Source organism: Loxodonta africana, chromosome 13 (genome assembly GCF_030014295.1).
Source record: "Loxodonta africana isolate mLoxAfr1 chromosome 13, mLoxAfr1.hap2, whole genome shotgun sequence".
Classification (NCBI taxonomy): Eukaryota; Metazoa; Chordata; class Mammalia; order Proboscidea; family Elephantidae; genus Loxodonta; species Loxodonta africana.
In genome coordinates, this window is record NC_087354.1 from 58,356,441 (window position 1) to 58,500,619 (window position 144,179).

At 44.5% G+C, this 144,179-nt stretch overlaps 1 protein-coding gene across 1 annotated transcript; it reads right to left on the minus strand.

Moving 5' to 3' along the window:
- Nucleotides 1-1,602: 1,602 nt before the first annotated feature.
- Nucleotides 1,603-120,491, minus strand: CGNL1 (cingulin like 1). Its single transcript, XM_064267493.1, has 18 exons — nt 118,874-120,491; nt 117,802-117,896; nt 115,924-116,029; nt 109,498-109,599; nt 108,832-108,980; nt 107,242-107,377; nt 94,532-94,744; nt 36,035-36,241; nt 35,041-35,145; nt 28,714-28,866; nt 27,539-27,709; nt 24,333-24,494; nt 20,715-20,804; nt 6,411-6,494; nt 5,578-5,702; nt 4,150-4,258; nt 3,640-3,803; nt 1,603-2,611 (listed from the first exon to the last, which is right to left on the minus strand). The coding sequence occupies exons 1-18, from the start codon at nt 120,479-120,481 to the stop codon at nt 2,476-2,478; spliced, it is 3,915 nt and encodes a 1,304-aa protein (XP_064123563.1). The 5' UTR covers nt 120,482-120,491; the 3' UTR covers nt 1,603-2,475.
- Between the last annotated feature and the right edge of the window lie 23,688 nt (nt 120,492-144,179).

Here is a 144,179-nt window from a genome sequence, read left to right on the forward strand (position 1 = left end):
CTGCCAGAAGGACCTGGCCAGGATCAGGGGCAGCTATGTTTTCACAAACAAAACAGACACTCACTCATTCCCAAAGTTCTTGGGCCTGCTGGCCTTTCTGGTCTCAGCTCTCTAGTTACAAGTGGGCTGAAGCATTTGTAGGCAGGCGTATCTGCAAATACCTAACGATGTCAGAAACACAGGGAAGTCAAGAACATGTAAGGAGCGGAAGAACCCCTGTGAGTCCCAGCGAGCCAGTCCACCAACCACAGGCTTTTCATGTCCCCAGGAGGACAGAGGGGCTCCAGGGCCGCGTACAAGGATGTGTCAACCGGTTTGATTGGTATCTATCACCCCCCTTGCCCTGGCCAAGCTCCGGGGCGGGAGGAATTGTTGTGTGTCTTATACACTGCTGTGTTCTCAGTGCAAAGGACTGTGCCTGACACACAGTAGGTGCTCAGTAAACCTCTGCTAAGTGAGTGAACAGAAGATGTGGCAGTCTGCTCCCGTAAAGATCACAGCCTTGGAAACCCTACGGGGCAGTTCTACTCTGTCCTATAGGGTCACTATGAGTTGGAACCAACTCAACAGCAATGGATTTGGGTTTTAAGTAAATGAATGGCTAAAGGGGGAAATCTCTCCACATCCCAAGTAAGTGAAGAGAGGCAAAAACCACCCCCCAGCTGTGATAGGGGTGACAGAGACCCCAGCAGAGGTGAAGGAAGGCTTGGCTGTCCCACTCCAGGGGCTTCATCTGTGGGGGGCAGTGATACCTGCCTTCATGCCGGGCTGATCACTCGGTCCTGTTGGGTGGGATCTGTGCTCTGAGGCAGGTAAGGACTGAGATCTCTGTTCCCTGTGGTGACTGTCAACGAGCTCTCTGGCTCACAGGCCTCCATCATCAGGATGCTTGGGGACACTGTTGAAGCAGCTGAATGCTGTCACCTCTGCCCAGACAGATGCATACAATACACAGGGTTCTTCCTTGGCCACGGCCCCTGCTGAGCTGCCTGCCACATGCCCTGCCCTGGGAAGCCCAGCTGTGACTGGACTGCTCAGTAGGGGTACCTAGGGACTATCAAGGTTCAAGGTGAGACCAGAAAGGCCATGAGGAGGTTCTGCAGGACCTAGCACCCTCCAATGCCATGTGTTCCCTATAGTTCTGCCCTAGGCTTGCAGCTTTGCCCTCAGGCTCCAGCCACTCCCAGTCACCTGTACCTGGTGCTGGCCAATGTCCCTCTGTCCTAGGAAGCTGGAAGGCGCCTTTTGGTTCGCAATCACTCCTCTACCTGACCTGTTTCTTTCCTCCCTCCCCTGATACAAACCTGAGATCCTGCTCAGTCCACCTCTTGTCCAGGCATCTCCCCAGCTTTCCCAACCTTCTCTTTCTTCCTTCTCATACCCAGGGCCACGTTCCTACACACCTGCTCGCCTCCTTGTGCCTCTCTTTCTTCCCAGGACCTTACTAGACACTCCCGCCTCTTCCTCACCCATAAGCCTGTGAGCCATGCCTCCCACACTATCCACCCACACCCTCACCCAGGGCCAAGACGACAGAGTTAGAGGCCTTCTGTGGGAGGAGGGAGGAAAGGACCAATAAGAAATGACAATAGGGCTCCATCCTTCCAGAAACCACATAATTCATTTAAAACCTTACTCAAAGTCCCCTCACCCTGCCTGCATAAAATAAATTGCAATTAGTGATTAGCATACTCATCTTAGCCTGGTTTAGAAATTATAACAAAGTTCTAGAGAACATGAGCAACCGAGGCCACGACACAGCCTGCAGATAAAGTGGCCTCTCACTTGCTCTCCTGTCAGACCACTTGTGTTTCTATTCTCAGCATTAACTGTCCCTTATCGCAGACGATTTGTTTTTTTCCAACTCTGAGTTCCAGAGTGGGCTTTATTCTACCTTCTCTCTCTCTCGCCTCTGCTCCTTAACACTTAAAATCTAGTAGCTTCATATTTTAAAAAATAATACTCAAAGTAGATGTGTGAACTTTACAACAAGCCACCCTACAAAGCCTCAGCAGCATTCCAAAACGGAAGAGCAGCAGTGCATGAAAAGGTCTGGTTCCATATATTTACAACCTACATCACTCCCCCTGCATGGTGGCTGGTAAATAACTAGCACTTTGGAAACTTTTTCGTGGCAGGGGGTGGGAAAATGGGGCCAGAGCAGGTGATGGCAGATGGCTGTACAGAACAGAGGCATCACCCTACCCAATTACAATTTCCAAACACCCCAGTGGGTAGTGGCTCCCATTTCTCAGACTTGTCATCATCCTAGAATGCACTAACCACCCGCCTAAGACACGGCAGCGCTCCAATGCTCAGCGCTCCAAGGGAGGAAGGTACATCAAGGAATGGCACGTTATGTGAAGAGAAGGTGATGGGTCAGGTCTCCTCCAGATGGACACTCCGCTCCTGCCTCCTGCAGCTGCAGAGTTCCTGTTGGAATGGCCGGCCACCGAGAAAGCCCTGTAAGTGGACTCAGATCTGGCTGATGGCAACGCTGTCCTTGGGGAAGGTGTAGCTCAGTGGTGCCTCAAAGAGGCTCCCCCCGTCGGTGCTGAGGTCATCGTCATCATCCATGTCATCCAGCACTTTGCTTGGGAACTTCTTTAGTCTGCTGAAACAAGAGGGGACATGGTTCCTGGCCCTGGGCTGGCTACTCACTGCTGATGTGGAGACGGAGGATGGGCTCGCCCCATTGTGTACATCAGGCACATGGACCTAACTGCTCTGCCGCTGACTTAGCAACAGGGAGCAAACTTCCCACCCTTCAGCGCAGGAGGCTCGTGTTTGTAAAGTGGGCCAGGCAGCACTGGAACAGGGCCAGTACTGCCCATTTGTCTCGGGCTCCAATATGGCCGTTACTGATCCTGCCTGTATTTAAAAGGTTGATATTTCATTCATCATGGGCTGTTGGCAATCATTTTAATTTTTTAAACATTGCATTAGGATATTACCTATCTTGATGACTGAGGCTTTGGCATCCCATTCTATTCTGCACCCAAGGCTGAGAGCTTGCTTATCTTACCCTACAGCCATCCCTGGGGCAGGTTTCCCGCAGACCTCTCAATCGGCCGAAGCCTTCCGTTACTTTGTAAGAAAACTACCTGTACAGCCAGCTGAAGGCAGGAAGGTCAGCGCAGCACCCCAGATCACTGCCAGCCTATACTGGGAGCCTCACCCTTTCACCCCAACACTCAGGCAGTGACCCAAGGGCAGAGAAAGCAACCTACCCAACCCGTACTTACCCCACTTGGCCTCACCTGGTCCTCATGAGGAGATAACCCAACACTTCACCTTATTCCTACCTACATCAGGTAAGAGCAGGTGATAAAGTGCTGGTCCCGGAGGTGCCCCTCTGGGATGCTGTGAGCAGTCTGACCTGCTCTGAGCCTCAAGTTCCCCTTACGTACAACAGGGGTGACACCTGCTCTGCTGACATGCGGCATTGGCATGGGGATGGAACGTGTGAGACCCTGAACACATGGGGCCATAGCCACCCCCATCTCTAGAATGGAATGACTTCAAAATGCAATAAGGAGGGATCGGCTCGAGACAACAGAGGTGAGGGTGCCTGAGAGGCACCCATCTCCTCGGATGTCGGGGGGACCGTCAGCCCTGAGGGCCACTGCACTCACCCACCTCAAGTCCTTCTTCATGGAATTCAGCTGCCCCTGCAGCTGCTCGTTCACATCCAACTGCTCCTCCAGCTCCCGCTGCAGCTTCTTTTTAGAACTTTCCAATCTGTCAATTTCCTCCTCAGCCTCCTCCACCTGTCGCTTCATTGCCTTCAAGCGCAAGCTCAGCTGCGGCGGGAGAGAGGGCGGCTGGGTGATGGGCCAGCCCGGTGGAGAAGGAAAACTGTCCCAGCGGTCCAGCCACCCTCTCTCCAGGCAACCAGTGTCATGGGAGAAGCAGAGACAGGGCTCAAAGACAGACAAGTCTACTGTTTACCAGCCAAGTTCAGGGTTTGAAGTTTACTGAAGTAGGCTAGAAAGCCTCCCCCCATTCCATGATGGAACTGGGTGGAGTAGAAAGAGAAGCATCGCTCTCCGTAGCTCCAGCACCTGCCGGACAAGGCCTTTCCCTGCTCTCACGCCCCCAGCCTGAGACAACATCTCAGCTGGGAATGAAACTGCAGGGGCCCCTCACCTGGTCCTTCTGGTCCGTCAGTGACAGGTGCTCATCATCCACCTGCATCACCAGCTCCTTTACTTTCCGCTCCAGCCTTCGGTTGCTGAGCTGGAGGCTGGCCCGGTCCCTGGAAGGGTAGAGGAAGCAGAAGCAAGGACCGTCTCATTCCCAGCCCACGGGAGGACTAGGCCCAGGCTGGGGAGAGGCTACGTTCACCCAGGGTGCCCGGCAGACTCAGGCTTAGGGTCAGGGCAACACGAAACTGCAAGAGGAAAGGTCTGCTCGTTAGACATAGGAGGAAGTAGGCTCCAAGAAGGGGAGTGACCTGCCAGGTCACTGAGCTGGTACTGGAGCTGCCCTGACTTCTTCCAGCCCTGAGCTGGGCTTTGTAAGGAGAGGGCCTGAGTCTGCCAGACTGTGAATGTTTTGGGTCAACTCCAGGCTGCTCCAGCGCAGCCCCCTGAAGTTCTACTGAAAACAAACAATGTAAAATGTTACAGGCACGCGCACACACATGTACACACTCATACGCCTTCTAGGTAAGGGCCCATTAGTAAGAACGAGGCTGGTCAAGTTCCACCTAGTGCTGGCCCTCAGGCTGTGAGAGCTAACTGCAGAGACTCAAAGGAGCCCTAATGGTGCAGCAGTTAAAGCACTCGGCTGCTAACCAAAAGGTCAGCAGTTTGAACCCACCGGCTGCTCCAGGAGAAAGGTGTGGCAGTCTGCTTCTATAAAAATTAACCCGCCATCGAGTCAATTCTGACTCACAGTGGCCCCATAGGGTTTCCAAGGCTGTAAATCTTCGCAGAAGCAGACAGCCACATCTTTTCCCCATGGAGCTGCTGGTGGTTTTGAACTTCCAACCTTTCAGTTAGCAGTCAATCCATAAAGATTACAGCCTTGGATACCCTATGGAGCAGTTCAGTTCTACCCTGTCCTGTAGGATCACCATGAGTTGGAATCCACTCGACAGCAACAGGGTTGGTGTTGTTTTGCTTTTGTTTTGTCTAACAGCCAGCCACTTGGCCTCTGTCTGAATACACATGGCCACCAGGGCAGAGTCAGCCCCCTCCCCTCTAAAGCAAGATGGAACCAGAGGGCAGTCGGTGCAAATTCAGTAGCCTGAGGCAGCCTGTGCTACTTAGGGGAGCAGCGAGTACCGTCGAAAAGCTGTGGACATAGAAGTGGGGGGTCCAGTTACACCAGTGGTCAGCCAGGCTACCTTGCTCAAATCACTCACTTGGATGGCCCTCAGTTTTCTCAACTGTAAAATGGAAACAGTAACAGCAAGGTTGTGCTTGCTCTTCCTTCCTCACAGGCTTATGAGGGTTGGAAGAGACACTAAATTGAAAACACTCTGTGATGTGAAATGATTCTGTCCCTGGGTGGTGCCAACTGTTACCCCTGGCTGCCAGGGCCTCGGCATCACAGGTGGGCTGGGCTCACCTCTCCTCGTTCTCCAGACGGTCCTCCAGCTCGGCGATCCTGGCCTCCATCTGCACCACCAGCCCCTCTTTGCTGGACCTGTAGGAACCTTCCAGGTGGATAATCCGACTCTTCAAGTCCTTGTTCTGGAATCAGACAGGGAGACTGTGAGGGGCTATGTCTCCACCTCGCTCTCAGGGCTGAACTCAGGTGCAGCCAGGTGTTTGGGCGGTGCCTTGAGAGGCTGCTGTCCACACCTGGATGCATGGCCCACGGACCCCGGGGCATCCAGGGATGTTTCCAGGGAAAGACCCTGAGCTCTGGTCCTAGCGCTGAAGACATTATTAGATTACATTCCCCTATAAGGCTGAATGAAATCTTTGGCATGTCCCCAAACTCCAAATACACCCACTGGATGTCAGACAAAGGACTTGGGGTTGTTGTCCTTTTATGAACCTCCTGGAGGTGATGGGGAGGAGAAATAGGCTCCCTCACCAATTGTATTCAGTGGAGAAGTTCCATGAATAATGTGAAAAAGAAATGGTTCAATTCAGCTTTTTAGCAACTCACGTGTTTGTTGTCACATCACTGGTTTATTTTTCATTCCTTTACATTAGAACTTATCCCAGTTCAGGAGCTAGAAAACATCACAATTCTTCCACTCCTCAGATGCCAAGCTCCTAAGCAGATTTAATAACATTGGGAAAAGCCTGTCTAGAAAGGCCTTAGCCACACCTTTACCTCTCCGGCAAGTTATTCCCAGAGCTTTTGGGGGCTAAGTAAAGGTGGGACCACCTGAGGGTCCCAGTCCAAAGCCACAGGAGCGGCAGGAGCTCAGGGCCAGCTGCCCTCACCTGTCTCTCCAGGGAAATCTTGTCGCATTCCAAGTCTTGCCTCACGGCTCTCTCCTGAAGCAGCTCGTTCCTCATCTGCTCGATCTACAACACAAGCAGCAAAGAGCTCAGGGTCACCTGTCCTGTGAGCTGAGCTGCATCGGTTGACTCCTACAGGGCCTCTCACACCAGCTCCTCCTGGGTAATGAACTGCTTCTTAGAGTTTCTTGGCTTCTTGATGATTGCAAAGATCACGATACAAATAACAATGACAGTCAGATCTAACCCTGCTTAGCACGCACACAAGCTACCCCATTACATCCCCAGAATAACCCTATGAAGTAGATAATGTTATTTTTGCTGAGGACACTGAGGCTTGGAGAAGTTAACCACCTGTAGGGTGACCACCATCCGAGTTTGACCAGGGCTGAGAATGTTCTCAGGACATGGGATTTTCAATGCCCAAACTGAGAAGGTTTCAGGAGAACCAGGATAAGTTACTCAGCTTGCCCATGATCTATACAACCAGTAATAGAGGGAACTAGTATTCGCTAAAGCTTCTAACTGCTACATTATAAACGTAAACTTCACAAAGGACCTCCAAAGTCTGCATATCTCAGATGCTGCTAGATTTCTCCCCTCTTAAGCTAGAAACTGAAGTCAGTAACATAACCAGGAAGCTCCAGAAAACCTACACATTATTGAGGGTTAGGGGTCCCTAGGTAGTGCAAATGGCTAATGAACTCAGCTGCTATCTGAAAGGTTGGAGGTTCAAGTCCACCCCCAAGACAGGCTTTGGAAGAAAGGCCTGGCAATCTGCTTCTGAAAAAATTGGCCATTGAAAACCCTATGGAGTACTGTTCTACTTTAACACACACAAGGTTGCTATAAGTCGGAATCAACTCGATGGCAACTGGATTGGACCAGTCTATGTTAATAGAAAATGAGCCTAGCTGAGTTGCATCAGGAAAGAAATGCCACCACCTGTCTGTCAGCATCTCCCTTCCCAACACCCTGTATGAGTATCAGAAGCTGTCTTAGTCATCCAGTGCTGCTATAACAGAAATACTACGAGTGGGTGGCTTTAACAAATTCATTTTTTCAGTTTAGTAGACTAGAAGTCCACATACAGGGTGCCGGGCCAGAGCAAGGCTTTCTCTTTCTGTGGGCTCTGAAAGATCCTTGTCTCTTCTGAGCTTCTGCTACTGGGAGATCTTTATGTGGCTTGGCATCCTTCTTCCCCCATATCTGCTCTGCTTGCTTGTTTAATCTCTGTTATATCTCAAGAGAGATTGACTCGAGACACAGCCCATACTAACCTGTCTCATGAACACAACAAAGACAACCCATTCCCAAATGGGATGATAATGACAGGCACAGAGGTTAGGAATTACAACACATTTTTGGAGGATGTAATCCAATGCATAACAGAAGCAGAGGCCCAGTCCTGTCCCCAGAGCTGACTTCTGCTGCTGCCCAGCAGAGGGCAGCCTGAAGAAGCCAAGAGAATTAAGCCTGTGAGCTGTTAAAGAAATTCACTCTTTCCTCCCTGGTGGCGCAGTGGTTAAAGTGCTTGGCTGCTAACCAAACGATCGGCAGTTCGAGTCTACTAGCCACTCCTTGGGAACTCTATAGGGCAATTCTACTCTGTCCTGTAGGGTCACTATGAGTCTGAATCAACTCAACGGCAATAGGTTTCAGTTGGTTTTTTTTTTTTTTTTTTCCTTTTTAAGGATGAGATAGATACAAACTCTGGGGTCTCACATGATAAGAAGTTCAACACAAAGTCCCTGGAAACCAGGGTGTTATGCATCAAATTGTGCCCCACAAAAGATATGCCAAAGTCCTAACCCCCGTACCTACGAATGTGAACTTGTTTGGAAATGGGGCCTTTGAAGATGTCATCAGTTAACATGAGGTCACACTGGAGCAGGGCGGTCCCTAATCCAATATGGCTGGTGTCCTTATAGAAAGAGAAGAGACCCAGAGACACAGCACTCAGGAAGACGGCCATGTGAAGACGGAGGCAGAGATTGGGGTGATGGTGCCACAAGCCAGGGAATACCTAGGGCCGTCAGAAGTTGGGAGAGGCCAGGAAGGATCTTCCCCTAGAGACTTTGGATATAGCATGGCCTCCTAACACCCTGAATACAGACTTCTGGCCTCTGGAACTGTGAGAGAATAAATTTCTGTTGTTTTAAGCCACATAAGAAACCAAAAAAACCAAACCCGTTGCCATCGAGTCGATTCCAACTCACAGCAGCCCTACAGGACAGAGTAGAACTGCCCTATAGGGCTTCTAAGGAGCGGCTGGTGGATTCAAACTGCTGACCTTTTGGTTAACAGATGAGCTCTTAACTACTGCACCACCAGGGCTCCAATGTGTTACAGCCTAGAGAACATTTGCAAGCCTCAACCCTCACCTTGCATTTTTCCCACCTGTACAAGCACCGTATTTATTAAAAGATAAGCCCCCCCCCAAGAGCATGAACAGGGGTCTCAGGAATAAGAACACCACCACACTGTATGGGCTTATATTTGCTCCCTGTCTCCCCTTGTCCCAGTTACCTGACCACGGTATGTCCTGGAATGAACAGTATGGCGTGGCTGGCAGGGAGTGGTAAAGAAGCAGCTGGAGGGATGGGAAGGGCCAGGACACCACAGGAGGAAGCTGGGACTCTGTCCATCGGTGCAGGGATGCCTGTCTGGTAAAAGAAAATGCTCCTGCCCTTGCTTTTCTGACTGGCTGGTGTCTAAATTATGTAGGTTCAGAATTTTACAGCAGAGGAAACTGAGACCCCGAGCAGTTATAATGAGTAAGCGGTGGGACCCAGGCTAAGCCCATTTCACTGCCCACTACTCCACCTGCCCCTGTCTCTCCAGGCCAGCTAAATGAAAAGGCTCCCAACAGACGTAGGGTTCAAATACAGCTGCAAGGTCAAAGCCAAGACCCGGGCACCCGTCTCCTTAGGCTATCCTTGTGTTTGCAGGAAAAAATGCCAGCAATGTGCAGGATCAGCAGGCAGAGCACATAAAACGCCGCCCACGGCCACGGCTCCCATCACTTGGCTTGGCCCCAAAGCCCTCGTTAATCACATGTTGCAAAGAGGGCCCCGGAATAATTCCTGTAACTCATTATGAACATGGAGTCCACAGGTAATGAATGCGGGCTCATGGCCCCACTCCATTCGTGGTTTCCCAGCTCACAGAGGACATCCCACGTGCACGGAGGTCACCAGCATGCCGCCCACGAGACCAGTGGACGTGCCTCCTGCGGGAAATGGTTCTGTTCACACCCCAAAGACAGAGGTCGGGACTAAACGTGGGATGTGGTTAAACATTTACTGAGATGGGAAGCAATTAATCGGACAAGAGCAGTGGTCTGCATTCTTTTCCTGGCTCTGCTATGAACTCGCTCGTGACCATGGCCATCTCATTTTTGGGGTGCTATCTCCGCATCTCTAAAGTAAGGAATGAAAATGAGACAGCCTCTAAGGGCCCTTGGAGCTAGCCCGTGAAACAATGAAAGCATACTTTGGTGCCTCTTCTACCTTTTGGGGTGCCGTGTGGGGCTCCTTCTGAGGATGCCAGAGGCCCTTACCCTATCTCTCCAGACTTGTAGGACTGTCCCCCCAAAATGACCCACTTTACCAAGGTGAGAGTGAGTACGTGTTTGTGCTGGAGGATGAGTGGTCTTGGCAGGACGGGGCGGGTTCACTCATCCACACTGTATTATCAGCTCTTTGCCAGGCACCGTGACAGAAAGACTGACACAGACCCTGCCCTCACTGCAGCCCAGTGCGGGCAAGAGAGCCAGCATTGCACACATGTGGTCAGTGTCACCATGGTGAGGAAGGACAGTGTGCTGGGGCAGGACCCACGTGCATGGTTATAGCCCAGAGACAGGGAACACCCAACTGAGACCTAAGGAGAACAGGCAGGGTGGGAAACGCACCATCAAATGGAGAGACCACCAATAAGAAAGATGGGGGCCATCCTCTAAGGGCTGGAGAGGTCACAGAAGGGGTCTGCAAGACAAAGGCCCTGTACCTACCAACAGCCCAAGGCTAAGAAGCCAACAGAGGAGGGAAGAGTTAGAGATGACGGGCAGGAAGAAGGAAGCGGGCAGGAAGAAGGAAGCGACAGGAGACTGGCCCCTAGGCAGGAAGAAAGGAGCGACAGGAGACTGGCCCCTCAGCAGGCGGGGTGGGACCCAGGCCACGCTGGGCTCAGCAGGAACTTGGGAGCTTGGGAGGCAGACTCCCATAGCTCAGAGGGAGAAAGAGAGAGGAGGACAGGGAGAGGGAGAGAGAAAAGAAAGGTAATTTTCCCAAAAGTGAGGGGATGAGGAAGAACTGGAAGCTCCAAGAGAAAGAAATTTAGAAATTTAGTTGCTGTAAGGTGTGAGGCTGAAAGACACAAAATACAAACAAAAGGCCAGCCGAGCATCTATCTGCCTTTAATGGGTCAGGTGGTAGCTTGTGCAGCTGTGCTCCAGGCCCGAGGAAGGAGAAGGGAATACTGAGAAACAAAAGCCCCCGTACGCCAGGCACCGAGCAACTGCCAACGTCAATGTCTGAGCCTACTAGCCCTCTGAGGCAGACGTTATCACCCTGATTCTTCCAGGTGAGAAGAAATGTGCCTCAAGTCAGAGTTGGAAGCAGCTTTGGGATTTCTGACTAAAAATCATACTCTCCTTTCCCCCTCCCTACTGCCTCTCCGGCCAAACCTGGAGGACCCAACTCTCTCAATGAAGGAAAAGTCCTACCAGGAGGGAGATATTCTGGCAGGGACATAGGAGCTCAAAAGAAAGACGTGTCTACATGAGGTGAGGCACTGCAAGCACCATGGATGGATCCAAGGATTGCCAAATGGTTGCATGGCGCTGAGCCCAAATCCTGCAACTTAAAGCAGCAGCCACTGGCCAAGCTCTGCTCCCTTGGTGCCATTGGCTGCAAAGTCTGGACCCCACCAGGGACTCTCCCCAATGTGCAGATGGGCACTCGGGAAGGCCACATCCCTGAGAGTCTCCACTGTTTCCAGAGCTCCTGGAGAGCCCCAGGCAAATGCTGACTCTCAAAAGAAAAACAGTGATTATTTGTACCACACTAATCCTCTCAAAAAAATGGCTATTAAAATAGAAATGCAAAATAAATCAGAGAGACAAACAGGAAGGAGTAGCTATATAATCATAAAGCTTAACTGTCCCTGTGACCAGGCTGCAAGCTTTCCTCAAGCCTTTTAGAAACCAAGGCAAGAGGCAAACAAGATGGACTTCCTGCTTCTCATCATATGATAAAAGCTAAAAGTCTTAGTTCTTTAAAAAAAAAAAAAAAAGACAATCTTTGTCTAACACTAAGCTCTAAAATAAATTTACCAAGTAGCTTCTAAAATAAATCCACCAAGTAGCTTAGACAGGGAACACTATGTGGCCCATGGACACACTTCCAAGAAGGATGGCTAACAGGAACCCTAACCCATTGCTGGTGGGGATGTAAAATGGTACAGCCACGGTGGAAAAGTTTGGTGGTTCCTCAAAAAGCTGAGCATAGAACCTCTGCATGACTCAGCAGTTCCAATCCTAGGTATACACCCAGAAGAAGTGAAGGCAGGAATGCAGACAAAAACCTGTACAATGCTCACTGCAGCACTTTCACAACAGCCAAAAGGTAGAAACAACTGAAATGTCCATCAACAGATAAAATGTGGTACACATATACAATAGAACACTACTCAGCCACAAAGAGAAATGAAGTCCTGATGCACGCTGCAACGTGGACAAACCCTGAAAACCTCATGCTGAGTTAAAGAAGTCAGTTGCAAAAGGATAAATACTGTATGATCTCACATATATAAAATAGGCAAATATACTGTTGTTGCCGTTAGGTGCCACCGAGCCCGTCCCAACTCATAGCGACCCCATATACAACAGAACAAAACACTGCCTGGCCTGCACCATCCTCACAATTGTTGCTATGTTCGAGCCCATTGTTGTAGCCACTGTGTCAGTCCATCCACTTGAGGGCCTTCTGTTTTTGCTGACCCTCTGCTTTTCCAAGCATGATGTCCTTCTCCTGATAACATGTCCAAAGTCTCAACAACCTTGCTTCCAAGGAGCATTCTGGCTGTACTTCTTTGAAGACAGATTTGTTTGTTCTTCTGGCAGTCCATGGTATACTCACTATTCTTTGCCAACACCATAATCCAATGCATCACATGTACGGAAACCAAAAATTAATAGGTGGTTACCAGAGCAGAAGGGGCGAGGGGGAGTTTCTGCTTGGGGGGCAGTGAGTTTACATTAATGGTGGTGCAATGATTTGGACAAGGATAGCGGGAATGGTTACCCAACTTGAAGAAAGCCATCAACATCACTGAACTGTACATGCAGAATTGGTGTATGTTTTCCTGTGTTTATTTTCACTACAATAAAATTAAAAATACTGATTAAAAAAAAGAAGGATGGCTTCACTGTAAACCCAGGAACGTTTTCTGTGTACTTGTTTTCACCTGTGCTCCTCAGTACATGGGTCCCCAGGACTGGGCTCAACGACTTGAGAATATTCCTACTCAGATTCTTCTTACACGGAGTCTACAGTAGCAAAAAGGGGGAAAAAAAAAAACTCCTCTGGCATGACTTGGCCAGCCTTCTTCATTAGACTAGGGAAGTAAACCATAGGCTAGGAAAATATTTCTTCACATAAGCTTCTGCTTTACATGCTGTTTACCCTCCAACTCTAGTCAATAAATAAAAAAAAAATTTTTTTTAGGCTGCACAAAAACTTTCCAGCCAAACTGAAAACAGAACAGGAGCTGAAGGCAACAGTTTATCACAGCTGGATTTAAAGAATGCTAAACCCTGAGCATTTTGATCAGAAATAACTGTATTGGATTCCAGTGGGTTTTATGTCAGAGGCTCCTGTGGCCCCGGGGCCAGCACTCAAGACCAGCAGCTGCCTTTGTCTTAATAAAAAGGCAGAGATATTTATGATTGCTAGCAACAATATTCAACGCCATCACCTGTGTTTACCACTGGTTTGTAAAGGGGTTGGTGAGCTTACACTGCTGGCTGGTACTAAAAATGATTCCCAGTTACAAGAAGGGAAAATTATTCCTCACCAACTGTACACACGAGTTTTTCTGAGCAGCTGATGAAATAAGAGGCAGTTTTGAAACTAGGATCATTTTAATTAAAAAAATAAAAGAGGAAAGCTCACTTGATCTTCCCTCCCTGACTGCAAAGGAGACGCATTTCTAGGCTCACTGATGGGCTGCACCCCTAGTGCTGATTGAGCAATACGAGTGAGCCAGCCACTGGGGAGAAGTTCCTAGACAAGGCTGTAGGAACTGGCAACTTTATGCACTGGGATTTATCCTGTAGTTGCCAAGGCAACAAGGCAGCCTTGTTCAGCCCCTGAAAAGACCATGAAGCCACCCAAAGCTCTCAAGTCGGTATTTTCCCTCCTGCCTTCCAGCTGCCTGGGCTTAATGAATCATCTTTCCACTGGGCTCTGCCATCTTGACCTCCATGGCCAAGAGAACACCTCTCCTCTTAAGCCCAGCTCTACTGTTAACTGTTCGCACTCAGCCACCAGCAACAGGGCAATGCCCAATGAGCCCGAATACCAGCCTGCCGGACACATTCACATCTCATCAAGCTGGCCCTTCTTTCACTGTTAAGACTCCTGTGTTCAGGAAGAGAGTCAACTGGTCTTGAATCCTCACACATATTAACAGTCACTGTGACATTTTCAACTCGGGGATTAGAGGTCCAAATGCATCTTGGGGGTCTTTAAGGCCCTTCCATGGTCTAATGCAGGGATGATAGGGATGGGTAGGAGACAGCTTTGGAGTCAAATCAGGTTCCACCTCTCACGAGCTGTGTTACCCTGACAGTCGCCTGACCAGCGACTGTCCCTGTAAAAGGAGGATCCACATCAGAGGTTTGAGGTGAAAACAACGAAAGATACAATCTAGCTTGTGGCACAGCGCCCGGCACTCAGAGTCCCCAGTAAGGATGATAACTGTTGTAATAGAAACATGACTTATGGAGGAAGGGGTGAAAAAAGGACTTCTCTGGATTTAAACAGACCAAAAGGGAGTCAAATATCCACAATATTTAATGGACTTTTCCTTCAATTTGTAAGTCAAACCTTTCTGTATAAGGTAAAATCATAATTGGGTGAGAGAGAGAAAAAAAAAAAAAAAAACACTTCTCAACTCTGGTTTATTTAAAAAGACACCATTTTATCAAGTCCAGATCCATCCCTTCTCCTTTGTATTAGCCACATCTAAAGACAAAATCCAAGCATTCAAAAGGTTTGCAAAAGTTTTCTCTTAATTAGGATCCCTGTATCCATAGACCTGAATAATGATATCCTGAGCACATATGAAAAGGGAAGGCCAGATAGACTAAAAGCTTACAAATAATATGACTGGCATTTATTGGGTGTCAAATGTAAGCACAAGAAAGAGAAAGAAAAACCTGGGGCATGGCAAGGATGGACTGCTTGATCTCAGCAGCTGCTTTTCCTGTCCTCCAGTCCTTATACCCTTCTAGTCCTCACTACACCTCCTGCCACTTTAATCTGTCATCGTGCAAAATCCACTGTTCAGCTCAACAGCCTTCCACAGCTCCCCACTGCCTTCAGAATAACATCCATTCAAAGCCCTGACCCCTCTCTCTACACTCATCTCCCATATTCCCTTATGGGAACCATAAACCTGAAGGAGACACACTAGTCCTTCACGGCTTCTCAAAATGCTTCATACATTCCAAGCCTTGCTCACAGCACGTGTTCTATTTCAGATTCCATTCCCGCTCCTCTTAGTCCATCTAACTTGCGTTCTTTCTTCAAAGGTGGCTCCAGTCCACCCTTCTCTAAGAGTTCTTCCACAGTTACCCTTGTTGTGACAGTCCTTCCCTCACTTGCTGCCTGAATCTTTGCTTTTCACTGTTAGTTATCCATCCATTTTTAGGCATGACTCATCTCTAACATTTTGCTGTGCACATGGCAGTCACTCATCACGTTTTACAAGCATTCACCCGTGAAACCCTGTGCTGGGTGTCAGGAGACCTAAGGCCAGGTCTCCGACTATCTGGACTCTGGCCAAATCACCACGTGGCTCTGGGTCTCCAATCTCTTTGTTATAGAAAAAGTCTGGTGAGATGAACTCTGAGTCTGCCAGAAGGATTTGCTACACCCTAGTATTGCTGGAAAACCTTTTTTTGTTTGGTTTGTTCTCCTCACTTTTTCAGTCAAGCCCTATCACTAAGGCTAGAAGAAAGAATGGAAGATGTTTCGGGGAAGCAGAGGTTCAGAAGAGGAACTGTGAGAATTCAGAGTTTAGGCAGAGAGCTGTAAATTTGTCTTTTTTTTTATTTAAAAAGAGCAAAATCTAAAAAATGCCATTTCCCTACCCCTTCTCTTTCTAGTGCCTAGCAACAGCTGGCCACAGGTATCCGTCATAAAGGTAACAGACGGGCCCTACTTCCTGTTCTTGCGGAGAAGTCCCTTCCTAAGCAGGTGTCACAATGTTAACATCTGATGGAGAAGCTTGGAAGTTTCACATTTCCTGCTCTGATTCTGGCAGGAAAGCAGCAAGCACATGACCCTGGAGCTTAGCCCAGCTGGACTGAAGCAGCTTCAGAAGCAGGCCCATCTGCCTACACCTAGGGACCTCCCCCTGGAGCAGAGGGCTGCCTTCACTTCAAAAGGCAGGAAATACACCTCATATTAATGTCAACTGTGAATGAGAATCAAATGCCTTCCTGAGAGGCAGGTATCTGGTCAACCCATTTTTCTACCCTCTCTCACAAATCAGGAGGCAGTGTCATGGATTGGATTGTGTCCTCCAAAAACGTGTCAACTTGGCCAGGCCATGATTCCCAGTATTGTGTGGCTGTCCACCATCTTGTCATCTGAAATGATTTTCCTATGTGTTGTTAATCCTACCTCTATGATGTTAATGAGGCATGATTAGAGGCAGTTATGTTAACAAGGCAGGACTCAATTTTTTTTTTATGTTAACAAGGCAGGACTCAATCTATAGGGTTAGGTTGTACCTTAAGTCAATTTCTTTTGAGATATAAAAGAGAGAAGTGAGCAGAGAGATGGAGAACCTCATGCCATCAAGAAAGCAGAGCCAGGAGCAGAGAGTGTCCTTTGGACACGGGGTCCCTGAGCTGAGAAGATCCTAGACCAGGGGAAGATTGATGACAAAGACCTTCCCCCAGAGATGGTGCCCTGAATTCAGACTTCTAGCCTCCTAGACTGTGAGAGAATAAACTTCTCCTTGTTAAAACCACCCTCTTGCGGCACTTCTGTTATAGAGGCCCTAGACGACTAAGGCAGGCAGCAAATGCTAGAAGACAGATCCTGGAGACTCAATCTGGAGACATCATTTAATCTCAGGGTTTTTTGGTTTTGTTTTGTTTTTTTGCTGCTGTTTTAACCAGTTCCCCTGTCAATTTGAACATGATGCTCAATTTTTCCACTTATAACAAACATCAGGCTCTACACTCCAACCTCAGAAAATACAATGAGAAAGTAGAAGAGGGAAACAGAGCTAATAGGTGGAACGAGGCCACTGACATTAGTGGAGCTCATCCTTTTAGGCATGTAACTCAGACACAGGGAGAGGATAAGGAAAATGAAGGCATGAATCAGATGCTTCTGGTTTTATAAAAACTTCTCACAGCATTTCAGTGTTAGAATGTAGAAACCTCCTGGGCCAATACTGCCAGGCTGATAGATTTTAAAGACTGGACTCAGGAGAGGCTATGACTTTCCTGGAGGTACATGGAGTTGGTGTGGGAGCCAGGACCAGGACTGGCTGTCCACAGCATTCTTTCCAGGAGAACAAGTTGGTTCCCTTAATTTCCCCCCTAGGCTTACTTCAAGTGCTTAGCTCAGTGGAAATATTTTCAACCATGACCACATCATGGAGAGCAATTCTATGCCTCATGATCAAAGTGCTCAGTCAAGAGGAAAGAGAAGGGGCCCGGAGCAATTCTGGGACCAGCTATTTAAGTGATCAATTCTCTTAGTGTTGGGCCACAAGCTGAGCCAGGGAGGCAACCACCTTCTCCTATGTTTTGTTTTTGGTTGAAAACATGGGGCTATAAGTCTGTTTTTACTACCTCGTTATTGACAGGATGACATACTTTCCTGCCATTCCTCCTTGTGTCATTCACAGGAAGCGTCACCACAACTAAGTCATGATCGCCTCTTTCTGTCATCACGAATGATTAGCAGATCCTAAACTGTCCTTTGGTGATCTGGCTACTTGGCGAAACTGGAAGGAACTCCTAACAAAATAGGCTTTATACCCATGAGTGAAGTTAGAAAAGTCAGACCTCAATTAGAACCTATTAGGACCCAAATGTAAAGGTCAGGATCTCTATCTGGGCTTTTGGCTTTAAAGAAGGTCCTTCTCTAAACTTCTGCAGCTCAGGATGGACAGGCTGTAGCCTCTCCAGAGGAAAGCGATCAGCACAGCCCTGGAACAGAAAAGCGGTGAAGAAGAGCGGAGGTGAGGGTTGAGTTTCTTCCATGCTCAGGAGCAAAGCAGCATGATTATCTTACTTTTCTGAAAAGAGCCTGTCCACAGGGAAATAATGGCAGATGGAAAAGAAGGTCAGTGATTCATCTTCAGCATTCACCAGGGGCTACCAGTGTGCAACAGTGTTAACTCTAAGAACTGGAACCTCCAGGTCCTAGTCTCCCTGAGGTAGGGGAAAGGTGGGTGTGTATAAGCAGAAAAGAGACCAGAGTAAGGTGTCCCTTTGGACTGGGAAGATTCTGCCCCAATTACTTACATTTCAGGTCTTTATTCTAATCCTTGATACAGATATTTCCTAAACTACACTCAGCATCATCCCAGTAGATTTTTTTAATATAATTTTTATTGTGCTTTAAGTGTAAGTTTACAAATCAAGTCAGTCTCTCACATAAAAACTTATATACACCTTGCTACATACTCCCAGTTACTCTCCCCCTAATGAGACAGCCTGCTCTCTCCCTCCACTCTCTCTTTTCATGTCCATTTCACCAGCTTCTAACCCCCTTCACCCTCTCATCTCCCCTCCAGGCAGGAGATGCCAACATAGTCTCAAGTATCCACCTGATCCAAGAAGCTCACTCCTCACCAGCATCCCTCTCCAACCCATTGTCCAGTCCAATCCATGTCTGAAGAGTTGGCTTTGCGAACGGTTCCTGTCCTGGGGCAACAGAAGGTCTGGGGGCCATGACCACCAGGGTCCTTCCAGTCTCAGTCAGACCATTAAGTCTGGTCTTTTTATGAGAATTTGGGGTCTGCATCCCACAGCTCTCCTGCTCCCTCGGGGGTTTTCTGTTGTGTTACCTGTCAGGGCAGTCATCAATTGTAGCCAGGCACCATCTAGTTCTTCTGGTCTCAGGATGATGTAGTTACTGGTTCATGTGGCCCTTTCTGTCTCTTGGGCTCATAATTACCTTGTGTCCTTGGTGTTCTTCATTCTCCTTTGATCCAGGTGCATTGAGACCAACTGATGCATCTTAGATGGCTGCTTGCTAGCGTTTAAGACCCCAGACACCACTCTTCAAAGTGGGATGCAGAATGTTTTCTTAATAGATTTTATTATGCCAATTGACTTAGATGTCCCCTGAAATCTTGGTCCCCAAGCCCCTGCCCCTGCTACACTGACCTTCGAAGCATTCAGTTTATTCAGGAAACTTCTTTGCTTTTGGTTTAGTCCAACTGTGCTGACCTCCCCTGTATTGTGAGTTGTCTTTCCCTTCACCTAAAGTAGTTCTTATCTACCAACTAATTAGTGAATACCCCTCTCCCACCTCCCTCCTCTCATAACCATGAAACAATGTTTTCTTCTCAGTTTAAACTATTTCTCAAGTTCTTATAATAGTGGTCTTATATAATATTTGTCCTTTTGCATCTGACTAAGTTCACTCAGCATAATGCCTTCCAGGTTCCTCCACGTTATGAAATGTTTCACAGATTCCTCACTGTTCTTTATCGATGCATAGTATTCCACTGTGTGAATATACCATAATTTATTTATCCATTCATCCGTTGATGGGCACCTTGGTTGCTTCCATCTTTTTGCTACTATAAACAGTGCTGTAACAAACATGGATGTACGTGTATCTGTTCGTGTAAAGGCTCTTATTTCTCTAGGATATATTCCGAGGAGTGGGATTGCTGGATCGTATGGTAGTTCTATTCCTAGCTTTTTAAGAAAGCGCCAAATCGATTTCCAAAGTGGTTGTACCATTTGACATTCCCACCAGCAGTGTAGAAGTGTTCCCATCTCGCATCATCCCAAGGTTTTTAAGTTTTGTTTCCATTTTTTAAATTAGAAATGCCCAACGGCAGTCATGCTTCAACCATTTAAGGTCCACTTGATCACCATCAAGACAATTGGTCCAGGCCTAGGGATGAGTGATCACTACAGAAAAGGAGTGAAGGGCTTTCTCGATATCTGTGTAGACATTTCTTCCAGTGCCTTCTGCAGATACTACACATACAACCGAGGATGCTGCATTGCAAGTGCGTTCTATCAGAAGCTTCTAGATGGCCCACAGGTGCCACATCAATAAAGGGCTGAGATCAGTGAATACAAGTCCATTCTCTTCAAGACTGCCCTTAGTGCTCTGAATCCTTGTCTCAGAACGCACCCATAGATTATCTGTCAAGCGTTTTGGGCAGGACCTTTAACCTCTTCTAAGTAAAAAATGGAAACAAAATCTAAAAACCTTGGGATGACACTGAGTGGAGCGGAGAAAATTAGTTTCATCGTCTGCAGTGTGAGAACAAAGTCCCTGACTACCATACAGTGTTGTCGTCAGGATCAAATGTAAATGAACTCGCTTCAAACCCACAAAAAGCATTTGCTGGGAAGGTACCGTTACTGTAGTGTGAATCTTCACAGGCGGATGTACGGCTAACCAGCTCACAAAGTTCTTAATGGAAAAGATGGCATCATTTGATTTTCTTCTGCTGCATCTAACGTAGTGCTAGCTATCAAAATTCACATAATGGCTGGTTGAACCAATGACCCTTAAAGCCTTGGCCCTAAAAGCATTTTGCTTATCATGGTTAATAGTTTGTTATCCATGACTGCTCTGGAAACTTCTGCTTTATGCTTCATGCTATTTATTCCATCTCCCTCCCAGTGGCTTGTTAAGGTGAAGACTACTCAATCGTCCAACATATTCCATATTGCATGAACTGTCTCCCTCCTCTGGCTGAATCCTCAGGCTTAACCTCCCACACTTCCTCTTTCATTCAGGACAATCCATTCATCATTCAACTATAGTACAATACCTGTTCCCGGCTCCGAGTGATCCTCTCAGAGAGCAAATCCGAGTTGTTTCTTTCTTCTTCCAATTCCATTTCCAGTTGAGACACCTTCTCCTAAGAAAGAAGTCACGAACACAACCCATGTAACTTGCACAGACCCAGATTAAGAGAAAGGACTGACCTGTGCAAAGAGAACTCGAGAGCAAAAGGGAGCTTCATATTATTAGGGCCTGGGAAGGGGATGTGTCTTTCTTATACTGCCCAAAACAGATATTTTAAAAACTATATTTTATCACTTTTAGATACTGTAAAGTATAATAGTACATATTACAGAAAATTTAGAAAATACATAAAAGAAAAAAATATTACTCCAAACACTAACATAAACACTAAAGACATTTTCAAATGTTTCCCTCAAGTCTTTTTTCCCCCCTAAGAATCTATAACTGTAAACAGGTCTACTTAAGCCAGGTACCTGTTAAAAGACAACATGGACACATTTCCCTAAATGCTTCATGCTCAGGAAAATGTCTCACCTCCCTACTGCTCAGGGTTTCCAAAAATCTTGCGGCAGTGAGGTCTGTAACAGTCTTTTGCACCTGCCTCTTTCTTCTAGGGAACCCCGTACACCCCACACTGCACAACCTCGAACCTGCACTGATTAATATAGCAATGTTGTTATATGCTGTAAGTCAATTCTGACTCATTGTGACCCCATAGGACAGAGTGGAACTGCCCCAAAGGGCTTCCTAGGCTGTAATCTTTACAGAAGCAGTTCGCTAGGTCTTTTCTGCCATGGAGTGGCTGATGGGTTCAAACCACCAACCTTTCGTTAGCAGCAGAGAGCTTAACCATTGCGCCACCAGGGCCCTTTAACGTAGCTAAAACAATCACCATGGGAGAATTATAATTTGCATCTTCCTTGCTGGCTCCTAACTTAGCATCATTGAGTGTTACAGAGTAAGCATTTCAAAGCAGCTTTGTACATGAAGAAAGAGGCTTCTAACACAAACTACCCCACTCAGACCTGCTAGGCTGTGGGGTCTATGCGTGCGTTACTCCTCTGTAGTCACCAGCCCATATGTCCTGAGTCTGGGTTAACTCAGAGCCACAAGCTCTAGAAAGTAACCGGCATTATGTGTTTTTAAACATGGTCTGCAGCATTTATATAAATATTGTCCCTGCAATGGCAAAGGTGACTGGCAAGCTATGGGTGTTTTTGCAAGCACCAAAAACAAAACTCACAGAGCTCATTCCCCACCAGAGCTAGAAAACTACTGGGAAGCTGGAAAGCTCTCTCCAGCAGCATCCCAAAGACGAAGTGAGCACGGGGCTGGGTGCTGCACAGATGACTGTCTGTTCAATGGTCCTGATTCCTCCAAGGCTGGCTTCACCGCCGTCAAACGTCACCAAGGCTCCGCAAATGTTGCATTTACATACAACACCCACCCGAGTTCTGGAGTTTACAGAAAGTGTCCACCCAAAATTAATTTGTTACGTGCTAATAAAGGGGCCCTGGTGGCACAGTGGTTACGAGCTCAGGCTGCTAACCAAAAGGTTAGCAGTTCGAATTCACCAGGCGTTCCTTGGAAACCCTATGGGGCAGTTCTACTCTGTGCTATAGGGCCACTATGAGTCAGAATCGACTTGGTGGCAACGGGTTTGTTTTGTTTAAATGAAGAAACAGGCAAGACATAGTTGCAGCACCGCGGCCCTGCCAGCTGCTCTCTTAGGGGAGGAAACACCCCCTCAAGTGTGCTTCACAGAGGCAGGGCCTTGAGAGCTACTCATTTTAGTAATTAACGGAGAAATACCTAAAATATTCTACAGGGCAAAGGAAGCTTAGCCACGCCATTGGCTAAGTGAGCAAAAGGACATGCTGTTTTTATTCAGAGTGTACTAGAAGGTGATGGCCTCGCAACCCAATCTCGAGCTAGCAATGCCTCCTCACAGAGCCGGTTCCATACCACAGAAGCCAGCAGGAGCATTCAGACATGTCCAGGACCAGTTTACACCAGGGGTTCTAACTCCATGCCCCAAGAGGCTTCACCTGATTTTAAGCAGGTTGTCTGGGCCCTAGAGTAATCAGCTTCTCCTTAACTGGGGTTGACCTTGGTGTGCCAAAAAATTACCTCCCCTAAAGAGATCAGACGAGATTGCAAAATGTGTAGCAATCCTACGAAAGAATAAGAAAACTGTAACCAGGTTATTCTGGCCTCTAAAAAGGGTCCATCTGATAAAATCTTTAATGGTTGAAACATCACTCCCTAGATAATAAACTGCAACTAAGTTCCCTAGAGGTTTAAAAAAGTTATTGCTATTTATTTGCAAAGCTAAATCTGGAATTCTGTTGACTTTACATTCAAGCCATCTTCCTTGGCCTTGAGCACTGTCCTTTACCAAAACCTTGACAATTTTCACTTCTCCAGTAGGTACAAGATTTATTTTTCAGGTCTCTCTCTCTTTCTCAAAAGCCTGTGTGTGTGCATATGTGAGTGGTATGTGTATGTAGGTGTGTGCATATGTGAGTGTGTGTGTGTGTGTATGTCTGTACGTGGTGTGAGTGTGTGTGTGTCTGTAGGTGTTTCTGGTGTTTAGATGGTTTATTTCCTGAGGATTCTTCTTTTTCAGAAGCTCAGGTTCTCCCTGCCAGATCAGTGGCCTGTTCATATCTAGATTCATTACTTCGTTAATGTTTTTTCTAACATGCTGTGTTTCCATCCCTGTCAATAGATCACCCCCACCCAGTGACTCCACTGAGACTGTACTATGCACACAAAAATAAACTGAGCCATAATTTGCCACTAGCTTTGGCAAAGTGAGATAATCTCTGAGGAAAAATGGGCCAGAAACAGGAAGAAAGAATGGCATGCGCGCTGGGGCAGGTGAGCACTGTCTTCAGGCGTCAGGCGGTCTGGCCCAGGCGCGTCCTCCCCACCCCTGGCTACGCAGCGGAGCAGTGGTGGTTCAGCAGGAGAGTTCCCTCCTTCCGTGCAGACACCCAGGTTTCACTCCCAGTCAGTGCACCTCACTCACAGCCACCCCACCTGTCAGCGGGGCTTGTGTGTTGCTGTGATGCTCAACAGGTTTCAGAGGAGCTTCCAGACTAAGACAGCCTAGGCAGAAAGGGCCAGCAATCTACTTCCAAAAATCGGCCAGTGAAAACCCTAGGGATCACAACAGTCCAATGCACAATCAGTGATGAGGATGGTGCAGGACCAGGCAGTGTTTCATTCCACTGAGTGTGGGTCACCATGAGAAAGGGGCGACTCAACGGCAGTCAACAACCACAACAAGAGATACATAGCAGTTCTGTCCCCTTTGTGGTTGGACAAACTATCTACATGCCCTTATATAAAGTCACCTAACCTCTCTGGGACTCAATTCTGCTTCCTCTTCAAGCAGATAAAGACACTGGACCACGTTATTTCCACCACTCCTTCTGGCTCTGAGGTCCAACAAGACTATGATCTACTAGTTTCTTTCCCAAGTCAAGAAATGATATTACTAACATCTGGTTGTTCAAGAGAATAAAAACTGAAGATTTCCCAAACTCAGAGGTACGAGTGGAGAGGCTGCCCACTAATGTCCCAGACTCAGTCTCTAAAGACCCCCCAGCTCTGGCTTATTGGGCCCACAAACCTCCATCTGCTTGACGAGTCTGCTGCGGTCATCTTTGAGCTGACTCTTGGCCTCCAGCTCATACTCCAGGTCCTTCAGTGTCTGCTCCAGAAGCTGCCTTCTCGTGAGAGCTTCATCCTGAGATCTCTGGTAGTCCCGTAACTCTTCCTCCACCAGGCGCATCTGGAATGAGGAGGTGGAGTGGTTTTCTGAGGTGATATCCCAACAGACAGGACATAGGCTGACCCCGAAGAAAAGAAGATGAAGGGGAATGCCCCTCCCCATACTGGAGATCAGAGGACCTTGAGCAAGTTCCACCTCCCTCTGGGCCTCAGTTTCCTCTTCTGTAAGAAGGGGTTAGACAAGGTCAGCATGTTCCAACTGCAAGTAGTAACCCATTGGTTTATAAACTGTATTTAATAGCTGTTGACCACAATTTTTTTTAATTAAATATAAGAGCAAAAAAAAAAGAATATAAGCAAATATTGCTTTGTGAAACTTTTGTATATATTTGCAGGATTTACATATTACTGAGTCACAATGCAGTATGTATTTCTTACAATGGTTAATGGTTAAAACATTCTTGAAAGCCAATGAACTAGGTAAGGTTTTCCCAGAGTGTAATTTACTGCCCACCCTTGTCAGCATCACCTAAAGAGAAGTTTAAAATTCAGGGAAAATAAAAACTAAATTAATGACTCCAAAGCAACCTGGAGGCACAAAAACAAATAACACAAAAGTGTACCTTAGGTGAAAACCACTGCTGGGTAACTGCTGGGTACCCAGAATAAAATGTCACTGCCGTCGTAACTGACAGCGTTGTTTTCATCCACAAGGTGGCACTGCACTAACAGCTTTGAAGAAAGTGCCTCCTGCCAAGGAGCCCAGCCACCTCAGGCACAGGGTGGGTATTCCCTAAACATCTGTGAGAACTGAAACAGTGACGTGTCTGTTTTGTTCCACCTTTCTACCCTCCTGGAGATGGTCAAAACTAAGGGATGAAAGCATGGTTTTAGGAATACCAGGGATTATTCCCTTCAGGGAGTATATGTAAGAATAAGTGGCAAAATCCATTTAGATATCACTCTTTTGGGGTGGTTTTCACAGAAAAGTTGAGGACGCCTCAGAGGTGGTCTTTCTTTGGAGACCCAATAGGTTAGGCCAATTTAGGAAGACCAGTGGGAAAACTTTAAAATGTCTATTTCTTTCAAATCAAAATACTATCACAGGGTTTAGGATAGGCCTTTATAACTTTTTTTTTTTAATTGAGATCTTTAACTCAGTTCAACCAAAACACGGGGTGGTAAACAGGGTTGAGTTTTTCAAGGATCCAGAGTGATCTCAGCTTGTTAATTCACTGCTGTTGTAGACAACCCCATGACCTCAGCAGCTTGATGGAGGATGGTATCTGACTAGCTTCCCTTCCACGATGAGGTGTCCATTTCTGCCGTTCAAAGGGGAAAAGTCTCTCACAGGCTATGCCACCCAGAAAAATGAGGAACAGCCATCTTTGCTTCCATTGTAAAGGGTCATTTTCTGAATTACCACTCTTTTACAAGCAACAGTGGCTCCTTCAGGCCTTAACTAATCTCTCTGGGCCTCAGTTTACTTATCTAACTAGACGGTCTCTTAGTCTCCTTCCAACCTGGAGATTCTAGGGTAACAGCATTATACGAAAAGCAACAGGAAGCACTTTGCAGGGATCACTGTGACATTGTGACTTTTCAAAACCAAAACAGAAGACCAAGTGCTTACTGGTGTTCTGGCAAATATCTGAATTCCTCCATGCCTTTGCTAGAGAAATAAAAATGATTTTTTTTTTTTAATGCCGAGGAGAACTGTGACGTAAGTGTGCTAATTCCAACTCCTGATTTGAGTGCTGTTCCCTGTGACCCCCGTCAGCTGTACCTGTGACCCCCCAGTCAGCTGTACCCTGTGACCCCTGTCAGCTGTACCCTGTGACCTCAGTCAGCAGGGATCCTCTATCAGGGTCCTTTCAGAAGTGTTCCAGAAGTCTGCGATAAATATCCATTGTTCTTTTAGATATTTTAGCACTGACTCATGGGTGACTTTTCTTTGATCATAAAAAGTGTGTTTTGTAAAGAAAAAGTTGTTTTCCTCTGGAATCTTAGTGGTCTTGGCACTGTTTATATGAAGGAAAAAACACACACGTACATATAAACCTCAGAACTGAAGAAGGGAAGCTAACATTAATTTAGTGTCCGAGATGTCAGACACTGCTAAAGAGTCTCATGTGTTATCTCATCTAATTATTAAATCATCCACAATCTGTACATTTTTGAAGAAGTAGAAACGGATTAACGTGGTCAAGGTCACCCAGCTAGTAAGAGGCACAGCTGGAATTCAACACACACTGTGCCTACATTCTAGAGCCCTGAGCTTTCCATTAAAATCATCAAAAAGTTCCCTTTATTTTTCTTAGTTCCTTAGGGGTTCACGATTTAAGTGTCCCAACATTTGGGTTGTCCCTGGGTGGGGCAAACAGTTAATAAGCTCGGATACTAACCAAAAGCTTGGAGGTTCGAGTCCACCCATCTTGGAAGAAAGGCGTGGCGATCTACTTCCCAAAAATCAGCCATTGAAAACCCTATGGAGCACAGTTCTACTCAGATACACGTGGGGTGGCCACGAGTTGGTGCTGACTCAATGGCAAGTGGGTTTTTTTTTTTTTAATTTGGGTTACTTTGCTCTGTTATTCTTAAATATAAAACCAAGAATATGCTTAAATAATTTCAGTACTCATAAATTCTTGAGGATTTCCTTTTGTCCCCATGATTGTCGTTATGAAATTCTTGACCACCACTCCCCATGCCAATAAAAGTCTTTCTTATCAAAAATGAATGGCAAAAAACCATTGGTTACTACAGTCCCTGTTCTAAAATTAAAGTATTAACGCCTATAAATCTTTTGGACACAGCTGGGCACACAACTGGTGCTCTATAAGTGGTAGCTAAGCATTTTAAGCAGGAAATTTTGGACTAATCAAGAAAACAGTCAGTTTAAAGTTATGTCAATTTCACCTCCGCATTCACAGGTCCTCTGGGGCTTAGAAGGCCATCTTCCCCACGGAACCATCCTCAGTGTGAAGAGTGAAAAATTAAACATGAAAGCTATGTTGGAATCTACCCCGAAGTTTCTCACAGAAGAGTTTCAAAGTAATTGCAAAGGGCACTTTGAATAAGCGGCACCTATCGGCCAGGCGTTACCTCCTCCTGAATTTTCATGGCTGTCAGATGGGCCTTCTCTGCCTCCAGGGTTTTCTCCTTCAAATGCCTTTGCATCTCTGCAAGCTCCCTGCGATTCTTCTCCTTGTACTCATCCAGCTGGTTCTGCAGCTGCAGCGTTGACGTGCGGGATGCCTCAACAATGTCAGCCATCTGGAAGAGGTGGTACAGACATGAGCCCACCCTAACATGCTCCACCAGGGGTAGGGAGCTAGGTTTGGGGTCCATTTAAACACAGAAGGCATCTCCTCCTCTCCCTGCCTTCTACAGCCTTTCCAACAGCTCTGCAAAGCAGCTGGTCATGGGCCCCCCATGTGTGGTCACCTCTGGTTTGGGAGCAGCTTGGAGGAGTGAACGAGCACATCCTTGGAGCTAGATACACAGTCCTGGGTTTATATCCTTGCCTTTCTACTTACCAGCTATGTGACTGGGGCATGTACTTAATCTCTCTGGGCCTCAGTGACCCCTCACTGGAAAGACCAAAATCAGCTGTACCCTGTGACCCCCCCATCAGCTGTACCCTGAGACCCCTGTCAGCTGTACCCTGTGACCCCTGTCAGCTGTACCCTGTGACCCCCTTGTCAGACTGTTGTCAGAATTAAAACAATCCAGAGATATAGACAGAATTCTACTTAGATGCAAAACAGCTAGTCAAGTGACTGGCACATAACACAGGTGTCTAAAAATGGCAGCCACCATTGTCTGCTTCTAGGATGCAGGAAGCCCATCGGCCTCGTGCCTGTCCCCTCCTGGGTATCTGGGGGAGACACAAGCAGAGGAGCTACTGTCCTTTACATTCCTGGACAAGGAAGATAGGTGCTGAGTCCTAAACAAGCCACAAACACTTAGATTCTGGTTGGAGAAACACGTGGTAACTCTGCATTTACATGCCAGATGGCTTCACGTAATTTTTTAAAGGAGCTGGGCCCAGAATCCAGAGAGCGTTAGCATTTACTTCTTCTGGCCAAGCTCTCTGTACCTGGGATTCTCAAGTCCAAAGAGCTGTTTCGGGTAATCTGCAAATCCCTGACACACGTACCTAGTATCACACTGACGTTAACTGCACACTTCCTAAGCTTTCATCAGATCCCCAAAGAGGACTGGGTCCCAACAAAAGGCTTATGCCCTGCACCCTCCCCCTCATTCACTTCCCTTACCTCCTTCTGAAGTTTCTCGATGGTCTTGTCCAGGTGCCATCGCTCGTTCTCCATTTCATTCTTCAGCCTCCTTAATTGCTCTTTCTGCTCAGTCTCATCTTTTAGCTTCTCAGACAACTGCTTCTGCTCCTGGGTGGCCCGACTCAGATTTCTCTGCAGGTGGCAGGAAGAGGACAGTGCTGTCACCTACCTACGAGGTCGGCCATGGCAACAGGTGGCAGAGGGAATTTCACACCACGCCACAAAGCAGCCTGACCTGTTACATCAGTGACAGGGGAAAAGATCAAAATAAAGCCATCGCAGAGACACAAGGACATTGTTAGTTCTGAAATTCAAGGACTGGAAAGGAAAGCTGACTTAACCAAAAACATCCACAGGAATGAAGAGGAAGACAAAGGATGTATTGTAGAAATACAGACAATGCCAAGGCTGTCAGGGGTGGCAATCCAGGAGCGTGGCTGCAAATCTGAATGTCTGTGCTCAAAAACTGAGGTTAGGGGCCCCAGGTAGTGTAAATGGTTAATGTGCTTGGCTGCTAACCAAAAGGCTGAAGGTTCAAGTCCACCCATAGGTGCCTTGGAAAAAGACCTGGCGACCTCCTTCCAAAACATCAGCCACTGTGGAGTACAGTTCTACTCTGACACACGTGGGGTCGCCAAAAATCGGAGTTGACTCCACAGCAACCAGTTTAGACCTACCTGGCAATCCACACCCTGTGGTATGCAGTATTGCACCTGTATTCTTAGAATTTTATCTGCTGTGCAAATGGTTCTTAAAATAGCTACAAATGAATCTATAAGGGAAGAGAATAATGCCCCACAGGCCAAGAGTCCATCTGGGGGCAGGGAGCTGCAATCAACAGAACTCAGTGGGCTGGACTCAGATACAGAAAAAAAGGAACTCGGGAAGCTCCAGACGTTGATGAGCTCGATAAACAGAATACAGTATTAAACGGAAGAAACACTAGTCAGAAAAAGTGTACATGGATGGTTATTTGGTGAATCAGCACCAAACGCTAATACTTACGGTACAGCATAACCATCTCGGGCCAGATATCTTCCCTGGTCTCCCTTCAATAGCTCATCTCCCAAAGCTACACCGACAGGCGTCCTTCATGTAAACAATACGCAATTCCAAAACAAAATCCTAAGATAGGTTAGGAAAGTGGCTTCTTAGAACAACTAAGCATGAGGGCCATTGGTGTGAGGATATCAAAAGGGGACGCAGCGCAGAGCAGGGGGCGCATGACCCACAGACTGGACCGTCTAGAAGACGTTATTGGGTGCTGAGGGCTGAATGTGGGTTAGTACAATTACTGCGTAGAGTCTACCAGATTCTGCCTCCCTGTAGAACCTGCATAAAAACAACAATTTATACTTTTACAGTGCTTAACTGTTTACAAACTGCTGCCACCTGTGCTAACTCGGGCATCTTGAAAACATTCCCCAGTGACCTGAGGCACTCCTGGTTTGCACAGAAACAGCGCTGCTCTGCCAACCATGTGACCTTCCACGGAGGTCTCCCAGCCTCTGGCTGAGGGGCTGGCTGTGCTTTGAGAACCAGCCAGCATAGCCAGGCTGCTGAAGTTAGTTACTGCAGGGAACCAACGCCCACAAAAGCAGTTGGGGAAAAGAAGGGGCAAGAGGAAGGAAATCAGAGGCTCAGTTAACAGGAGGGTGTCCTACCACAACCACAGCTGGGCACACACCACAGGCGGGTCAACCCCTGGGATTTCTGTTGGTGGTCTATTTAGTGGTGTTGGGGGAAAGAGGAGCCCTGGTGGCACAGTGGTTAAGCACTCGGCTGCTAACTGAAAGGTTGGTAGTTTGAACACACCAGCCACTCTGAGGGAGAAAGATGTGGCAGTGTTGTTTCCATAAAGATTACAGCCTTGGAAACCCTATGGGGCAGTCCTATTCTGGCCTATACGGGCACTATGAGTCAGAACTGACTCAACTGCAATGAGTTTCGGCTTTCTGGTTTTGGGGGAAAGGGGGACATGTGGGGTAAGGAAAAGGGGGACATAGGGGAGAAGGAGAACACATGGGGTAAGGAGAAGTTGTTACCGTGGATCTGCTATATGGGAGAAAAGTCCCAGGAACACATAACTGAAAAATGTAAATTCTTAAACAACAAATATAGAGGACTAGCAATAGCTTACTGTAGAACCTGCAGGATCCAACTCAACCCTGGCCCTATGGATCTACCAGCCTCTCCTATCTCTCCTCTTGGATCCCAATCCCAGGGGCTCCTGGGTCCACAGACAAGCCAATATCAGCACCATTTAACCTCCACATGGTTTGTAATTTATACAGCACACTTTGCCCAGGCAGAGCTTCATCCTAGTTCTTCTGTGCACTGGGGACACCAGAGGCTCACTGCTCTGGGCTTGGTGCCTGGCCAACACCATCATCCCACCGACACACACACACACACAAATATCTGCCTAGAAGAATAGTTCTGCTAAATTAACTTTTTAATATTTCTTGCATGCTTGCTTCTATTTCAAGGTAGTAGGATCTACAAAAGCGAGGGGTAGATTTTCTACGCGGGCATGTTGCAAACCCAGGTTCACTACTGGGCATACGATAAAAAAACTCAGTGGTTAAGAATTAATACCTATCCCCAAAAGTGGTCTGAAAACTTCCTAGGTGGAAACCACCAAGGGGGTGTGGGTGGCCCTTATTTAATCAGCCCTTACTTAAAATGTAAAATGTAGCCCTTTCCTGTGGACTCACAGTTCTTAGAGTGAGGCCCACAAATTAGCATTTAAAAGTTACCCAGGTAATTCTAATGTTTGAGAAACATCATTTTAGAACAATGCTCTGCCTTTTCTAGTGTTCAAGAAATATGTTTCAGTAAGTCACTGCTGAGAAAACAAGCCCCAAATTCTAATGGAAAGAGACGAAGTTGGCAACTTTGTCATTTTTTTTAATCCTTCATGTGGGCAATGTTAGTGTGAGATACTCCATAGCTACAATATATTTCCGAGACCAGTGATACAAGTCCATTGATTGATAACAGGACAAAACCTTTAGGGGAAATGCAGCATCTCAGAGAATTCAAGACACAACGTATGGTGTCCCTGAGCTTGAGGACCATTACCTGTCAATGGATGCAAGTCTTTTACTATGTGACCGAGTAAGGCCCAGATTAAACCATATTAACAATAACCATGTGCAGATGATCCTATGGGCTCAAAGGAACAGGCGGTTTGATCGGGAGGAGGCTGGTCCTCTTGGAGCCCTGGCCAAACGATAACTGGACTACCGATGTGGAAACATTGGGGCTCTTTTCCTCTGTTGTCTCAGTATACAAAAATCCAATGTGATGGGAGGTAATGGGATCCAGAATAGATACCAATATCGATCCCTGAATGGAAAAATGGTGGTTTCTCCAGAAAAGGTTTCTTTACCTTCCCATCTACAGAAGCGACTTGTAAAGGGAATCACAGGCACCATCGCCTTGGATGCATTACAAGTAGTCCTAGGGAGCAGCCCAGTTCTAAACCAAGTGCTAGGGGTCAAGAAAACCAAGGCTGGCTTCTTTATGGACCCTCTACCACTTTTTGACCAAGTCATAATAAATTAGACAGAAATTTGCTATGGTCTGCAGCTACTATGAAGATGCAACAGACTGCTAAATGCACAAGGACTTTGAATTGTAAAACAATTGCTTTAAAAAAAAAAAAAGTTACTCTTTCCTCTTCAACCAAGGCTTAAGCTCCCTTTTAACTGCCAGCTTGGGGAAGAGAGGCATGCGGAGTTATTGAACTAAAGGATCTGATTATCTGGTTCCCGAATTTCAGAGAAAACAATGTGTTCATTTTACAATGACCATGGGCTTTTCATGGCATTAGAAGGGCACAGGACCAGGCAGCGTTCCGTTCCATCACGCATGGGGTCACTGACTCAACAGCCAACTTGACAGCACTAACAACAACAACCACTTTTGAGTCCAGAGAATTCAGATAAAGATGGCGAGACTGTCGGGGCCGTTTCAAATCCTTGCCAGGTCGTACTGGCAGTGGTTAGCATGGCTGCACACAGCTCGAAGCCTTCTCACCATCTCTACACAGCTGGGAAAACAGGCCTCAACAAAAATAACATGTCAGGGATAATTTCCAAGGCAAGGAGAGAAATTCGAGGGGTGGGAATGGATGGGATTACATTAAGATTTTAGGCTTTGAGCCATCATCTCTCTGTTCTGTACTCTGAATTAAATATTAGCTGTAGATTCACAGCTGGTGAACTGCTTCCATATGTGGGAAGATTTGTTTGGCCAAAAAATGATAAAGATGATCTGAGAGACCACTATTGCGGCACCCAGTGCTGCAATCGAACATGACACAAAGGTACAGAACTGTGTCTGTGTTTGCTATAAATGCTCCTCCTTTCTTTCTGCCCCCAAATCGCTCGCAAATTCAAACCATGCACTTTGGCAGATGGATTCGGTACCAGCAGTGATTACAAACCTTAACCCACAGCACAGTAAGCCATCCAGGCAAAATCAACCAATCAGGTGTTTCTAACAAACCGTCCACGCAAAATCAACCAATCAGGAGTTTCTTACAAACCATCCAGGCAAAACCAACCAATCAGGAGTTTCTAACAAACTGTCCAGACAGAATCAACCAATTAGGAGTTTACAACAGAGATCTAGAATTAAAGGAAAAGAAATCCAAAGTTGGGGCAGTAACAACAAACATAGAAGAAAATAGGGCTAAGTGTGTACAAAAACAGGTTCTCAGGGTTATTTGTGGTTACCAGGGTCTAGGGGAGGGAGAAATAGAGACTTATTGCTTAAAGGGTCCTGAGTTTCTGTTTGGGGTGATGGAAAACTGAGAAATGGATAGGGGTAATATGAAAATAATTAATGTCACTGACTTGTACCTTTAAAATGGCTGAAGTGGCAAATACTTTGTTGTGTATACCTCCTCACAACAACATATTTAAAAATGATTAAGATGGCAAAATTTTTGTCCTAAATATTTTTACAACAAAAAAATTTACAAACAAAACAAGTTCTCTATCAGAACCCAGAGAAAAGGAGTGTGGCCAGGAGAAGGATTAGCCCCTGGGTGAGGCTGACCTGTGTGAATCCTGGAACACACCCTGAGGAGATGAATCTGCTTACTGAAACAAGAGCTGCAATTAGGCCTTTAAGAATCTGAACTCTGACTCTTCCCAGCTCTTAAACATCTTTAATGTGCCTTAAACTCTCTCTCCACCCCCCACCCCCCACCCACAAGGGTCTCTAATAGAAAGCTTTAACAACCTTCCCCTTAGTCTGCCCTCAAAACCACCGGCTTTACCGCCTCAGAAACTCGCCTGAGGGAAGCTAGGCAGGGAGAAGAAGGATAGGCCTGGACCGTGTCCAGGGTACTGTGCAAAGTCAACTTGGAACTTCAATGTGGGTTTTTTGTTTTTTTTTTTAAGAACTCACTTTAACCGATCTTTCTAACCTTCAAATGTGAAAACCTACTTTTCTAAGAACAAGCTGATTTTGAATAGCGATAGCTATCTAGTCTCAAAGAAAGTACTTCCTCCCACACCTTTTAATAGCCAGCTAGAAGAACTTTGTACAATGCCTTTGCCCAGAAGAGAAGGCTTCTGCCGGAAAGCGGACCCCACACTGCCTTGGAGACCCCACGCTGCCTTGGGGACCCCGCACTGCTTTGGGGACCAATTCCACCGGCCTCCTTACATGACTCAGATTCTATCTTGGGAAAGTTGTCTTGCTCTAGACACAGTTCTGTACCTTTGTGTCTAGAGCAAGATTTCTCAACCTTGGCACTACCGACATTTTCGGTTACACAGTTCTTTGTCGGGTGGGCTGTCAAGTGCATTGTAGGCTGTTTAGCAGCACCCCTGGTCTCTCCCCCACTAGATGACATTAGCACCCCCAACCCAGTCGTGATAATAAAAAATGTCTCCAGACATTGTCAAGCGTCGTCTAAACTAGAACCAGTGGCCGTTGAGTTGATTCCAACTCACAACAACCTCGTGTGTGTCAGAGTAAAACTGTGCTCCATGGGGTTTTCGATAGCTGATTTTGAGAAAAGTAGGCCTTTCTTTTGAGGCACCTCTGGAGGACTAAACTTCCAACCTATTGGTTAGCAACCCAGTCTCTCCAAATGCCCCGGGGGTCGGGGGAGGGAGACAAAATCACCCCCAACTGAGACCCACTGGTCTAGATGGTAGTCGCAGGTTACTGTAGGTGAAAAGGAGCTAGCAGAAGCCGGGGACCGTTTCTTTAAAAGTCCTGTGATTTTGTTTCTCTGTGCTTTCTTTAGGAAGAAGTAGGACAGCTGCCTGAGCCATTTACCTGTGCCTCCTCTAGTTCACCCTCCAGGCTCCTCTGAGCTGTCATGGCTTCCTTTTCTTCCTTTCTGGCACGCACGAGGGCCTCCTCTAATTGCCACTTTTCTCCCTACAATGAAACAGTTGGTCAGTGGTGCTTAAATGTGTGCTAAGCCTGTGAGTAAAATGACCACAGGAGACACCCACAGACGCACCAAAGGCTGTGCTCACAACGTTCCACTCACGGGCCCGAGGCGGCATACACCAGCCACGCTCCTGGGTGTTTGTGCCTGTCTGCCACCCAGTTCTTAGCCAGGTGTTAGCATCCACAGCATCTAGACTCTTTCTGAAAATATAAATATCTAGTCTCAACCCTGGAGATTCAAAAATGGCAGGAACTGAATGGGCCCAGGCAGATAAAGTTCTCTAAAAGGCTCCAGGTGATTCTGACAGCTGACCACATTTGGGTCTATTCTGCTGGAATTCATCTCCCTTTTCCTTTCTTTGGTCCCCACTTTCATTGTCAGCTGCCATTTCCCACAGCCATCTGTGCGTGCCTCTCACTTCTAGAGGTCTACCAAATCAGATCATTGGTTTGTCAAAACCTGTGTGGCTTCAAAGACCATTAACTATGTGTTAAAGAACAATGCCTTGGGTGACAATAGGCCTGGTGTTGTGTTGGGTCATCTTTTCAGGTGCTTGGAGCTCTCAGCTAACCATCAGGAGGTTGTGTGTGCCAGAAGTCTTGAGGCCTGGGTGAGTGGGGATTTCTGGGCCTGGTCCCGTGTTTTCCGCCCTGACCTTATCAGGCCTGTTCCCAGGCCTCTCCAGAAGCATCTCTCATTCACACCACTCTTTGACAAATGACAGAAACAGCTTGCCCAGAGGATACATTCACGATTGCACTGATCTTTCTTACTAACTTATGATGATAAATCCCTTCCAACTTCTCCAACCACTCGTACAGGAAAGAAAGATCAGCAGCTGCTAAACCCGGGATGGGGGCCGGCCAGCCTTACCTCATACTTCTTGAGCATTTCCCTCGCTTTGGCTTCCTTGCCTTCTGTGTCATCGATCTGCCTCTGAAGCTGGGTGACGCTCCGCTCCAGGTCTCCAACTCTCCCCCGCAGTCTATCATTCTCCTCCTTCAGGGCCTTCACCTGCACTTCAGCACCTGCCTGGTTTTGTTCTGAGGTGTTGCTCCGACTGGCGAGGACCTCGACATTCTGTTAAAAACATGGATCGGGAAAACATGGGCACCCATGTAGAGAGGCAGTCTCCAAGCACAAGGATAAAAAGCTGACGTTTATTAAAATCCCACTAAATGCCAGGCACTGTGTTAAGCCAGGGGTCTGCAAAATACAACCCATAGGTCAAATGCAACCTGCCACCTATTTTTGAAAATGAAGTGCTCTTGGGACACGCCATGCCCATTTGTTTACACATTGTCTATGCTGCTTTCACGCCACGCCGGCAGAGTCGAGTAGCAGCGACAGAGACCATATGGCCACAAAGCCTAAAATATTTACTATCTGGTCCCTTACAGAAAAAGCTTGCCAACCCTTGTGCTAAGTCCTTCACATGCAATTTCAGCCTTTTAACAACTCTAGGAGGCGAATACTATTCTTATCATCATTTTAAAGATGAGAAAACTGAGGTGAAGATAGATTAAGTAACTTGTCCAAGATGGGTGAGGAGGAAGTGCACTCAGGCCAAGTGGACCCAGAACCCATTCGTTCTCTTAAGCACTGCCTTTAGAAATGTTCGCTTCTCTGCCCTGTCACCACGTTGGCTATTGTTGTTAGGTGCCGTTAAGGCAGGTCTGACTCATAGCGACCCTACAGGACAGAGTAGAGCCCCCCCATAGGGTTTCCAAAGAGCAGTTGATAGATTCCAACTGCTGACATTTTGGTTAGCAGCCGCGTTCTTAACCACTCCGCAGCCAGGGCTCCCCCTCTTATCACAAGCAGCCCACAGCCTTTAACGAACTCTAGATGAGGGGCAGTTTCTGCTTCTAGCTTTTTTTTAATGCCCAAACAAAACAAAGATTTGCTCAAATTATGACAGAGTTCACAGTACAGGTTGTAGGTGCTATCTTCTGACAATGAGCTTGCGCTGCACACAATTCACAAGAGAAAGAAATGGCCGCAAGCACAGGATGGCTATTGTTAATTCCAGATATCACATGGGCTGTCTACCCTTTGCCTCAGCACCCTGCAGTGATAGTAAGTGGCTCTCCAAAGGTTCCAGCTCTCTGGGCGGATATCTTGCCTGTTCTCCATTTCACCACTACTATAAAGATAGCAACTTGAGGCAGCGGTGGTTCAATAGTAGAATTCCAGTCTTCCATACAGGAGACAAGGGTTCAATTCCCAGCCAACACACTTCATGCATAGCCACAACCCATCTGTCAGTGGAGGTTTACTGTTGCTACGATGCTGAACAGTTTCAGCGAAGCTACCAGACTAAGATGGACCAGGAAGAAAGACCTGGCAACCTACTTCCAAAAACCAGCCAGTGAAAACCCTGTGGTTTACAACAGTCTAATCCACAACAGGTCAATTAAGATGGTGCAGGACTGGGTAGCATTTCATTCCATTGTGCACAGGGTTGCCACGAGTTGGGGGTCAACTTGATGGTAGCTAACAACAACAACAAAAATACCAGTATGGGTCACCTACACAGGTAACAGAATTCATGGCAAACCTAATGCTCAAGAAACCATGCTGCAGGTGCCTAGAAGGAAAAGAAGGCCCAGGGACGGCAGGATTTGGCTTTAGCCACTATGTCATGGTCCCCTCGGGTGGACAATCTGATGGAATTGCTTGCATTAGCTTTTTGAAAAGATCTTTAAATCTTCTAACAACAGACTAAGCTGTATTCTTAGCTTGGCAAACAGAGAATTTTAGACATTAGAGCACCTTTCTGAAACCCACATGCTTAGTTCTATATGTCTGAGAGAGCCCATCGGAGCAAAGCAACTGAGTTGGCATGAGGTTAGCTGGCTTGGCTAGGGGAAACTAAGGGGCCAGCATCTGGAATTCCTCAGAACCACTTGGATGTCATCTCCTACTGACACTCATGAGAGGAATGCATCATAAAGATGAACAGAAGAGAAATAAAATGTGGTTGTAAGCTTGAGAATCCAGTAACAAGCCAGACCAGAAAAGAAAGAGAAAAGCCTAGACTGCCCGTCCCTGCCCTAACTTGGGAGACTGATATAATAAACTGATTAAAGGACAAGAGACTATAAACTACAGTTATCAATACTGTGTGGTACTGGCATAAGGACAGACATATAGATCAATGGAATAGTACTGGGAGTCCAAAAATAAATCCTTACATTTATGGTCAATTGATTTGTAACAAGGGTACCAAGACAATTAAATGGGAGAATGAGCAGTCTTCAACAAATGGTACTGGGAAAACTGGATTATCCACATGCAAAAGACTGAAGTTGGACCCCTTACCTCACACCATGTACAAAAATTAACTCAAAATAGACTATAGACCTAAATGTAACACTAAAACACAGGAATATAGAAATAGAAAACATAGGCGTAAATTTTCACTTAACTTTGGGTTAAGCAAAGACTTCTTAGATACAACACTGTTATGGACTGAACTGTGTCCCCCCAAAATATGCGTCAATTTGGCTAGGCCATGATTCCCAGAATTGTGTAACTGTCCACCATTTTGTCATCTGATGTGATTTTCCTATGTGTTGTAAATCCTACCTCTATGATGTTAATGAGGCAGGATTAGAGGCAGTTATATTAATTAGACAAGACTCAATCTACAAGATTAGGTTTTGTCTTAAGTCAAACTCTTTTGAGATATATAAAAAAGAGAAGCAAGCAGAGAGACCACAACTACCACGGCCTGCACCAGGCTGAGTCAAGTACAACTAGATGGTGCCCAGCTACCACCACTGACTGCTCTGATAGAGATCACAAAGAGGGTCCCAGACAGAGCTGGAGAAAAATGTAGAACAAAATTCTAACTCACAAAAAAAGACCAGACTTACTGCCTGACAGAGACTGGAGAAACTCCAAGAGTATGGCCCCTAGACACCCTTTTACCTCAGTAATGAAGTCACTCCTGAGGCTCACCCTTCATCCAAAGATTAGACAGAACCATAAAACAAAATGAGATTAAAGAGGCACACCAACCCAGGGGCAAGAACTAGAAAGGCAGGGGGAGACAGGAAAGCTGGTAATAGGGAACCCAAGGTCAAGAAGGGAGAGTGTTGACATGTCGTGGGGTTGTTAGCCAATGTCATAAAACAGTGTGAGTACTGTTTAATGAGGAGCTATTTGTTCTGTAAACTTTCATCTGAAGTACAATTAAAAAAAAAAAAAAAGCAGTTAGGGAAGCAGCTAAAAACAATAAAGTGAATGAACAACAACAAAAAAAACTTTTGTGTTGTAAATGATACCATCAAGAAAATGAAAAGACAGGCCACAAAATGGGAGAAAATATTTGCAAACCATTTATCTGATAAGCAGCTTATATCCAGAATATGTAAAGGACTCTTACAACTCAGTAATAAAAAGATAAACCAATTAAAAAGTGGGCAAAGGATCTCAACAGACATTTTCTCCAAAGAAGATACACAAATGGCCAAAAAGCATATGAAAAATGTTCAACATCATTAGTAACTGGGGAAATGTAAATTAAAACTACAAGGAGATACACATTTCACACCCACTAATGGCTAAAGTAAAAAAAGACAGATAATGATAAATGTTGACAAGGATGTAGGGAAATTGAAATCACACATTGGAGGTGGAAATGTAAAATGATGGGGGCACTTTGGAAAGCAGTCTGGCAGTTCCCCAAAATGTTAAACACAGAGCTAAAATATTACCCAGCAGTTTCACCTTTAGGTATATAACTAAAGAGAAATGAAAATATGTGCCTACACAAAAACGTACACAGGAATGTTCGTAGCAGCATCATTCACAATAGCTAAAAAGTGGACACAACTCAAATGTCTATCAACTGATGAATGGATAAACAAAATGTGGTATATCCATACGATGAAATATTATTCATCCATAAAAAGGAATGACGTACTGACACATGCTACTACATGGATGAATCTTGAAAACAATATGCTGAGTGAAAGAAGCCAGATGCGAAAGGACAAATATTGTATGACTTCCATTTATACACCATGGTCCAGAACAGGCAAACCCATGGAGACAGAATGTAGATTGGTGGTTTCCTAGGGCTAGTGCGGTAATGGAGAGAAGGGGTAGGAAGTGACTGCTAATAGGTGCGAGGTTTCTTTTTGGGATATTGAAAATGTCCAGCATTGACTGTGGGGAGAGGTGCACACTCTGAATATACTAAAAACCTCTGAATTGTACACTTCAAATGGATGAGTTGTGTATTACCCACATCATACCTCACAAAGCTCGTTTTTTAAAAAACACAAGGTAAACACAGGCAGGAGTAGGGATGGAGGGAGAGACGATGCCTTTACCCAGATGGTCTGGACTTCTACGAGAGGTGGAAGGGAGAGGAAGAGGAGAGTCGAGATACAAGCCTGCATTACCTTACTAACATGGAATTTTTTGCAGCTATCACCACTATTTATTTCTACACGTGTAGAAATAACACTTACACGTGTGGTCAGTGTTTTTTTGTTCGCCCAGAATTCTCAGGAAAAGCATGGAAAGGGATAAAGGGCAGCTGGGGTACAGAACACTAGATCTGGTTTTACTTGGATTTGGGCCTCCGACACACGAGATAAGGGAACCTGGACTGCATTTTGACGTTTAGGACTCAGTATCTTTCCTATTTGAAAGTTGTGGGGGCACATTCTGAGTCCTGAGGATTAGGTGCTGGGAGAACTGACCAGGTAGGCTTATCTCTCGGCTGGTGCCTGTCCAAAACCTGCCCCAATCCTAGCCCAAGAAGGCACTTCCCCTCTGCTGACGCAAATACATTTAGATAAAATTAAGTTTATGAGTTAAACAACAACTAGACTAAAGAGTCATGATTAAAAGCCACTTCACAGGCTGAGTTCACCTCTAGGGAAGCTTGTATGTGCTGTGGTAGTTAGTTAGGTTAGGACTATTTGTAAAGTGATGGGTTTTTTATTCTAACTTTATCACACAATGTTTACAAACAAATCTAACTTACACCTCTGTTGACAAACCTTTCCAGAGCCCCTTCCCTGCCCTTGCCCCCACCCCCACATCCAGTTCATCATTTTATATAGAACCCATAAGTCAAATCTCCATTTCTTGAAAACCAAACCAAACATGTTGCCACTGAGTAGATTCGGACTCATAGGGACCCCGTAGGACAGGATAGAACTGCTCCATAGGGTTTCCAAGGCTATAATCTTTATGGCAGCAGACAGCTACCTATATCTCTCTCCCTCAGAGACACTAGTGGGTTCCAACAGCCGACTTTTGGGTTAGCAGCCAAGCGCTTTAACCACTGCACCACCAGGGTTCCTTCTCTTTCTTGAAACCATACCTAATTCTTCTGCCTCAGTTTGAGATCTAAAAAAATAAAAATCATATACCTTTTATCAAGGCACGTACTTCATGTAAGCTCCCCACTTGACTTTCCAATGAAGGAAAATTGGCCTAGAAGACCATTCAACGTCCTCCTACCCGAAATTCTTTGATCTATGCATCTCTTCTCCAAATGCTTAAGTCTGTGTCTCATGAGCATGACCAAGGCAGTAGAACTGCACCAAGTCCTGGAGAAGATCTCCTCAGACAAGAGATTATGGAGGACAAACACAGCTGACCTCACTGAAGAGGTCAGTAGATACTTTCTGTGATTCTTTGATCTCAAGCCCTATCTGTAACAAGGAGATTATAGAGGATGGGAAGAGAACTGCTACACGACTTGAAGAATGTGATCAATGTCACCTAATTGTTTGTGTAGAAATTGTTGAATTGGTATATATGTTCAGTTGTGCATGCTCTCAACAACAGCAACAAAAAAACTTAAAAAAAAAAAAGATTATACAGGGTGCTCCAGTATAAATAACCAAAGAGCACACCGTTTTTAATGATTCATTTACCTACATCATACCACCTATCTAATGTCTATTTTATAAGGATGATATGGATTTGTTTTTTAATGTTTTTAGTATTACTCACCCATACAGAGTTATAGTAGTTAACAAAACTCCCAACACTCCAATTCCTTCATCACCCCAGAAGACTGGCAACCCCACACTAGGCCATTACCATAAAGACAAAAGCAACAGATGTGCTATTTTTTATTGTCCTTCAAGTTTGCGGCATCCCTTAAAATTGCACTGACGTCTCCTTTTTTAACCTATCAGGCAGCCAGGGTCAAAGGGTTTGATGAAACAGTGTATGACTAGTGCACTCTTACACATGCTGGTAGGGGTATAAGTTAGTATGAGCTTCTGGAGGACAATTTGGTAGCATCTATGAAACCATAAGGAAGCCCTGGTGGCATAATGGTTAAGGTGCTGGCAGCTGAAAGGTCAGCGGTTTGAACCCACCAGAGACTGCATTCCCATAAAGATTACAGCCTAGGAAACCCTATGGGGCAGTTGTACTCTGTCCTACAGAGTCACAATAAGTTGGAATCAACTCCACGGCACAAAACAACAACATGATATCATCACACACACACCCTCTGACAGAGCAACTTCTCTTCTAGCTCTTTATCTGACATATGTACAAGATGGCACCCGGACAAGAGTATTAATTGCAGCACTGTTACAGGAAAAGATCGCAAACAACTAGACGCAGATTGACCGGGCACTGGTAAAATACATAACATCCGCTCGATGGCATCTTGTGCCTCTGGGGGGCAGGGGGCAAGGACGATAAAGTGAGGGAAAACCCAGGTACCAGGTAGGACACACAGCACCAGGGAAGGGCAATAAGTATGTAATTACTTGGATACACGAGAAACTGTAGCACTAGCCAGCCTTGGGGAAGGGAATTGGGGGCTACAAACAGAAAGTGGAGGACAGGAAATTCTCTTATAACTTTCGAATTTTGAACCAGGGGAATTCAACAGATATTAAAATTTTTTAGATAAATAATACATTTTAAAACAAAGATTGAACACATGGGCTTGGAGGACAACCCGTCTCTCAGTCAAGTTCTAACCTTCCTCCACCCTGGAGAAGCCCTTCGCAAGCCCATTCACAGAAACCTCTGGGCCCTGGAAGATAACGGAGCCCAGGAGCAGCTGTACAAACACAGCACTGGCCAGCTCTCCCACGCTGGTTTACAGAGCTAAGCAATTCCTTTTCACCACATATAGCGGGAGAGTGGAAAAGGCCCAGATGGCCCAGGCTTGCACTTACATGAGGGCTTCTCCAACTTTTCTACCCGAGCACCCCTAAGCCAGAGAAGCCCAGTGTGGGGTGATGAGAGCCAACTAAGGGACTGGAAGGGATGGCTTTCGAGGCTTAGGGTTTTCGCTTAAAAACACATGGAAATTTTGCCTTTTACACCCTAACATTTTTCCATTCTACTTCATGTCTCCTTTTATATTAAGATACTGTATTCTTAGTCTTCCAGGAAGATGTGCCACTTTTACCCCACGGCTTTGCCAACCACTCTCCTCCCCACGTACCCGGCCCACGCACACGTACCCTAGCCTTCGTAACAGAGACATAAATCATCTCACCAATGGAATTCTCAGTTTTAATTCTAAAAATACATATCTAACAGTGTAAAGATCAGATTCAAATCCAGTCTGTGCCTCTCTCTAAGGCCTTTCTCTTGGTCTAGCCTCAAGGAGCTTTAGGTTCCTCATTTAAAAAAAAAAGAAAAAACCCATTGCCTTCAAGTCAATTCCAACTCATACTGACCCTATAGAACAGAGTAGAACTGCCCCATAGTATTCCCAAGGCTGAGATCTCTACAGAAGCAGACTGCCACATTGTTCTCCCACAGAGTGGTTGGTGGGTTTGAACTCGCCAACCTTTTGATTAGCAGCTGAATGCTTAACCACTGCACCACTGGGGCTCCTTATTTTAAAAAGAGGGACAGAAATTACCCACCTCATACATCGTTGTCCATGTCTACTAAAGTGACCTTGGCTGTTAAGGAGCCATTGTTAGTATTAGATCAACTTAACTCACATTGTTTTCCCAAAAGGGAAGGATTATTCACAGCTTATCCACTATGATTCTAAATCATCAAACCTAGCTTGGGGCCGCAATCTGCAACTTTTTACCAGTTAAAAATCCAGCCTGTTGTTAGTTGCTAACCAGTAGGCTCTGACTCAGAGTATAACACAATGAAACACTGCTGGCCCTGCGCCATCTTCACGACCATTAGTATGTATGTTTGAGTCCACTTTTGCAGCTAAAAAGAAAACCAAAGTCTTATAATAATCTTTCTGGGTCACTGTGCTGTACAAGTAAGATGACCCCTTTCTTATTTCAAGGGTAAATCAGGTTTCTTGGTTGGCTAATTCATTAAAAATTCAGTCTCATTTCCTAATCAAGGGTGGTCTGGTAAACTGACAGAAACTTAGAAAATTCTTCCAAAACAGGCAAACAGCATGTTTCAATGTGCTGAATTGCTAAATTTCCACTACTTCTAAAATAGTTGACTTTTAACCATATGGTCCAATTACTGATTTAAAGGGGGTGGCGGGGGGGAGACAGAAAGCAAATTCAAGTGTATCAGGAAAAAACGGCAAAACCCTACTTGCTTTCAGGTACCATTATTCATTGTAAATAATGACTTTCTTACTAGCTGGCACATTTTCATGAGCTAAAGCCTCATTTAGAAAAGTTCACACTGTCCCCTGGAGCCAGGGGAAGCTTTTATTCAAGATGAGCACAAACCCTCCACTGCCCCGGTGAGCATTTAGCCTGGTCCAAAGCACGGACACTTTCCTTGCGGAAGCACAGACTTGACACCGAGAGCAATAAGGAACATGTAGGGCTCTGGGCAAGGGTGCCTGGCCTGTCCTAGTGCAGACCCAACACATACACATACCAGGTTTTATTAATTAACAAGGCCTCTGCCACAGCCGGCTTTTGTTTCCTTTCTGTCTCCGCTTTTTGCTGACTGAGTGAAAACAGCGAGGCGTGGAGACCGCGGAGTCCAGGGAATGGAATGTGGGTTTGTCAGTTCCATCTCACTGGCCGCCTCCATGGCCCAGAGTGGATCTAGGCTGATAGGTGTCCAAAGTGTCCCTAGGTCAGGTCATCCTTCTCACCATCACCCCTAAGGACTTTCATTTCCACAAGGTGGATGAAAACTCACTGCCAGCGAATGGGTTTCAACTCATAGCAACACTATACAACAGAGTAGAACTGCCCCAAAAGGTTTCCAAGGAGTGGCTGGTGGACTCAAAGTGCCAACCTTTTGGTCAGCAGCCAAGCCGTTAACCACTGCACCACTAGGGCTTCCCACAATAAGGACCTGGTCACAAATAATGAGTCCCTCCCTTGCTCTGAATGTGGCAGAAAACCAAACCCCTGTATTGTGTCTTCCCCTTAACCTCACCAGAGCAAGAGTAAACTATTTGGGTACAGGGACATCATAGATTTTGGTCATAAATGGTTCACTTTATCACTTTCCCTAGCTATCTGCGAATTTCACTGGCACAGACCCTCTAGGCCAGGGCTTCTCAAATTGTAACGAGCATATGAAGCACCTGAGGATCTTGTTAAATGCTCAGCAGTTCTGGAGTGGGGCCTGGGACTCTGCATTTCTACCAAGCTCCCAGTGATGCCAATGATGCTGGCCCCCAGCTCTCACTTTGAGCAGAGAGGCTCCAGGCTGATGAGAAGCAGCTCACGACTTCAGGGCCTTTCTGCAGAGGCTCGCAGCTCAGTCAAAAGCACAGTTCTGTCCAAGTCCTTTATGCTTCTCGGTACAACTTTAAGAGCCTAGGATTCGGTGTCTGGTGGCTGGGATGCCGCAGCAGGTTGTGCAAACAGCTCACAAGATAACTTACACAAGTCTTTGACCCCTCTGAGCCTCAATTCACATCCTTAGAGCAAATGTATGAGGCAATCCTAGTCCTAAATGGGTCAGAGAATCAAAAAAAGAGAGAGAGAAGTTTTCAAATGTTGAAATCCCTACACAAATGTAAGGTGGTGGGTTCCTTCCTTCCTCCTTTTTGACTCTGCCTACTTTTGGGTTAAGATGGGGTGGAATCACGTAAAAAATCACCATTTTATTTCCCATACCAAGAGCTCCACTAGAGTTTCCAAAGATGTCTTTGCTGTGTTTCTCAACTACCAACACTATTCCTTCCCAACATATTGGCAGTTCAGAACTCAACTGGTTCCAAAATTACAAAACCCAAAAAAAACAAACCCACTGCCATCAAGTCGATTCCAACTCATAGCGACCATACAGGACAAAGTAGAACTGCCCCATGGAGTTCCCAAGGAGCGCCTGGTGGATTTGAACTGCCTACCTTTGGGTTAGCAGCTGCAGCACTTAACCACTACACCACTAGGGTTCCCACAAAGTTACAAGTGCATATTATTTGTTTGTTTGTGGCAAGTGGAGCAGTATATGAGAGAGATGGGAATAAATATGACAGACCAAATGGCAAAGAAGTAGACAGTGCTCAGTACCAAAACCTCAAATATTTTCAAGGAAAAGTTGATTCCATAGCCATGAATACTGAAGGTCAATATTCAATTTCCTTTTGTTAGAAGAACTGGATTCTAGACCAGACTGCTAATAATTTACTGTATGATGACTTCAGGCAAGTCATTTAACTTCTATCTGCCTTCAGTTAGCTTCTCCGTAACATGAATTGGTCAGTCTGGCTAGTTCCAGTGTCGCTTCCAGTTCTAACAATCTGGGATTCTAGAATGAACTTAAAGAAATTGGGCAATATTAAGAAATCATGAATATTGAATATAAAATACCAACTGCCAAAAATACAAACAGAATGTTTTTTTAGAAGTGAGAATGGCAAGACTGTGACTGGCTTACTTTGGACATGTCATTAGGAGGGGCCCATCACTGGAGGAGGACATCATGTTTGCTGAAGTAGAGGGCCAGTGACAACGAAGGAAACCCTCAGTGACTCAATAGCTGCAACAATGGACACAAACATAGCGATGATCATGAAGACGGTGCAGGATCAAGCGAGTGTTCATTCTTTTACAGATAAGATGGCCATGAGCTGGGGCCGACTCGCTGACAGCTTACAGCAATAACAAAGAATCCCAGAGGTTTTATTCCTACCGTACTGTGCTTAAATTTCATGCCCAAATGCTGTCAGCTGAGCCCAAATAGCTTCTAATCAATATCCGTGCCACACCAGCTATAGGTGAGGACCACTTCTAAAGACAGGCAACTTGCTGCCACTGAGGCAGGACTTGGTGTTACTAGCTCCTTCCCTCCCCACCATCAGTACGTAACTTGTCGTAATTCACCTACTTTAAATGTACCGTGTGCTTAATGAAGACTTTATTTGTATCCTGTGTTTTTATTGCCCTGGTAGGAATTGTCCTGCTTACCAAACCTAAAAACCAAACCCATTTGCTGTCGAGTTGATTCCAACCGATAGCGACCCTACAGAACCATCTAAAAGATGCACCTTTTAAACATATCCAATTACCTAGTTGTTCCTATAGTAACTTAGTGACTACCTAGGTTAAAGGTGTCATTGGTTTTCTTCACAATGTCCTTCTGAAATAAGTCAATATGCTTCCCTTTAAATAGTTAAGAAGCCAGATTCACTCTCAGGGTGGCCTGTAATTCAGACACAGGTCCAAGACAAAAGTTATGAAAATAAAATGCCTCACACTTGCTCACAGAACGCTTTCAACATATGGTCTTATTTAGGCCACACAACAAACCTATAGAGATACCGAAGATGGGGATAAAAATGCCTTTGAGAAAATAGAGGTCAAACAATTTTCCCCAGAGGCAATAGCTCAATAGTTAAGAGTTCAGGCCTTGACCTACCGTATGATTCATTTATATGAAATGTCCAGAATAGGCATGTCCATAGAGACAGGAAGTAGACTAGTGGTTGCCAGGGAGTTGGAAGAGGGTATTAGGAGGTCCAAGGCTTCTTTTTGGGATGATACAAATGTTCTGAAATTATGTAGATAGTTGTGAATGTTGTCCAACATTGTGAATATATAAACATCCCTGAACTGTAGACTTTAAAATGGCAAGTTTTATGTTATATGGATTTTACCTCAATTAAAAAAAAAAAATTCAGGCCTTGGAGTTCAGACAGACCTGAACTAGCCCCACTGTTCCTCTCTAAGCCTCTATTTTCCTGTTGTTCTAAAAATGAAATGAGATCTTATGCAAAGCATTTTGCAATATCTTAGACACACAGTAGGAGCTCAATCAATAACAGTTACACATACACAAAGGTCAGGCAGCCAAAAGTCGCACAACCAGAACTGGAACCCAGCTCTTCTGACTTCTCGTCTGTGACTGTGGTAGTGCTGACTGGGTCAGTGGCTGCTGGGAAAATTCCTCGAGTTAAACAGGTAGGGAAAAGGGGGACCCAACCCTGCAGACTGGGGCTTTAGCTACATCCATGCACTCACCAGACTGCATTTTACAGGCTTCTCTGAAACAGAGCTACAGACTGCCAGTTACTGGCTTTTGCCTTAAACACCACACTTTAAAAAGTCTTATAAAACTTTCCTATTCTCCCCAGGTTCTCTCAGCTTCCAGGAGATGAAGGAGCATCACATCACATTTGTAAGACACCATTTACGTCCCCCTGAGGACTACGATCTAAGCTAACCTTGTGCCTGCACATACGAGCCCTGTTTATAGAACCTAACATCCCCCACTGGGCTGTTAGCCCTCCAAGGAGCTGCTGTCTGGCGGAAGGGACTCCACCCAGACAATGCAGTGTTTCCAGAACTCTGTGTCACCAGAAAAATATTGGGCGGTGGGGGTAGAAAAAAGCAGAGGTTGGACTCCCAGCTAGATCCACCTTGCCACTGCAAGACCAGATGGCTCTACAAATAGTTTAAAAATCAGCTAGCTATCAGCACACATGTACCCAACAGGCTGAACAAGATTTCTGAAAACAGAAGACAAACAGTTTCTCCACAGCATTGCTTACTGGGGAGTTGTGGGGACCTCTCTAAGATAAACCAAAGGTTGAGTCCGGAAGCTAACAGGTCTTAACCGAGTCCATAGTTCTACACTGGCTTCCCAGGTGTCTTGTTATTTGCGAAAGCTGATCCTTCAACCTTCTCATTGTTTTGTAGCCACGTTTCCATAAGTGCTAAAAGAAAGCGTCAATTCTCAGTTGTAGAAATCACGCCATTTAAAGTGTTAAATAAAAATGCTTAGACCAGCCAACTCTTCAGACAGGGATTGGACTGGACTATGGGATAGAAAATGATACTGGTAAGGAGTGAGCTTCTTGGCTCATGTAGACACATGAAACTATGTGGGCAGCTCCCGTCTAGAGGGGAGACGAGAAGGCAGAAGGGGACAGAAGCTGGCTGAATGGACACGGGGAATACAGGGTGGAGAGGGGGAGTGTGCTGTCTCATTAGGGGGAGAGCAACTAGGATTACATAGCAAGGTGTACATAAATTTTTGTATGAGAGACTCACTTGATTTGTAAACTTTCACTTAAAGCACAATCAAAAAAATAAATAAATAAACCAAAAAAATAAATAAAATGCTTAGACCAAACTCTTAACCTGATGACCATTCTCATCAGTACCCCTTTGCATCCCTGTACTATACCAAATTTCCATGCAGAAAATTGTCAACGTTTCCTTTTGTCTCCCTAGGTCCATGGCTGCAGAACAATGCTAACAGGGGCTGGAGAGGGTCAATTAAGACTCACATCGCAGTCAGAAGGCAAGGGGCTGGGCCGATACTCTCTCAGAGCTTTGGGGCTGATCCCCCCAAACCCCAGAATTAAGACACACAACTAAAACCAAACCCATTGCCATGGAGTCAATGCTGACTCACAGTAATGCCATGTTACAGAGTAGAACTGCCCCCAAAGGGATTTCTTGGCTGTACTCTTTACGGAAGCAGTTTACCAGGCCTTTCTTCTGTGCTGCCACTGGGTGGATTAGAACTGACAATCGTTAGAAGTCAAACGCAAAGGGGAAGCTTTATTTCCTCCTTCAAAGATGTTGGCTGTTCTCTGGGGCAGAGTTGAGCAGACCTGGCGAGTGGTACTGCAGCTGCATGGAGTTCCTGATGGGGGACCCCGTCCTCTGGCCCCTTCCTTGAGGGGAGCCTGTGGGGTCAGGATGTGCCAAGACAGGCAACTCTGAAAGGCAAAGAGAGCAGCAGGACATCCTAATCCAGGCGTGGTCACCTGCACCCTCCGAGGTTTCATTCAAGTGACCATTTCTCTGAATTACAGCTGGGTTTTCTTAGAAACAGTAGTGGCGTTATGGGTGCATTCACCGCACGGATCAAGACAAAAGAGACAAGTGCCAAGCGTCAAAGCACTAGTCACTACGCAGAGAGCAAGCAGTGTCCAGGAAGGAATGGGCATGTACCACCCAGAAGCTACAGAGCATAAAGCACACATTTCTTCCCAGGCAGAGGTGTGGTGACTTTTTGGCCTCCATCCCCTGGACCAGTTGTCATCCAACCACAGCTACTGGCACAACTCTCACTCAGTCCCTCCTCTTCTGAATGAAGGGAAAGCAAATGTCATCCTCCCCCGGGAAGAGCTGGGAGGGACAGAGGGGGAGGGATGGAGTAACCAAGACTAATCAAAGCCTCCTCAGGATGGTTCTAGGGCCAGCTCCCAGAGAGGCACGTTGGTTTTAAAAGGGAGCCCAATTGTCTAGGGTCTTAAATGCTAACAAGCAGCCATCTAAGTTGCATCAATTGGTCTCAGCCCACCTGGATCAAAGGAGAATGAAGAACACCAAGGTCACACAATAACTATGAGCCCAAGAGACAGAAAGGGCCACAGGAACCAGAGACTTACATCATCCTGAGACCAGAAGAACTAGATGGTGCCCGGCCACAACTGATGACTGCCCTGACAGGGAGCACAATGGAGAACCCCTGAGGGAGCAGGAGATTAGTGGGATGCAGACCCCAAATTCTCATAAAAAGACCAGACTTAATGGTCTGACTGAGACTGGAGGAATCCTGGCGGTCATGGTCCCCAAACCTTCTGTTGGCCCAGCACAGGAGCCATTCCCGAAGACAACTCATCAGACATGGAAGGGACTGGACAATGGGTAGGAGAGAGATGCTGATGAAGAGTGAGCTACCTGTATCAGGTGGACACTTGAGACTGTGTTGGCATCTCCTGTCTGGAAGGGAGATGGGAGGGTAGAGAGGGTTAGAAACTGGCAAAATTGTCACGAAAGGAGAGACTGGAAGGGCTGACTCATTAGGGGGAGAGTAAGTGGGAGTATGGAGTAAGGTGTATATAAGCTTATATGTGACAGACTGACTTGATTTGTAAACGTTCACTTAAAGCTCAATAAAAATTATTTAAAAAAAAAAAGGGAGCCCATCTTGGGCGCCAACCATGGACACCCATCTGAGTCACAATGGGATCATTAGGGCTGTTCACCAACACTCCTGGTTCTCTCCTTCAGGTGCATGTAAGACCATGCTTCTTCCCTGCCTCCTTGAAGCCAGTGTGACCATGTGTTATGGACTGAATTGTGTCCCTCAAAAATATGTGTTGTAAATCTTAACCCCTATTTTTTTATACCTGTAGATGTAGCCCTGCTGGCACAGTGGTTAAGAGCTCAGCTATTACTAAAGGTCTGCAGTTCAAATCTACCAGCTGCTCCTTGGAAACCCTATGGGGCAGTTCTACTCTGTCCTATAGAGTCGCTATGAGTCGCAATAGACTTGACAGAAACGGGTTTTGGTTATACCTATGAATGTAATCCCACTGGGGAATAGGGCTCTATTTTTGTGTTAATGAGGACATGGTAGTGTAGAATGTGTCTTAAATCAATCACTTCTGAGATATGAAAGAGCACTTAGACACAGAAGAAAGCAGACACAGAAGGAAGACTGACACTATCTGAAGAGGCAAACCAGTCTACCAGCCCGGGAACTCCGAGGATGGCCAGCTTGAGAAGCTGAGACAAGGATTTTCCTTCAGAGCAGACAGACAGAGCCTTCCCCTAGAGCCAGTGCACTGAATTCCAACTTCTAGCTTCCTAAACTTTGAGAAAATAAATTTCTGTTCATTAAAGCCACCCACTTGTGTGTGGTACTTCTGTTATAGCAGCAGTTAAGAAACTAATACACTGCCTGACTAGCTTGGCCAATGAAATATGAGCAGAAGTAGTATGTGTCACATCCAGGTGGGTTCACACCACCCACCTTTCAGTTAGCAGCCAAGCACTCAATCATTTTGCACCACCTCGGCTGCTTCAAAGTGGCCCAAGGGGAAGGAATATTGGCGGCAGAGTCCAGAGCTGGTGGTCTAGTCCCACTGCAGCCCCTTATTAGCTGCTTGACCTAGGTAAGCCACTTCTCTGAGCCTCATTTGCACAATCATAAAACATCACAAGAGAACGGAATTCAACTCGGCATTTAAGTAGCTACCACAGATCATCTATGCTCAAGAAATATACAAGTTGAACAAGACACCACGCCATCCTTAAAGAGTTTAAAATCACACAGAGAGTTAACATGCTTATGTTTGAAATTTAAGTAATCACTGCTAAGGGGAGGACCATGCACACAATGGCCTGATGGGCTCTAAATTCATATCCATCTCCGCGTCTGGGAATACACATCTCCATGGAAGATTGAGTTTATTTCCTCTCCCTGACCTACCAATGTTTTTCCTTTCTCCAAAAAAAAAAAACAAACTCACTGCTGCTGAGTCAATTCTGATGCATAGCAACCCTACAGGACAGAGTAGAAGTGCCCCATAGGGTTTCCAAGGAGCGCCTGGTGGATTTGAAGTGTGGGTCTTTTGTCATAGCTCTTAACCACTATGCCTTCCTTTCTCCAGGTAAGTTTAAAGCAGACCTGGTGTTATGGACTGAATTGTGTCCCTCCAAAATAGGTGTTGTAAATCCTAACCTCCACACCTGTGGATGTAATCCCATTTGGGAATAGGGTTTTCTTTGTTAAGTTAATGAGGATGCAGCAGTGTATGGTGTGTCTTAGGCCAATCACTTTTGAGATATAAAAACAGCAGATTAGGCACAGAGACAGGAAGCACAGATGGGGGAAAACAGGTGCCACACCACATGAGTCACAAGAAGATCACCAAGGAACCAAGGAACAGATGCTGAAAAGAGACAAGGACCTTCCCCCAAAAGTGAGAGACAGAGAGAGAAAGGCTTCCCCTCCAGTGCCAGTGCCCTGAATTTGGCCTTCTAGACTTGTAAACTGTGAGAAAATAAATTTCTGTTCCTTAAAACCACTCACTTGAGGTATTTCTGTTAGAGCTGTGCTAAGAAACTAAGACACCTGGATATTCATTCATTCACTCACTCATTTATTCATTCATACACCGACTCACTCGTATAGTCATAGAATGTCTGGGTCATTTAGGATACTAAATTCCTCTGGCTCAAACCCCAAATTGAATTTCCAGTATGCTTTCCAGCACCCCGCCCCCACCCCCCAATACCTCTGACAGATAAGCAGCCACCCAGCCTCTCTGCTTCCAAGAGCTCCTTCTACCTCCCAAGGAGCAGGTTCTTCCACTTCAACAGCTCTTCACCACGGGAACTTCCCCTTCCTGCTGAGCTGACATCCGCACTCATACGATGTCACTGGGGCCATGCAAGGACAGTATAATCCTTCTTCCAAATGCCAGCCTTCCAAACATTTGAAGCCCACCTTCTTATTTCTTCTACTTTCCCATCCTGACCTGTCTTTTATTCTTTAGGCTAAACATTCCAAGGTCCTTCCTCACTCACCAGAACACCATATCAAGTACTCAGGCCCCAAACCAAAGCAATACTCTCTGGAATAGTCTGGGCTGACATCATCCTGACTACCAATCATCCCAGCCTTGCAAGACAAAGTCTCCCAGGAAATACAGTAGATCCCTCACAGACACATGTCTGTATGAAGCCCAAAGATGAAACCTGGGGCTTGAATTAAAGTCCACCAACCAAAGACAGTTGCAGTCACCTCTAAACCAACAGGGTCCATTAGACTCTTTCCCGCCACCCTCTCTCTGTGAGCAATACTGCAGGAGCCTACAGTGACAGCCAGGGGATGGGGTCCTATACCTGTTCCTATCCCTTCTTCAGTTGCCAGTCCCTTCCACTCCCGTCCCCCAGGGACCTCCAGCTCCCCTGCACTCCTCAGACAGTTCCTGGAGTTCACCCTCTTGCCCCAATTCCACCCGCTCTGCTAATAAGCTGCACCTTGACTGTTCTGGGGAAAATAAAAAGACAATGTCCTTTTCTCTTAGCCTCCTTTCATCTCCCAGACCACTTCTTTATGGCCAGCACCTCCACCCCATTCCAGGCTATGCCTGGGGAGTGGACAAGGAACTTAATTAATTCCCTTTATGACCCCAGGTGAGCTGAAGGTTGTGTGCCCCAAGGACAAGGTTCTGGGCCAGGCAGGCAGGACAACATCTACTGAGTGCTCATCTGTGCCTGGCACTGTGCTAGGCTCTATCCAAGGTTCAAGCTGTTTAAGTCTCACAACCATCCCAAGGGAGGTACCATTATTATTCTTTGCTTGTAAGTGAGGAAATGGAGGCACTGAGAGTTGGAGTATCTTCATAGCTAGTACCAGTAATGCTGGGCTGCAACTGCAGGCGGTGTTACTTTGAGCTTGCAGGCTAAAACTGGACAGTGAGCGCTTTGCAGGCAGGGCTTGCACCTTACTCTCCCCTTCCCGCCCCCCGGCCTCATCCAGTGTCTGGAGCACAGTGGGTTCCTGTCTTAGCTTCTCAAGGCTGCCACAACAAAACACCACACACTGGGTGGCTTGTAAGAACAGATACTTATTGTCCCACAGTTCTGGAGGCCAATAGTTCAAATTCACTGTGTTGGCAAAGCCACGTTCTCTTCAAAAGCTCTTGGGAGGATCCCTTCCTGTCTCTTCCATCTTCAAAGACCCCATTTCCAAACAAGGTTATGTTCACAGTACAGGACGCCAACATCTCTTTTTGGGGAGACACAGTTCAATCTACAACAGCTCTCAATCTAAGTTTATCAAATTAATCAGCTCTATATGTTTTTTGAAACCCTGGTGGTACAGTGGTTAAGAACTCAATTGCTAACCAAAAGGTCGGCAGTTTGAATCCACCAGGTGCTCCTAGGAAACCCTATGGGGAAGTTCTACTCTGTCCTACAGGTTGCTCTGAGTCAGAATCGACTCAATGGGAACGGGTTTCTTTCTTTCTTTTTTTGCAATGTTTTTAGGTTTGTAGGTATATTTTAAACTATCCAATAATATTCACTAAATATACCACCCCGTCTACACGTTTATTTTTTTATAGTCAACACTATTTCTGCTGTGTGATGGGTGGGCTAAGTCAACTTTTGTTAGCTGGCCTAAGGACCTAGCCCCAATATATAACTTGTCTCTATGAGAAAATTCTTTCAACTTCCAAACACCCTATGTAAAAATAAGTTTTTAGCACCCTCTGTTCCTAAACCAAGCACCCAATTAGCAGATTCCTTCATTACTAAAAAGCTTGTGCTGATTGAAGTTGGCCTCACTTCACTGCATCTTTACCTCAGAGAAGATGCCTGAATTTCTGGGTAATGTGAGAACTGGACACTCTTCACCTCTTCACATTTTTTACAAAGGTCCTATGTTCAATCCAAATTTTTCACAAAATTGATAGTTCTCTGAGAGACAAGGGTCTCACCTAACTTGATAAATGGCTGCCCTAACTAGTGAATTTTCAGTTTCCTGAGACAGCTTTCCAAATGAGGCCTGGAGGCTAAGTGACTTTGTTTAAAGCCAAACCAAAAAACCAAACCCACTGCCATCAAGTTGATTCTGACTCATAGCCACCCTATAGGACAGAGTAGAACTGCCCGATAGTTTCCAAGGAGTGCCTGGCGGATTCGAACTGCCGGCCTCTTGGTTAGCAGCCATAGCACTTAACCACTATGCCACCAGGTTTCCTTGTCTAAAGCCACAGAGTGAAATTCCCATTGTGGGGGATCTTGACGGACTTAACTTGAATTTGACTCCCTCGCTAGACTCTATCTAGTGACCTATGTGACACGTCTTCTCCTCCCTTATGACAACAGCACTGTGTGGTGTCCTGGAACACATGACCTACTAACCTACGTGGCACGTCTTCTCCTCCCTTATGACAGCACTGTGTGGTGTCCCAGAACACACGATCTACTAACCTACGTGACATGTCTTCTCCTGCCTTATGACGACAGTCCTGTGTGGTGTCCCAGAACACATGTGGATGCACAACACCTCCTCTTTCATCATTACATGGGAACCCACGGGCTCCAAGGGAGACCTTACGCTTACCTGGCCTCAGAAGCACACAGAAGAGGCACTCTTTGTGCCTTCTGCTTCTGATAGTGGCCACCCACCTAGGGGAAGGGGTGTGAAGAAAAACATCTTACATTTCCTTCTCAACCCAATAGACGTAGTTCTCCATCCGCACCCCATACCCAAACCCAGGCTCTCATCTACTCAGTTCTAGAAAACAAGGCTACCCAATTCTAATATGTATCTCCGTACCAAACCCATTTATGCTATGTCTTCCAGAATGACCTCGCCAAGAGGATACTTCCATTATGACACATCTCGGCTCAAACTCCAGAATGGCTCTAACACATAAAAAATTAAGTTCACTCCCCTCCTTGCCTGGCCACCAAAACCTTCCTAAATTGACTTCTATCTATCTATTCAATCAGATCTTGTCCAAGACTTCAACTGAAACCCTGCATCAAACAGATCCCTCTCTATACTGTGTGTTGGGTTCATCTGTACTTACAGGCCTTTGTTATGGAGCCTCTGAGGAACAGACCCACGGTGGCATAGTGGTTAAGAGCTATGGTTGCTAACCAAAAGGTCTGCAGTTCAAACTCACCAGCTGCTCCTTGGAAACCCTATGCGGCAGTTCTACTCTGTCTCATATGGTCACTATGAGTGGGAATTGACTCAATGGCAACAGGTTTTTTTCTTTTGTGGAAAGTAACAAAAGAATTATTTAACGCTGCACTTCCTCAGAAATATTCTTTAGAATGTAACCACTGTGGAAGATTCTTTGAGAAAAAGGAGCTTGGTGGTTATGTAATTTTTGAAAAAATCTTATGGCACAGACCTTTCTCAGAGAATCACAACCCATATTTAGTATCTTAAAGGCTCTGAGAAATTCTGTAGTAAGAAAAGGTACTTAACTTGATCCAAGAACTCCCAAATCTATCCTGCTTTCTCCATCTCCACCGCCACACCAGTCCACGCAGCCATTGCTTCCTTCTGGACAACAGCAAGAGCCTCCTAGCTCGTCTACTCTCATTCTTTTTCCTACGCTCGCCAATCCATTCCTCACACACCAGAGCAGCAGAGATCATTCTGAACCACAGTTCAAATCACCTCACCCTTGCTTAAATGCCTCAATGGCTTTCCCGTGCTCTTATAAAGTAAAACAAACAAAAAAGAACCTTAACTTGGCCCACAAGGGTCTCCATGGTCACCTATCTTTCTAGGCACACCTCACATCACACTCCTCCTCACTCACACCCTCCTTCCAGAACAGACATACCAGCCTTTTATTTTTTTAAGTTTCCTCCTGTACCAGCTTCCTCCTACCACAGGGCCTTTGTATTATCTGCCTGGAGGATTCTCCCCCTGCCCTGCCACCTCCTTACTCAGCCCAATCATCACTTCCTCAAGAAAATGGCCCCTGACCTTCCAGACTAGGTCAAATCCTTGCCCTTCTCTTCCATGACTTTTCTCACTGTGGTAATTTTTATTTACTTATGTGATTTTTTTCACTTATATTCTCTCTCACTAAACTAGAAGTTTTCTGAGGATAAGGAACACACATCTACTTTTGCTCTCTGGGCTTAGTATAATGTCTGGCCTGAAGGAGATAACTCAAAAAACATTTTTTTTGTTTTGTTTTGTTTAAAGCATGAGCAGCAACTAATGTGAAAAAATAAGATATAACATCATGGAATATATTCTATAATAGAGATATGAACAAGATGCTGTGGGAAGGGGAGAGAAATGAGCCTTAACTCTACTTGGGTGAGGGGCGTCAAGCTGCAAGGTGCTTGGTGCCAAGCAGAGATGTGAAGGGAAAGTCATTCCAGACAGAAAGGACTGCCTGTGCAAAGGTTCAGATGTTTGCCAGAGGCTGCCTGCTTGCTGGCGGGTTCTGTTTTATATCTCCAGTCCTCAAGGGCAGGGAGCGGGCCTCTCACGCTCTCTTTTCTGGCGTGAAACCGAGTGCACTGAGAACATAGACACGTCTGCTAACGCGAGGAGTAAAAAACCAGGTGCCATCGAAGTGACTCCGACCCACTGCAACCTCACATACATCAAAGAAGAACTGTGCTCCATAGGGTTTCCAAATGGCTGATGCTGGGGGTACAGATTGCCACGCTTTTTATGAGTTACCTCCGGGTGGACTCAAACCTCCAACCTTTCTGTTAGCAGCTGAGCATGTTCACCATTTGCACACTGCTGAGGACTTCAATGTGAGGAGTAAACCCCTCCTGGTGTCTCAGCTGTGCTTGGCTGTGCCTCCTCCCGACAGGGACCCTAACAGCCACCTTCCCCAGGTGTGAGGCCTCCCTGCCACACTGCACCCATGCTCGGCTCGCCCTAGCCTGGGATTACAGCCACTATTTGTAGGTTCTGTGGAGCCTCTCCCCATGCCTACCCCTGCCACACGCCCAGACCCACCATTCCAGGGGCAATGTCCCATTTCTGGAAATTGGGGGCCTCTCTTTAATCCCACTCTGTGGTTAGCAGCTCTCTCCAATAATTTTCCCACTTATTTCAAATAAGAAGCCTGGAGTTAATGGGTCAGATCACTTAAGACCCTTTTCTGTGCCTTTTACTTGACTGGATCCAAGGGTAAACATGTGTCTTTATTCTGTCTCCCCAACTGAAACAGGGAGACACAAGTCAGATGCTTCTCCTAGAGTTTGTTTCTCTGAGAGGAACCCTATCAGGAGCCATAGGTGCTCCTTTCTCCACACCTCCCCCCAACCTAACTATGCATGCCAGGAGCCAGACCTGTCCCCACCTCCCAACCCCCCAAATCTAACCAGGCCCGTTCTTCGCTCCGCAAAACAAACAGCCAGTTCCGCCAGCCGGGGCAGACAAGGTGTGCACACAGAAGGAGACAAAGAGGCCTCTTGCCGAAGGCTTTCTTTCCTGCTGGACTGTCATTGTCACTAGCGTCCTTTGTTTGAAATCACTAGATGTGCCAGGTGCCCACAGGTCCCAGCCAGAAGATCCCTGGGCCTGCAGCAGCTCTGCCAACAGCTAGGAGTATCACCCCTGGTTTTACTGCCACAGCCACCTCCTGCCACCACTCATAGCAGATGTGAGGCGCGTGTCAGACCTTTAGTAAAACCACCTTCACCCCACCACACGGTGATGTGGGGCGCGTGTCAGACCTTTAGTATAGTCACCTTCACCCCACCACACGGTGATGTGGGGCGCGTGTCAGACGTTCAGTATAGTCACCTTCACCCCACCACACAGTGATGTGGGGCGCGTGTCAGACCTTTAGTACAGCCACCTTCACCCCACCACACAGTGATGTGGGGCGCGTGTCAGACCTTTAGTACAGCCACCTTCACCCCACCACACAGTGATGTGGGGCGCGTGTCAGACCTTTAGTACAGCCACCTTCACCCCACCACACAGTTATGTGGGGCGCGTGTCAGACCTTTACTACAGCCACCTTCACCCCACCACACAGTTATGTGGGGCGTGTCAGACCTTTAGTAAAGCCACCTTCACCCCACCACACAGTGATGTAGGGCACGTGTCAGACGTTTAGTACAGCCACCTTCACCCCACCACACAGTGATGTGGGGCGCGTGTCAGACCTTTAGTAAAGCCACCTTCACCCCACCACACAGTGATGTAGGGCACGTGTCAGACGTTTAGTACGGCCACCTTCACCCCACCACACAGTGATGTGGGGCGCGTGTCAGACCTTTAGTATAGTCACCTTCACCCCACCACAAGGTGATGTGGGGCGCGTGTCAGACCTTTAGTACGGCCACCTTCACCCCACCACACAGTTAAGTGGGGCGTGTCAGACCTTTAGTACAGCCACCTTCACCCCACCACACAGTGATGTGGGGCGCGTGTCAGACCTTTAGTACGGCCACCTTCACCCCACCACACAGTGATGTGGGGCGCGTGTCAGACCTTTAGTACGGCCACCTTCACCCCACCACACAGTTATGTGGGGCGTGTCAGACCTTTACTACAGCCACCTTCACCCCACCACACAGTGATGTGGGGCGCGTGTCAGACCTTTAGTACGGCCACCTTCACCCCACCACACAGTTATGTGGGGCGTGTCAGACCTTTAGTACAGCCACCTTCACCCCACCACACAGTGATGTGGGGCGCGTGTCAGACCTTTAGTACGGCCACCTTCACCCCACCACACAGTTATGTGGGGCGTGTCAGACCTTTAGTACAGCCACCTTCACCCCACCACACAGTTATGTGGGGCGTGTCAGACCTTTAGTACGGCCACCTTCACCCCACCACACAGTTATGTGGGGCGTGTCAGACCTTTAGTACGGCCACCTTCACCCCACCACACAGTTATGTGGGGCGCGTGTCAGACCTTTAGTACAGCCACCTTCACCCCACCACACAGTTATGTGGGGCGTGTCAGACCTTTAGTACAGCCACCTTCACCCCACCACACCGTGATGAGGGGCATGTGTCAGACATTTAACACAGCCACCCTCGCCCACCACACAGTGATGTGGGACATGTCTCAGAGGTTTGGGAGCCCCTGTTCTTGGGTCTGTGCTGCGTGCTGGTGCCGATGCGCTGCTTCCACAGAAGATGCCTCCAGCTGCCTCCCCTCCCTGCAGCTGTGGGCATGGAGGCCTCACTCTCCTTCCCCCCGGGGCTGAGATCAGCCATGTGTGGGTAGCTACAATGTGCCACAGCCTGTGCTGCCAACAATGCTGACTATATAGTCGTTTCACTCTCACCTAGCTCTGGGGGGGGCCAGCTTTTTTATGACCCCCATTTTACCAGTGAAGAAATTGGGGGTCGGATGAGTTAAGTGACGTGGCCCAACCCATACAGCCAAGACTTCAGCCAAGTCTTCCTGACTCCAAGGCACTGCTTTTATCCTCTATAACATGGTGCCCAATATGCTATTAGCTAAAATTCAGGAGCCCCTTTCCTTCTTGGGGGCCTTGATAATTCCTACATATAACAGACTTGGCATAGAGGGGAAAGCTGACAGTAGACCCAAGTATCCAGTGAAGCACAACTCCCAGTCTGTTCAGTAGATAATTCTGTTGATAATTTTAAGGGTTTTCTTGGAAATAATCACTTTTGGTTTCAGGACCCTTTGAAGAAGGAAATAAGGCTATTTGGGTTTTGTTTTTATTTTTTAATGTATTTGTTGCCTGAAGTTGGTGGGGTAGGGAATGGGGGAGTTGATCCCACCAGTACCATTTGAATTGGTGAGCACACCCAATTGCACTTGGTCTTTAAGACAACCTTGGGAAGGAATATTTTCCCTGGAAACACACTTCCTTCCTCTTCTCTTTCACTCATTTATCTTATCTCCATTGCTATGGGCTCCGCTTTTACAAACATTTATCTGTCTTGCTAAGACATTCTTGGCCTTCTGAAAATATGCTTTCATTTTTCCTGTCAATTAGTTGTTTTATGTGCTTCCAAAGTCGAGCTTTTATATGAAAATAGATCCCTTCTCAATTCCCTCACCCAGAACTTGGCATTTACTAAGCCACAATAGGGCTGGGAGACACTAGTACTTTATAGAAATCAATCACACCAGGGGAAATAATTCTGGTCATAATCCAAACCATGTTAAACAGCTCCTGTGACAACATGGATTAGTTTAAACTCTTTCTTGATGTTTATAAGCGCCTCCCCAAAATGTTAATCAATGCTTTATACAGAGAATCCCAAAATAGTAGGGTGCATTTTCCTAGACAGACTGAGAGTCCCTAAGGGTGATTTTTACTATCTTCCTTTCTTTGTCTTCTTGGTGGTGTCTGTAGGTCAAAAGGGCAAAGTTAAGGATGTTTTTGAGAGTCATCCCAGGTGTAAAACCAGAAATTCGGGTTTTACAAGAAGTTGGATCTTAAAGAAACAAGCAGGTAATTGTTGTTTTTAGTTGTCTTTGAGTCACCTGGACTCATGGTGACCCCATGTACAACAGAATAAAACACTGTCTGGTCCTGCGCCTTATTCACAACCGTTGGTATACTCGAGTCTATCTTTGCGGCCACTGTGTACTCTGAGTGCCTTTCAACTTATGGGGCTCATTTTCCAGTATTATATCAGCAATGGAGCCCTGATGGCACAGTGGTTAAGAGTGCAGGCTGCTAACCAAAAGGTACCAAAAAAACCAAACCCACTGCCGTTGAGTCATTTACGACTCACAGCAACCCTATAGGACACAGCAGAACTGCCCCATAGAGTTTCCAAGGAGCGCCTGGCGGATCCAAGCTGCCACCCTCTTGGTTAGCAGCTGTAGCACTTAACCACTATGCCACCAGGGTTTTCAACCAAAAGGTAGGCAGTTCAAATCCACCAGCAGCTCCTTAGAAGCCCCATGGGGCAGTTCTACTCTGTCCTATAGGGTCGCTATGAGTCAGAATCGACTTGATGGCAACAGGTATATCAGACAATATTCTGCAGTGATCCATCGGATTTTCATTGGCCGATTTTCAGAAGTAGATCTCCAGTCTGGAAGCTCTGCTAAAACCTGTCCACCATGGGTGACCTGCTGGAATTTGAAACACTGGTGGCATAGCTTCCAGCATCATGGCAACATGCAAACCACCACAGTACCACAAATGGACAGATGGGTGGTGGGAGTGGGTAACAGGCATGAGGAATTGTTGACATGAAAAGGGAGGCTTCTATCAAGACAGGTCAAGGCGTCCTTGAGGTATTAACTGGTAAAGGTTTCAGATGCTTTATCTCATAATTCACAAGGAAGCTAGGTAATGAGACCAACACAAAACTGGAAGACCTGGTTATGAATGAGCTGAACAAGAAACTAAGAAGGATATTAACGATATAATACAAACGAGTTTCTGACAGATAGCTTCTGGGTTATACATCCAAACTCTTTCAGTGACTTCCTAAGAAAAAATTCCTGTAGAAACTACAAGAAACATCAGTGGTTAAAGCAACCAGAGGGTGTAACCAAGTTCCACGAACTGGTCCTATACCCTCCAAAGCCCCCAGAAGGATGCAAAACTAAAGAAGACTCTGAGTTCAAGGAGTTCCTAGCAGATGTGATGATAACCATCTTCACAGATCCTGTGATACAAGGAATGGGTGATAGACCCCTAAGAAGAAACAAGAGAAAGCAATTGCACCCAGAAAAGACGAGGCACTACCTTCTGGCTTTACATTTAGGATTACACAAGAAGCACATGGAGATACTTAGAGAGATGGCAAACGGGCCAGTGTCTGAGCTCATGCCGACGCTCAAGTTTCCAGGGAACACCCTTGGCCAAAATCTGCTGGATGGGACACCAGCTGAACACTGTGCACCAGGACAAGTGGCTGGGCTTCAGGAATGAACAGAAAGACAGAATCCAGTTGTTCTGGGGTGGAAAATGTAATGCACGCCAGTTCGCCATTAGTCTAAAACTAAGACTCAGGATCATTTAGTCCAAAACAGAAAGAACAGAAAGTTCACGAGATTGGGTCCTTTCCCAAAATAAAATCCACTCCTCTTAAGGCTTTTTAATTTTCTATTTGTACTATTAATGGCCTAACTGCACACGAGCAGCTCCTTATTAGTCTCTCACAGGTGAAGGGCGTTAAATGCCGAGGGAAAAAAGAACAAAGGGAAAGGGTGAGGGCAGAGCGACTCTTTTCACACCCTGGATTCTAAAAGACCCACAGAAGAGAACTAGAGATGAGTGGAGAAGAAAGAGAATTCTGCCTTCCACAAAAAAATAAAGCTTTTGGGTGCCAATTCAGAACACAGATCCTTCTGAACCCCTCCTTCCTCACACACTATCCAGGTACAAATACTCATTTGATGGCTATGTCTTTAAACAATAAAGTCACTGGACGAGCCTATAAACGTAAAATTTGCAACTGGCAAAAGCACAGGCTCATAAAAATGATGGTCTTTGGAGTCTACATTTCCTTGCTTTGGGGATTTTTGGAAGATTTATTTGTAAGTAGATTTTCAGTCTTATACCCCAATCAGTGTTGTCTCGTATCCTCCTGAGTGACTAGTGAGCACCTCATTCTGTTGAGCACTGCGGGGTACAATGGCGGCAAGACTTCATCCCACAAATGGACAGATGGGTGGTGGGAGTGGGTAATAGGCATGAGGAATTGTTGACATGAAAAGGGGGCCTTCTATCAAGACAGGTCAAAGCGTCCTTGAGGTATTAACTGGTAAAGGTTTCAGATGCTTTATCTTACAATCCACAAGTTTAGGAGGGAGGCCTGCATCTCTCAGGCATACAGCCCTTATCTCATGTATCTTCTGAGCTGTAGGGCCATGTACAACCAGAGTTCAACAAACATTTGCTATCTCACGTCCTATTGTACCCACAATAGATGGAAAGAATAATTTATAATTCAAGGCATTTACAACCTCTCTGAATCTAAAACAATACTTCAAATGTTTCTAAAATTTAATAGCACATTTACTTATGCACATAAATATTTCTGAAATACTTTAATGACGCTTTGTTCATGAGCTTTTCGTTTACTCAACCATCTCCTTATTCAGCCAGAGGATCCACTTGCCTAGGGGAAGATTAGGAACAGTGCCCCAAAGACGCAAAGAGAAAAAGTAATCAACGTTCAGCTTCAGACATACAAAATAGGATTTTAGAGTCTCAGGAAGACGTTAATCTTAAAAGCCACACTTGTGAAGAAAAAAGTTCCTCAAGTTCCATTTAACATAGGAAGAACTTAGCCAATTCCCCCATTAACCAGGGCAGAAAGAGAACACAGGATATAGTGTAAGAAAAGTCCCTGCCAAAAGAGAAGGGAGGCTGACATCCACCCCGGAAACTACTGGAAGTAAGAGGATGAGATAGAGCTGAGGTGGGCTGACAAGGTCACTTCCTAAGGTTCAATGTGCAACTAAGGGACTAAGGGCACGTTTGGGGTGGGGATGGGGTAATTTTCAAATAAGTGTGGGGAAAAGGAAAACAGACCGAGGGCGGGCTACTGGCTCACGTCTTCCCAGGAGTGGCCTGGGTAGGCTACAAGTCCAATGGGACGTGAAGGATGCCCGCAGCAGAGTGGGGAGGAGACTGGACAAAACAGACCAGGAGAAGTACATTAGAGAAAAACTAAGAAAATCTGAATAAAGCATAGACTTTAGCTAAGAATAATGTATCAATATTAACTGTAACAAACTTACCATACATATGTTATTGTATGCTGTCAAGTTGATTGTAACTCATAGTGACCCTCTAGGACAGAGTAGAACTGCCCCATAGGGTTTCCAAGGTGCACCTGGTGGATTCAAACTATCAACCTTTTGGTTAGCAGGTGGAGACTTAACCACTGCACCACCAGGGCTCCCATACTAATAGAGGAAGTTAATGATAGAGGAAACTGGGCGTTTGGTATACGGGGACTCTCTGTACTACCCTGTAATTTTTCTGTAAATCTAAAACTGTTCTAAAAAAAAATAGTTAATTTTTTTGGTAAAAACCCTGCCTAATGAAGTCAGCTAGCACCCAATGCAGTTATCTCTTCTATAAGGTCTTCCCTGAGCAACCACCTTCCAACAGCAGCACTGCTTTCTGCACTGCATACTACATGTACCCCATTACAACACTTGCACCCAGGCCACGGTTCACTCACTCCCCTGTCTCCCCTACTAGACTACAAGCTCCTCCAGCATCTTTATGCACAGCGTCTGGTAGCCAGGAGGCTTCCCATGTTTGTTGACTGATTTAATGAAGGAATGAGCACAAGGACAAATACTTCGTTAATTTACTACGTGCAGGTCCCTTGTACAGATTCCTCTGCTATCATGGTCTTTGTCCCCAAAGATGGTTACGTTGTAGCTAAGAGGCAGAATGGTAACAGAATAATGACGCCATGACCCAGTACGAGAAAAAAATGCCTACTCTCTAGAGCACAGTGTAAAGTTGACCATGAGAATACGTCAGTAAAAGTGTTCAAGCATGATTCAAATGGTGCAGTGGGATCAACTACCCCACTCCACACCCCACCAACTTCACGCCTAGGTGTTTCTAGTCAGACTTCACTTTAGTCTTTTACTTTTTCAAATCACCAGTTTCAGTGAATAATTTATGGGAATTAACTTTACCTGTTACTAAAGCCTTAGAGTCATCAGCCTGATAAGGCAGAACCAGGCAAAGCAGGCAAAAAGACAGGTGCATCTTGATGGAGAACGCTGGAGAATCCGACCCTCTCAGTAGCCACAGCAAACAAGGCTTGAAGGAGGAGAAGAAACGGGCCTAACCTGATCTACGTCCACAGAACTATCGCACACAATTCAGAATTATTCTCGAATCCTACCTATAGTACCGTTCAAAGGCTGCCATGGACTCATTCGGAGGGAAATTTCCACGGGCAGTAGCTTTTATAACTTTGTTTACACCCTGATATTTTTCATAGGATAAATCTCAGGCTACTCATAAAGTACATAAAATTTAAAATATGTGTTTTTAAAGGGTCATTAGAAATATAAATTTAAATAGAGCCAGTACTAGGGAGGAGGGGTGAAGAGGGGAGTGGGGACAAATAAAGCCCAGCCATGCAGTGTATAGAACCTGAAGGGAAATTAGAAATTGGGCCATGAGACTCCTGGCAGTCAAAGTGAAAAAGGAAACATGATCGACTTCATAATTTTCACTTTCTATAAGGAAAAAAACACCATTTTCCTCAGGGGAAGTAAATCTTAACATAATTTTGAAAATTATTCTTGAGTTTATTTCTTAGCCTGGGGGTAGGAGGCAGCATGAGCAGAGAATAAAGGCCGATGTTAAGATCCAGACATACCCAGTCATTTATACAGGCCTCAGGTTCACAGGTCAACAAGCCATTGCCCCAAAGACATGAACAATCCCTCAGGTACTGGTGTTTTATTTCCAAATTTTATTTCTGTACTGAGAAGTATGAGAGTAAACCCATACTGGTGGGACACATGGACTAGTTAGTCCCTATGGTATGAGTCTTCATGATTCTGGGTTCCGATAGGACAGCAGGAATAAATAACCGAGGAAAGTACGTCAGACCGGAACTAATATGTCAATAACAAGTTCATGATTTCAGATTTGCAGAGAAGTTAATGGTGAGAAGTTCAACCACACTGACCCTCTTGTCCTTCTTCTGAAAACATTACAGGTTCAAGTAGGAGCTGAAGAAAGAGATGATCCCTCCAAGCCAGGAAAAATTCATTCAGAGTCACATAAATCCATCTCTCTTCCTTTTGACAGGGTTACTAGGCAAGGAGATTGGGGTATGAGCAGACTTGGAAAGAATCTCCTGGTGATGGATGACAGAATTCCGACCTTGCCCCTGTCCAGATTTGTTTTCCGTAACGTAAACACACCAAAAAAAAAAAAAAAAAAAACCAAACCCGTTGCCGTCAAGTCGATTCTGACTCATAGCGACCCTATAGGGCAGAGTAGAACTGCCCCACAGGGTTTCCAAGGAGTGCCTTGTGGATTCAAACTGCCGACCTTTTGGTTGGCAGCCATAGCTCTTAACCACTATGCCACCAGGGTTTCCCATAAAGACACAGGAAGCATAACATCAAGGATGTAGGTGACTTGAGCAGGCAGAGAGGCAAAGTGTTGGATAACAGATGCAAGATTCAAAACGATCTCAACATGGAGAAATAATGGATTTAAAATCTATTTGATTAAACTTGACTAACGAGATAAGTGAAATATCTTGTGCTTCATTTCTTTCCATTTTTACGGGACTGAGTACAGAAGGGAGGACTCACGGCTCAGTAGGACCGCTAGATAACTATAAACTCAACTGCATCGACTGCTACAGACAGGAGCACAGATATACCAGGAACTCTAACTAGCTAATGTCCAGCTCCCAGCCTCAAACCTGGTGTCTGGTGGTTAACCTGGAGTGTGAGGGGTCTGGAAGCCACAGCTTAAGGGAAACAGAACAAGGACAGAGCACCTTTAGCTTTGAGAGCCAAAGACTCAGGCAAGACCCACCATTTCCTTCAGACATGTTAGGAGGAAAAGGGATCAGAAATGTTTAGGCAAGACCATAGCAATGGGGAAAAAATACAGAGAGGCAAGTTTTCTATTAATACACGAAAGAATGTTTTAATAATCATAGCTGCCAACAACGAACAGGCTGCTATATGCAATCATGAGTTTCCTATCACTGAAAGCATCCAACCAAGAACCTCTGGGATAGGAAAATTCTTAAAACAGAACTCAAAGATTCCATAAAATCTCTTGTAACTACAACTCTATAACACTTTTGTAGGAGTCAAAGAGAAATATATTTCTTCTTAATTTATTCAAAATAAAGGTCAGTTTAATAGTTGCTACAACTGTTATCTATTAGTTCATGGAAATACTTGTACATGGTGCTGGCTTTTCTCAAACCACTTTTCCACTGGGTCACTGACCTCACAACACATGTGATTCCAATTCTTGCCTCAACAAAATTACAAATTGTCATACAAAGTCACGCTCCTTCAAGGTTGCTAAGAACACATGAATCCACTAAGGCCGAAAATGTACCTGCCAAGGGGTCTATGGCACTTACCACGTAACTCAAGTGTTCTGGGTCACCTACTCACTCCAGCCTGTACCTTTTCACTCATTATTTTTGGCACCCTACTTCAAGTTCCCTATCGAAGTGCTCCATATTTCCTTTGCCTGTAACTAACAGAGACAAAACATGTAAAGGTTGGCCTCTCAAGTAAAAAGAATCAAGAAGTGGGAAACCTGGGTCTGGTATGATAAGGCTATCTGCTCACCATCCTCAAGATTACCTCATGGTCCAAGACAGCTTCTGGAGCTCCAGCTAGTTCAATCTCATTCCACAGCAATGGCAAAAGGAAGTAAAACACAGGTAAAGGGGTCCTTTTCTCTTAAAGAACTTCCCTGGAAATCCCATGTAACACTTTCACTTATATCTCAGTGGCCAGAAATAGTTACATGGCTAGACCTACTGACAAGGAAGACAAGGAAATATAGTCTTTTAGACAAGTGGTCTGTTCCCAGAGAGAAGAAATAGCTCCCAGGCTACATTCTGTCTCATTTACTTTCTGCAGGAAGAGTCCAGCTTCATTCCACAATAAGATATGAGATTAACTCTGATTGGACCTACTTAGGTCATGTGCCAACCCCTGAACCAATCACCATGGCAGAGGGATGGAATACACTCATTGGCTCAGACCAAGATCACAGGCGCCACCTCTAAGACAAGGGATGGAGTATCATGTGGGAGAGATGGATCCCCAAATGGAAAGCAGACTATTGCTGGAAGAAGGACAACATCTACCGGGAGGGAAATAATGCTCACCACAATATACAAAACGTTCTAATGAAGCAAAATCAGGATTCTGCCATATATCTGGTCTAGTGGTTCTGCTTATTTTCACTTACTATTAAGTCATGAACCTTACCCCCAGATGTCAACAGGTCTTTAAGAGAATTCTTTTTAACAGCTACATGGTATTTCATTGTATGGATGTACCACAGTTTATATAAAAAGTGCATACGTTTGGGTATTTCGGTAATTTCCAATTTTTTTTTATTACCAGTAATCCTGAGATGAACTGCCTTATGTGTGATGGTTGTCTACATCCCTGATAGAGCATAGAACAGTGTTGGGTACATGTTGTTGTTGTTAGGAGCCATCGACATAGTGACCCTATGGGGCAGAGGAGAAGTGCCCCACAGGGTTATCTAGGCTGTAATCTTTATGGGAGCAGATCACCAGGTCTTTCTCCTACAGAGCCACTGAGTGGGTTTAAACCACCAACCTTTCAGTTAGCAGCCGAGGGCTTAACTGTTGCGCCACCAGGACATATTAGGGATTACATATATCCTCGTGACAAGTGAACAACTGTCAAGTGGGCGCCAGAATGTCCAAAGAACTTTACTCCCTTCTCATCCAAGTCAGCCTCTTCAATCAAATCACCAAAGCCCTGGCTTCTAGGAACTAAATTCTCCTTCCTCCCTGTTCACGTGACGTCGGAGGCAGACACACAAGCTGGGGAGCGGAACAGTGAAGGAAGGGCAGCAGCCCAGCCTGTGACTTCCCCAGGGTCCTGTAAGGTGGGCCAGGAGCCTGGCTGGGACGGAGCAGGCCTTTAGGCCAGGAAGCTGGCCAGCTTATCAGTCTCCGAGGACCCTGCAGCCTGCTAAGGAGCCCACTGCCTAGCAAACTGGGGGTTCAAATTCATCCTTAAACTCCAAGTGTGAGGAAGAAAAATAAACTCTACTAGCCCCTGGAGAACATGGCTATTTCCTGATTACTGAAGGATTTAATAAAAGTGATCTTCTTAGACAAAGAATTTCCATTTTCTGAAACTACATCCAGAGACTGCAGAATACTGGAGACATTTTTTGGAGACAGTCTCTACCCCAAACTGGCAGTATCCGAAGAAGCCCTGGTGGCACGGCGGTGAAAGCACTTGGCTGCTAACCAAAAGGTTAGAGGTTGAACCCACCAGCTGCTCTTGGGGAGAAAGATGTGACAGTCTGCTTCTGTAAAGATTTTCAGCCTTGGAAATCCTATGGGGCAGTTCTACTCTGTCCTGTAGGGTCACTGTAAGTCTGAATGCACTCGACGGCAATGGGTTTTTGGTTTAGCAGCATCTTCAGTTTGCACCCAACTCTATTTCATTTGGGCAGAAGACATGACCTCTAATTCTAGCCCCACATATCATGAGCAGTAAAGAAACTGGCGAAGGCAGAACTCTCAATCTCAGCATTATCCTGGACAGAGACAATTCCAAGTGTATAGATTTATTTGGTAATAGCCAATGACACGTGCATTATTATTACCAATGTCAGAGAACTCCAAGCCCTTCAAATTCCTAAACGTACTTGTGAAACAGAAATGTATTCTGACCCAGTGTACTAGTGCTAGCCAAATGTTCCCCTAAGTATTATATTGTGCACTGAAAAAACAAAAATTAACCAATCTTCCTTTTTAATGACTTTTTTCTTTTTTTGGCTCTGCACACCTGAAAATAAGTAACGTTGGCTCAAGGCAAAATAAACTAGGAAGGTTAAATAAGCTCAAGAAAAGAAACAAAACGTTGTTCTTCAAAACTCGACATCTTGAAAAAACTCATGCCCCAAGGAGAAGCAGTTCTGGTCTTCATAATACACATGAGTTTCCAAATACCAAACACCAAAACCAAACCAGTTGCCATCAAGTCCACTCTGACGCTGACTCACGGCAACCCCATGTGTGTCAGCGTACAACTGTGCTCCATTGGGTTTTCAATGGCTGATTTTTCAGAAGTAGATGGCCAGGCCTTTTTTTTTGAGGCAACTCTGGGTGGACCAGAACCTCTAATATCTTGGCAAGCAGCCAAGCACTTAACTGTCTGCACCACTCAGTAACACCCAAAAAATATACAAATATAAAGGGTATTAGTGTGACTGTGCTGTTAGAAAGGCAGTTTAAATCTGTGCACTTAAAAGGTTTCCTCTACTAAAGGCTCAGCTTGCAACAGAAAGCAGCTGAACTGGGTTGGAGAAATAGCACCAAAGAAGTGGATTGTCTCCACAGTGCCTCAAGCATAGGTGGTGGGCCCAGGGCTACGATTTTTGTGACAACTGTAAGACGTTCCAGAACATCGCTTCCCAATGGGAACATGAAACTGGGGCAGATTTCAAACAGCCTATCTCTGAGGATCATTAAACTATTGCAAGAGCCTTTTGGGCCCACGAAATATCGATAGCTCCAACCCAGCCTCTCTCATGCCAGACACCTCTCTGAGGATGGCCCACAGGTCCCTCAAACTCAACACTGTAAGATCCGATATGGACAAAACGGAGGTCCTTCCCCGCCTCACCACTCTGCCGAGACCTCCACCTCCTCTGCATTTCTCAATGCCTCCAGTGTCCACACAGTGACTCAGTGTAAATAAATATCTGAAGGTCATCCTTGACAACTCATTCTCACTCATTACCTCTAATCAAATCGTGGCTGTGGGTGGGGACCTCAGTTAAACGGCTAGAACAGTGGACATGTGGCAGAGAAGGAGTGGACAGACTAAGCTGAGAGGCAGAATCAACCAAAGAACAGTTTGCTTCTTGCAGAAATTACCAGTGTCTGTCGTGCTTTCCATTCGTGTTTCTCTATTCCTTGCCGTTATTCACCTCCCTCTTCCTTTCCCTCCACTACCATCTCTGTGACTCTTTTCCAATAGACAGTGTTCTCATTTTCACAAAGAGAAACAAAGTCATGGAATCCTAAACTCTGGTTTACACTTTTCTTCATGTAACCCAATATGGAGGAGCTAGGGAGGCCTGACCTCAGCCAAATTCCTTGACCAGATCTATCCCCTGGTAGGAGATGAAGTTTCAGGCTTCAGCACAGTTGTGCCTAACCCTGCCCGGGAGCACCAGCTAATTCAACAAGCTCACCCGTCCTGGCCAGTCTGAGTCAGCCTGGGCCCTGGTCCGACTCACCCTCATTTCTGATTCCAGTCCCCTGACTCTGCTGCTCATGAACTCCTGGATTCCCGGTGCTCCTGACTTTGGCCTGGTTTGCTGACTTACCTTGGCAGATCCTTTGGTTTCTCTAGACGGCAGCTGCTAGACTATCAGCAAAGTTTAGTAGGACTATGGTACCAGAAGATATTGCAGGTGGCTAAGCCCCCATTAAATCATCATCTAGTGTGCTGCTCCCATTACAGGGCACAGGGACATACTAAAAAGGATTCCAAACACATTGTGCCAAAGGAATGATCCAAAATATATATTTGCTTTTTCTAGTTTACTAGTCTTATGCATTGTCTAAGTTATTTTAAAACAAGGTTTTTCTCTTTACTAAAGCAATTACTAAACATAAAAGTTCCACAAAATTATGATTTGAAAGGGAAGAACCCTTAATGATGAACAATATGATATCTCACATAGCCTCAACTGCTTACTTTTAATATGCAGACACAGTTGGATTTGTAAACCACCTAAAAGCATGCACTGCCATTTTATAGATGATATAACTGGTGTCTACCAAGATAAACCGTATCTTGGGCCATAAAAAAAAAAAAACAGCAAATTTAAAAGAACTAAAATCATAGAGTGTGTTCTCTGACCACAATGAAATCAAACTAGGAAATAATAACAGAAAGATGACAGGAAAATACCTAGACACCTAGAAATTAAACAACACATTTCTGAATAGTCCATGGGTTGAAGAGAAAGCTTTCAAAGAGAAAAAAATACATTGGGCCAAATGAAAATAAAAATACACAACATATCAGATTTGTGGCACACTGGCACATAGGTAGAGTAATGCTGAGAGGGAAATTCATAGCAGTAAATGCTTATAAAAGAGGAAAAATCTGAAACCAATAATCTGAGCTCTCACCCCAAGAATCTAGAAAAGCAAAATAAACCCAAAGCAAGCAGAAGGAAGGAAATAAATGGCAGAAACCAATGAGATGGAAAACAAAAAATCAATGAAACAAAAAGCTGATTTTTTTAAAAGATCAATAAAATTGAAAAACCTCTGCCAGATTGATAAAGAAAAAACAGAAGACACAAATTACCAGTATCGGGAATGGATGGAACAAGGGATATCAACACAGACTCTGCAGACATCAAAAGGATATAACGGATACTACAAACAACTCCACAAACAGACATTTAACTTAGATGAAATGGACCAGTTCTTCGGAACGCAACAAGTACCACAACTCACCTGACACGAAATAAACAAATTGAATAGTCAGTGAGGAAATGTTCTGTTTCTTGACGGTGTCCATGTCAATGTCCTGGCTGTGCGATTGTGCTGCAGTTTGTAAGACATTACACTGGGGGGAGCTGGGTAAAGAGTACACAGGATTTACCCGTGTTATTTCTTACCACTCTATGTGAATCTACAATTATCTCAAAAGAAAACACTTAATTAAAAAAAAATTCTTTTCTAAATGCTGTCCCCTCCACTCTCTTTTTTTTTTTTTTTTTTTGCCCAAGTCTTTCCTGATCCCTGGCTCAACTAACAAGCACACTATTGTTTGAGCTGATAATGTCTGGATACAAACAGAAGACTTTTAAAGTACACTGTTCTTCCAGGAATGATCTGTGAGCAATAGGAAACCTATGACAACAGATTGAATGAAGAAAGCTGGTTTTAAGAGGAAGGGAGATGGCCCCAGCCCAGCTGACAGGAGGAACAAGGCTCTAGACCCACCAAGTAATGCCACAAGCTCCCAGACAATCAGTGGGAGCCCAGAGTATGCCCACCTCCTCTTTACAGTACTCATAAATGCTCAGCTGGAGTCTAATTTTCTTTTTTTTAATGAAAGTTAGTTTCATTCTCAAGGATGGAACCTGGGTCATCTAAATTCTTCTTCTGATGTCTCTCCAATTCTTCAAACTCGTCCCCAAAGACCATAGCAGACAGCTACAATTTATTGGACTATTTGGGCCTCTTTTCCTCAGACAGATAAATGACACTGGTGACTCTTTTACACACTAAATTCCATATTCTGTGAACAGAGAGACCCTGGATGTATGAGGCATAAAGATTACCCACACCAAGTGACGCAAGGCTCATTGATCCTCTTCTAGACTCTCACACTGCACATTTTACTTACAAAGCCATTTATTTAGTAACCATGTGTTTCTAATATTGCAATAAAACCAACACTGGCTGCCACTGCACTTTATCTAGGATAACTGTGGGCCAGCACCCTGAGTTGACGTCCCACCTGGCATAATATGTAGCTCACAGTTTACACCCCATCTTAGGCCAATCCCCCTGCCCCCAGGAACCTTTCAGACCTACACGTATCTGCCCTTCCTTTACCCTCTATAGCTTTGTTTCAAACTCCTCTGTTTTGCACCTCCCGACACTACCAGTTTCCCCAAATCCTGCCCAGGCCACCTCCCGCCCTATCGGCCTCCCCCCTGACATCTTTTCTCCCTTCTGCCTCCAACGTTCCTCATCATGCCCATCATACTTCCAGCTGTCTCTGTCCCTTCTGCCTTCTAGCAACTATCTCCTGTGTAGCTGGGCACCGGTTCCAGGCCCCAGCCTCTCCCTTCCTGCTCCCATCATCTTTGTTCAGCCCCTCCTTTCGTCTTGCTTGCTCTGCTTTTCACCCCCACCCTCCACTCACTCCCATCCTGGGCCAGCTGCCTTCTCCACAAGGGCATGTGTGTTTACAGAGCACGTATTCATTGGCTGGATAAAAGAGCCAGCCAGTGTACTGGAAAAAGCAACAAACCAGGAACCAAAAGGCTAGATACAAGAACCAGCTCCGACCCAGTCACTTCACCTTCTTGGAGGGCTAGGGGAAGACAGGGATAGCTAGGCTTCTTCAACGCTTTGCAGCTCCTGACGGGGAAATAACTGCACTCTGTTATGGGTTGAATTGTGTCCCCCCAAAATGGGTGTCAACTTGGCTAGGCCATGATTCCCAGAATTGTGTGGCTGTCCTCAGTTTCGTGAGCTGATGTGATTTTCCTACGTGTGGTAAATCCTAATCTCTGCCTGTGGTTAATGACGCAAGATTAGGTTATGCTAAAAAGGCTTAGGGTAGGATGAATACCCTTACTCAGGTCATAGCCCTGATTGGATTGCATCACCTTTTATCTTACAAGAAGCATCAGGAGCAAAGCTCATCCTTTGGACCAGGGGTCCCTGCGCTAAGACGTTTCTAGACCAGGGAAAGGCTGATGACAAGGATCTTCCCCCAGAGCCGAGAAAGCCTTCCCCTGGAGCTGGCGCCCTGAATTCTGACTTCTAGCTTCCTAAACTATGAGAGAGTAAATTTCTGTTTGTTAAATCCATCCACTCGTGGTATTTCTGTTACAGGAACACTAGATGTCTAAGACACACATATTTCAGAGGGCAGTGAGTGTAACCTAACACAGGTTAGGAGCCCTAGAGGCACAGTGGTTAAGAGCTACAGTGAGCTATGGCTGCTTACCAAAAGTTGGCAGTTCGAAACCACCAGCCATTCCTTGGAAACCCCTCTGGGGCAGTTACTCTGTCCTATATGGTTGCTATGAGTCAGAATCAACTCAACAGCAATGGGTTAACACAGATTAATTTAGATAACTCCCTAATAAGGTAGAGTCTACCTTTGGATCACCAGGTACCCACAGCTATACTGAGGACAGTGGTGGTTAGGTGGTAGAATTCTCACCTTTCATTCAGGAGACCAGGGTTCGATTCCCAGCCAATGCAACTCATGCACAGCCACCACTGGTCTGTCAGTAGAGGCTTGTGTGCTGTTATGATGCTGAACGGGTTTCGGCAGACATTCTAGGCAACCCAGGAAGAAAGGCCTGGCAATCTACTTCCAAAAACCAGTCAATGTAAATCCTATGAATCACAACCGTCTGCAACTTATCATGAGGATGGTGCAGGACCGGGGAGCATTTTGTTCTGCTGTACCTGGAGTCGCCTGCCATGAGTTGGGTGTAACGACAACATCGGCAGCTAACTAAAACTCTTAAGCTATCTTTCCACAGCTCACAACCAGACAATCACTACCCTGAAGCTGGTTTCATTTCAGGGAAGGGAGAAAGGCATGTGAATGCTGAGAGGGCCCTTTCAATAAAGTGCCCTCTGGAAATGGCGGTACTGTTGACATTAAACCAGGAAGTTCAATCCATTTAATCTTCTCACGGGACCAGAGGAAAAAGATTTTAAAGCTGCTTAAGAAAAAGGACCATGAATTTAAAATAAAAGAGGCAGGGGTGGCGGCGGGTGGAGGGGAGGCTCTCCACCTGTCACACCTTGTGGTTGTGTGGCATCAAGCTGACTCCGATTCATAACAACCCCATAGAACTGCCCCATAGGGCTTCCTGGGCTGAAATTTTGACAAGAACAGATCACCAGGTCTTTTCTCCCATGGAGCGGCTGGTAGGTTCAAACCGCTGACCTTTCAGTTAGCAGCCAAGCACTTAACCACTGCACACCTGGGCTTCTTTCCACACCTCACAAGCCCAAATGCTGTTCTGCTGCCTCTCCTACACAGCTTCTTAATCACCTCAGCCATGTCTCCACTGCTGACCCCACGCAACGTCTTTGACTTAAGAACACTGTAAACAACAGCTCTCCGCTGCTGGAGGCACACAGAGCTGGAGCACGTGAATGTCAACTGTGAACTCAGAGACAGGCCAACCTCTACAGGAAGTAACTTCTGTGTCATAACACCCTTAGATAAATGCCAGGCCAGGCTCTGACTAATTTCTGCCAGAGTTTTGTCAAGGTCATACCCAGTGGCTGCACCGAAGAAGAGTGAATTATTAACCCTGGTTCTCCACTGGCCTGAATCAGCCGTTGACTTCATCCCCTGCCGGCCACGTTTCCCCCCAAACCCAGCAGCAGAAGTTCACGGTACACAGCACAGGCATGTGAAGGGTCACTAGGACAGTTAGAGCCACAAGCCAAGCTGTTCACAGCAGGGTCAGTAGGAGGAAGCACAGCAAAGAAGCCTACGTGCCTTGCATCCTGGGGTCTCAGAAAAGGAGCGAGGAAGCCATGGGAATCTTCACCTCACAGAAGTTCCTAGAGACATGGAAGAAAAATGCCTTCCTGGGCAGAGAGGTCCCTGTAGATCAGACAGCATGTGGAATTCAAACAACATGCTGGTCCTGTGGGCTTGGCATATGCTGGACTCAAGTTCAGGGCCATACTTATCCCACTGGCTCCAAAGCCTTCCCCACGTGGGCTCCGCAAGACAAGCTCACTGCCTATTTTCCAGAGCTTAGTAATGCCTTGGTTTTTTCTCCAAAGCCATGAAGAACTCAATGTTTTCCAACCGAAGTCGCAGGCCCCTGAGTCATCTCTGCACAGCCATCTAGTCAACCTGTCCCCCGGTGCAGACAGACATTATCAGCCTCTTGGACAACTCAGAGATGGAAATGATGAGATTTTAACGTCCTCCCACACCACAACCGCCTGAGCACCTTCAGACCCATCTCTAACGTCACCTCTTCTGGACTCTGTCACTTATTTGCTTCACTTCATCCCTAGCCTTGTTCCAAAATGTCTTTGAAGGACATCCAGCCTTTTTTTCTAATTATAAGCACACTCCAAGTTTCCCTAAATCCAACCACAGCCAGCATTTCTTCTCTCTGGACCACACACTCACAAAATATGTGCAGAAATTTCACAAATAAAGCAAAAAAAGAAAAAGGGGTAAGTGTTAATAGGAGAAGAATGTGTATTTGGCCATATTCTCCCCTTAGCCAGCAAGTCCCCCAAGGACAAGGCTCATCCACGGCTTTGGAATTTCCTGAGGAAAGGGAAAAACCTCTCCCTTCTCCCACCCCAACCCCCACCCACATTGACAGAGCACCATTACTTCATTCACTGCCGTGAAGCTCTGCAGCTGCAGCTCCTACCCCACTGACAGGGCACCATTACTTCATTCACTGCCGTGAAGCTCTGCAGCCGCAGCTCCTACCCCACTGACAGGGCACCATTACTTCATTCACTGCTGTGAGGCTCTGCAGCCGCAGCTCCTACCCCACTGACAGGGCACCATTACTTCATTCACTGGTGTGAAGTTCTGCAGCCGCAGCTCCTACCCCACTGACAAAGCAGCATTACTTCATTCACTGCTGTGAGGCTCTGCAGCCGCAGCTCCTACCCCACTGACGAGGCGGCATTACTTCATTCACTGCTGTGAGGCTCTGCAGCCGCAGCTCCTACCCCACTGACAAAGCAGCATTACTTCATTCACTGGTGTGAAGCTCTGCAGCCACAGCTCCTACCCCACTGACAGGGCACCATTACTTCATTCACTGCCGTGAAGCTCTGCAGCCACAGCTCCTACCCCACTGACAGGGCACCATTACTTCATTCACTGCTGTGAAGCTCTGCAGCCACAGCTCCTACCCCACTGACAAGGCAGCATTACTTCATTCACTGGTGTGAAGCTCTGCAGCCACAGCTCCTACCCCACTGACGAGGCAGCATTACTTCATTCACTGGTGTGAAGCTCTGCAGCCACAGCTCCTACCCCACTGACAGGGCAGCATTACTTCATTCACTGGTGTGAAGCTCTGCAGCCACAGCTCCTACCCCACTGACAAGGCAGCATTACTTCATTCACTGGTGTGAAGCTCTGCAGCCACAGCTCCTACCCCACTGACAGGGCACCATTACTTCATTCACTGCTGTGAAGCTCTGCAGCCACAGCTCCTACCCCACTGACAAGGCAGCATTACTTCATTCACTGGTGTGAAGCTCTGCAGCCGCAGCTCCTACCCCACTGACAGGGCACCATTACTTCATTCACTGGTGTGAAGCTCTGCAGCCACAGCTCCTACCCCACTGACAGGGCACCATTACTTCATTCACTGGTGTGAAGCTCTGCAGCCACAGCTCCTACCCCACTGACAGGGCACCATTACTTCATTCACTGGTGTGAAGCTCTGCAGCCACAGCTCCTACCCCACTGACAGGGCACCATTACTTCATTCACTGCTGTGAAGCTCTGCAGCCACAGCTCCTACCCCACTGACAAGGCAGCATTACTTCATTCACTGGTGTGAAGCTCTGCAGCCACAGCTCCTACCCCACTGACGAGGCAGCATTACTTCATTCACTGGTGTGAAGCTCTGCAGCCACAGCTCCTACCCCACTGACAAGGCAGCATTACTTCATTCACTGGTGTGAAGCTCTGCAGCCACAGCTCCTACCCCACTGACAGGGCACCATTACTTCATTCACTGCTGTGAAGCTCTGCAGCCACAGCTCCTACCCCACTGACAAGGCAGCATTACTTCATTCACTGGTGTGAAGCTCTGCAGCCACAGCTCCTACCCCACTGACGAGGCAGCATTACTTCATTCACTGGTGTGAAGCTCTGCAGCCACAGCTCCTACCCCACTGACAGGGCACCATTACTTCATTCACTGGTGTGAAGCTCTGCAGCCACAGCTCCTACCCCACTGACAAGGCAGCATTACTTCATTCACTGGTGTGAAGCTCTGCAGCCGCAGCTCCTACCCCACTGACAGGGCACCATTACTTCATTCACTGGTGTGAAGCTCTGCAGCCACAGCTTCTACCCCACTGACAGGGCACCATTACTTCATTCACTGGTGTGAAGCTCTGCAGCCACAGCTCCTACCCCACTGACAGGGCACCATTACTTCATTCACTGCTGTGAAGCTCTGCAGCCACAGCTCCTACCCCACTGACAAGGCAGCATTACTTCATTCACTGGTGTGAAGCTCTGCAGCAGCTCTATGGAACAAGCACCTAACCCTTTACTTTCTCTTTCATGAAACCAACCTAATAACGCTGGCTCCGACTGGTTCACTGCCCCAGCAACTACTGGGGCAGAAGGAGTTTTCCATTGCATCTGACTGTGACTTGTTCTTAGGGACATTTCCGAATCCTAAGGCGTGGTCAGCACAATGAACACATGACTTACTCTGTAGCTCAAACTCGCTAAACCACATCTAATCACTCTGGAGGCCACCTAGTAATCTAGTGGTTTCCATTTCAAACCACCCCTCACCAACAATGGGCCTACAACCCATTTACATCAGTCCAGTGTCTCAAATACAGCAAGCACTCAAAAATATCTGTTGAATGGATAAATACATGACCATACAAATAAGTGTACCCACTGTTAATGGTAGGTAAATGCAGGATACAAAAACAAGGTGCGATGGTGAAGCGCTTAGCAGCTAACCGAAGGGTCGGCAATTCTAATCCATGCAGCAGCTCCACAGGAGAAAAGACCTGGTGATCTGCTCCCATAAAGACTGTTGTTGTTGTGTGCCATGGAGTCAAATTTCGACTCATAGCAGCCCTGTATGACAGAGTAGAACTGCTCCATAGGGTTTCCTAGGCTGTAATCAGCAACCAAGCACTTAGCCTCTACGCCACCAGGGCTCCTTTAAACTATGATAGAATTCTTCATTTGCTGTCACACATTCTGATTTATTCAAACAGCACATGTTTACTGAGGACTCTGCAAATGCTGGGGATAGAAAGGACAAGACCATCCCACGTTGAAGACAGGGAAAACGACACATTGCCTCATAGGTATAGTCCAGAACAACAAGGACTACACCAAGGGTATGGAGGGTGCTGTGGGTTCCTGCTGGAGGATGTAGCTATAGGAAATGCAGCATAAAAGCGATGGCGTTGTCGAGGTGATGTATTAGTTGTCTAACTGCTATATAACAAATCACCCTAAAAGTTGGAGCTTAAAACAACAGTAAACATATTTACTACCTCACAGTTTCTAAGGGTAAGGAATCTAGAAGCAACTTAGCTGGGTAGTTCTGGCTCAGGGTCTCTCATGAGGCTGTGGTCAAGACGGTGCCTGGGGCTGCAGTCATCTGAAGGCTTGACTGGGGCCAGAGGATCAGCTTCCAAGATGGCACATCAAATAGCTGTTGACAGGAGGCCTCAGTCCCTAACCATGTGGGTCTCTTCCCAGAATGCTTAGATGGCCTCACAACATGGCAGCTGGTTTCCCCCAGAAGGAGTGATCCAAGAGAAAGCATGGCCAAAGCCACAATGTCTTTTATGATCTAGCTTTAGAGATCATTTCCATAATATCTCATTGGCCACACAGGTAACCCCTATGAGGCAACTACACAGGAGGGTGAATACCAGAAGTAATGATCACTGGGGGCCATCTTGGACTCTGGCTACCACAAATGCCTCATATACCCTGATTTGCTTTGACACTGTAGATATTTCTGTTTCTGCACTGTTCTTAACTACTGGATTTAGAGCTTATGACATATTCCATTTTCTGCTTAAAGTGATCAAGTAATAGTGCCAAATTATTCCACAAAGTAGAAATCTACTTAATGATCTTGGCAAGTCTTTAGAAAAATATCACGCAGACTTGAAAGGGTCAGAGAAAGTACAACACACAGTGAGCAGGATTTTGGTAATGACAGGAAAGCTTTTTTCCTTTTAGATATTAAAGATTCAACTGTTCGCAACATCACCATAGTTCTTGGCTATTTAAAACCACCCTGCTCATGGCATTGCCCAGTTCCTGTGATCTGAACATACATACCTGGAAATGCATCTGGTGTCTGGCCCTCAGGGAGTAGCAATACCTCCTTCCTCACTTACAGTCCTGGCACTGAAGGCTCAGGGGTCTCAGAACATCCATCCCGTTTGGGGAGATAGACAAGCACCCCTCTAGGTGGATATCCTCCCTACTTCTATTATTTTTTTTCAACTATTTCCAGTACTGACTCAACTTTAACAGCTTCATTAGACAAGAACGAATGAGAACTTTTCCCCCCATAAGCCTTCACCTCCAACATATCCAACTTTTCCCTTCATCCACAATCCCTATTAACCCTCATCTACTTGCTCACAGATACTTTTTGCAAATCCAGGCACCCAGTACTTGACAAAGAGCAAATCCTCACAAACAAAATAGGGTCCTATGGTCTCTCCCTTTCCACCCTTCTTCCACAGGAGTCAGCAGAGAGAGGGGCAGGTAAAAAATCTCATTAAAAATAGAACTGGATTGCTGAAGAGACCTCAGAGAGCCCATACCTCCACCTTAAGTGGCACCACAGATAAACTCTCCCAGAGCACTTGGACTTGCTTATAAAGACCAGGACAGATCCTTTTTCACAGAAATAAGCTGCTCAGGTCACACACTCACCTACCAACACCCTGTTTAAGTCTTCAACGATTTCCACTGCTTTCAGGAAAAAGAGCAAAACCCTGAAGACGTGCAAAACACATACCTGTGTGAGCTGGTGCTCCCCACCCCACCCCACCCCCCACTTCTCTATTTCATCCCACACCAGACTTGCCCTTGCTCCATACCCCAGCGGCACTGTCCTTCATCCAGCATCTTCAACAGACATGCTCCCTCCCACCACAGGTCCTTTGCACACACTGTTCCTTTTCCTTTGCTCATGCTGTTCCTTCTCCTAGAAGGTTCTGTGAGGCTGCTTTCTTTACCTACTTAATTTCTATTCATCCTTCAGACCACCATCCTCATTTCCTTCCTGGAAGCTTTCCTCCCCTTCCCTCCCTCAACAATGGAATTACACATTTGTAAATGAGATTATTTGACTATGTCTGCTTCACCCACTAGGCTGAAAGCTCCACACACCTCCCCACACCCTCTTGTCCCTTTTATTCCCACCACCCAGCTCAGTGCTGGCATAGATCAAATGCTTCATAGATATTTGCTTAATTAATTCATGACTATGACTATTTACTGAACGGAGGTTCCAAAAACTGTATCGACAATTCCATTCCCTACAGTTAGGAATTGATCCTGACTATTTAATATCAAATCTCCTGAGTTGTTTACGCCTGTTCCCTGGGTCATTCCTTATCACAGGTCAGGCTCTCCTCCTTCCACCCAGGGGTTAAGGCCTGTGTAGGATCAAGCAGGGGAGCTTGATGGTGGTGAATTAACCACTGGTGGTGCAGTGGTTAAGTCACTCAGCTGCTAACCAAAAGGTTGCTGGTTTGAACCTACCAGCTGCTCTGAAGGAGAAAGATGTGACAGTCTGCTTTCATAAAGATTTACAGCCTTGGAAACCCCATAGGGCAGTTCTACTCTGTCCTCCAGGGTCACTATGAGTCAGAATTGACTCGATGGCAGTGGGTTTGGCTTTTTGGCTCTTCTGTTGCTTTTCCTGAGGCCGAAGAACGTTTTCTACCACCCTTCTCCACTCAGTTAAGTCTCAGCACCTTCTCACAACACATGTGAGTGTGCTGTGGTTTTCTGGGTCATCTGCGGGCTGGGGGTACCCTGCACCAGGCCCCACTGGAGCTGCTAGAAAACACCTGCTTAAACTGATCAGGCTTCACAGCATCTTCACTAAACTGTCAGCTGCCCCACCTCTCCCTGCGCGAGTCATCTTCCTAATGTAACTTCTCGTGGGCACGTCCTCCTGCACCATGACACTAATGCCAAGCTGCTCTCCAAAACACAGCAGCAGGAAGTCACCACCTGAGCCCTGGAAGGAGGGGTCCTTTAATTCCGCCATCCTAACCAGGAAAAGGAAAGACCCTTGACATAAACGTTCTATTTTATTAGACCCAACCTCTAGAAATCTTAACTAGAAGCTAACTGATTTTTTGAAATATACCCCCAGGTCCATACTATTTCTGTATCTTGTATTTAGACAGTTTGAACTTATTAATAAAGCTGATTGCTCTGTTTTACTGAAAGGGGTTGGGTGCAAAGTCAACAGGTTCCTGTTGTGCTAATTCCCAGAAACTCTACAAAGCCCTAGGAAGAGAACTTACTTTTTTTTTACTCCTAATCCTTAAGCGAAAACCCTGGTGGTCTAGTGGTTAAGAGCTATGGCTGCTAACCAAAAGGCTGGTAGTTCAAATCTACCAGGCACTCCTTGGAAACTCTGTGGGGCAGTTCTACTCTGTCCTATAGGATCGCTATGAGTCGGAATCAACTCAACAGCAGTGTGTTTTTGGTTTTTAGAATTCTTAAGTATTTGGTACATATATGGCACTTAGGGTTGAGATACAGAATGGATGCTCTATTTCTCGCCTGAATTTTGCCATACAAAGCTGTAAGCCTTTCCTGATCTCCTACACTGCTGTTGTTGTGCCCTGTCACGGCAAACCCGACTCATAACCAAAAAAAACCAAACCCACTGCCATCAAGTTGATTCCAACTCATAGCGACCCTATAGGACAGAGTAGAACTGCCCCATAGAGTTTCCAAGGAGAACCTGGAGGATTCGAACCGCCGATCTCTTGGTTAGCAGCCGTAGCACTTAACACTACACCGCCAGGGTTTCCAGTCACCCTATATGGCCATAGAACCGCCCCATAAGTTTTCCTGGGCTGTAATTCTTGCAGAAGCAGATCACCAGGTCTCTTCTCCTGTGGAGCTGCTGGGAAGGTTCGTACCTCTAACCTTTTGGTTAGCAGCTGAGTGCTTAACCATTGTACCACCAGGTCTCCTTATGCCTCAATTACAGCACCTATAACTCTATAGGAAACCCTGGTGGCGTAGTGGTTAAGTGCTACGGTTGTTAACCAAGAGGTCTGCAGTTTGAATCCACCAGGCACTCCTTGGAAACTCTACAGGGCAGTTCTACTCCGTCCTATAGGGTCGCTATAAGTCGGAATCGACTCAATGGCAGTGGGTTTGGTTTTGGGTTTATAACTCTGTAATTGCCTTTTTACTTGTACATCTTTCTCCCCATAGGACTATAAAGACCCTCAAACCTAGAAACCACATTTTTCCCTTCTTTCTACCCTCAGTGACCAGCACCGCACATAAAATGCACTCAAGCATTTGATCAAAAGCATCCACTTCTTGGACTTTTACTCTGTCTCCTAGAACCTGTAACAAGAACTCTGGGGAAGCTCAGTTTAAACACCAAGAGTATGCAGTAAAGCCTTGTTCTATTTACGCTCGTGCTCATGAAGGGCCCTTAGAAAGCTTATCAGAGAACTGAAAGCAGGAATGCAAACAGAGACCTGCACACCAGTGTTCACTGCAGCACTAGTCACGACAGCCAGAAGATGGAAACAATCTAAAGGTCTCTCAACAGATAAATGGATAAACAAAATGTGGTGCATACATGCAACACACTTCACTCAACTATAAAGAGAAATTAAGTCCTAAAACATGCTACAACATGGATGAACCTTGAAAACACTGTGTTGAGTGAAATATGTCAATCACAAAAGAACAAATACTATGCTTAAATGGAACTAGCAAATGCATATACACGCAGTCCCGGGGTACAAACGAGATACATTCCTAACTGTGCCTTAAGTCAAATTTGTAGGTAAGTCTGAACAGGTGCATACAGAACAGTGGTTAGGAGCTTGGCTGCTGACTGAGAGGCCAGCAGTTCAAATCCACCAGCTGCTCCTTGGGAACTCTTGGGGCAGTTCTACTCTGTCCTAAGTCAATTCGACGGCAACCGGTTTGGTTTTTGTTTTTAGCGCAAGAAAAGCTCAAAGCCTTTCCAACGATTTAAAAGCTACACGTGCAGCAAGTGAAGGTGACTGTGATGAAGAACCTGTTGCCAGTAGGAGTTGGTTCGATCGTTTCAGAGGAAGGACAAATTTACAGAACACTAAAGGGCAAGCAGAAGTTGTCCAAAAGTCGGACGTTCACAACCCGGGGACTGCCTACGGACCAAAGCTTGTTAGTGGTTACTGGGGTAAAAGGGAAGGGGAAGGCAAATAGTTGCTTAGGGAGCACTGGGTTTCTGTAAATGGTGGTGGAACAATTTGGAAAAGGGTAGTAGTAATGGCAACGAATTACATGTGTTAAAAATATTGAGTTGGCGAGTATGATGTTTTACATGTATATATACACACACATGTATTTTTAATCACAATTTTTTTTAAAAAAAGGCCTATCAGTCATCACCTCCTAGAGTTTTCTCACAATGGACACTGGCCTTCAGGACCCATGTGGCACCTGGGATCTGAGCTACAGCATAGAGCTCCAGGGCTCTGACAACATTTTCAAACTGAACATCCTAGGACACCACACTAAGGCCTCTTACTCATCTACTTTTTAAACAATACCAAATGCAGAAGAGTGATGCAATTGGTATTAAAGTCATTTCTGACAAATAATAATAAGTTAGAAAAAATGAAAGGAGAGAAACCTGTTTAAACCTTGAATCTTATCTATTTTACTTTTGCTGACATAAAGTTCTATTACTCTAGGCACTTTTGAGTCTGTGGGAAAGAGACATTTTCCTTTTCCTGGGTACCAGGCTGCAAACCCCACTTCTCCCACTCTCAATAGTTGTTATTCTGCGTAAGCTGATCATGTGAAGTAAAAAAGCTGAGGAAATGGGAAATTTTATAGTTTGTCTGGCTAACCTGGCTCCCTCAGAGAAGACAGAAATGAGATTTTACACTGAATTAGCCATGTCTTTAGGGAGGCAATTCCACTGATCCTAAGATTAGCACTGGTTTTACCATCTGACCCTGGGATGACCTTACGCTTTGAGGGCAAACAGCCAGGGACTGGTGGGAGAGGGGAGGGACAACTAGAAGTGACGTGAGAAAGGCTGCCGAAGCATACACCCATAAAACTGAGTGACGTAAAAGAAAATACACAGGCACGATTTAAGGATAGTTTTGGGGAAAAAGGTTTTGCTTTTTTTTTTTTTCACTATTAGTGAATGTGAATAAATTTCTATGAAGGTTTACACAACACAGGGGTGTAAAGTTGGAAAGACTTTACAATGCGTGGAGCAGAGCCAGGTTAAAAAGTACAGAGACTCAGTATATAAATACATAATGCAAAAATAGGCTGCTTTGAGAAGTTCCTCAAATATATCATTAATTAAGCCAAATGAAAAACTCTTCCCCGGCTTCTCCTCTCGCTGGACTTTGCCACCTCTTTTCAAGTCTCTGTGTCGCTTTTCTTGCCTTCCTCCTATTGGCTTAGCCTCCTTTGTCTTCTCTTTGTCCCCTCAAGGCACCATTTCCCCTCTTGGACTACCTCATTCCTCCACCCGTTGATTCACAGGTCTATAGGGCAGCCACCGCCGTTAGCCACATTCACCCAGCAGCCCCCATGAGACCCCAATCTCTTTGCCCGCCCAGGTGAACTCACTAGCTCTCCTAGCAAGGCTTCCTTCAGGCACCCAGAGGCAGAGTCCTGGGATTAGTTTTGTCACTTCGTCCCCCTCACCCCAATCAGCACTCCCCTTGTGGGGTCTTCTCGGTCTGTCCCACCTCTCCTGAGCCCCAGCTGAGGCTCATTCCTCTTCACGCCTCACTTCAAACCATTCTCCCATTTCCGACCTCTCCTACCTGGTGGCGTAGTGGATAAGTGCTACGGCTGCTAACCAAAGGTCAGCAGTTCGAATCCATCAGGTGCTCCTTGGAAACCCTATGGGGCAGTTCTACCCTGTCCTATTAATGGCAATGGGTCTTTTTTTCCTACCTCCAGGCCAGGCCACTACCAAGTAAGGTCTCTAATTAGGTTCCCAGTTGGAAAAACATCAACTGTTTCTCCACTGACTACCAATTAAAAACCACTCTTCTCATGGCATTCAGACGGGCTTCACAATCGGACAACCTCGCCTCTTCTACCTTAATTCTTGTGTAGTTCTTTTTTAAAAATATATTTTTTAAATAAAAATAAACTTTTTATTAAAGAAAACTTCAAACATCCACAAAAGTAGACAGGATAATCTAATTACCTCTTGTCTGCCCCTCACCCAGCTTTAACATTTATCAACACACGACCGATGTTTCACCCACAGGCCTGCCTACTTACTGCCCCCAAAACGGACTGTTTAAAACAAATCCCTGACAACCTAACATTTCAACCATAAATACTTCCGTATGTTTCTCTAAAAGATAAAGAGTTTAAAAAACACTATTACCACCTCTAAAGAACTTGTTGAAATAATTTCTAAATATTGCTAAACACACAGACAGTATTTGAACGTCCCCAGTCATTTTAAATATTTTTCGTTTGTTGTTTCACACATGGTTTGTTTCATTCAGCATCCAAGAACAGTCCAAACATTGGATCAGGTGTTCTGTCCCTTTGTTGTTTTTACTGCTGGGTGCCAATGAGTCAATTCCTACTCATAGAAACCCCGTGTGACAGAGTAGAACTGCCCCATAGGGTTCCCTAGCCTCTTATCTTTACAGGAACAGGTGGGCAGGTCTTTTCCACCACGGAGCAGCTGGTTAGTTCGAACTGGTGACCTTTCAGTCAGCAGCTGAGCACTTAACCATTGCATCACCAAGTCTATTTAATCTGTAGCAACCTTAACTTGCTCCACAAGGCTCCAGCCTAGACACACTTTCCCACCTACAAGGCATTGCTTAAGCATGTCCTCAGCCCCATGCCCAAATTACGTGTTCAATACATGTTCAGTTCACCTTTCACAGTCCAACTCAAATACTGCACCCTCCGTGAAATCTTTCCTGACTGCCACCAGCCCTCTGCCTGAGCAGAATCCCTCTCCTATAGCACGTTGTCTCTGCCTTGCTTGGGGCATTTACTCTTCCCTATCAGAAACTCTGGTGGCGTAGTGGTTAAGTGCTACAACTGCTAACCAAAAGGTTGGCAGTTCAAATCCACCAGACACTCCTTGGAAGCTCAATAGGGCAGTTCTACTCTGTCCTATAGGGTCGCTATGACTCAGAATCAACTCAATGGCAATGGGTTTGGTTTGGCTTTGGTTTACTCAGTGGTCAGCCCGAGTGTGACTTCTCTCCCCTCAGTCTCCTGAAGAGCAGATTCTATTTGATTTCTATTCACAAGCTACACAGAACTTAGCACCAACCCCTGCAGGAGATAACTGCTTGGTAAATAAACTTATAAATACTGTATTTAAAAGTAATACAAATGGAGAAGAACAGCAGAAGCAACTCATATACCTTCATCCTCCCTCCTCTTCTCCCTCATCTGTTCATTGAAGAAGTATTTCTTCTGTAACCATTTTCTGTTGGGCACCCTGAAAGTGCCTAATAGCCCCGAAGTCAGATGATGCAGTACAAAAATAAAGTGGCTCTTTCATCATCCTTCAAATACCTACGGCTTTAGATACAAAATTGGTCCTTCCAAGATCAACACTAATATGATATTCCCAACAGACAGCTCAATTTCGTGAAAAGACAAAACAAAACATTTTCATTCATAAAAGAGACTCCAACACAGACTAATGCCTGGTCTTGGAGATTGCCCGGGCCTCTGAGGGCAGCTCCACTTTTGTTTTCCCATTCCTCCAATCCACAAACATCTACTGAACACCTGTTAAGAGTAGGCATACCAAGGTAGAATATGATGATGGTCCTTGGTATGGCAAGAAAGATAAACCAAAAACAAAATTTCCAGTAGCATCAGGTCACTATAAACCGTAAGGTCTAAGAGGTAACCAAGGAATTTTTTAGAGGAGCTGGAATTTGAACTGAGACTATTCTCTGAAAACTCTTAAGAAACAACACTGTCTTGTGCTTCTCTTTTGCACAAGAGTTGGAGATAGGAAGGGTCAGGAATGAGAAGGGGAAGCTAATGGCTGTGGACTGTCTTCATTCTGCTTCCAGATGGGAGACTCATTCACATCCATTTCCCCAAATGGGTTCCAACCACTGCTACAAACTCAAGGACAAAAAAAGAGGTCATTTCCTTTTCAAAGCTGGAGAGAATATAACAGGACACGTAATAGAAAATTATGTTGTGAAATAAAGTGCCTAAGTACTCAAGGGAGCCCAGGTGGCACAGTGATTAAGAGCTTGGCTGCTAACCAAAAGGTCAGCTGTTCAAACCCACCAACCGCTCCTTGGAAACCCTATGGGGGCAGTTCTACTCTGTCCTATAGGGTCGCTATGATTAGGAATCAACTCAAGGGCAACGGGCTTGAGTTTTTTGGGGAGTACTTAAGAGTCCTTTAAGAGAATGTTTGATTGATAGAATCCCCTTTGTAACAGACCATGAAAAGCCATTTCTCTAGTATGAGAGAACTTAAATACCTCACATTATAACTCAAACCACCCCAGCTTTACTGGTGCGGCTTAACTGGCTCTGCTGAATGAGGAAACCCTGCATAACCAAGGCATTCATGAATTCTCTCCTGTTGAGCAATCAATTCTTAAAAAGGTGTGGCTGTTTGGGTCTAAAAAAACATTTTCACAGAGTATCTGTTTGGAAAACCTGTAAAATGTTCTTGACATAATGTGCTGGTTTTCTCCAAACGTTCTGGTAATTTATCCCGTGCTCAAGCTTTCAAGCCAGGATGAAATGTTTGTTATCTGACCATGGCTGCATAGCACTTTAGAGGTTCTGGCCCTGGGGCAGTGGCAAAAATGAGAAAACCTGCGAGGACAGGAGGTTGGGCTGCTTCCTAAGACTCACCAAGGAAATGAACTTCTTAACGGCAAGGGAGTTCCTTAGAGAAATCTCAGCATTTAGTCACCACCGGGCAGGTCTTCCCCAGGGCAGGGAAAGGCTAGCGCTCCACATTTAAGAAGCACTCTTTGCTAAATTAAAATATTGCATTTAATTCACTCTCCTCCAAGCATTTAATAGGATAATGTAAAATTCTATTATATAATACCAACACGTAACTAATATTAAGACAGCATCTGTCCACTAAGTTAACACAATTTTTCCCATTAAATATGGTTTTATCACATTTATTCAGTAGCCACCTTCAGAAACATTAGCTAACAATCATGGCCCTCTTTAAGAAATTGCAGGGAAACTAAAAAACAGAAATTCAGAGTAACAGCAGAGCTTTCTATACCCCTTCCACACCAACATTAAAAAGAATCCAATAGAGAGAGAGGGAAGATGGTAAAATTGGCACGAAACGAGAGACTGTAAGGGCTGACTCAATAGGGGGAGAGCAAGTGGGAGAAGGGAGTAAGATGTATGTAAACCTACATGTGACAGACTGATTGGAATGGTAAATGTTCACTTGAAGCTTAGTAAAAATTTAAAAAAAAAAAAAAGAATGCAACAGAAACCACACTCAGAGACTCAGAACCCAGCTAGGAGGGTCCACAGATGCGGCCGTGTGCCAGCCGCTATGCTGAGCACAAGGCGCAAAGATCACACACTGTTGACCTGCAGGTAGGCTGGGTTTGGTCTATGTGATTTATTTATTTATTGAAAAAATGCTTAAAAGTTAGTAGATCTCAGATTAACATCCAGATATCTGACTTCTCTTGAAAACTGAAGGATCTAGCGGCATGGTCCAGCATTCCTCCAGCAGACACTTCCAGCTGCACTACAGACGCAGCTGACTCTACAGCAGAGCACACTTTCTCACTGCCACAGTCACCACCATACCCTACTGCCAGCCCGATAACACTCATGTGTGCTTCCCGTCTACCCCAGAGGCATTTGAGTGTGTCACTCCAAACTCTTGGGGAAAAAAAGGGGGATAAAAATGGCACCTGTGCTCCACAAGTTCAGAGTCTACTGGAGGAGGCAGACATGAAGATAAATTGCAACATGGTGTGATACATGCCACAGTAGGGGGATGGCCGGTGTGCACAGAAACCCTGAGTAAAGTGCAGCTAGCACTACTGAGAGAAGCGGAGGTACCCGGGCACCTTTACAGGAGACAGAACACTGGAGAAGCTCACACCACTGAGATGAGTGTAGGTATCTGCGCACCCTTACAGGAGACAGGATATTGGACAAGGGTCTTGAAGAATGAGAAGTGGTTGACTAAGCAGAAGAATGGGAGAAAGCCACACTATGTGTGCAGAGATAAGGGGACTCAGCAAATTGGCAGTTTTCCAGAGACAGGGTTAGGCAGAGAAGGGGCTTCTATTGCCTACCATGCTTCTGTAATTTTTAAGTGAAGTCTGGGGGCAAGTGAGTTATTTAAGAAGAGGCTGACATGATCAGATTAGTTGCTTTAGGGAAAGGCGCTGTGTAGCCTATGTGTAGACTATGACCTGGAGCAAATAACCCTTGCTGGCATGTACCCCACTGGGTGCTAAGATGAACCCCTTTATGTTAACTTCCTGGTAGTGTTCAGAGAATCCGCACTCTCAGACAATGATATGTGTCTTGGCTAACCTATCTTTTACTTCTCTCACAGGTTAGTGTATGTCAATGCAAGTATCTTTCTTGAGCTGGCATAATAAAAATGATGTAAGCTAACACACAACGTAGTCCTTCAAAAGAGTGAAAATCAATGGCCTAAATCTCTCCAAGATGATCTCGATTTCATGCAAGAAAGGTATCCTCTTCTGCCTACCACTTTTCCTGTCCCCACCTATCTCTCTGTGACAGTAGAAGAACAATGAAATATCATGTGGCTCAAGTGTGGTGCAATATTGTTTTCCTCAGAATCAAATCACTAAAAATACATGTCTAAACACTGTCCTCAATGACCCACCCAGAATATGCCATGTTAACTCAAGCTTTGATCCAAGGTCTGGTGGTGGTAAAGAAATGACAGGCCAAAGGAGAATGGCTTTACTCGGCAGTCTGTCAGGATGTCCCCAGTGAAGCAACAGCAAACAAAGGCCAATAACAAGGACAAGAGGCTACTGCACAGAATAAAACAAGCCGGGAAGAACAGGCATGTCTCCTCAAAACCGTGAAACCTAAATCAGTTTCCCTTTTTTCCCTCAGATTAAATCTAATCTCTAAAGACTAAGACAGGCAAATAAAGGAGTGGCTTCCCCCCCCCAAACTGTCTCAAAGTTATAATAATTCAAAGAAGACTATTCCCCAGACTTTTCATTGTTGCTACAAACAAACCCATCTTTCATTTCTTGTCATTTGTAATTGCCATGCCGTAATTGAAAATCAGTCAATCACCACAGAGCTTAGGGGAGACAGCTAGCTCTGAGCTGTCACCGTAATCATCACAGAATAAACAAATAATATCAAGTGTTCTCCTTCTTTATCATCTTTAATCTATATATTCCAGAGAATCTAAAAAATTTATACTTCGTTACTGTCCTCTTTCTCTAAAGATAGTGTACAATTTCAAAGCATTTCCCCCTTCAAAACACTGCCTTTCTCTTTCTCAATGGTGAACGTGGGGTCTGCACCAAAAGACTTCAATATAATTTAGAATCTATCTGTAGGAGCCAAGAATTCAATTAAGAGAAAAATTATTTGAGAAGGATTTGGACAATTCAGCCAATTAACTTTCCTATAATATCGCTGAAAAAGGAAACTGAATTGTCTAACAAAAGACTACACAAGTCAGTAAGGACCTGGCTAGGGCAAGGGTGAAAGATTCCAGAAGTCTGGGTCCCCTCTGCAATGCAGCCCCATTAACAGTCCCACAATGCCCTGGGCTTGGGACCTGCGGGAACACCTAAGAAGTACAGCTCTCCACATGTACTGGGCTACAGAACTCCAAGAGTTCATTTGTGGTCCTTTAAATCCCACTTCATGGTAGTACTGGAGCCCTGGTGGTGCAGTGGTTAAGTGTCTGGCTGCTAACCAAAAGGTCAGCAGTTCGAATCCACTAGCCACTCCTTGGAAACCCTATGGGGCAGTTGTACTGTCCTTTAGGGTTGCTACGAGTCAGAATTGACTCAATGGCAACAGGTTCATAGTAGATACTAGAGGACTTTAACCTATATCCTTAGTAATTTTTTAAGTTTATAACTTAAAAAGCTCAGCAGCAGAACTGCCGAGCTTATTCTTTGTTGGGAAGCTCTAATTCCATACTCTAATGAAACCAAGTTGCACTCTAATTAAAGGAAGGAAAAAAGTTCCCACTGGTGGGGAAAGGCGGTCTCACCCTTTCGTTGGTTCCCTCTCCCGACGAACCCTTTGGTTCAATGGGGCCACTTCAGGTGACTCACCTTGGTGGCCTCTTCCACACTCTCCCTCAAGGCCTGCAGCTCAGCACCGTATTGCTCCTTCAGCTTATCCATCTCCTGGTCATGGCTGGACACCTCTTCTTTCAAAGCGCCTTTCAGGGCAGTGAGTTCACGCTCCCGCTTTCTCAAGAGGTCTTCTTGCTCTTCTTTGGCGATTAGTAGATCTTGCAGATCTTGTTTTGCCTGTAAGAGTTCCTAAAGAAAGTAAAAATGGGCAGAGAGGTGAAGACTAAACACCCTTGTCAAGAGGGCCATCCACACTGACAACACACTCTCACCTATCCTTCCTACCCTCTTCTTCCTCACACTACCAAACCCACATAGGCCATCTCTTTCTCTCTCACTTCAGTTCTCAGAGGCCATCATTCGTCTTGATTTGTCTGTCTTAGCTTTTCTGAGATTTGATTAATTTGAGGGAGAAAAAGGAAACTGGTTTAATTTTCATGGTTTTGAGGGGACATGTGTGTTATTCCACCTTGTTGCATTTCCGTGGAATGGCCCGTTATCCTTGTTACTGACATTTGTGTGCCATTACTTCATCAGGGACATTCTAACTTGTTGGTCTCCCTGCTTCATACCCACCTCGAATCTTCCATGTGGTCAAGCCCTAATCTATATTCCCAGTACTCGGGATGACCTGCTCCTTCCTTCTATCACACTTGCCTGCCTGAGCAGAGGACAAGGCTCACACTTTCTCCTCCTCAACTGCCAAGAGTTCACAGAGAAAGTCACAAAACTAGGACAACAAGTTCCACTACAAAGCACATTACCTAAAGCCAAGTATGTCCTGCCAAAGGCTCAGAAATTCCTCTTAATTCAACATCTTTGTTGTATTCAGCACACCACTTATCCCAGAGCTTCTCAGCTCTCCTAAGCTCAGGACTTGCCCACTTGGCAGACTTTACACTTGAAGAGAAGACTTGAATGCCTCGGCTTCCTCTCCTCCCCACCAGCCCCTGCAATCCATGCTTTCTCCACCCAAAGCTACTTCACAGAGAATGAACTACCCTCCACTAGTCTGCTCCAAGTCCTTACTCCATCAGGGATCCTTCCTTTCTGACGTTTTGCTCTCTTCCTTTTACTTGAATCCATGCCCTTTCCCTCAGGACACAAGAGTCTACTGGGCCAAGCGGGGAAAAAACCCTCTCCTTGGCTACCCTTCAAGCTTTACCACCAAACTTTTTGGAAGCATATTCTCAGTTTGAAGATTATCTTTGAAGAAGTTGAAGGTCCCTGGGTGGCGCAAACAGTTTGCACTCAACTCTTATCTGAAGATTGGAAGTTCAAACCACCCAGTGGATTCGAACTACCAACTTTTTGGTTAGCAGCCGAGCTCTTAGTCACTGTGCCACCATGGTTCCATAAGACCAAAAAACCAAACCCATTCCCACTGAGTCGATTCCAACTGATAGAGACCCTAGAGGACAGAGTAAAACTGCCCCATAGGGTTTCCAAGGAGCACTTAGAGGATTCAAACTGCCGACCTTTATGGTTAGCAGTCATAGCTCTTAACCACTAAGCAACCCGATTTCCATATGACCCACTGTGACCTCCTAATCAGAACATTCAATGGTCTCCTCCCAGTCCTCACTTTTCTTGACTCCTCTCTGACCTTTCCTGCCTGACTCCTTAAAATTCTCTTCCCTTCTAGTTAGTTGGTAGTTTAAAGACATTATACATTCCTGCTTTCTTCCCTCAGGCCACTTTCTGCTACAATCTCATCTGGCTTTTCTCTTCTATTTCCCAAAGGCTGAGCTGATTGTCAAGAATACAACTTTGCATTCTTCATTCTTTTTCGGCAAGCTCATCTCATTTTTTCAATTCTATGTAAATAACTCCCAAGCCTTTACCTCCAACGCTTATTTGAGTTCAGACCTAACTTCATGTTCCTTCATTTCCTCTTCCTTTGGTCGTTATTCGTGGGATGGCACCACATGCCTCCTAAGCATCCAAGCTCAGGACCTGGCAGCAACTTCGACGTCTCTCCCTCGCCCTTGTCCCTCACAACTGAAAAGTGAGTTCTGTAACATCTTAGATCCTTTTTCCCACCATCCTAATTTAAGCTTCATCACCTCCTGCCCAAGGGGTTTATAATAGCCCAAATGCCCTCTGCTTCCCAGCTCTCACCTGAGGCCTCTCAGACATTATGCCTGCAGCACCTCCTGCCTAGAACGTCCTTCTTCCCTCATTCCCACCTCTCTCTGCCTTCTAGAATCTCTCTAAAGACCCAGCTCCAAGACTCCCTCTTCCAAGAAGTCTTCTTTGAATAACCTTCTTGAATACCCATCTCACTTAGCTATACTCATAGCACTTGATAGTTTTTATCTTAAAAAAAAAAAAAAATTTTTTTTTAATGTATTTATGTTATTTTCTTATCTCCCTACTAGATGGTCAGCTCCCGGAAAAATTTTTTTCTTATCTCCCTACTAGATGGTCAGTTCCTGGAAGGAAGGGTATAGACCGAGGTTTACTATGTTTCTGACACACACATCAATGATATTGGGGGTGTGTGTGTCTATTTTAGGTGAAAATAAATTAACACAAGCAGTTCAGCAAGAATCTGGGGATGTCAGAATTCTAAATTAGACCATTTTTTCACTCGTGGCTTCTGAATAAACACACATCCTATTCCCTTGGAAGGAGCCCTGGTGGCACAGTGGTTAAGCGCTCAGCTGCTAACTGAAAGGTCAGCAGTTCAAACCCACCAGCCACCCCATGGGGGAAAGCTGTGGCAGTCTGCTTCCATAAAGATTACAGTCTTGAAAACCCTATGGGGCAGTTCTACTCTGCCCTATAGGGCCGCTATGAGTCGGAATCGAGTATAAAGCATATAACAACAAAAACAATCCTTGGAGCACATGCAGACTCAGAGAAATGGTTGCTGCCGGGTAACCCCAAGTCTCAGAGATAAAAGCTACTTTCCATTCAAGTATTGCGTCACTGATAAGGGGATAAAATCACTTTTGTGTTCTCTGAGATATGCACACCCATTGGACCACGGGAACCTCTGCAATCCTAGCATGGAGGTCCTTGCACAGAGGAAGACTTAGCCCTTCAAGAATCTAACTGGCAGGCACTGATTAGCTCAGACGTAGCATCACAACACTCAGCCAGGTAACTAAGGCAACTCTGGTTCTTCCAAGGCCCAAATACAGAGACCTTATGAAAATATACCCAGTCCTGACATTTATCAAATAGGGTACCCTGCTGCTGCCACTACCCATCCCACCTTAAGAAGTATCAGAGGCTCTCCCCAGTCAGTGTTGCTACTGGCTACTCCTTTAGGTCCCCCTGGAGCCTTGGGCCAGCTTCTGCAAAACAGCTCTTGTGATTCTGTTTCCTGCTTTTACTTTCATACGTTTCTCAACTGTTTTGATGATAAGGCAGTTCCCCTTCCCGCACTTATCTTCTCCAGGGTGGACCTGTGTTTTGTGCCGCCTTGTGTGTGCTGCTGCCAGTGTATGTCCAGAGCTGGGGTTTTCATGGTCCACTCTACACCGACCTGCTATTATCTGGGGCTGGGGCTGTTGCTTAAGTGGACTGTGCTGAAGAAATCCAATCAGATTACACCTCGCCGTATCACTTTACGGCACTTGAAGTTCTCCACAATAGAGACCAAAAGGCACACGAGATTTCAGAAACTTCGCTTCATCAACTCAGGGCTTTGTTAACAATTGTATCAAGCCAAAGAAGGGAGAAAATACACACAGAAACCTCCATTAGAGATGAACGTGCCAATCAAAGAAAGTAGACGCCAATCAAAGAAAGTAAGGTAAAACTTTGGCTATTCACAATCAGCACGTTCAATACCAGAATAGTTCCACACCTGAAATCAGCCAGGAGATAAAAATCTAGTGGGGGGCGGGGGGAAAGACAATAAAAATTGACATGTGTTTGGTAGTTAATACATAATAAGAACTATGCTAAGCATTTCCAAATATCAAAGATCAATATTCAAGAAGATGAATATTATTCTTATTCAGAAATGAAAAACTGAAGCTCTGAGATGCTAACTTGCCCAAGATGACACAGGTTATAAAGGCAGAGCCAAGATTTGGACTTAGATCTGACACCAAAGCTCACTTTCAACGGTACAGCTTCTCTGAACCTGGTAACAACCGTAAACACGCAAGGAAGACCAAGGATGGAACAACTACACTGTCTGACACTGCTGGCACAAACAGAACAGAGCACTGTGTCTCACTGGCAGTGCCTACTGGAGGTCCACCTTTATAAACTAAAGCAAAGAAGCATGACTAGACTCTATTTGCCTAGAGCAAGAGAGGAAGGAGAATCAGGACTGGGAGGAGGAAACGGAATGTGTGGCTAATTGTCTATGAACAACTGCCACTTTTGCCATGAAACCGGAAGAACTGGATGGTGCCTGGCTATCATTACTGAACATTTTGATCCAAGATTCTATAGAAGAATCCTGATCAAAAGGGGAAAATGAAAAGCCACACCTCAAATTCTCACAGAATCCAGACTTTCTAGTACCATGGAGGCTCGGTGAACCCCTGAAACTATTACCCTGAGATAATCTCTAAACCTAAAACCAAAAATATCCCCTGAAGTCTCCTTTTAAACCAAACAATACTTCAGCTTAACTACTGAAGAATGTCTGCCTTGAGCATTGTGCTCTTTTAAGGTCTATCTGTAGGGATCAAATTGAAAACAGCCACTCAAAAGGTTAGAAAGGGAAGTTACTGGACAGTGAGTTTATGTTAATGAGGAAGGAACAATTTGGAAAAGGAGGGTGAGAATGGCTGCACAACTTGAAGAATGCGATCAATGTCACTGAATTGTACATGTAGAAATTGTTGAATTGGTGTACATTCTGCTCTGTATATTCTCAACAACAACAAAAAAATTCTTTTTTTTTTTTTAATTAAAAAAGGAGGAAAGGTGAGAGAAAAAGGAAGTGCACTGTGGGACCTAGCAGTTACCAGCAACAGCAAGTGGCTGTCTTGACAGCAGGTGCATTGAGAGCCGTGCCTCAGAATGCCCAGAGCGGTATTTTTATAACACCAAACTAAAAACAATCCAAAATAAACATCATCAGGAAAAGAGGATGGATGGTATTCTCTTTATTTAAATGAAGCCGAATGACCCAGCGTGACACCACGAGTGAACCCTTAGCATACCATGTTGAGTGAAAAAAGCAACTTCCAGAAACTTATACACAGTAACATTTTTACTTTGCTCAGACAAAGTGCAAAACTGAAACAATAAAATTATGTAGTGTTACATCTTTATGTGATGCGTGTAAAACTCAGGATGGCGATTCCTTTTTGGGAAGGAGGTGGGAAGACCAGATGGCAGAAGCATACACACACAGAATGTCACAGTGTTGGTGAGGTTCTGGTTTTTAACTAGGGAGGGGGCATTCATGGTTGTTCATTATATTGTTACATCTAATAACTTACATATGTTACAAAATATTTTATATGTATCAATCATATAAATAAAAAGAGCCAGTAATGAAGAGGCAAAAGAAGTCTGTATTCTGTGCCACAAGATGTCATACGTCCAACAATAGGAGCCCTGGTGGCACAGTGGTTAAGTGCTCAGCTGCTAACGAAAAGGCCAGCAGTTCAAACCCACCAGCGGCTCTGCAGGAGAAAAGATGTGGCAGTCTGCTCCCATAAAGATTTATAGCCTTAAAACCTGCAGCAGTTCTGCTGCGACCCATAGGGTTGCAATCAGTCAGGGTTTGGTTTCATTTATGCCATGAAAACATTCCTCATTTCAATAAGGATAAATTAAGCCACCTAACAGTACAACAGCATAGGAGAGGTGCAGCTTCAACAACTGCACAATAATAAACAAGACAAAACAGCCAGGTTGATTGTGAATTCTAGGGATCCAGTATTAAAAGGCATAGGGCAAAAGCATTCATAAAGGTATGCTATCATTTAAAGAGAATGTGCGTATCAACACACGAATCAGAACAGGTGGCCCAGGGAAATGTCGATGAGTGAGCTAACACTGTTTCTGCTATCCTGTCCAATAACAAGGGTAGCTGTTGAAATTCCCTGCAGATCCTGAGTCACCGAAAGCTAAGAGAACAGTACCAAATGACGAACCCAACCAAGTGAGAGCACCCAGACTAGGGTCCTCCCATACATGTTCTAGAACAGAAGGCTCTAATATCAAGTTTTGGGAAATCTTGTGATATTTCCTCCTTGGAGATTCACTATGTACATTGTCAAGACTCTGAGATAAACTACAGCCAAAAAAAAAAAAAGTTTGCCTAACTTATCTGTCCACAGCAGAAAGCTTTATTTCACACACCATCTATCAGCAGATATTTCACATCAAATGCGTAAAACATTGATTACACCCTCTTCTGCATAAACGCTCCCTAGAAGTTCTCTGGGTCCTCTTTCTGGCCCACACTCATTAAAGGGTAAGTAAAATGCTTTGTATCAAAACTGTAGCTTTCTGAGGATTATATGATTGTTTTTACGAAGGATAGCCTAGAAGGTGCAACACAGCTGGTGAGAAACATTTCTAGTTACCTTCTTATTCAAACTCGTAAAATATTTAGTAGTATCACTGCAATGTTCAGTGCTATCACTACTTCAGAGACCTCCGTTCTTAGCACACTTGATCCCTAGAACAATACAATTTCATAGCCAGAGTATTTTCGTGGTACTTAAGGGTTTACATCTTGGCATATATGCCTGGGATAAACCACTTCACAAGACACTGCTGAAGTGAGGCTCACTTGTCGGGACCGCAATTCCAACCAAAGAAGATGTTTAATAACTAGAAGACTGCATCGCGTGGCGTTTGGAGATGTCGTCTCTTTACCCATTACCCTCAGAACGGAAGCCAGTATGTGCAGGGGGAGGGACATGCTGGAAACTGGTTCTATAATCATCGTTGTAATTTGAGTTAAGTATATATATATATTTCAGAATACAGGTTTAACTAACAAATACAAGTTATCCTATTGTCAGCCCACTACATGGCTTACCTTAGAAAATAGGGTATTTTCTAGTATCTTTTGTTTTTTTCTTTCTTTCACTTTCTTCTTTTTTAAACAATCTTATTCTCTCTTAATGTTATTTCACTGTGATTCAACATAGAGGTCTGATTTTATTTAACAACATGGGAAATATTAGAAGGGATTCCATGAAAATAAAATATACAAATTATAGGGCAGGCCTTCAACCTTCTTCAAACATTCAAAAACCGAAGTATTTAAATGTTTATTGTGTTCAAGAGTCTACTCTAAGCCAAATGCCATGGAAAACTTGGCCACAACTATGAACTGTTATCAGAGTCCTCCAGACCACTTCTTACTGGATACGAAGAACAGACTGAAAGTGACAAGGAGATGGAGTTTGTTTCTTGAATAATGGAGAAGCCATAGATACTGTTTTAAATGTGGCTGGCAAGTCAAAGGAAACTGACAAAAACCACGAAGATGATTTTCCAGAGGGAGGGAATGCCGTGTGATAGCGCAGAAAGGCTGCTTCTGCCCTAGCTCCGACAGCAGAACGGCGGCAGCAGGTGGTAAGCTTCCCATCCGGGGACCCAGCAAACGACCAGCCAGCAACAGCAGAAACATTTTTAAGAAAAGATCTTCCCTGTTCCCTCTGAGGCTCCTGTCTGTATCCTAGTCACCAAATTAATCAATTAACTAACTAAATCATGAATTTTGTTCCGTCAAGTTATACTTAGTGTCTTATATTTAAAAAGACAACTATGTAGTTCTTTTTAGAATTATCCCTTTTTTTTAAATGGTGACATTTTAAAAGCCATTTAAATTCTGAAAGCGATCTTTTCATTTGCTCTGAGGCATGGCACTGTGCTACGCACTCCTGACTTTATAACTACTTCCCTATCTCTTTCTTCTACTAGCTACCAATTCAAGAACATACCATCTTTCCTTCTTCCCCATCTCATGCCTAACACAATGCCATGCTACAGAGAAAATGAAAAAATCACTCTTGGAATTTAAATGAGCCCTGGTGGTATAATGGTTAAGCATTCAGCTGCTAACTGAAAGGTTGGCGGTTCAAACCCACCCAGCAGCTCCATGGGAGAAAGACCTGGGAATCCGCTTCTGTAAAGATTGTTGTTGTTGAGGTGCAATCAAGTCAGTTTAGACTTACAGTGACCCTGAAGGATGCAGTAGAACTGCCTCATAGGGTTTCCAAGGAGCAGCTGGTGGGCTTGAACTGCCGACTTTTGGTTGCAGCTGAGCTCTTAACACCATGCCACCATGGTTAAGAGCTTGGCCGCTATAACTGGACTAAATTGAAAGCAAAGCAAAACTGAATGCTTCAAAGGCCAGTGTAGCAGGGGCGGAGGTTTGGGGACCATGGTCTCAGGGGACATCTAAGTCAATTGGCATAGTAAAATCTAGTAAGAAAACATTCTGCATCCCACTTTGAAGAGTGCGGTCTGGGGTCTTAAACGCTAGCAAGCAGTCATCTAAGATGCATCAATTGGTCTCAACCCACCTGGACCAAAGGAGAATGAAGAACACCAAGGACACAAGGTAGTTATGAGCCCAAGAGACAGAAAGGGCCACATAAATCAGAGACTACATCATCCTGAGACCAGAAGAACTAGATGGTGCCTGGCTAAAACCGATGACTGCCCTGACAGGGAACACAACAGAGAACCCCTGAGGGAGCAGGAAAGTGGTGGGATGTAGACCCCAAATTCTCGTAAAAAGATCAGACCTAATGGTCTGACTGAGACTAGAAGGACCCCAGTGGTCATGACCCCCAGCCCTTCTGTTAGCCCGGGACAGGAACCATTCCCAAAGCCAACTCTTCAGACAGGGATTGGGCTGGACAATGGGATACAAAAAGATGCTGGTGAAGAATGAGCTTCTTCGGTCAAGTAGACACTTGAGACTATGTTGGCATCTCCTATCTCGAGGGGAGAAGAGAGGGCAGAGGGGGTCAGAAGCTGGCAGAATGGACACAAAAAGAGAGAGTGGAGGGAAGGAGCAGGCTCCCTCATTAGGGGGAGAGCAATTAGGAGTATACAGCAAGGTGTATATAAATTTCTGTATGAGAGACTAACTTGATTTGTAAACTTTCACTTAAAGTACAATAAAAATTAAATAAAAAAAAAAGAGTTTGGCTGCTAATCAAATAGTCGACAGTTCGAATCCACCAGCCAGTCCCTGGAAACTCTATGGGGCAGTTCTAATCCGTCCTACAGGGTGGCTATGAGTTGGAACTGAGTCAACAGCAGTGAGTCTAAGGGCTACAGGATACCAAGGGAAAGGGTATCTTTCTCTTTTAGAATCAATGATGTGTCCATATAGAAAGCATGACCCATGCTACAGTGTTATCTTCTATTTAAATTTGTTTGTGAAGCTACATTTTCACCAAAAGTCATAAACCATTCAGTGATATCATTTCTGGGGACTTTTCCTTAGGACAGTCTTCTAAAGATGCAAAAGGATACATGTTACAAAAATGTTCACCACAACATTTGTTGATAATTGCAAAAAGAAAAAGGGAAGAAGAGAAAAGAGACCGAGAGACATAGGGAAACGGTTAAATATGTTCTGCTTTATCACCTTAAAAATGAAATATGAAAAATATGAAGACTATCAAATATAACAGGGAAAAATGTTTTGACATATTAACTTTTAAAGGCAGGTATCAAAATTGCAGGACACTATGGTCACCCTGTAATTTAGATGGAAGGATGAAGCCTAAAGATAGATGGAGAGGCAAACAGAAAACATAGAGATAAAAATACTTGTTAAGGGGTTAAAAAAATTATATGTTCCATCCCCCATTTTAAAATTGCATTTTATGTTCTTTTAATAATATTTTAGTGATAAATATATGTATTTGCAAAGCCCCACTCTAAAATACCCTGTCGCTGTAACTCTCTAATTCCTGAAAAGAAGGCAGAAAGAGCTATGAGAAGCAGTATAACACCTAATTCCATGAATGTGATGGTTTTCAAGGAATGGGTTGATAAAAAGAGAACTATCAGGTGGTAAAAAAAACACTTCTCTTGAGGCCTCCTCAGGAGAAAAGCTCTGAGAGACCTACTCCCACCCCCAAAAGGAAAAAAAAAATGAATTCATGAGAACTCCTGGGTTGGGTGACCACAGTCACTCCCTTCTCAGCCACTGCCAAGTCATGGAGAAGAGAAAGAGGGACGTTGTAAGGAGCAGGAGCTAATATCCCTCCTGGGGAAATTATTTCAAAACCAAACAAGGAAGGAGATGAGCAAACAGATGACAGTAGAGACCTAAAACATATGAGCCAGAAGCTGTTAATCCCAAGGAAGGGCCAAACAAAAGCCTAAGCCCTAAAGGGAAAACGAGGAGAAAATTTAATTCTATCAGGATGCCCTTGTTTGTTTTTGTTTTTTTGTGGGTTTTTGTCGTTATGTTATTGCTAGGGTTTGTTGTTTGTGTTTTGTTTTTTGACTGTGTTCTAAACCGTGTATCATTTATTTATTGGGCTGTTCCTATAAACCGAAAAAAAACCTGAAGCATATAAAAAAATAAAATCCAAACTTTATCAAATATGAGTATGCCCAAATACAGGTGATGGTAATATTATTATAAGTATCAAACACTAAATATGTACAGAGATAACATCTCTGCCTTTTTCTCGCCCTCGGTTATACTTATTACCACGAAAAAATGCAGACGTTCAAAACCTGCGTTCTTGCCCTCTAAACATTGAAATGTGCGTACCTAACCCCTCAGCAGGGTGGCGATCTACATCAGGGAAAAGATACTGTCTTTGGCAAGCCCCATAACAACTGGCAAATGCTAAGCAGAGAGGAGCTATCTACCGTCTCATACAGACGGGTAAGAGCTGAACATTCCACATGGGCACCCTGATACGGGCAGAAGCCAGACGGCAGCCTAGGACCCAGCAATGGCGTATTCCTTCATTCATTCTAAGCGTTTGGCTGCTAACCAAAAGGTCAGCAATTCGAATCCACCAACCACTCCTTGGAAACCCTATGGGGCGGTTCTACTCTGTCCTATATGGTCACTATGAGTCAAAATCAACTCGACAGCAATAAGTTTTTTAATATTTCCCAGAAGGAGCCCTGGTGGTGCAGCAGTTAAGTGCTCTGCTATTAAACTAAAAGCTGGCTGTTTGAACCCGCCAGCCGCTGCACAAGAGAAAGATGTGGCAGCCTGCCATAAAGATTTACAGACTTGGAGGCCCTAAGGGACAATTTTACTCTGTCCTAGGGTTTAGTTTTTTTGGTTTATAGGGTCGCTATGAGCTGGAATCAACTAGATGGCAATGGATTTGGGTTTTTTGGTTTTTCCCAGGTACTGTGATCGCTGCTGCAGATATAGGGCTAAGCCAATCATTCCCATTCTTGGAACTTATAGTATTGTGGAGAAGACAAACACTAAACAAACAACTTAACCTGTGGTAAGTGCTATATGGGAGCCATGGAAGTATAGTGGGTAAGAGCTCAGACTGCTAATCAAAAGGTCAACAGTTCGAATCCACCAGCCGCTCCTTCGAAACCCTATGGGGCAGTTCTACTCTATCCTATAGGGTCACTATGAATCAGAATCAACTCAGTGGTGACCAGTTTGGGTTTTTTTGTTGTTGTTATAAGTGCTATATGGGCATTAAAGAAATCTTGTTCTGTGCCGTCAAGTCAATTCCTACTCACAGCAGCCCTATATGACACAGTAGAACTGCCCATAGGGTTTCCAAGCCTGTAATCTTTACCAGAGCAGATCACCAGGTCTTCTCTCACTGGTTGGGTTCGAACCGCTAACCTTTCAGTTAGCAGCAAAGAGCTTCACTGTTGTGCCACCAGGGTTCCTTATACTAGGCACTTCCTAACCTGTAATCTTAGTGTCTTAAGAATGTTTTTCCATAAACAGCATCACCTACAAAGCAATGCTCTATCTCCTATATTTTTTCAAGAGTTTAACCTGAATCTACTGATGTTTAGATCTAATTTCTAACTCACTGGAAATGAAAAGGATAGAGGACTGAATTAATGGACGCCATAAGGAATGCGGGGCACTGGGCTGATCTCTTCAGGGGTTCCATACAATGGAGGAAGAAGAGTAGAGAGTAGGATGTGGGGGAGGGGAAGCTATGGTAAGATCAATGCAAGCTGTGAGACAGCAATATGTGATTTTTGATTAGACCCTGGCTTGGAGGGGTTGGTAAAAACTATAAAAGACAACTGGGAAATTTTCAATAAGGACTGGGTATTAGAATTATTGTTATATAAATATATATTATGAAATGATTGTGTTAGGTGTGATAACGGTATTGTGTTATGTAAGAGAAATCCCCTCCCTTTTTTATAAAGATGCATGCAGAAAACATATGGGCAAGGGATAGTGTTACCTGTAGTTTATTTTGAAATGGTCAGCAAACAAAAAAGATAGAAGGATGAACTGAATGGATGGATGAATGCATAGATGAATAAATGGAGTAAATACAGCAAAATGCTGACAACCGTGGCATCTGGGTTAGAGTCTGTGGGTATTAACACACCATTTCTACTTTTCTGTATGGTTGCAAATTTCCTAAGAAGATGTTTAAAAATGATTACACGTTATGCTCTCACAAAATCTAACTATAAGCACACATGGAGCAAACAAAGAAACAGAAAACACCCAGTCCTCCCAGCCCCCATCCCCTCAAGGCAGGCAGGGCCTCTTTTCTCCCTGCACCTCCAGCCCTCCTTACCTCAATCAGAGCCCCCCTCTCCCTGTCCTCGGACTGTTTGGCACTGTCCAGCTCATCGTGCATTTCCGATAGCTGGTCCTGCAGATCCCTGATCTCGGTCTGGTGCTGTTCCCGTTCCATCTTCACCTGGAACAGCCTGGTAGGGAAGGAAGCCCATCAGAGAGACTTCCGGGCTCTGCTCATTTTCATCCAGTCTGACTCCAGACCTTCAGACAGTCAAGCAGAGTCACTGAAAGCCCCGAGAAGCCCACCCCTCCCATTCTATTTTGCACTAGACAAGCAATCATCTGACCTGAAAAGGCACCTGGTGAGAACTCATGGCTACTGTCTAATTTTTCCAATAAGAAGATAAGTGAGAAGTGAAACCAATGAGAGTATGTACTAATGAGGCTATACACTGACATTTTCTCCCTAAGACTAGAACATAAGGCACTGGAATTTGGACACAGACAATGAGGAACTGATAAAAAAGAGTACAGCTTTTTTGATAATTTCCACTAAAGCCACCCCCCATCCTAGTACCCCTCACCCCCACCGCCTAGTACTCTAGACCAGGAGAGTGAGCAAAGTACAGTGGAGGGCCAGTCCAGCCTGCTCTGTTTCTACAAATAAAGTTTTATTGGAACACAACCATGCTCATTCGTTTATGTATTGCTCATGGCCGTTTTCACGATACAACAGCAGAGCCGAATGGTTGTGACAAAGACCACATGGGCCACAAACCCTAAAACTTTTATCTGTCCCTTTACAGAAAAAGTTTTCCAGTCTCTGTGCTAAACCAAACTTACAGCCCTTCTACCTTTTTATTTTGTAAAGTCTTTACTAAACCCTAAATTCTCTGATTTTTTTTTTTTTTTTCTCTTACCAACTTCTTTTCTGAAATTAACCCCTAGGAATATTTTAAAAGCAAACACTGCACTGACAATTTACCAGGGTCTTCAAAAGCTTTTTCTATTAGACAATATCCTGTTTGTCTGGTGCGCCCCTCTAGATCTCAACCTGTTCAGCCTTTCACTTAAAGCTCTGTCATGTCCACTGGTCTTCACGGTACTGGGCGTTTTCAGACTGTGGCTTTAGAACTTTCTATTACAGATTTTAATACAACACAAAGGCAGGGCCACCTTGGATGTGGCTTTCCTTCTCCGTGGGCTCAGAAGGGGCATCAACACTGGCCACAGAGACCAGCACCATGCATGATAAAACTGAGATGCCGGAAGATTCTGGAGGCCATGTGACATGCGCCTTTTGGAGGCTGTGTCCAGGGTTCTTGAAATCTCAGTCTTTAGGTATCACCTCTCAGTGTTCCCTGCTTCTTACTTACCTGCTGTGCCATTCACTCTAAGGTCTGGAACCTTACAAGACATACTTCAAAGTATACGCAGAATTGTTTTTTAATTATTAACCTCTCTGCTTACAGTGTACACATGTTACCAGTTTCACAATTTTACAAGGATTCGAGGGCTGGAAGAAAGGGTCAGCAGCCTCTACTATAAATGTTTGGAAGGCTGGGTAGTGTTAAATGGATGACGAGGCTCTGGCTACACGCACACAGGAGCCAGGAAGGGCAGCGGGCTTCTGCCCAGAACTTACTCCTCCAGGTTTTTATGGAGTTCCCCTTCACTTTCTTCTAATCGTTGCTGCAGCTTAGAGTTCTCCTCCACCTTACTTTCATGCTGGCTTCGGAGTTCTTCTAAGTTTGCTCTCATTCTCTCTCTCTCTTCTTTGATGTTCTGTTGATTCTAACATGAATAAGTGTGTGTTAAAGTACCTCCACCGCAAGTTCGCCTAATCCACAGGAGCCTACTTCTAAATGCTGACTTCTGGCAGCCTTACGAACTCCATACCTTCACGTTTATGTGATTAAACCACTTAATCACACTACACAATTAAGGCACAGGAGTCTGTAACTAGAAGAGATATTAAATCTTTAATGAACATGTAATACTTCTAAAAGAAAAACACAAACACAGCTAACCCTCATTCTGTTATTTCTATTACTTAGTTCAGCTGTTTTATATAAATTTAGTTTTCTGCTGACCCGTGTCCTGAATCCAACAGCTTTTCTTTTATTCTGTCAACGTAAACAGCCTCTGTATGCTTCCGCTACTTGAAAAAACAAGTTCTTTGGACAGCGGCAGACAAATATGCAGGAATTTACTCAGTGTCCACTTTGCCTGAGTACCTCAATGTGCTTAAAATATTCTTTATTAACCCAGACAGAAATGGAAAAAAATATAAAGGAAAAAAATCAGGTACCTTGATTTCTAGTTGAAGCTGTCTCTGAAGTTCAGCCACTTCTGTGGTCAACTTGTTTTTCTGTTCCAGTAGATCCTTGATTTCAGATGAAGAATTAGAAGCCTATAATTAATTGCAAAGAGATAGTCTAACGTAAATATCCAGGAGGCTTTATTTTACTTCTCTCCTACCCAAAATATAATCAGAACAGTAACAGCTGAGATACAATGTTGAACATCTTAAGACCCAGTTCAAATATCAACCCCTACGTAGAACCTTCCCTGACTTTACAGGCAGAGTTAATCACGATGGCCCCCCCTTGGGACTCTACTGAACTTTTTTCACAGCCCTTGTCACAGTCACAGTAATTATCTGATCAGATATCTCAATACCACTCCAATATGACTAAGACTTCCTCAAGTGGCATATTTGTTGAAGTACTTAATGCATTCTGTGGAACATTAGGCTATACTAGCATATTAAATATAGGATAAGTACAATTTAGAAGGCTTCGCCAAAATAAATTGAAGATTCTAGTTCATAGATATCAGTGAATAACAAAAAAAAATCTGTGACAAAAAAAAACTATTAGTAAGCGAACAGGGAAAACCCATTGCCATTGAGTTGATTCCAACTCATAGCGACCCAACGGGACAGAGCAGAATTGTTCCATAAAGTTTCCAAGGAGCAGCTGGTGGATTCAAATTGCTGACCTTTTGGTTAGTAGCCAAGCTCTTAACTACTGCACCACCAGGGTTCCAAATAGGGAAAAGACATCCATTTTTCTATTTTGATGACAGAACACCTCAGTTATGCTTCCATGTTTCTTAGGAGTAGTTTGAGAATTACTACATTAGGACATCACGGATTTTTGGAGGGTAGGGACTATATTTTATGCATCTCTGTATTAGAGAAACCAACGCTTTTCCTACAGTTAGTAAAATCTCATTAAATGATTACCAGGCTCCAGTTCCAGCTGTCATGGAGTAGATGATACCAGATTTACCCTCCCAATAAAAATTATATCAGATTTACCTTCCCATTAAAAAATATGAAAGCTAGACAAAACAGACAAAACAATTGTTTCGGCAATGAAAAAACAACCAGCATGGAGCTATAATCCTTAAAAAAGAAAGCACACAAGGTTGCCTTACACTCACTCTGGCTTCTCTCTAAGGGCATTTTCCAAAACCACAACACGTAAAATTTAAAAAGCCCAAATAAAGAGTGGCAGCTCCCAGATAGAGGAAACAGAAACTGGAGTTTAAAGGTGCTAAGGAAACAGGGATTTTAGGGCCAGGGTATTAGAGAGAAAAGAACCCAAGAAAAGAAGCTCCAAAAATCTGCATAAAATACTCCTTGGATTCTTGGATGATTCCTAAGCTTTTTATGAGTAGGGCAAGATTCTGGGAGGTCTAGCAGAGAAGAGCTATTAGGAGGCCAAGAGCCCAACAGAGATTTCAGAGATGACACAATGCTAGGGAGACACTAAAGTTCTAACTCAAAGAAGAGAAACCTTGGCGAACACGCTGGCATTCAGTTGAGACCCAAGAAAGGGTGAGGGTCATACTCCCTGGGTAAGGGCAAAAACTTAAAAAGATCCACCTAACAATGCTCCAAACAAGCACACAGGGTCAAGGTGAACTGCAAGTAATTTAACTGACTGTCAGCACAAAACTCAACATTCTTCAGAGGGAGATAATATAATCCGGAACCTCTATAATTTATCATACACATGGCTAGCACACAATTAAAAAAAAAATCCTAGACATGCAAAGAAGCTATAACAATGACCAATAATTAACAGATAAAATAGACAACAGAAGCTGAGAGGATCTAGATGTTGTAGTTAGTTGTAAAGAACTTCAAAATAACCGCGAATAATGTTTTTTTGAAAGAGAGGAAATTGTGGACAAAATGAATGAAAAGATAAAGTATTTCAACAGAGAATTAGATTCTATAATAATACCAAGTGGACACTGTAGAACTGCAAAATACAATATCTGAAATTAAGAACTCATTAGATGGGTTTAAAATAAGACTGACATAGCCGGACATGTGACTAATGAATTTGAAGATAGTTGAACAGAAAATATTCAGAATATCTGATGCACAGAGGAAAAGAAATAAACACATATACACAAAGAGAATGGCACATAAAGAGATATGAGAGGCACTATCAAAGGTCCTAAAATTCATGAATTGAAATCTGAAAAGAGAGGGAAAGACAGAGAGAGTGTGAAAGAAGCAATATTCAAAAAAATAATAGCTAAGAATTCCACAAATCTGATGAAAGTCATCACCCTGTGGATTCAAGAACCCAATGAACCCCAAATAGGATAAATCAAAGGAAACTGCATTTAGGCACATTCTAGTTAAACTTCTAAAATCAAAGATAAAGATACAATATTAAAGGCAGCCAGAGGAAAAAGGCACATCACCATTAAATAACAACGTTAAGAATAATGGTTGGCTTCACAATGGAGCCCACGGGGACCAAAAGAAAAAGAAATAACATCTTCAAAGTTATGAAACAAACAAAAAAATCAGCAAACTAGAGTTCTTAAAAAAAAAACGAGAATGAATTAAAGCCAGTATCAGACAAACAACATCTGAGAGAATTCACTGCCAGGAGAAATGCACTACAAGATAGACAAAGTTCTTCACGCTGAAGGAAAACAATCCTAGATGGAAATACAGAAGAGTACTGGAAAAGGAACAAATTTAAATGAAAGATGTGGAAGATCTCAACAAACACTACAAAACACCACTGGGAGAAACTGAAGATGTAAACAAATGGGGAGACAGTCCATGTTCATGAATAAGAATACTCAATACTATTAATACGTCAGTTTCCCCAAACTGATCTACACATTCAATACAATCCCAATCAAAATTTCAGGAGGCCGTGAGTGTGTGTAAACCGACAAATTGATTTTAAAGTTTTGTGGAAAGGCAAAATACCCAGAAAAGCCATGACAATCTTGAAGAAGAACAAAGTCGGAAAGCACACATCATCAGATTTGAAGTCTTATGACAAAATGGTAGTCACTAAAACTGCATGATACTGGTGCAAGGAAAGACCAGAAGGCCAATGGACAGAACAAAGGGTCAAGTGCTGGAGAGGATGTAAATCCGGAAGGTGCGGCCATTGCCAGTAGGAGTATAAACTGTTTCAACCACTTTGTAAAATCATTTGGCAGTATTTAAGAGCTACACGCATGCCTACTTCATGACCTAGCAATTTTATTCCTAATTATGTCTAAATGAAATCAATGTGTTTACCAAAAACAAAACAAAACCAAAAAAGACATGTATAAGAATGTTCATAGCTGTTTTATTCATAACTGGAAATGTCTATCAAGAGTACAGTGGATAAACAAACTATGGTATAGTCATACATTAGAAATCAATAAAAAAGAAAAAGCTGCTGATATATACAACATGAAAGAATCTTGCTGACATATGTTGAGGAAATGAAGCTGGACATACAAAAGAATATACTGTAAGATTTCATTTATATAAAATTCAAGAAAGGCAAAACTAATCTATGTGATAGAAGTCAGATTATGATTACCTCCATAGGGATGGGGCATAACTGAATGGGAAGGGGCCCAAGGGAACCTTCTGAGGTGATGGGAGTGTTCTGTATCTTGATTTGGGTGATGATTTCATGGATAGATACCCATGCAAAAATTTCATGAACTATACAATTAAAATATGTACAATTTACTTTATGTAAGTCATACTTCAATAAAATGATGTAATAAATAAGTAGATGTTTGTTGAAGGCTTATCTGTTGTATAAAGTTATACCCGAGGCCCACGTCACGGTGTCTCCAAGGCCCTCTGTCCATACATCTGTTACAGAACTTTCAATACACTGGGAATCACTGCTTCATAACCGCCAGTGAGATTTTTATCCCTCACATACTGCATGTCCGCACACAGCAAATAGTAAAGAAATGTATGTTGACTAAGTTGGCTTTCTTCTTTTTGATGGTATATTTCTTCTATAAGGAAGAAAGACTCTAAAAGGACCTGACTGAAAAGAAATCTATTATAAAACATCTCTGATTTGAGTAGGAATCTTAGTGGATCCCCTTTTTATTTTTTTCCCATGAAAATAATAACAAGATGATGCTCTCAAAAAGATTTGGCTGAAATGCCACGGTAAGGTGGTTAGAAAATTACGAATAGAGAAAGAGATTAAGGCAGGAACGCAAGGTGGAGAGGGAGTCTCTTGGCTTGCATGCTCATGAATCTAGGTGTGAGCTGTGTGGGATGAACTTGGGATAAGGAACTTCCCACCTGCTCCCAGAAGGAGGACCAGAACCCATTAGTCAAGAAAGTGTAGAACTTCCCCATCTTCTTAGGAAAAATGAGAACAATCCATTTTAGAAGTTGCAATTCAACCCAACAAGGGAAACTACATTGCTCTTGACCAAACAAAAACTCTACCTGCTTTGCTGTTTTCCACTATTGTCTCGGTCTATGAAGGAGCGAGAGCTCTCACATTCCCTCCTAGAAAATCATTTAACTGACACCAAAAAGATAAAACTCCAAAACCTTTGCCAGCAAATAATCAGATCCAAGGACTAAGAGGGGGAGGAAGGGATAAAAAACATAGACAACTAAACAGTCAAAGCACTGTGAGCGCAGCCAACAGTCTACGCGCCTTCGTTCATCTTCTCATCATCTCTTGTTTGATTTGGCAGCAGCTTCTTAATTGATCTCCCTTCCACTAAGAGAACGAGCTTTTACAAAAACAACACTATTCATTCCTGCTTAAAATCCATTAATGATAGTCCATCGCCTTCAGCCTGAAATGGAAACTTCTTATGTAACTTACAAGGTCCTTCCCATCTGGCTCTTCCTACGTCCTGGCCCTATGCTCCAGCTACACTAACCTATCTCCAGTTCCCTATATGTGGTCAACACATGCCTCTTTATATTGACTCATGGCCATTCCCTCTACCTACAACACCCTGCCTTCCCTTCTTCTCCCAGAGAACTCTATGATCCTTCAAGACACCATTAGTGTCATTGTCTCTAATGAAACTAGCCTGGATGCTCCTAGTCTGTGATGCTCGACAACAGTCTCAACATCAAGGCCAAACGATGCATTCTCCCTAAAAACACACAGGAAAGTCAATAGCAAGAACCATTGTGATAATTTGGATTTGACAGTCTTATCCAAAAACACTGAACTACTTTTAAGAATTACACAGAGTTCCTGAAAGCTGCCTATAAATGAAGTGGATGACTTAAAGATTTCCCAATGGGAGTCATTAAATAAGTATATATATAGCACTGGACTATCTGAAGGCGGAGCTGCAGTCATGGGTTAGCTGAGCACTAGGGGAATACTGAGGCACTAGAGAAAAGAGGGAAGGTGATGAGTAAAAATACCTTCTACATACATGTCACCAAAGTTAAAAAAGAAGCTATAGTCAAAATCCTTGCTATTTGCCTCTGGGTATCTTCTCTCCTTTCCTGCAGAACTTGCCCAGAAAGGGAAAGTGGAAACCACGTAAGCAAGGAATAGGTCCCAATACAAGGTGGCACAGGGCTGAGAGCCAAGTTTTTAGCTGTCTTCTCTGAAATGTGGCTTCCTTTCAGGACACAAAGTGTGCCTAACATGTAGTCACTGTTCATCAAATATGAGCTGACTCCTTTTTAACAACAACAAAAAAAAAAAAAACCCAAGTCACAACTCGGATTCACTGTGATAAACTACAAGGCAGTTTCTGCACAGGAATCTGCTACCACCCCATTCCTTCCTTTGTCCTGTACCAAAGCGGGTCGTCTTCACTAGACTCCGTTTCTTACTCTCCTTCGCACCCGATGTTTCAGAGCCTGGGTCCAAGCTCACGCATATTTACCTTCTGAATTTGCCTATGATAATGCTGGGTTCTCCACCTGTTCTTTCATTTCATTTTTTTATGCTTATTTTCCTTTCTGAACTTTACCACCTATGTATTTCAGCCTGTTATATTTTATGTGTGTTATATATATATATAAACCCATTGTTGTTGAGTCTATTCCAACTCATAGCAATCCTACAGGACAGAGAACTACCCCAAAGAGCTTCCAAGGAGTGCCTGGTGAATTCGAACCGCCGACCTTTTGGTTAGCAGCCATAGCACTTAACCACTATGCCACCAGGGTTTCCATATATATATATATATATACACACACACACATACATATATATAACACACATAAATTATATATATATACATAAAAAGCCTTACAACTTTTCTGAAGAAAAGGCAGGGTGCAGATTAATAACGTCTAAAATACGGTCTCTACCTTAGGCATTTGCTCCCCACTTAGGAAGCTTCCTGTTTACGGCTCTAAACAAAGGCACAGACTAAGAAACAGAGACTTGTTTACCACATTCCACCTTCCACGCTCTCTGCAAAACATAAAATTTTAATTTACTTGGTTGCTTCCTTGCGCACCCCCTGCTGCTCGAGACTTCAAAGTCTGGATTTTCTCAAAGACCAGGTTGACTTTCCTTTTGGTGGCATCGTCGTTATCGGTGCTTCTGGGAAAGAGGCAGCAGAAAAAAAACAGTGAGGGGTACTCAGTGGCCTCAGACTGGGGGAACAGAACACACACACTACAATCTGTAAGATAAATCCCAAGAGACATGAATTCGTGAAGACTGCACCCAAAACCAGTGTGAAAAAAGGCCCAGTAGAATATTTTTCTTCAAATGAGTTGTTGTATGTTATCACTCGATTTGGCAGGGGGATTCCTATCTCCAAATACATGAGAGAGCTATAACCACATTCTAAGCAAGTTTGGAAGAAAACAGTGAAACTTCCAGAAAAATCCATGCTTGATTGATTCCAACAACTCATATTCACTCCAACTGGAAAGTCTCGCTCTCTCTTTCTCACTCTCCGTCATACACACACACACACACACGCAAGCACACACATACATACACGTGCACACGTGCTACTTGTTTTGCTTGTAAATCTTACACTAAGAATGATCTGACCCTAACTTGTTTAGTTGATGTTTAAAAAAAAAAAATCCCCCAAGCCAAGGTTGTCAACACAGCAGCCCTTTGTCTGCTTTCATGGGTAACAATCAGATAAAGTTTCATTAACTTCTACTTACCTTCTACTCTACCAACTCGGCAATGAGAAGAAAAAGATGTAAAATAATTTTCCTTAAATACAACTCAAGCTGAAGTCTGTCCCACCTATATCTCAAGAAATCATGGGCCAGAAAATAAAGGAATTTAAAGAAAGAATTTTAAAAACTAAGTCTTTCTGTCTCAATATTAACGTGGTAAAATCCTTCACAAGGGACACTAATAACTAGTTCTTGGCTAAAAGAACCTCTCTGGCTTCTTCCTTCCTTCCTTCTTTCCTTTTCTCTCTTTTTTTGCAAAAGGGCTCCCATCTTATATTTTGAACCTGGACATTTTGTCAGCCCTACAATACTGACAAGTAATTGCAGGGCACAACACAAAAATACATAAAGTGCTTTGATACCAGTGAGTATTTGCCAAGTGGCTTTCAGTCGTGTCAGGCCGCAAAGTTGTTTAATCATATCTGATGAGAGAATTGAAACAGGAACTTCAAATTCCTTGCCTAGCATTCCAGAGCAGTTAGTATGTCAGTCAGGAGAGAAAACCAGATTACTCAAAAATCAGCCTCCAAGATAAGTGGAGAAAGCACAGCTTCTAAATGACTCTACACATGCTTTAACAATGATGAAAGCAGGGGCTCCTGGCCAATGTGAGGGAGGGAATGTGTGTTTTTATTTGTAACTTCCAATAAAGGAGGACTGATAACTACTGTGTGCATGGGAGAAAGCGAGGTGATGGCAGATTCAAAATTGAAAGCAGACATTCCAACGTTCCTCCTGTCTTTGCATTTGTCTTTGAAACAGTAAAAACCCATCAAAAACCCATTGCCATCAAGTCAATTCCAACTTATAATGACCCTACAGGACAGAGTAGAATTGCACCATAGGGTTTCCAAGGAGCAGCTGGTGGATTTGAACCGCCAACCTTTTGGTTAATAGCCACGCTCTTAACCACTGCACCACCAGGGCAGTAAAAGGTCATTTTAATAATATACTCACTTTTAATTTTTAAAGCATTCCCTACACTCCCCTCCCAACCCCCCACCTTAATGCTGTTATAGAACTCCATGCGTTGATACTTACCCCTCAAAGGCTCATACAGGACTGGGAGGTGGAGGGGGTTGGTGGGGTAAAACGCAAGGCCTCAGAAGGGGAGATTAAGCACACCGCCAGGAATTACACTACTTCGTGCCTTTAAGGAAGATTACTTACCCTTCTTTGAGGTAATTGTAAAGTATCTGCTTGGCAGTCTCCTCGTTGGTTTGCTGACTGAGCTCTTGCTGGCCTTTTAACAGATCTGGTGTGGCCTGGAACACAACATCTGTTATTAGATCACGGGATTACCTTTCCAGGAAGAAGGCTAAACCCTGAAGCTGAAGCTCCCACACACATGCCTGCTTTCCAGAAAGGATTCCTCAGGTAAGGATGCTAAGACCTCCGGCTCCACTCCCTATTAGCTGCATGGCCCTGGGCCAATCACCTGGCTCTCCTCCCCTCCCTCTCCTCACCTGTGAACTGAGGGTAACAGCACCCATCTTCCCGGGGTCAGTGGGAGCCTGTAATGTGTGGCAAGTCATGCCTGGCATTTACCAAAATTACTGCCACTTTATCACCGTCGTTATCTTTATTGTTACTCACCAATATCCTAAATGTACCAGTTAAATTCCACCACTTCAGGATTAACCTAATTTCTCAGCCCAGAAATTAAACCAGTAGCTGAATTTCATGAGGATATTTTATATATCCGTGCAAACTAAGGACTGAACCTCTGTGTGGAAACAAATTCTTCGTACTTTGCAGTTTCACTGGTATACAAATGGAAAACTCAGGCCTCTCAATAGTGTTTGAGAGTTACTTCACACAGAGAAGACCACAAAGGAAATCTCACTGTATTTGAATTAACTAGGAAACCATAAAGGAGCCCTGGTGGCCCAGTGGTTAAGTCTTTGGTGGCTAACAGAAAGGTCGACGGTTCAAACTTACCATTGGCTCCGTGGTAAAAGACCTGGCCATCTGCTCCTGTAAAGATTACAGCCTAGGAAACCCTATGAGGCAGTTCTACTCTGTCATATAGGGTCTCACTATGAGTCAGAATCGACCCAACACCACAATAACAAGGAAACCATACCACTGTCAACAGGACATAATTTATAATGAAAGCCCTAGAAAAATCAATTGTGCCATTATTGCTTAAAAATGAAGGACACGTATTCCTATAGCCTCCTGCAACACAAGTATGTCCTTTCAATGATTTCAAAGGAGAAACAAAACCCCATGGTACTACCTGAGCGTTTGAGGTGGATGGAAATGTCTTCACTGATATTTTCTTGGCACCAGAATCAGGTGAAGTTGCTACGGCCCGGTTCTGCAACATCAGCGTTGCCCTGGCTGTTTTTACCTCCTCCTCCTTTCTCTTCTGTGCTGGGAGGGAGGACCCATGCATCAATGTACTTCCCAGACTGCCTTTGTCTTCTTGAATGTTTCCGTCTTTGTTCTGCTGGGGTGGCCTGGGGGCAACACCCTGGGCACCCTGAGTCACCCCCTGCAGCTTTGCAAAGGTTCGGCCCACAATCTGCTTCCCACGGTGCTCGTGAGCGGGCGGTTTCTGTGGGCACACCTGGGATGGGCGCAGGAGATGTTCGTTTGACTTACCCAGGTTCCGACTGAATTCACTCAGGTACTCTGAGTTCCCTTGCAGACCAAATGGAAAGGCACTATCCACACTTCTGGACCTTTTCCTATCATCTGGATGGATTCTGTTTCGCTTCCCAGACCTTCCTCTTCTTGGAAGCCCAGGTTTTTGATCAAATTTTTCAATTAATTGATCCACACCAGGAATGGACCCCGTGTCAATATCCCTCCCGGTTCCTGGCAAGAAGGGGATATACCTTCTATTTTCATGACGATTCACATTGTCGGCATGGATGGCACCTTCTTGATCATCAAGTAAAAATCTGTACAGGCAGTTGGCTGAAGTGGGAGTTGTGGATGACGAGGAGGATCTCCGGGACCGAGATCCGTCCAGGACAGGGCCAGCTGAATCCTGTCGCCGGAAGGGAAGAACATCCGGCCTGGTTTTCTTGGATTCAGGATGGGTGTGTGGGCTGTGGCTTGTTAGCAGCCTCCCACTAGGTGGAAGGGCCCCCTCAGCCGCCCCCTCCTTGGTATGGCTCTGGACATTTACACACACTGACGTCTGTTTTTTGGGGTCATCTATGACCAAGGAGCTGCATAAACGAATGGCTGTCACGTTGGGTTTTGCTGGGTCTTCCAGGGGAGGGCTAGTGGGTGGCTGGGAATTGCTAGGTTTGGGAAAGCAAGTCCAGGGCTTCTTATCGTTGGGACCTTCTTCTGTTAACGTTTTTAGCCAATTACCCTCGGGAGGTTGGTGGTTTTGTAGGTTCACCTCGTTCTTCTCAGGGTCATAAGGCTGCAAAAGCTCTGGGTGTCTCTGAAAGTTAAGCATGTGAGATGGCTTCACCGGTCTGTCTTTGTGGTCTACGACTCCGTTCTTGCCCTCGTACAGAGTGGCTTGTTTCAAGTTCCTCGTTGGACTGGGTGGGGCATATGGGTTTTCTGGGAGCTGCAATTCTTCTGCATCGCTCTCCTCAAGCGCAGGCCCATTGCTGGAATGCAGAGGCAGGTCATTTAGCACTGGAGGTGGAAATGACGGTCCGTTTTCAGAAAACGATGTGCCTGCCAGACACCGCTCCGCATTATTCAGGACTATGTAGGGGTGGCCATCAATTCCCTGCACCCTAATACTGACACCATAAGAGCCTGCCTTAGAGTGCTGGGAATTTCTTGGTCTTTTGGTCTCATCACTTGCAAGTCTCAGATGGACACCATATTCCTGCTGCACGTGTTGATATTCACCGAAATACACCTCCATGGTTCACTGTTTCAGCTACCAGGGAAAAATGTGGTAAAAAGAGGATATTAAGTTAGAATTATGTCTGTTTAAATGAAGATTATAACATTTATGAGGGGAAAACTTCAACAAAAACAAAACACTTCAAACAGCAAGGATGCTGCAGAACCAAAGGCAGGATGGCACTTCCTGACTTGTACAAATAGGCTTTTCTGGACACCCCTGACCCCACGGTGCCATAGTGTTGGCCATCAGAGGGCTTGACGCCTGACCTTAGGGTAGGTGACTGGTGTGATGACCTGACGCCTTTGGCAATAACTTCATTATTCTGTTTCTAGCACACTCTGTGAGAAGGTAATGGTGGTTCACTGGTAGAGCTCTCACTTTCATGCAAGAGGTCCACATTCGATTCCAAGCCACCACTCGTCTGCTTTTTTTTTTTCTCTCAGTTGGTTTCCTCACACTTTATGCTATTTATTTTTAACCATTAGGATATTTCAGTTAATAGCATTTGAGAACAAGGTACTTCTCCATTAAAATAATTAAGACTAAGGAGTTCTGATGCTCACCATTTTTCTCTCTTTTCTTATACTGTTCATGTTTTTCTTAAAGCAACACATTTACCTTTTTTTTTTTTTACACACAATCCTGCTTTAGAATCTTTAACACTTTTTTATTTGGACATAATGTTTAAAACATTTTTACCTTAGTGTTTGTTAGATGGTCAGTGAAAATAAGTTATCAAAAATAATATTTAATCTTTTATTCTTACCAAAGAAGTTCTAGTCTATTGATCTGAAAAATGTGGCAAAATACTGAATACTTGGCACTCTTTATTTTGTGATGGGCCATGATGCCAAGAATCATTGCCTTCACCATTTTAGTGTGGGCTGTCCTGATCAGAGGACGGCATAAAAATCACGAGGCAAGGCACCCACCCTAGCGGACACACTCTGCGGTGTCCTCCCTAGAAATTCACTTCTACCGGTACGAAAAAGCAACAAAGAAGACCCAAAAAGATAAAAAAACATAGGTCACAAATGACAACTGGCTCAATTATTTTGTTATTTGAGGCCTTCTCAAGTTTTCTTTCTATTGTATGGTCATTCACATAGCATGTTTTCCAAGAAAATAATCCACGTGATCCACATTTTCAAATGTATTCGCACAGAGTTTTACAAAGTATAAATCATTTCCTTTATGTCATGGATTGAATTATGTCCCCCCAAAAAATGTGTGTATCAATTTGGCTGGGCCATGATACCGGTATTGTGTGATTTTCCCGTATGTTGTAAACCCTGACTCTATGATGTTAATGAGGGAGGATGGGCAGCAGTTGTGTTAGTGAGGGAGGACTCAGTCTACAAGATTGGTTTGCGACTTGAGGCAATCTCTTGCGATATAAAAGAAAGAAGCGAGCAGAGGGACAGGGGGACCTCATACCACCAAGAAAGCATCAGGAATAGAGTGTGTCCTTTGGACATGGGGTCCCTGCACCTGAGGAGTTCCTTGACCAGGGGAAGATTGAAGACAAGGACCTTCCTCGAGAGCCGATAGAGAGAGAAAGCCTTCTCTCTTGAGCCAACACCCTGAATTTGGACTTGTAACCCACTAGACTATGAGAAAATAAATCTCTCTTTGTTAAAGCCATCCACTTGTGATATTTGTTATGGCAGCACCAGATGACTAAGACACTCTGTATCTGTTATTTCTCATAAACTAATTGGGTTTGTTTGGGCTTGCTCCTCCTTTCTTGATTAGACTAGCTAGTAGAATATGTGTGTATGTCTGTTGTTGTTAGGTGCCGTCGAGTCAGTTACAACTCTTAGCGACCCTATGCACAACAGAACAAAACACTGCCCAGTCCTGCACCATCCTTACACTCCTTGTTATGCTTGAGCCCATTGTTTTAGCCACTGTGTCCAATCCACCTGGTTGAGGGTCTTCCTCTTTTCAGCTGACCTATACTTTGCCAAGCATGATGTCCTTCTCCAGGAATTGATCCTTCCTGAAAACATGCCCAAAATATGTAAGGCACAGTCTTGCCATCCTTGCTTCTAAGGAGCATTCTGGTTGCACTTCTTCCAAGACAGATTTATTCATTCCTTTGGCAATAATCCATAGTATATTCAATATTCTTTGCCAACACCACAATTCGAAGGCATCAATTCTTCTTCCGTCTTCGTTATTCATTGTCCAGCTTTCACATGCATATGATGCAATTGAAAATACCATGGACTGGGTCAGGCACACCTTAGTCTTCAGGGTGACATCTTGGCTTTTCAACATTTTAAAGAGGTCCTTTGCAGCACATTTACCCAATGCAATGCATCGTTTGATTTCTTGACTACTGCTTCCATGGCTGTTGATTGTGGATCCAAGTAAAATGAAATCCTTGACTTCAATCTTTCCTCCGTTTATCATGATGTTGCTTACTGGTCCAGTTGTGAGGATTTTTGTTTTCTTTATGTTGAGGTGCAATCCATACTGAAGGCTATGGTCTCTGATCTTCATTAAAAGTGCTTCAAGTCCTCTTCACTTCCAGCAAGCAAAGTTGTGTCATCTGCATAATGCAGGTTGTTAATGAGTCTTCCTCCAGTCCTGATGCCCCATTCTTCATTTAGTCCAGCTTCTCAGATTATTTGCTCAACATACAGATTGAATAAGTATGGCGAAAGAATACAACCCTGATGCATACCTTTCCTGACTTTAGACCAATCAGTATCCCCTTGTTCTGTCTGAACAACTGTCTTGATCTATGTAAAGGTTCCTCACGAGCACAATTAAGTGTTCTGGAATTCCCATTCTTCACAATGTTACCAATAGTTTGTTATGGTCCACACAGTCAAATGCCTTTGCATAGTCAATAAAACACAGATAAACATCCTTCTGGATGTCCCTGGTTCCAAGTCCTCTTCTGAAACCAGCTTGAATTTCTGGCAGTTCCCTGTCTATATACTGCTGCAGCCTTTTTTTAATTATCTTCAGCAAAATTTTGCTTGCGTATGATATTAACGATATTGTTCTATGATTTCCACATTTGGTTGGATCACCTTTCTTGGGAATAGGCACAAATATGGATCTCTTCCAGTCAGTTGGCCAGGTAGCTGTCTTCCATATTTCTTGGCATAGACGAGTGAGCACCTCCAGTGCTGCATCTGTTTGTTGAAACATCTCAATTGATATTCCATCAATTCCTGGAGCCTTGTTTTTTGCCAATGCTTTCAGAGCAGCTTGGACTTCTTCCTTTAGTACCATCGGTTCCTGATCATATGCTACCTCTTGAAATGGTTGAACATCGACTAATTTTTTTGGTATAATGACTCTGTGTATTCCTTCCATCTTCTTTTGATGCTTCCTGCATCAGTTAATACTTTCGCCACAGAATCCTTCGCTATTGTAACTCGAGGCTTGAATTTTTTCCTCAGTTCTTTCAGCTTGAGAAACGCCAAGCATATTCTTCCCTTTTGGTTTTCTATCTCCAGCTCTTTGCACACGTCATTGTAACAGTTTACATGGTCTTCTAAAGCCACCCTTTGAAATGTTCTGTTCAGTATGTATATCCGTACGTACATACATAGTTTTTAAATTTTTGTTCCCCGAAAGAGCTAGCTCTTAGATTTAGATTTAGCAATTTTTTTTTAATTTTCTTATTTATTGATTTCTACTTTGACCTTTACTATTTCCTTTTATTTTCTCCCATTTTATTTTGTTGTTCTGCATGTAATTTCTTGACTTGGATGCTTCAACTGTTTATTTTCATTGCTGAATTATATCCTAAAAATTGTGATATATAACTGTGTCAGTTAGGAGTTACGTTGGCTCCTAACAACAAAGAGACCCAAAAAGCAGCTTAGATGAGTTAGGACTTTTTTTTTTCTCAGAGGTTGGAAGTGCAGGGCTGCAATGACCCCATAATATCTATGAGGAATGCTTATCTTTCCACTCATCCATCTTCAGCATGTACTAGATACCTTAATGGAGCCCTGATGGTGCAGTGGTTAAGAGCACAGCAGCTAACTCGATGGCAATAGGTTTGGTTTTTTTGTTTGCTTTTGGTTTCATACCTTAAAATCACAGCATCACATATGCATAAGCTCAGATCAGAAGCTTAGCCAACATTCTTTTTAAAGAGCTTTCCTGGAAGCCCCATCCATCAATAGTCCCTTACATCACCTTGGTCAGAACTTAATCATATGGCCACCCCTTAATGGCAAAGGAGGCTGGGTAACTGATTTTTAGTTGGACATTGCCATTCTTAAAAAAAATCAACGTTAGTAAGAAAAAAGAGAATAGACATTGAGAAGGCAGCCAACATTTTCTATTCCAGCAATGTTTCTATTATTTTCTAAATAGTTTAAACTTTTGGTTTGATTTCTTCTTTGACCCAAGAGTCGTTTTTGATAAAGTTTTTTTCATATCAAGTATTTTGAGGTTTTTTGTTTTGATTTGGAGGCCTTTTGTCTCTACATGGTGTTAATTTCTAGCTTTATCGTACTGGGTCAGAAAATGAAGTCTCTACTACTTTATCTTTTAGAAATTTATTGAAGTTTCCTTTGGGCAAATATAGGGACAATTTTTGTCAATGTACCGTGGCTGCTGGCTGTAGTCTCCATTTTAGGGGATGGCATTCAAAATAACATTCTCTACCTTTACCAATTACTTAGTTCACTGACAGCACATCCCTACTCATCTCGTCTTTCCAATTTGTTTTGGGGATTGCCGGGTACATTAGTCTCCCACTATTAGCATGGTGTTGCCACTTTGTCTTGGTGGTTATTTTTTCAGCTGTAAAATATCATCAAGGAACCCTGGCGGTACAGTGGTTAAAGTGCTCGGCTGCTAACCAAAAGGTCAGCAGTTGGAACCCACCAGCCACTCCGCAGAAGAAAGATCTGGCAGTCGGTTTCTGTAAAGATTATAGCCTAGGAACCCCTATAATGCAGTTCTACTCTGTCCTATAGGGTCACTATGAGTCAGAACTGACTTGACAGCAATGGTTTTGGTTTAAAACATCACCATTCCCCATTTTACAGGTGAGAAACAACTCAGAGAGGTACACATTCACCATTATGTCACCAGTTCCAATTATTTCACTATGTCTACTTGCATTTTCATCAAAATTATACTAACATTTTAAAATAATTTAATTTTTAATTACAGGAACACAAGACATAATGAAAACCTGTACTCTTGAGCTCCACACTTTCCCAGATCCCATCACATTCCCCAAAGACAGCTACCTGCAAATTTTATCTGTTTCTTCTAGTACTTACTCTGTGTTGCTAAAAATACACCAGGCTGCGGTTTTTTGACTTATCAGTTTTACATAGCTATTAACTTCCTGTTTAGGCAAATGCCCCATATATATATCCTATTTCTCATTTCGTTAACCTCTCGGTAATAACATCTAGAGCTAACTGTTTACATTCTTAAGATGATGTAAGTATTGTTCACCAAAGAGCCAGGTTGTATACTATGGTGATCTTTCCTTTCTTACATAACCTTTAGCTTTTTTAGAGTTAACAACTGACAACTTTTTTGTACTTGTCTAGTTTTCTATATAACCAAACCCAAATCCGTCACCGTGGAGTCAAATTACAACTTATAGTGACTCTACAGGACACAGTAGAATTGCCCCATTAGGTTTCCAAGTCTACCGTGTAGATCATAATTATGGATAACATTGCAAAGAATGGGAATTCTAGAACACTTAATTGCGGAACCTGTACATAGACCGAGAGGCAGTCATTTGAACTGAACGAGGGAATAATGAGGGGTTAAAATCAGAAAAGGTGTGCACCAGAGTTATATTTTTTCACCATACCTATTCAATCTGTATGCTCAGCAAGTAATCTGAGAAACTGGACTATATGAAGAAGAACGGGGCATCAGGATTAGAGGAGGATCCATCAACAACCTGCAATATGCAGATGACACAACCTTCATTGCTGAAAGCAAAGAGGACTTGAAGCACCTATTGATGAAGATCAAAGACTACAGCCTACAGTATGGATTATACCTCAACATAAAGAAAATAAAAATCCTCACAACTGGACCAATAAGCAACATCATGATAAACAGAGAAAAGACTCAAGCTGTCAAAGATTTCCCTTTACTTGGATCCACAATCAACGCCCATGGAAGCAGCAGTCAAGAAATCAAACGACATACTGCATTGGGCAAATCTGCTGCAAAAGGCCTCTTTAAAGTGTTAAAAAGCAATGATATCACTTTGAGGACAAAGGTGTGCATGATCAAAGCCATGGTATTTTCAAACGCCTCATATACATGAGAAAGCTGGACAACAAACAAAGAAGACCCATGAAAAACTGATGCCTTTGTATTATGGTGTTGGCTAAGAATACTGAATATACCATGGACTGCCAGATGAATGAACAAATCTGTCTTGGAAAAAGTACATGTTATCCAGAGGGATTAATCCCTTGAGTACACCATGCTTGGTAAAGGGTCATCAAAAAAGAGGAGACCCTCAGCAAGATGGATTGACACAGTGGCTGTAACAACGGGTTCAAACTTAGTAACGACTGTGAGAATGGTGCAGGACCGGACAGTGTTTCATTCTATTGTACCTAGGGTCGCTATGAGTTGGAACCAACCAGATGGCACCTAACAACCAACAATCTTTGCGTAAACAGACTGCCACATCTTTCTCCAACAAAGCAGCTGGTGGGTTTGAACCAGTGACTTTTCGGTTAGCAGCTGAGTGCTTAACCACTGAGCCATCAGGGCTCCTCACCAGTATTAATTTCCAAATGACCAAAATATTAGATAAATTGGTAATTTCTTTTCCCTAGTAACCTCACTTCTGCAGCCCTTCATCCTCCTGCCCTATTTTAGGGTCTAGAGCTCTTTCTTTGACTGCTATCTTTTTTTCTGAATCCCCTGTCTTCCTCTTTCTTAGTTTATCTATTGGTCCAGCACACCTCCAGTGGCTTTCTAATAAAAGGTCTAAGTGATTAACATTTGGAGTCCTTGTATTTTGGAAAATGTCTCTATTCTACGCTTACTTTTGACTGATAGTCTAGCTGGATATAAAATCTAGGTTAGAAATAATTTTTCCTCAGACTTTTGAAACAAGTATTGCTCCACTGTCTTCTAGCTTTTAGGGATGCTGTTAAGAATTCTGGTGCTATTATGATATCCTTTCTTTTGTGTGTGACCTGTTTATTTTTCTCAGAAAGGTGTTGGGACCTTTATTTTATCCCTGGTGTTCTGATCTTTCACAATAGCACACCTGGGTGTGGGTCTTTCAAAATTTACATCGTGGGCACTTTGTATACTCTTTCAATGCAGAAATTTATGTCTTTAGTTCTGTAAAACATTCTTATATTATTACTGCAGTAATGTCCTTCTATTTTTTTTTTCCTGTTCTTATCTTCTGAATCTCCTATATTGGCAATGCCGAATCTTCTGGACCAAATTTCAAGCTTTCTTTATTTCTTTACTCTTCTGTTTTTCAATTCTTTTCTTCTACATTTTGAAAGATGTATCCTCAGCTTTTTTTTTTTTAATTTGAACTACTAGATTTTTAATTTCCAGGTTATCCAATTGTTTCCATTTCATAAATGCTGTTCTTATTCTAGAAATGTAATATCTTCTTTTGCTCTCAGAATCTTAACAAGCTTTTTTAAAAAATAAGTTTTCTTCTGCTTTCTGCAACATCTCTATCTTCTTCAAGATTTCTTCTTATTACTTGTTTTGCTCCCTTGTCTTTCATGTTGACAGTTTTCCCAACATGACTTACTGTGACTCGAGGTTCTTAGCTGCCTGACTGCTACTTAAGAGGTAAGTCCTAAAAGCAGAATAGCGGGTCTGTATGAATAAAGAGGGCTCATTAGCTAGTGAGCTTCAATGAATGCTGAAAAAAGGGTACCAAGGTTTCCACTGAGGAAACAGCAAATTTCAATATCTGGGGACTTTTTTTTTCTGGAACTGTTCAATTTCCCAAGAAAGTAATCCTCTAATACATTGCTGGGGTTGCAATCACCTGTCTGCTGGCATGAGATAGGGGCAGGGGAAGACCACTGGAGGTCCCAGCTCTTGTTCAGTGCCATGTCGGTCCCCCATACCCATCCTCCAACACTATTCCTGTTCAATTTTTCCGAAGAACAGACCTAGTCTTCTGCTGTGATGAGGAAGAGGGACAGGGACGTGTAGCTGGCCAGATGTTCAGCATGGAAAGGAGAAAGTGGAGGTCTACTTCTTTAGTTTTCAAATAATTGTTCTGAATTATCTTAGATAATTGCCTAGACTTTGGCCCTCACCCCTACATTCTACAGTAACTGGTGCCTTCCATTTCTGAGCCTCTCAGCAGTTCTGCAGAGGAATTGCCTCATTTCCACACTGCTGACACTTTCACTTTGAAGCTTCCATCACTCTGTAACTCAATTATCACTCCTCCATTTACTTCTGAGCTCCCTCTGCTGAGGTCTCCACTGCCATTCTTTGTCCTTGTGGGCTTACACATTTTTTCATTCCTTTTCTATTGTTTCAACGGGATTTTTGAGAAGGAGATAAACACAGGTGCTCAATTCACCTGCTTTTAAACTTAACCTAGCTTGATAAGGCCAATGATGTTTGTACAACACCTCAAAACTAAAGACAAGTATATCAAATGTGCCTTAAACTGAAGGCCACAAAAATGACTGAGTGTCTTGATCATCGTTTCCAAGCAGCACTGACATGCTTTTATTCTGGATCTCCAGAAGTGTTCATTTTTATTAAAGTTTATAACAAATATTTTCCACATAGAGGAGCTTCTCGACAAGCTAATATATTCACCATGGCGCTCTTTTTGGGTTGTATTTACTAAGTGCCAGGAGATGACTTTTCTCACCAATAAGCTCTTCTTAGCCTACACTGGCTTTTGGATAAAAATATTTCTTCCAACATTTATCAATAAAATTCTTTTCTAGGGCTTTATAGTCTTTTTTCATTAGCTGCTTCTACTACCTGTATAATAATAATAATTCAATGTTAGAATACGGCCACCTTGATATATTACAGTCTTAGTTCCCTGTTGATAAATTAATCTGCATGTCTGAATTTCACGAAATGTCCACAATTTACATTTCCTTGACAACAAACTTTAATATTTTCATGAAATGACATTTCCCAGCTGGGCACTGCTGTCTTAAGCAAATGTAGATTTCCTTCCCGGTCAAAGTGTAAACACTGAATTAATTAATGAATTTAGGGCAGCTGTTCCCCATTTTCAGACACTGGGCTATGTTAGGATCGTAAAGCACGCCACAGACACACTTGCTCAGTCGGGGGTAAAACCCAACCAGGGGCTTACATAATTTGGCAGTGAGTGCTGATCGATTGCCAGGATGCAACATTGTGGCACTTGGCAAATGAAAATGGTGATTTGGAGTGGAAATAATGCTTTCGGAAAAGACTGCTAAATGATGATAATTGCTTTAGTTAGTGAGATCAGTGAGTGTGTTTGCGAGTAAGAACAAAGAGCTAAATTCTTGAAAGAACTGTGAACCCATGCCAGATAGAAACATTTCCTCTCTCTGGACCATCACATGTTATCAGCTGAGCAAAGAGATTAGTCACATAATGAGGGTCCATACACCCCTTCACCACTCTAATTTCCAGTGGCACCTCCAAGTCTTAGAGAATATTCATCAGCCACTCCAGAGGCTGTGATGGCTACAGAAAAAATGCAGCTGGGCCATCTGAACCCTGGCCCTTCCTTCCCCAGGGTAACACTCCCACCAGCCAGGCCCAGGGTGGCCCAAGAACCCAGCATACTATTGGGCTTAAGGGGGAGAACTCCGTTATATGCTTGTTTTAATGAATACTTCTCTTTTACTGTACAAGTCACTTAAAAGGACATCTAAAATGAGGGTAGGAAGCTAATGAGCCTTAGTGTAGTCTTGAGGTCCATCCAGGAAATTAGAAGTAAGCCACAAACCAAAATGTAATTTCCCCCAGTGGAGCCTGCGGCTGCCTCGTTCAGAGGGAGGTCATTGCCAGTCTAACAATAACCACAAGATCAACAGCGGACAAAATGCGTGCTCCTAAAGGGCTTGTCTGTAGGGCTGGTGGGAAGGCACGGACTTTGTGTGTGAATACCCATATTAGAGCCCCAACTCCACGGAAGTGACAAATCAGAGTGTGGAAATCTAAGTTAGCCAAACGGACATAGTTTGAATGTATTCTCAAATAAGACACAAGAGGCAGCCTTGCTAAACTTAACTTTGTATGCTTGCTACCTGTCTGTCTTTCTATGTGGTCTGTAATGCAAAGGCAGAAAATGGATCAAGCTTTCACGATTTCAAAGGAAATGCCTTCACACACACAATCGAGCCTTCAGAATTCCCTGGGGAAAACTTTTTCAAAAATAAACTTTGAAGCTTGAAAACGAAAGCAGAATTGCTATCTCCTTTACACTATTCAATATCGTTTGAATCTCTGTAAATCTCTTTACAATGGTAACCAACATTTTTGTTTGGAGAAAAAAATTAAATTTTTATAACATGAGGTATTTCACCTCCCCCCTAAACCCACCACATACAGAAAGGACGGTGGCAAAGAAGAAAAAACAAGCCTGCACCAAGGTTCACTCTGTCCTAGAGTTGGAGACCTCGCAGAATCAACCACCAGTTTGAAAGCAGGAGTCACTGAGACTATTCTGGCCACACCCCACTGGGCCCCAGGAGCTCAGACGCCATGCTGGCCTTCTGCAGAGAACCCATCCCTCCAGCTCTGGAAGTCACCTCCTTCCTTCCCCACGGACTGGTCTCTACCACGTCAATGCCTGCTCCACTGCTGCTTGGTTTTGATCCCATTTCTCTTTCTTTACCTGGTCAATACATATATTACCACTTAGTTTATTGTGTTTTATGTTCCCAACTTTAGTTTTCAAATTCAGTGACTGGTATTTTATATTCCTCACATTTTCTGAAAAAAATACAGAATTCACACCCAAAAAGATGTTTAAGATGTGTCCTTCACCTTTCTTACCCCTTGAAAGGACTCCTGAAAGCTCTCCCACCGAGGCAGAGCTATCTAAGTCTTTAAAAGTTTGCAATTCTGAAGACAAGTAATGGAACACACAGCTCCTGGTTGCAGGATGGAAGACACATTTCCAACTTCAAAGGTCAAGACCATTTTCAGAAAACAAGAAAGATCTGAGAGCCTTTTAGCTCGTGGGACTCTCCTCACAGATACAAAAACCAAAAACTGATATTTGAGGTTCCACAGAAAGCTGAAAGCAAATAAAGGCCTTTCCCTGCCACTTGACACCTCGGAGGACAGGATCAGACCAGTTGCCCTCAAGTCAACTTCAACTCATGGGGCAACCTCTTGTGTGTCAGAGTGTACCTGTGCTCCACAGAGTTTACAATGGCTGATTTTTTGGAAGTAGATGACCTGGTCTTTCTTCCAAGGCACTTTTGGGTGGACTCAAACCTCCAACCTTTCAGTTAGCAGCCAAGCACATTAACCATTTGCAAAATCCAGGGACTACAAAGATGTCCAAAAAACTTAACTCTTTGTTTCAGCATGATGCTAATTATTTCTTGTTTAATTTTCAGGAATTAACAAAAATTAAGAGATATCAGATTCTTTGGAGTGCACAGACAGCTCCACTGGCACACAAATTTAAAACATTTGAAAGAATTCTCAATAAAATGGACTTTCCAACGGCAAACGTTTTTTTTTTTTGAGCAATGAAGTAAACGAAATTCATATACTGCCTATCTCTGTAAATCCATAATGGAAACTAAAATACAAAAAGATTTTTTTAAAAACTCTGTTACACGTGTTTTTATCTCTGGACCTCTCAAAATGCTGTTCTCTCATCTCCCACTCCCACCCTAAAGACATGTTTTTCTCCAACAGATCGAACGCTCCCCACCACTCTTCCTATCTCTTCTCCCGTCATCATGACAGCTGACCCCACCCCCCATCTCTCCCATCCCCCCACAGAACTCACTGCCTGAGATCAACCACACCCTCAGAATCACATGCCAGATGTCCTCCAACCCTGACTGCCCTGGAGCCTGGAAGCCCACTGAGAAACTAAGCCACAACAGGAACAGCAGGAGGGAGGCTACACACATCATAAAAATCCTATTTGCTTTTCAAGTTAGTGGCTTTGCTCCTTGGTCAAAAGCCAGACTTTCCCTGGGCAGCAGTCATGTACACTTTAGTATAACTAAAAAGATGCACAGGGGATTATATAAGAACTCTACTAAAATAGCAGGAAAGGAAAACAGAGGTACAATGCATGGGCTTAAGAAGCAGACAGACTCAGGTCAAACCCCAACTCTGGACAAGCTTTTATCCGCTGCAAGTGTTTTCCAGTGCCTAAAGGAAGGTTATTAATGATGACTTCATAGTGTAATTGGGAAGATTAAATTGTACACCATGTGCTAAACGGAATAAGAGGAATCTCCTTTGATCCGATCCTCAGAACACCCCTGGCATGGGAGATACAATTTTCTCCACTTTACGGAGGGAACTCTGAGAGCTAAGTAATTTCCCCCAAGGTCTCTCACCTGAGTCAGGAGCCATGCCAGGGTTTAGGTCCAGCTCTAAGACCAGATGCCTTTGAACTACAGTGTTGGCGAAGAGTACTGAATATACCATGGCCTGCCAGAAGAACGAACAAATCTGTCTTGGAAGAAGTACAACCAGAATGCTTCTTAGAAGCAAGGATGGCAAGACTTTATCTCACGTACTTTGGACATGTTATCAGGAGGGATCAGTCCCTGGAGAAGGACATCATGCTTGCTAAAGCAGAAGGTCAGCAAAAGAGAGGAAGACCCTGAACGAGATGGATTGACACAGTAGCTGCAACAATGGGCTCAAGCATAAAAACCGCTGTGAGGATGGTGCCGGACCGAGCAGCGTTTCGTTCTGTTCTACATATTGGTCACTGAGTTGGAGCCGACTTGACGGCACCTAACAACAAAGACCAGAGCTCTTAAGCAGGGACCACGTCTTCATTTATTCACCTCCCACAGTATCTAGTACAATTATGTCACATGGTAATCGAGCATCTGTGGACCAAAACCTGTCACTATGTCCCACACCACTGGCATGCCAGCAAGGCAGCTTCCTGACTGTCACATTCCAGCACTGAAAACAGTGTCCCACACATAGCGGGCACTGAATGAATGAAAAAACATGACAGCCTTAATGGACACAGCTCTCTGAATCCCCTTTTAAAATGTGAGCAATGTAAAAAAAAAAAAGGTCAGGGCGTTCCACAGCAAATCCCTGCCCCCCCCCCCCCCCGCTGTCCTTCAGCCACACCGCTACTAGCCAGAAAACAAGTTAACTATTTAAAACTAGAACTAGATCAGCAACATCACTGGGCTACACTTGTCTTTCCACATCCAGCCTCCACAACCACATTCACAAGGTGGGTGTGTTACTGAAGGAGAAAACAGGCCCTAGGGTTCTCACACATTTCATAAGGGAAGTTGAGGGGTATTGTGGAATTCCAACAAGGCCAGCTGTAACAAGCCCAATTCCCTGGAACCTCCTCCAAGAGAATTTCTGCAAAGTGAATTCCAGAGCTAAATGTCCTCCCCTCAAGTATCTTTCTGCAATGTATCTCCTTGGTCACTCAAAACAAGAGATCAAACCACTGACACCTCTCCATCTTTGTCCTCAGCAGGAAAAAGACTGAGGGAATTGGCATCATATGAAAATTTGGCCAAGTGACGGAGAAACCCAGAGTACCCATGGAAGGTCCAAGTGCTCGTGTCCACCTCTCCGCAGCCATCAATTCACAAAGCAATCAAGTATCCTGAGTGTGTGAGTCAGTTGTTTGTGTGGGTCCCAAAAAGACAGCAAGGTAAATGACGCACCTAGAATTACCATACTGTGTAGGTGACTGTTAGAAACAAACAAAAATAGCACTGTGCAGCCACCAAAAATATTGGAAAATAAAATAAAAACAAACCTTCTAAAACAGACACCTAGCAGATTCCCACGCTGTAAAATCAGGTGATCTCTTTCAAGCCCAGTTGTTACCCCTAATGTCTGGTGATACCACGGCCCTCATTCCCTGATGCAATCTTCCTCCCCGAATTCTCTGGGTGGGATGCAGAGGAAGGGGGGTTGATTATGCCAGACCCCAAAGTCATCCCAAACATGCTCCATCCTGTTCTTGCCAGTTATTCAGGTAACGAGACATTCTTTTGGATATTCCAAGCACTTCTGTCTTTATCTTGTCTTCTTGATTTCTAAAGCAAACAAGCAAGTGCGTGCACACACACGTGCACACACACACACGCACACCCATCTCTCCTTCACACTCTGCTCTTCTGGCCCAGTTCCCCCAGTTTCACAGTTCTCTGCCGCTGGGCCTACTGTTACGAGAGCCGCAAATGACATCTGGAAGTAAACAGGGTACAAGCAAACACGTATGTGCAAATCAAATGTGTGTGGGAGAGGGAACACCCACATCTCCCTTCAAAGCAAGAATCTGTCTGCCCCAGGACCCCACGGACCAAGTGCTGAATCCCCTCCTCTGGTCTCTAAGGAGCCAGCGGGAAGGCAGAAAGGCCTGGGACAGAGGCCTGAATGCCAGTCCTGCCCATGGTGAGCAAAGGCCATCGAGTCCATTACCTTTATTTGAGAGTTTAATATCTTTATTTTACACAGCTGTCTCCAGCTGGGAAGCTTTACAACTCATGACATGTTTTAGTCATTTAACCCAATCAGCAACCAAGGTTTCAATTATGTAAACAACAAAAAATTATACATTTTAGCCTTTTAGGGTTTGTCAGTATATTCTTTTGTATTCATATGAACATGGATATTTTTCAATTTCACTCTTTCCAAAGCATGCTGAAATTTAAAGCTCACTCAGAATCTATACTATCTTTGTTTTGTTAAAAACAGCTTTTCATAAGCACCTTTAGAATTTGAGGTGTTTTCCTGGGTGTGTCCTCAGCCACACCTTCAACACTGCTTAATTTCTAGTTTACTCCTTCACAAGCTTATATAATTATTAAAAATAAAATATATTTATTCAAACTACTATGGAACCAAGTCACCAAGTACAGATACAATTAAGGAAAAAAAATTCTCAGAGACCCTTACCCATTGCCATTGAGTTGATTCAACTCATAGTGACCCTATAGGACAGAGTAGAACTGCCCATAGAGTTCCCGAAGAACTGGCTGATGGATTCGAACTGCTGACCTTTTGGTTAATAGCTGAGCTCTTAACCACTTCGCCACCAGGGCTCCCAAAGACCCTTAGTATCCACTTAATGTTTCTTATAATATGTACACTTAGAAAGCTACTATAGTTCTTTTGTCACCATAAAGCCAGAACAAATGTTCACGTTAAACACAAACACAATTATGAAACCAATATGATTCAAATCCACGTTAATTTAATATACAAGTAACGTTCATTTTGCTGAAGCTAAATCACCGCACGAGGCATGAACTGGTAGACACCAACCATACCATGCAGGTTCTCCTATTTTCATCACACACGTTACCTGAAGCCATGCGATGCCTCACTTTCCTGCAAGACCATTAAAACTACTATGGAACCTTCATGTGTACAGTCTGCCAAAACACTGACAGCCTCGTTTAAGTGTTCGATCCACCTCTGAACTTTTCCAATAGTTCATGGCAATTAAAACACTATAATTCAGCCTGACCTTCAGACTGCTATACGCACAGGCACTGGAGTCCAGTGGTTTACTGTTAACTGCCATAGAGTTGGCCTGGGACTGATGGCCTCACGCACGGTGAACGGAACGCTGCCTGGTCCTGCACCACTACCATGGGGATCAGACCATTGTGACCACAGGGTTTTCACTGGCTGGTTTTCAGACGTAGATCACCAGGCCTCTCTTCCTAGTCTATCGTAGTCTGGAAGCCCCGCTGAGACCTGTTCAGCATCACAGCAACATGCAAGCCTCCACTGACAGATGGGTGCTGGCTGTGCATGAGGTACATTGGCTGGGAATCGAACCCAGGTCTCCCACATGAGAGGCAAGGATTCTACCACTGAACCTCCAATGCCTTCTGGAATTGAGTGGTGGTACTCTGTTATCACATGGTCAGCAGCTCATTCAATTACTAACAGGTTCTTACCATGAGCCGATTACTGTGCCTGCTCCTCATGGCGCGCACGCTCTAGCGGGACAGGCGGATAATGAACGAGTTACCTCGTGTAGTGACAAGTGCCATGAAGACAACGAATGATGCAGGGTAAGCACGCAGACAGGTGGAGGGGAGTCTATTTGACACAGAGTGGTCAAGAAGGGCCTCTCTGAGAGGGAACGTTGGATGTGAAGGGAGAGGAGGAGATCTTTTCAAGCTGTGAGGGCGCCTGTCAAAGAAAACAGCCAGTTCATGGCTCCCGGGGGAGGAACGCGCTGGGCAAGTGGCAGGATTAGCAAGAGAGCCCCTGTGGCCAGAGCACAGTGGAAGACAGGCAGAGAAGGGGGCAGGAACCAAATCATGGGGGTCTCATGCGTCTCAGTAAGGACTCCGGGTTTGTTCCTAGCGGACTGGGAAGTCACCAGTAAGAGCGGGGATGTGATTTAAAGTCAGGGACTGGATGAGCTGAGCTAGAAGTAACGTAGACAGAGGAGAAACTGGGGACAGAGCAACAAAGTGTGCTCCATGGGCCAGCAGTAGCAGTATCAACGGGAAGTTTGTCAGAAATGCAAAATCTCCAGTCCCGCCCCAAACCCACTGGATCCTTATCTGTGTGAAACAAGACCCACCCGAGGTTCTGTGCGCTTGCACTCCAACACTGAGACGTCAGGAGGAAGAGGAGAAGGCAAGGATGACAGAGAATTAGCAAACAGTGGAGCCAGCGGGATGGGAGGCAAACCAGGACAGTGTGCATCCTTGAAGCCAAGAGAAACAGTGTTTCTAGAAGGAACCCGTTGCCATCAAGTCGATTCCAACTCGTGGCGACCTCATGTGTTACACAGCAGAGCTAAGCTCTTTGAGGCTTTCTTAGCTGCAATGTTTATGAAAGCAGATCACCAGGCTTTTCGCATACAGCACCTCTAGGTAGGTTCGAACCACTAGCCTTTTGGTTAATAGCCCAGTGCAAACCATTTGTGCCACCCAGGGACCTCCTCAAAAGGAAAGCATGGCCAATTAAGCCAAAGGTTGTTAATAAGTAGAGGAAGATTAGGGCTAAGGAGCAATCGTTGTATTAGACAAGTTGGAGAACAAAGGTGACCTTGACGAGAACTTTGTCACTGGAGTGAAAGGCACGGAGCCTGATCAGAGTGGGCCAACAAAAGAATTTTATTTATCACTGAAATTACAACACAAAAATAAAAGGCCATCACTGAAAGCTCCCAGAAGAGCCTCCACCCCAGTATGAAATTCCCACTGCATTTGTTTCCTCTTTCAGGAGGTCTATTTGCAAGCCTGGGGGAATGTAAATAAGAAGGTACAATGCGGTTATTCCTGGTCAAAGAACTGTGAGCCAGATCTTTGCCTGGTTTTATGGAATATTACTTTTTTTTCCCTTCCACATAATCTTTCCCTCTGGCAGCTGCCTATTGTCCTGAGTTGCAGCTGAACCTCTAAGATTCAGCAGCAAAGCAGCTGAAGAAGTGTGGTCTGTGTTTAATTAAAGCCAACTGTTGCCCTGTACGGAAATACCCTTTAGCCCTGGGAATGCCAGAAAAGATACTGATAAGAGAATAAAAACCAGAGGGGAGAAAAAAGTTACCCTTTTTCCCTTTCCTCTTCTCACCAGAACCCCTTGAGCTATTACTGTCCATATACACACACACACTCACCCACCCACCCCCACCCCGACACCATCCTCACGGCCCAGCCGAGGTGGTACTCCAGGTGAAGGAGAAACCTGCACAGAATCACACTGTAAAGGAGAGGCTTTCAGAGGTCCTCCAACGCACACCTTAGAGGAGCCACTTTCAAGCTCTCTACCAAAAAAACCAAACCAAACCAAACCCACTGCTGTCGAGTCGATTCCGACTCATAGCAACTCTACAGGACAGGACAGAACTGCCCCATAGGGTTTCCAAGGAGCAGCTGGTGGATTCGAACTGCCAACCTTTTGGTTAGCAGCCAAGCTCTGAACCACTGCACCACCAGGGCTCCATAGCTGCCAGTTTTTAGGCCCAAACTTCTGGGATCCATTTCCATTCCTCCCCATCATCCTGTCTCCTGTGCCAGTGACACAACAGTAGAGATTCCGGCCATTCTCCTCCACCTAAACCTACTGTCAGTGTGAGGTCCTCATCTTTGCCCACCGTCCCACAACATGGGGGCCCCTCTTTAGTTTGCAGAAGTAATAATACTCTTATAGGTACCAACACTTTGCTACAGGCTTTTATATTGAACATTAACCTCCTCCAAACTGTAAGGCCCAGAACTAACCTCTGGACATTAACCTAACGTTGAACATTAACACATATACTTCAATCTGGGTGGCTAACTGATGACCACATAGAAAAAAATTGCAAAAAGACAGAAAAGTATTTCAATGTCTTGATTTTCCCTTAGGACTCAATTTACAAAGGTTTTATATTTAAAACCAAATGTAATTTATTTTTTTGGGTAGACCTCCCCCATGGCAACCCTGTGAGTCATAGCAATGAAATCACAACACAAAACCCTAGACAAATTTATCCCATTCTCTTTGGCTCTCCTAAGGGAGGCAGGAAGCAGATATTCCTATCAAGACAGGTGCCAAGCCATGAAATGAAATGGGCAATAAAATTTTTAAAAATCCAGTACATGAAAGTATCACTACAAAGAAAAGACAAAAAAAAAAAAAAAAACAAGAGGAAAAGGAAGAAACACAGAAGAGAGACAATGAAAGGAAGTCCCTCCCTGGCAGTCAAAGGGTTTTTTTAAAATCACCCATCTACAGAGTGGAGGGCTGCACATTTCCCCAGTGCTCAGGTTCTCTCTGTTACCTACACTAGTGACCACTCACATGACTTCTCTACCTGTACAGGCCGCAGAGATGGCAGGAAGCACAGGCGACAACCTGTCTCAAATGCTAAAACACACTTAACAATAAAAGAAGAAACACTCAAAACTCACAGTCGGCATCACTGAAAACACTGTACCTAAGGACCTGAGGCCTTTAACTTAGGCCTTTTAACAATCACTCACATCCACGCTGAGCTGTTGTGGTTGCAATGTACCCGCACACATTCATGATCTGACGGGAAACTACAACTGTTGCCAGACAGATGAGCACACAGGTGCCCTTGGAGCTGACCACACTGCAGGGCAGGACTTGAATCCAAGCCTGAGGTCACTCATTTCAATGCTCTCCACTACCCTTCCCCATGTGCTTTTAAAACGAGTCTCTTCTGCTCTAAACAAGACAGGTATACGGGGGGAAGGGATTGCCTCGTTCCCCCTAATAGGTATCCATCTTTCCTGAGAAGCATCGCTCCATCCTTTCCCAAACGTGTCCCACCAGATACCCTCAGAGAATCCTAGGACAGAGGCCTCTCCCTGGAGCTCTCACATCTAAATACACTGCCAAGAACATTGCCTGGACTTGTCTTCCACCCCAGATGCACTGGTGGAAAGGGGGGTCCCTTGTTGTATAAAGGTAGAGCTGGAATTTGGAGAATTGGTTTAGGAAAGTTCCTCTTAACAGCTCAAGGGGTGCCTACCCTTTTTCTGCATATAATGGGCAGGGGGAAAGCAGCAGAGGGAGAAAAGATGACAAGAATCCTGGCATCCAGTAGCACAGAGCTACCAAACATTTGGTCAAACCAAAGACCCACTACCATCAAATCGATTCCAACTCATAGTGACCCTATGGGACAGAGCAGAACTGCTCCACAGGGTTTCCAAGGAGTGGCTGGTGGATTCAAACTGTAGACCTTTTGATTAGCAGTCGAGCTCTTAACCCCTCACTCCTACATTCTACAGTAACTGGTGCCTTCCATTTCTGAGCCTCTCAGCAGTTCTGCAGAGGAATCGCTTCATTTCCATACTGCTGGCACTTTCCATTTGAAGCTTCTATCACTCTGTAACTCAATTATCACTCCTTCATTTGTTTCTGAGCTCCCTCTGCTGAGGTCTCCGCTGCCATTCTTTGTCCTTGTGGGTTTAAACATTTTTTCATTCCTTTTCTATTGTTTTAAAGGGATTTTTGAGACGGAGATAAACACAGGTGTTCAATTCATCTGCTTTTAAACTTATCTAGCTTGATAAGGCCAACGATGTTTGTAAAACACCTCAATACTAAAGACAAGTATAGCTCAGGGTCCTGTGCAAGGTGGGGTGTGAATGTGATCTACGTGGTGATAATTTATGGGCCGTGGACAGTTTCCCACATGGCAAAGGGCAGAACTAAACTAGCAGAAAAGCTGCATCTTGCGGGAGGGAGAAGGCACAAGCAGAGAGCTGGGAAACAGAAGATATACCTTCCTCAGAGGACATAACATGGCAGCACAGTTTAAATGGAAACATTAAACAAAACCTGTACACCATTGTATAAGATGGCAACTTCCCCACCTCAGATTCAAAAAAGATGATTCTCCAAGAGTGAAACGCTAATTGGATGAAAAACAGAAGAGCTGATTTAGTCACAGAGCAGAAAGGGAGTGATATAGGCTGAACTGTGACCCCCAAAATCATGGGCTGTGAACCTTCACCTTTCTGCCTGTGGATGTAATGTCATTTGGAAATGGGGTTTCTTTGTTATGTTAATGGAGCCATGTCTTTGTAGGGTGTGTCTTCGACCAATCACTGTCTGAGATATAAACGAGAGTGCACAGGTGGGGAAAGACTGATGACGCATGAAGATGGTTAAGGAACTGAGGAACAGAGCTGAAAAAAGACAAGAACCTTGCCCCAGAGCCAGGAGATAGAGAAAGCCCTCCCCAAAAGCCACTGCCCTGAATTCCGGCCTCCTAAACTGTGAGAAAATAAATTTCTGTTCATCAAAGCCACCCACTTATATTCCTGTTAGAGCAACACTAAGTTAACTAAGCCAGGAGAAACCAAATAGAATAGAAAAGGGATTGAGAGCAAGAAAAGGGTAGTAAGAAACAAGGTGAAATGGGGGCAATTATAGGAGAAAGATCTTAACTCAGGGCAACACGTTTGGCTGTAGAAGTCACAGGGACAGGGAATGCCAGCTGGGGTGTTATTTTGGTTGACTACACAGAGTGGCCAAGTTAAAGCCCCACTTAAATCACTCCTTAGTAAGCACCACCTCAGAATTGCCTGACCTGAATGCAGGAGGATTCCTTTCCTCCTCAGCAACATCCCCTCCTAGCCGCCCCTCTGGTGTAAAGGCTTCAACCACCAGCTAACGCCTGATGTCTCAGACAATGTGACCTGTCACCTGCTGGAGACGGGGCTACCATCACCCCAAAGGCTCAGGTTACCTCCACACCTGCTTTATCTGAATCCAGTGCTGCTGAAGCCCTAAGCCACCCAGCTGAAGACAATGGCTGCCACCCACGGACACAGATCCAACCCAGAGGCCCACCACACACCCAGGCAATATCTCCGTAGACTTTCTGTGCCTCGCCTTCACAGCAGCTGTGTTTTCAGATCTCATGATCTTTTTTATTTTAATTAACATCTATCTCCTCCATCAGACCATAAGATCAATAAGGACGCAGAGACTGTACTGATTTTTGCACACCGTTTTGCCCCCAGCACCCCACAACATGCCTGGCATAATGCAATTATTCACAAACTGAATGAATGAATGCATGAATGAATGAGACTCCTATCCCCAGCAACCTGGGAACCTAGGATTCCCTAGAAGGAAAGGGGGAACATTTCAAATCTGACTACTACAGAGTTTGACCTTGGAACCAGTGTACCCACAGAAATGGTAGTATAGTGATTAGGTGTCTACTGCTAGTCAACAAGCTACCGGCATAATTAATAGTACAGTCATAAATAATCCCTACATCCACTGAGCATTTACCAAGTGCTAAATACCATGCTGTAAGAAACCCTGGTGGCATAATGGTTAAGTGCTACTGCTGCTAACCAAAGTGTTGGCAGTTCGAATCTGCCAGTCGCTCCTTGGAATCTTTATGGGGCAGTTCTGCTCCGTCCTATAGGGTCTCTATGAGTCAGAATCGACTTGACGGCAGTGGCTTTGGTTTTTTTTAAACACCATGCTACACACTTTGTATATGTTATTCAGCAACCCTGCCGGGTAGGTATTACACTGAGTATTGCTTGGACCAGGGGAGAAGACAGAGGAAAGAACATTCATCCAGAGAGGTTCACGTGCACAATGTGCCTAATGGGGGCAGGAACGTGAGGTATGGGGTGGAGAAAACAGGAGAAGATCAGATTGGGAAATTCGGGGTGGACTGGAAGGAAGAGCAGCTGGAAGAAGAGAGACCATGTGGAAGGGCTTCCATTGCTGTCTCAGCAAAGGACAGCGGATCCTGAAATGGAGGGGTGCCAGTAAAGACACAGCACGGGTAGGATGGTGGGGGTCACGGAGGGCTAGAAAGTTATCTCTAGGTTAGTGGACAGCTGGATGGATGCCATTAACTGAGAGATTCAAGTTTGAGGTTTCAATGGGATAAACATGCAGAGAGGGAGTGTTCAACAAAGAACTCTGAAGACAGATCTGAAGCCACGGGAGTTGACAAACATTATTCAGGGAAGAAGGGGTGGATGGGAAACAAGAGCAGAGAGTTGACTGCACAGACTATGGAAGGATGGAGAATTAGGGTCTGGATAAGAGTACAGCGAGCTGAGATTACAACTGGATGAAGGACAACACCCCAGGGGTGCTGATTAATGAACTGGGGCCAACTCTGAGGGCAGTCCTGGAAGCTTCCAAGAGTGCTGCTCTCACACTAAATGCTGTTCCTTATGAACTCCAAAGCTGGGGTTGTTTGTGGCAATAACAGCATCCATCAATTATCAACAGCCGACTTTGTGCCTGGCACTGTGCTGAGACATATATACACGCACACATACACACTCATACACACACACATACATACACTCACACACAAACGTTCATACACATACATACACACACTCATACATGCACACTCACAAACACATACATACACTCATACATGCACACACATACATACACTCACACACACTCATACACATACGTTCATACTTGCACATACATACACTCACACTTACACATGCACACTCACACACTCATACATACACAGATACACATTCATACACAAATACACTCATACATATACAAACTCACGCAGATACACACTCACACACATATAAACACTCACATACACATACACTCACAAGCACACATACATACACACTCATACACTACATATACACACAATATACAAACACACACACGATCCTCAGATAAAAACAAGAAGTGACTGTTATCATCATCCCTATTCCACAGGCATAAAACAAGATTAGAGAAAATAAGTAATTTGCAAGTTAGATAGCTATTAGCCCATAAGGGTCTCTGCCAGGCTGTCTTAGAACTACACTCCCACACAGAGGGGTGGTGCCCCCGCTACCACAATGATTAGACCAAGGACAGACACCTGCCCCAAACTAAGCCAGTCAGATTCTCTCTTCTGGCACTTAGAATTGGGATTCAGAGACTGCCCCTGCGTATCCCAAGCAACTGAAAATGTACCATCTAAATGTGGGCATTTCAGGTGTCCACACTCCATGTTGTATTCACTTGTTGCTGCTGTAACAAAATACCACAAGCTTAGTGGCTTAAAAGAAGTTTATTC

Coding starts and splice junctions, on each gene's coding strand:
- CGNL1 (XM_064267493.1), bottom strand. CDS start 120,481: ATGGAGGTGTATTTCGGTGAATATCAACACGTGCAGCAGGAATATGGT. Junction 117,897..118,873: donor CATCCACCTCAAACGCTCAG/GTAGTACCATGG, acceptor GTTGTGTTCCAG/GCCACACCAGATCTGTTAAA. Junction 6,495..20,714: donor TCACTCGGAGCCGGGAACAG/GTATTGTACTAT, acceptor CTTGTGTTGTAG/ATCGAGCAGATGAGGAACGA.